Source organism: Peromyscus eremicus, chromosome 6 (genome assembly GCF_949786415.1).
Source record: "Peromyscus eremicus chromosome 6, PerEre_H2_v1, whole genome shotgun sequence".
Lineage (NCBI taxonomy): Eukaryota > Metazoa > Chordata > Mammalia > Rodentia > Cricetidae > Peromyscus > Peromyscus eremicus.
This window is the reverse complement of record NC_081421.1, coordinates 8,978,204-9,122,382: the sequence shown is the minus strand read 5'-3', so window position 1 is coordinate 9,122,382 and position 144,179 is coordinate 8,978,204. Positions and strand designations below refer to the sequence as shown.

At 36.7% G+C, this 144,179-nt stretch overlaps 2 long non-coding RNA genes across 2 annotated transcripts; one reads left to right on the top strand and one right to left on the bottom strand.

Annotated features, from left to right (window-relative positions):
• Positions 1–10,595: 10,595 nt before the first annotated feature.
• On the bottom strand, positions 10,596–12,300 carry LOC131912353 (uncharacterized). Its single transcript, XR_009379602.1, has 2 exons — positions 12,081–12,300; positions 10,596–10,851 (listed from the first exon to the last, which is right to left on the bottom strand). It is a non-coding gene; the product is annotated as an uncharacterized LOC131912353 (long non-coding RNA).
• Positions 12,301–33,018: 20,718 nt separating this feature from the next.
• LOC131912352 (uncharacterized) lies at positions 33,019–117,595 on the top strand. The gene is made up of 3 exons (XR_009379601.1): positions 33,019–33,096; positions 66,808–66,945; positions 117,505–117,595. It is a non-coding gene; the product is annotated as an uncharacterized LOC131912352 (long non-coding RNA).
• Positions 117,596–144,179: the final 26,584 nt, after the last annotated feature.

Here is a 144,179-nt window from a genome sequence, read left to right as displayed (position 1 = left end):
CAAAATTTGTGACGTTTTGTGGCCATTTCTTCAAATATTTTCCTGTCTTCTCTCTCATTTTCTGAATAGAATTACAAGTCTATTAAACTATTTTTTATAATTTCCCAAAGGTTCCCACATAACATTTTTAATCGATTGTCTCCTTTTCTTTGGATGGTGTCTAGCACCTTACCTCCTGTCCAGTTCATTAATCCCACAGTCAGTTCCATGCAGTGAGTACACTCACCTTTCTTCTATAATTATGAACATTTTGCTTTCAAGATTTATTATTCCCATTTAGTTGATTTTACCATTTTTGTTCCTTTACTATGCACCATTATGAAGCTACTTTGCTTTTATACATGGTGTTTTTCAGTTTTCCTTTAAAGTCTTTATTAATAGAATATCATCAAAGCCAGAGTTTCTTAAACATTTCCCACTTGAATCCATTTTTAATTATTTTGCATTTATTTATTTACTCACTCACTCATTCACTTACTTATTATTTTAGTGGAGAAATATTGCTGGTGCACAAATAGTGTGTGGTCAAAGAACATCTTGCTGTAGTCAGCTATCTTCATAATGGGCTCAGTTAGTCATGTTTGGGGAAAAGGACTCACCTTGGGAGCAATCTCTCTGGTCTTTGAAACTCACTTTCTTCTGAGAAATTTTTTACACAACTGCAGGTAAATAAGCACATAAAATAGATATGTATACACATGAAAATTTACTGATATAAACTCCTAAAAATTTTAAAGCATTCCTTTCTATAATACAATATTTTTACTTGTTAGAGATAATGAACTATGAAGAAATTTATTGTAAAACAATCTTTAGGTATACATATAGATCTATAATTTATTAAAGATGAAAGGAAATGCACATACTAAAAAAATGGCTGTGCTGGGTTATATTTTCATAATAATGTAAATCTTAGTGGACTATTTGATATTACTGGATGCAGAATATCTTCAATGCTTTTTGAGTTAATTAGAAAACATTCATTTAATATTAACAGAAGCACATAGAGCAGTGGTTCTCACCCTTCCTAACCCTGCTCCCTTTTGAACAGTTCCTCATCTTGTGGTGACCCCCAACCACAAAATGATTTTCATTGCTACTTTATAAGTGTGAATTTGCTACTGATATGAATCACAATGCAAATATCTGTGTTTTCTGGTGGTCTTAGGCCATCTCTGTGAAAGGGTCATTAGACCCCCAAAGAGGTCATGACTTACATGTTGAGAACCACTGATATAATGGGTTTGGATCCAATCTAGCTTCATTGTTTTCCTCCCTTAGTCCCATCCCCACATTTTCCCTCCTAACTTTATCTGTTCTCTCTCTCTCTCTCTCTCTCTCTCTCTCTCTCTCTCTCTCTCTCTCTCTCTCTCTCTCTCTCTCATACACACACACACACACACACACACACACACACACACACACACACACACATTCTTTCTCTCCACTGAGTTAATTTAGTGTTGCCCTTGTATACATGGGTATATGGCCATCTACTAGAGCAAAGAAAGGTAACCTTTCAGAGCCCACATCCTTGAAGAAACTAACTTTCCTTCCCAAAGTAGTCATCAACTGCCATTAGTTCCTCAGCTAAGGGTGAGTCTTCCTAAGCCCCTCCCCATTTGTACTGGGATCTCCTGTATCTCAGCTCTTGTCATGTCTGGCAAATACTGTTTTCCTGAAGATGTCTACTTCCTCTGGCTCTTGCAGTCTTCCTGCCCCTCCTCTGCAATGCTCCTTGACCTTTAGATGTGGGAGTTGTATTATAGATGCACAATTGGGACCAGGTTGCACAGGTCTGCATTTTGACTGGTTGTAATTTCCTGGGATGATCTGCTGCAAAAGAAAATTTCCCTTGATGTGAGGTGAGGACTATATTTACTTGTGAGTACAGGGCAAATATTTAGAATGTATTTAAGGATTCAGCTGACTTAGTAAAGCAGTGGTTGTAGGTTCTTCTCCAAGATTTCTTGATTTTTACCTTTTAAAATTAATTTTATTGTTTCTTTATGTGTGAGTGTATGCGTGTGGGAGAGGGTGCGACATACATGTTCCACTATGTGCATGCAAAAACCATAAGAGTACTTTTGGGAGGGCACTCTTTCTTTCCATCTTTGGTTTTAGTGGTAAAACTTTGGCTCTCTGACTTGCTGTGGAAAGAACTTTTACCCTACATGCCTTCTCATTGGCCCAATATTTTCATTCAATAATTGTCAGTGCTGAAACAGCGTCTTCGCATCCATGTATCATCTAAATTGGAAGCATACGTATATATATGACCATTTCAGCAGTTTGTGGAAATTCCGTCCTAATGCCCAGTCAAAATTCATTTAATATTTTTTATGAAACTCATCAAGAACTCAAAGCAGGATTCTAAAATAAGCACTCTAATGCAATAAAATTAAGCAGATAATAATTCAATATATGCTAAAAAATGACAGTGAGATAATGTTAAGCCTTTGTTTTGTATATTTTAGTCAACACATCTCCACAAGAGGAGAAACTGCCATAGGTTCTATAAAACATTGCGATTCATTGTATAAAATGATCATAAATGGTGTATAGGGCGGTGTTTTCTGGTGTTGTGTGGTGTGATAAAACAGAGAGCAAACATGTGTGTCATCTGTTCAGAAAGAAGGTTCCAGTGGCAGTGCCCACTGGTAGACAAGTGAATAGTTTCTGAAAAACCCACAATTCATTATGTATTTAATTTTCAGTTAAGATTTGGTTTTTACCAAACTAAACGGAAGTCATGAACTGTGAACCAAGAGCTGTGGAGCCTCCATGGGACTAGACTAGGCCCTCTGCATAGGTGAGACAGTTGTGTAGCTTGACTTGCTTAAGGGGCCCCCTGGTAGTGGGATAAGGATCCATCCCTGGTGCCTGTGTGGGCTTTTTGGAGCCTGGTGCCTATAGTGGGACACAATTGCATAGCCTTGATGCAGGGAAAGAGGCTTGGACCTGCCTCAACTGAGTGTACCGAACTCTGCTGACTCCTTCTGGGAGGTCTTGCCTTGGAGGAGGTAGGAATACCAGGTGGGTTGTGTGGGGAAGGCTGGGAGCAGGAGGAGGGAGGAGAGGAAGATCTGTGGTTGATACGTAAAAATGAATAGAAAATTTAATAATAATAAAAAATAGATAAATAAAAATTTAGTTTTTAACGTTCAGGAACTTTTTACTGTAGACAAACTTCCTACCTCCACATTCAGTTATGCCACTCCGTGTGTGGTCATAATCCACAGTTTTGGAAGCTGGACTCTGAGCAATGTAGATTGGAGTCACCTGAATAAAGCCCAAGAGGACGTGCTCCAACTTACTGAGTTTTGCAATTTCATCCTGAGTATTAAATAGGACAAAAATTATGGAGACACTGATTTTATTTGTTCCTGTTGCTGAACGTGACCCATTTGAGCAATGTTTACCAATGCAACTGCCTGTACAGTTTCTTCCATTTTTATTTATCAGCGGTAACTTGAATCCTCTCACAATGTCGTCAGGGTCACTCAAACATTTTGTTAGACAATATTTGTTAAATATTTGGTGCCCCCTTTTCATGGTAATTGTCTGCCAATATTCCAACACACTATTAAGTAGCCATCATATCCAAACCAGTTTTTGGCTTCTCCCAGTCAGGTGGATTTTTTTCTTGCCTACATTTTTGTCTCATTTTTTTGTGTGGCTCCAATTTCACTTCACCCCTGACCAAAAGTGACAGAAGAATTTAGTTTTGATTTAAAGATTTATTCATTTTATTATTATTATTATTATTTTTAATTTTTATTTTGCAATACAATTAAGTTCTACATATCAGCAACAGATTCCCTTGTTCTCCCCCCTCCCGCCCCCCTCACCTTCCCCCTAGCCCGCCCCCCATTCCAATCTCCTCCAGGGCAAAGCCTTCCCCACAGACTGAGATCAACCTGGTGGACTCAGTCCAGGTAGGTCCAGTTCCCTCCTCCCAGGCCGAGCCAAGGGACCCTGCATAGGCCCCAGGTTTCAAACAGCCGACTCATGCAATGAGCACAGGACCTGGTGCCACTGCCTGGATGCCTCCCAAACAGATCAGGCCAATCAACTGTCTCACCCACTCAGAGGGCCTGATCCAGTTGGTGACCCCTCAGCCATTGGTTCATATTTCATATGTTTCCGTTTGTTTGGCTATTTGTCTCTGTGCTTTATCCGATCTTGGTCTCAACAATTCTCGCTCATATAAACCCTCCTTATTCTCGCTAATTGGACTCCCAGAGATCCACCTGGGGCCTAGTCATGGATCTCTGCATCCAGATCCCTCAGTAGTTGGATGAGGTTTCTAGCACGACAATTAGGGTGTTTGGCCATCCCATCACCAGAGTAGGTCAGTTCGGACTGTCTCTCGACCATTGCCAGCAGTCTGTTGTGGGGGTATCTTTGTGGATTTCTGTGGGCCTCTCTAGCACTTTGTTTCTTCCTATTCTCATGTGGTCTTCATTTACCATGGTCTCCTATTCCTTGTTCTCCCTCTCTGTTGTTGATCCAGCTGGGATCTCCCACTCACCCAAGCTCTCTTTCCCTCGACCCTCGCCCTTCACTACCCCCACTCATGTCCAGGCTGTTCATGTAGATCTCATTCCATTTCTCTGTCATTGGGCGATCCCTGTGTCTTTCTTGGGGTCCTGTTTTCCAGGTTGCCTGCCTGGTGATGTGAGTAGCAGTCCAGTCATCCTTGTTCCACATCTAGTATTCTGTTATGAGTGAGTACATACCATGTTTGTCTTTCTGAGTCTGGGATACCTCACTCAGGATGATTTTTTCTAGATCCATCCATTTGTCTGCAAACCTCATGATGTCATTGTTTTTCTCTGCTGAGTAGTATTCCATTGTGTATTGTACCACATTTTGTTTATCCATTCTTCAGTTGAAGGGCATCTAGGTTGTTCCCATGTTCTGGCTATTACAAACAATGCTGATATCTTGCATGTATGAGTATTTAACTGCACATGTGTATGTACACCACGTATATATATTGCCCTGGAGGCCTGAAAACAGCATTGGATCCCCTGAACTGGAGTCACACACAGTTGTGAGCCTCCTCGTGAGTGCTGGGAACTAAACTCAGGTCTTCTGGCAGAGCATCCTGTACTCATAACCACCACTTTGCCGTTTCTTCTGCTTGCAACACCTACATAGTTCCCCTTCTCTCATCATCTGAATGTCTTTTCCACTGAACACAATGAAAATATGTCCACTCTTTAGCCCTGCCACATGGCTGCTTTTATTATTTTATGTGATTTGCAGAAATCAGAAAATATATCAAATCAAACTTAAGTAATCAGTTATAAAACATAACATGCACAAATAGAAAAGCTTAAATATTAACATGAGACAAAAACCAAAACTTTAAAAATGCATATCTAAATCAAATTTATAAATAAGAATTTTGAAATTATAGTAAAGGGAATTTGACATTGGTATGGCTTTTTATTCTATATGGGGCTATGAAATAAAATGGTATTTTCATTACTTTATTATAAGTTATTACACTTTATGAGTGCATACTTACCATGTAGAGTTAATTAAGGCTGTCACAAATAATTACATGGAAAGAACTGGAAAGGTGATTTCCTGTAGAAGCCCAGGTCTTCATGGAATTAGAATGAACTTGAAAGGAAGACAGGTTTGGTATTATAATATTTTGATGCACAAAAATTATTTCAGTGTTTTCATTTCAAATTTTAGTCCTTAGATATTAGCATGTTTACTGTTTAAGAATGGGGCTTTTCCTGTGTAAAGCATAGTGCCTGGTATCTAATATATCATTTCTTTGAACTATCAGGTTTACTATTTTAACATTTACAAATCTTATATTCTTGACCTTATAAGCCAACTTGGGCTTTTGTCTAGGGGCCTATAGAATAAATGTTAAATACAGATTTATGCAAATACATACATTACTTAGAAAGTTAAATGTTAACATGGTGCTTTGAGAATGGAAAACATGACAAAATTAAGGGAAATATGATAAAATTGATCAAGTAATATGAAGTTGAAGCATTTGCTGTACTTTTATTATTGCAGAGTTAACCCGAGGATTATTATCAGGTGCATAAATATAGATAACTAATTAATATCAGCAAATGTCAATACTTGAGAATACTTGATTTTATTAAACTTGTGCTCAGGTATTAAATGAAAGTCTGCTCTACAACATTCACATTAACTTCTGTTTTATCTCTAAAGTAATAAAGCAATAAGATAATATCCCAGAATGTTCACTCCTTTGCAGTAATTAAATACGCCAGGCAGCCTTCAAGCTGAGAACTTTTGTTCATAGAAGAGGCCTACATTGTTACTTAGTACAAGAAAGAAATGTTTAGAAAATTATATTGATACTTCTCATTAATTTCATAATGAATAATATAAAATAGTTAAAGAAAAGTATGAAAACCAGAGAAAATAAAATCAGTTATTTTTATGTTCTTATGTTTCTCAAATTTCTAAAGGTCTTATAATAAAAACCCAGAGCCAGATATTGGAGTAAATGCTGAAAGATCTGAGAGACAAAGGAACAAGCCACTGCCACATCTTACCTCGACAACTCCATGAATCTTTTGACTTAATGCCGTTGAGTTCTCAGCCAAAAGGCTTCCACAGTGGAAAGGGCCTCCAGCAGAAAGGGGCTTAGTTCCTGTCTCCTCATGCCTTATATAACTTCCACCGCCCAGGCATATTACTTCCTTCCCAGCACTCGGATTAAAGGCTTGTGTTTCCCAAGTACTGAGATTAAAGGTGTGTGCCAACACTGCTTGGCTCTGTTTCTATCCTAGACTGAATCAAATCCCATGTAGACCAGGGTGGCTTTGAACTCACAGAGATCCAGACAGATCTCTGCCTCCTGACTGCTAGGATTAAAGGTGTGTGCCACCACTGCCTGGCATCTGTGTTTAACCTAGTGGCTTGTTCTGTTCTCTGATCTTCAGGCAAATTTTATTAGGGCACACAATATATCATCACACTCTTGGGCATATTCTCACATTAGTACAAGCAATTTTTTTGTGAATACCACTAAAATACTTAAAGTTTTAATTATCTTTAGTGTCAAAGACAAAGGCATTCTTACTTGTCTTTAACATTTGTTTATATTTACTCTGGTGAAACTGTATTTTTCTTTAAATACAAGGTCTTATTACATAAACTAGGCTGGCCTTAAATTCACAAAGATACACTTACCTCTGCCTTATTTGTATTGGGTTCTAGGCACACACCACCACCCACTGCTGGTGAAACACCATAGATAATATGTATTCATATGATTAGAAACAGAAAGGTTCCAAATAGGACAAAAAAAATGATACTAGATTGTTTGGGAAGCATATTTTCCATACACACGAATGAAAAGTCTTAGTATTATTGATTCCCTCCCTACCTGAGAAACCTGAATTCTAATTTTATGTAAAGTAGAAACAAGCAATAGTCACCTGACCGTCCATTGTAATGAAATGGGCACTAAAACTCTTCTTTAGCCAGCAAGGATATTGGAGAAAATATCATCAATGTGCTGATATGGAAACATATCAGAGGACCAGAGGAGAGTAAGAACCATGCTTCAGTTGGAACAAAGACACTAATTCTATTAATTAGGTGGTAGAGACACAGGCATGCGTGTGTGCGCGCGCGAGAGAGAGAGAGAGAGAGAGAGAGAGAGAGAGAGAGAGAGAGAGAGAGAGAGAGCGCACACACACACACACACACACACACACACACACACACACACACAGAAAGAGAGAGAGACAGAGACAGAGAAACAATTTTGCATAAAACCTGACATGTGGAACTTACATGCATGCTACATTTCCCAAATTTATGGTTTTTATACATCAGGATAATTGATACTTCTTGAGTCATATGCTAGTAGAATGTTCAATCTGCTAACATAGAATTTCCTTCAGAACTAAAATTAGCAAAAGAATGTTTCTTATAGAAAGAAATAGAATATTCAGGGTATTTGTTTGGTATTTTAAAGGTATGAAAACTGAGTTATTTTTAGGAATTGAGTAGATATCTAGCAGTAAATATTTGGAACAGAAACACTTTTTTAAAAAGAATTATCTACCTTAAATTATTTTTATTTCTTCAGTTATACTACTCTAGGGTTACTTTTTCAAGCAACAGAATTTTGACCCAAATAATTTCTGGTTTTCATTAAGCATGTGATGCTTAATGAAATGTGGCAGTTAAGAGAATACTTGCTGAAGCAGACCAGGACAGGCTTCGAGTCTTGTCTTTTCCATTGATATATTATCATAATGTCACATTCACCTTTTAATGAAAAGATTGATGATATTCCTTTGAAAGACACTAGTGGAGGTAGGTTCAGTTTTATGACCAAACATCTAAGGGGACTTCTATTCAGTGAAATACAGACACACATAGAAAGGACTTAGCAATGACAGAAGAGAGACACATCTCAAATTGGTGACCTGTACCATTCAGTGTGGCCCTACTTGTAACATATTTCAGGCACAAGGATGATATGTAAAATTGGTTGGCTCTAAAAACCATAAATGTATCAAGAATATAGTATTCTGATATATGCTATGCAATTAAGCTTAGCAAGTACTACCTTTTCATTTTCATGATAAAATCAATCAAATAAATGGTTTCATGGAATGCCTGCTTGGCCAACCTCCTGACAGAAGTTATTTGGATCTCTGTGAGTTTCACAAAGCTCCTGTAGTTGAAAAAGCACCTTTCATAACCATGAATTAATCAGTATTCTTCTCACTCATTCCTATAATTGTAATGTTTAAAAGAGGTTACCTAGACAAATAAACACCACTCTTAATACTCATGATAGAGATTTTATTATGCAAAGGTATTTATTAATAAGTAAATAGCCGAGAGAGTATCTTCATATGAAAGCAGTTTTCCCTTTCTTCAACTTTAATACATTCTTTTTCTTTTCTTGCCATGATTGAAAATGGCAGTTTTAAACACAAATGTGCACAGGGCCAGTGGAATTAGCAACAGGAAGCAATTAGACTTGACCAGATCAACTGAGAATTTTCACAGATTTTGTCAGTTTATAATAATGAAAAACCTGTGTGAGCATTCAAAGAAAAATGTTGACATAAGGAAAATATTTACATTTTATTATGCAGGAAATTCCCAGTGAAGTTATTCAAGCCTCATTTCATCTCTTATATTTGGTTTCAGATGAGAATCTGGAAACCTTTACAAACTGGAAATGAGTCATGCAACGGGACATCGAACTTCAGATTCACATGATGTCCAAATGTATTCCTTTGGGAGACTTCACTCTGCTTTTATGGAGTCAAATTTATTGTTGACTTAAGTAAACTTTATTTTAGAAATATGCAAATCCAGTGATGGAAAATGTAAATGTTGTAAGTAGGTAAATTGCTTTATCACAGGAACATTCACAAACTACATAATGCTGTATTCACTTAATGAGAATATTTTATTTTATGGTTTTGAATTTTTTTTTTTTGAGGTAGGTTCTCATTGTGCAGTCCTGACTGGCCTGTGTTGTGGGATGTTCTGTATGTTAACTGTGTTGATCTGCTTGGATAATAAATAAAACACTGATTGGCCAGTAGCCAGGCAGGAAGTATAGGCAGGACAAGGAGAGAGGAGAATTCTAGGAAGTGGAAGGCTGAGTCAGAGAGACACTGCCAGCTGCCGCCATGACAAGCGAGATGTAAGGTACTCGTAAGCCACGAGCCACGTGGCAACTTATAGACTAATAGAAATGGGTTAATTTAAGATATAAGAACAGCTAGCCAGAAGCCTGCCACGGCCATACACTTTATAAGTAATATAAGTCTCTGTGTGTTTACTTGGTTAGGTCTGAGCAGCTTCGGGACTGGCAGGTGAGAGAGATTTGTCCTGACCATGGGCCAGGCAGGAAAACTCTAGCTATAGGCCTGGAACTCACTTCGTGGACCTTGCAGGCCTCCAATTCCCAGGGATTCACCTGTGCTAGGATTAAATGTGTGTACTACCATGCCTGCTTCTTAATTTTGATCTCTCTCTCTCTCTCTCTCTCTCTCTCTCTCTCTCTCTCTCTCTCTCTCTCTCTCTGTGAGGGGGGGAGAGCGCTATGAATTCAGGTCCCAACAGAGTGTAAGAGAGGTGTCAGATACCCTGAAACTGGAAGTAAAGGTGGTTGTGATCCATTCAAGTAGGAGCTGGGAACTTGGCTTGTGTCCACTCATGGCAGGTGTCATCTCTCCAATCCAAGTATTTTAACATATGTAAAATTAATTTCTAATTTTTAATCTTAAACTACACACCAACCCACAAGCTAATTTTGTTGCTCTCCCATCACTTTATTTATATCTAGCATTTCACATTTATAATGAACGTCAAATCTAAGCCACCATCAAGTCTTGCCAGAGAGGGGTGCAGCATGTCTCCCTTCTAACTAGTGAGTCTTAAGACTTCAATTTTTCTCTTTCAATGACAATATGATCACCTTCCTCAGTGGCACTTTCTGAGTAAGATTAGAAGTCTATTCTGTAGGAGATTTTCTGGCATAAGGGTACCTTAGCAATCAGGAGCCAAGAAATACCACAAAGTTGCACCACACAACCAACTCCACACAAGAGATTTACTGCAAAAAGATACAGAAAGGTGGCTGCTGATAAGTCTTTGCACCCTGAAGGCCTCTCAGAGACCGGAAGAACCATGTGTCTGTTTTTGCGATGCCACTTACATACCCTGTGGGAGTGGTCTTGAGCCTCTTTGGGAGAGGAGCTGTGTTTGTGGTCTTTGAAGGGGCGGGATTAGGGGAAGAGATGGGGAGGGCAGTTGATGTGGATCTTCCGCCAGACTCCTTCCAAACAGCTGCCTCTGAAAGGGAAAAGAGACAGAGAAGGTTGTGCGGAGGGGGGCTCTATTATAGGTTTATTTGGAGCATGCGCAGTGGGCTACTGGAAAAGAGCAGCAGAGAGGAAGTATTGTTTGGCTGTTAACTCTGAGTCAAAGAGTAGGGATTTCCAAGTCTCAGGATCTCCAGTCAAGCCAGGGGCAGCATGTTTTGTGCTTAGTCTTGGACTTGGGCTTGGGGTCTAGTCACAGACAGGGTGTTTTTCTCTGGCTCCATTTCCCTACATGATCTTTGTCCTATAAATCTGTATTGAATCCTGACTTGCCTTAGGCCTATTTTTCTTCCTTCCATGTCCCATGATTTCAGAATACTTGCAGATTTAGAAAAAAAGAACGACTCTCTAAAATTTGATTGGGAAGATGAATTGCTGTGATATTTCATCTACAGTAAAGAATGAGGTTCTCAAGGAGGTCACCTTTAATTTGAAACAAGTGATTGGGGCCGTGAAGATGAAAAGAGTAATGAGACAGAGGCAATATCAGTGAAGTTCTGATCGTCATAGGAAGTGGGATATAAAGACATAGAGATGAGAAAGAGTGATTGATAGATAGAGATGGAGATGGAGATGGAGAGAGACTAAGCCTAGACTACAATTTCTAAATGTGAGAATTGTAGTAAAGAATGGCCCATAAAGATGGAACATGAAGATGATGGATGCAAATGCAGATTCAATAGTTTAAGATAATGTGGTGTGACAATATCCAGCAGGAGTATGGTCTTTACAGCTGGAATCAAGAAAGTATGAATGAGGACACCACTCAATAGCTGTGAGGTGCAACAAGCTTGGGAGAGCATGGTCGTGTTCATGGGCTGTTGCTGGGGGCTATGGGAGGAAGGGAAAGGTAAGGACAGCTGCATCTGTGTGGAGTGTTATACAGACCCATCTGTATTACATTCATATCCACATTCATCCCATTCTGATTAACTCATGACAGAAAATGAATGAAAAACAAAGGTTGTTTGGGGTAGATATGGGAATGGCATTGAAACACTTGCTGAAGTTGGGACACATATTCGATAATGAGCCCTGTAGTGTGACAAAACTTGTCCAGTGAAGATGCAACACACATCTACTTACCCCACGTAGGGATCCCACAACAAACTAAAATATAGACACCACTATTCTCCAACTTGGGGAACCAATGAGTTTTATTGGGATTACATAAAGGAGTATGGGAGACAGGTTACTTACAGTAGCAGAAATGACTCAAAGACTGCATCACCAATCACCACCCCAGAATGGCTGCTCACAAAAGCTGGAAAACCAGGAGCAAACTGAACACCAAATGACACTGATCTAAACCACTTCCAGGCAACCTAGCTGGGTTCTGCTTCTTTAGGCAGTTGGTCTAGGCTCAGAGTCTTCCTTAAAGCTTTTCTCTGTCTGAGTCTTCTTTGATTTTCAACTACCTTCAATCTGATCAGTTTCAGTGACCTACTGAAGCTATTGTTTGACCTCTTGCTTCGAAGCTTCCCTTCAGGATAGAATGTTTCAATCTCAGAGGAAACTGTCACACAACAGCATTTAACAGTTAACAGAATAAATTCATTATCTATAAATTATTCTGCTTTGGGGCATGTACCTGAAGATTGTTAATACAGGCAAGATTTAATAATAATAATTTAGCAATTTAATAATAATAATTCTTCCTGGAATATTCATATGATAAAATAAATAGATTGAAAAGTGAAAATGCTACAAAAATGTTTTAGCTTTGTGTGTGTGTGTGTCTGTAAAAGAAGAAACAATTTAATCTTATCATCTAGAAATAATCCATACAAATATTAAGTGTGATTTTTAATAAACCCAATAATATATTTTACTGTTGACTACCACAACTGCTTTGATGGTTAACTCAAGACACTAAGGCATTCTGCTTTGTTTTGCTTAGAAAATGTAGCTTATAAAATTTGTTTTATTAAAAAAAAGTTTTGTTTATGAAATTTACCTTACAAATGCAAATTAGCATTAAACATAACATCTCTAGATTTTAAAAGAGTTCTTTTGGTACAATTAACTTGATTAAGTTACCAATGCGCTATGAATAGAATTAACTTTATTATTATTATTTTGAATATCCAAGCACATAAACATACTTGAATGAGTATATGTAATTAAACCAGTTACATGTTACAGTCATTGGTTTCATAGTTTAGTAGATGACAGAAACTTCTATTGCATCGTCAGTGAGTGAGCCTGTTAGTAACAATGAGTAATAATAAGCTACAAGACTGTACACCAAAAACAAACGAAGCATAAAGTGAAATAATAGAACAACATGACTAATTAAATGTACGTCTTACTTTTTTTTTTTTGCTTAATGATGTTCTTCCAGTAGGATATAGCATAAACAAAAATGTGCTTTTGTATGTTAATTTCATGAACAAAAGCATAATTAATAGACCAGTTGACTTACAGTGTTGAAATTCATTTGATCAAATCAATATCTACAGCATTCATGTAGCAATTATATGACACGTGTTCTGTCACATATCTAGGAAAATTACAACTCGTCTATTTTTACAGTGTGTGTTTACATATCCTCTTCAATGTAATAAAACGGTCATTTATTTTCAATATCTTGTTAAAATGTGTGAACTTTCTGAAAATCTGACTGTGTTCTTACCATCTAAGCCACCAGTTTTTTATACATTTAAAGCAAATTTGCTTTTTCAATTTAATTGAATGAAAGATTTCATTCTCTAGCTTCTGTTAATTTGTAAACATATACTCAACAAATTAATAAAACCTGAATAATATTTTTAAAAATGAATAAATGTTTGAATTATAAACACGACATACTACATTTTCCAGCTTTTGGTGGAAATTTCTAAATATAACATGAATTGATAAACGGTCTTAATAAAAACCAGGAGCCAGATGCTGGGGTGAAAAACTGAGAGATCAGAGAAATAGGACAAGCCACAGACAACCTCACCTCACCAACACAGTCTCTAAAGAGACCTACTTCCTGTATATCCACACCTATATGCCTTTCTGTTCTGCCGTCTCATTTCCTTCCTCTGCTCAGCTACTTCACTTCCTGTCTGTCTGTACAGACCTCCAGACCTTTATGGTTAACTAGGGTTGGAATTAAAGGATGTGTCACCATGCCAGGCTCTGTTCCCCAGTGTGGCCTTGAACTCATAGAGATCCAGATGGATCTCTGCCTCCTGAATGCTATGATTAAAGGCAGGTTCTACCATTGCCTGATTTCTATGTTTAATATAGTGGCTAACTTTTTTCCTCTGATCCTCAGATAAACTTTATTAGGGTGCACAAAGAAAATATCACCACAGTCTAAATATATAGAGTAGGGTTAATAAGGAGAGAAATATTTCTTTGACAGCAGTATAACAAATATCAACAGAAAGAGATAAAGCAAATCCATATCCTGAAATCCAAAATAGAAACTGAAAAATACAAACCATTCCCATTTTCGGCAAATGAATAAGCATTCCTTTCCTTCCTTTAGAGATTGTGTTGTCAAGATGAACAGGATAAGAGGTTCTGCTTGAAATCCAGTCTTTGTGCTGGGAGATAGACTTAAGGTATAACTCACACATAGAGTTTAAGGGCACACAGGTCAGAAGTATGAATTCCTTGTGTACAGGAATAGTGGAACTCCCTACCTCTTGCAGTATTTAATATTCTAATACAGATTCAAAATGGAGATACTGTGAGACCAGAGATGACAATATGAGGCATTCTGCATCTAAGCACTTGTTGGCTGGTTGCATTCTTCCAGCTATCAGTTTATTTCTTGATGACTGAAAGGATAAAAAGACTCCTTCCTCAGAAGGACCAGCATGTCCTCAGCCGCAGACCTGGTGAATTACCTCTGCATAAGAACATGTGAATTTCATAAGAAGAGAAATCTTGTAATGCCATAGGGAACAACATAGGCAGGATGATGATGGGTAGGAATACACATAAAAGGTCTACGGTATGACAAAGATAACATTTGAATTTGAGAAAGAACAAAACATGGGAATGGTGTTGTCTGTGTGACAACGTGAAAGGCTTTAAGGCTAGTCTGTCATTCCAGACTTGAATTGCAATTGCAATGGGCAATTTTTTTTTCCAGAATTTCAATTTTATATTTTAACAATAAAAGAATTTTTTTTTCCTACAAGAAACATTTTCACCAGCAGTTAGAGATGCTACTACAGTTATAACTGGGAGGAACAGAAAAGGCTCTTCAACAACTCCGGATAAGGAGAGTAATTAATGACTGGTAGGTTTCTGATATGGGCAGCTGTGCCTGTGTGCCAAAAAGCCGAGGTCCTCCGATGCCTGATTCTGCTCACATCTGTCACCACAGAGACCTGAAATCGAAAAATGCACCACATTTTTGGCGGATAGGAAACACTGTATTTGCCATTGTGTGAATTCTATTTTAGATCACATTTGCAAACTATCAGTACATCTAGGGCGTGACATGTTCAAAAAAGTATTCATCAAAACTTTTTTTCTCATCTGCTTTTGTTCAGAAAACTTAAGTCAGAATATATAAAATGAAGCTTAGAATTGGAAACGGTTAATTAGCAGTAAAGAATTTTTAAGGGAAGAGTTTTACTATTCATTCCATAGCCAATTTGAGGAGATTTCTGTTTAAAAAGACTTTGAAACTGTGTACTTCATGAATAACCTTAGATTAATCAAAACTTACAGTTTTGGCTACTGTCACATTGTCATTAAAGTCGATGAGAAAATTCACTGAATTTTGCATAAATGTTTAATAAATTGTATTACTTTTAAATACGATTACTGGAAGGCCTGAGAAAAACGCGTTTCTTCAGGGCTCATGCATGACCAGTGGCTAATTTTTCAAGTTTGTTGTATCAGGGATGTGCTTTCTGAAATTCAAATACGATTAGATCAAATTAAAAGTTTGATAAACGACACGAAATTGGGGGGAAAGTTCTGAAAGCATTTATTGAACACCCAATACAAGAAGGAAAGACCCATGTGCTAAACGAAGCAAAGGTAGCCACAGGAGCTGAGATGGCGAGATGGGTCACTTGTTGTTCCTGAGGTAACAAGCTTTCCCATACAGTTTAAGAACTGGACTTCTTATCTTCAGGTGACACTGAAAGTGTGTCCTTGTTAAGGCTTTTGTAGTTAAACTGGCAGCTAATTTATTGTGTAGCTTTGGAGCCTGCCCTGGGAACTCGCTCTGTAGACCAGGCTGACCTTGAACTCACAGAGATCTGCCTGCCTCTGCCTCCCAAGTGCTGGAATTAAAGGCGTGCACCACCACTACCCGGCCTTATTTTTTTTTAATGTTTATTTATTTTAATGTGCATTGCCTGTGTAAGGGTGTCCAGTCACCTGGAACTGTAGTTACAGACAGCTGTGAGCTGCCATGTGGTTGTGGGGAAGTGAACCTGGGTCCTCTGGAAGAACAGTCAGTGTTCCTAATTGCTGAGCCATCTCTCCAGCCTAAATTACTTTTTAAAAGTAACACAATGAAGTAAAATCCAGAAACTCATAGTTTATTCTTATTTAGCTCTGTCATCCTGCAGGTGGTGGGCAGAGCCATAGACCTACTGACCAGTTTTCTCTTATGTAGTGGGAAGATCAGTAGACTCAGTGATCAGTTTTCTCTTACATAGTTTGAATATCTATTTTATCTTTGAATTATATTGATTTCCACATCTGTCTATATAATTCAGTGATAACATCGTAGACTGAACAGAATAGTACTAAGATTAATTAAAATTGTAATATTCTTCAACTATGATACTCTGCAGTCATAAATTGCAAGGTGGGCTTTCACTCCCATATGTATCTTAAAACTTCCAAACCACCAAGGATAAAGACTGAGTTTTTTGTTGTTTTGGTTTTTTTTTTTTTTTTTTTTTTTTTTTTTTTTGGAGGGTCAGGTGAGACAGGGTTTCTCTGTGCAACAGCTCTGGCTGTTCTGGAACTCACTCTTTAGAGCAGGCTGGCCTTGAACTCACGGAGATCCACCTGTCTCTGCCTCTGGAGTGCTGGAATTAAAGGCATGTACTGCCACCTGCCGGCAAAACTGTTTTTTTTTTTTTTTTTTTTTTTTCTAATCAAAGTGAAGTATCTGGATTTTTTGCATGAATTATTTGGAAATATTTAGTTATATTGCTCATAGATTTTTTTGTTAAAATAGTTAATATATATTCCTCATTTTAAAAAAAAATCAGAGAATAGGAAATTGAGCAGTAAAATTCAAACGGGCTTAAATTCTTAATTAAAAATTAAATGCCCTTAAAATTTCAAATGAAAACATACATATGTATGCAATTTATGCATATATACATGTGTATTTCTGGTTATCATTTTAGAGAAATAATATACTTTCATTAAATAACAAGATATACATAGAAAAGATAAAAATTGTTTTTTCGTGTGTGCACACTGCATGGAAACGTGTGGAGGTCTGTGGTATTAACTGAGTATTCTTACAAGTTATCCGTTTTGTGTGTGTGTGTGTGTGTGTGTGTGTGTGTGTGTGTGTGTGTTTGTTATGTTCTTCCTTCCTTCTTCCCTCCCTCCCTCCCTCCCTCCCTCCCTCCCTCCCTCCCTCCCTCCCTTTCTTTATCTGTGATAGTTTTCTCATGAAAATGGCAGCTCACTGGCTGACTAGACTGACCTGCTGGTTTGCTCCAGGGCTCCTCCTCTCTCCACCTCCCCACTCTGAAATTAAAGGCATAAACCTTCCTGCTCATTTTTCTACTTGGATGCTGGGGATTGAACTCATTCTTCATGCTAGCACAGCAAGCTTTTTAGCCATTAAGCTCTTTCCTTAGCCCCAAGCCTTAATGTTTGTTTCCTGAAACAATTCACAACTAACAGTTGTGTATATAGTCTGGCAGAATCTTTATATAATGATTAGTGTTTCTTGCCAACTGGATAAAATCTAGAATCACCTGGGAGAGAGACCTGTGGGTCTGCCTGTGGGGGATTTTTCCGATTATCTTGCTTTGTTTTATAGGAAGTGGGGATTCAGTCCACTGTGAGAAGCACAATTTCCAGGCTGGGTCCTGGAACGTGTAAGTGGAGAAAGGGTGTTGAGCAGCATGAATGAAGTCATCCATTGTTCTCTGCTTTGGTCCTACAGATGTCATGTGAGGAATTCCCTCAAACTGCTGCTGCTGTGACTTTTCCATAGTGATGGACCTGGAACTGTGAGATGAAATAAATCATTTCTCTCTCTCTCTTTTTTTTTTTTTTTTTTGTAAAGACTATTTTACCATGCCAACAGGAAAAAAAAAAAAAAAAGAAACCACTAAGAGAGTATATGCTATTGTGTTTGTTTTTGTTTATATAGTTTACTACATGGTTTTCTTTTGTAATTTCCTTCTACTGAAATTTTATTTTTGTAAAACTTATGTATAAAATGTCCTAGATCCTTTTTTAAAATATAGATTTTATTGTTTTTTGTTATTTTAAATATGTTCAAGTTAACAATGTACTCCAACACAAAAGTAAATAGACAATTTAAAGCATATGCAATAATAACTTCTGACATTACTAAAAATATTCTTTCATATTTTCCAGAATAAGATAATCTAATGTTTTAAACTCATTTCTGTTTCAATTGAAATAAACTGTCAAATGTTTCTCAATTTTTTCCACATCAATATCCTCTAATTTTTATCCTACATATTTTCTCATCAGCACCTAACTGAAAACATTCTGGGAGTCTTCTTTTTTCCCTCTTTTTAAATGAGTGTTTACATATGTCATTAATATGAAGTAACATCGTTTTAAACAATAAACTATGGGTGAAAGGCTTGTTATTTCAAGTAGTCAGTAAATGATGTTTTAAAGTAGAATGAGTCCTGGTTTGTAGCTAGTTATACAGACATTTAATGTATTTTATGCATTTTATTCTCTGAGATACTTTTTAAAAAAATGTTAGTGTTTATCACCCCAGAGTTTTGGGAGAGTACAGAGCATAATAGTAGTAAATTCTGAACTGTTTAAGGGTATAGTTCTGTGGGACTGACCTAAGTTTGTGCTCCGCTTGTAAGCAGTAAATTATGCCAACACAGGAAACAACTTTCTTTTCCTTCTTGAGATTAATTCTAGTTCCTCACCAACGACTGAGATATGCATACTGGTTCTCTGATTGTACAGCACTAGGTGCAATTTTAGCAAGACATTGTTCTCAATGAGATGCATAAACTATTGAAATATCTACTTTTCCTTTTTTCCTTTTCGTTTATTTATGTCTGCTATACATAATATGTATAAAATGATGTACTTAGGTGTAAGAACACAAATATTATCAGTCATAAACAGTGGAGATACACTATACATCTGATGAATTCTTAGAAGAATGAATGCATAGTTAGAGGGGTTCACTAGAAGCATGCTTGAGAAAACATTTTGTCAAAGTGTCTTAGTTATGGCTTCTATTGTAATAAACAACATGACCAAAAGCAAATAGGGGGTGGAACTTGGTTCACGTATTAGAGGTCAAAGTTGATTGAGAAGCCAAGTCAGAAACTCAATGCAGGAAAAATGATGCAGGAATTGAGGCATAAGCCAGGGAGTAACATTGCTTACTGGCCTATCCCTGTGGCTTGCTCAACCTCTAATCTGAGCATTCAGTCCTACTATCAAGGACCAGCTGCCCACAGGTAGCACGGTCTCCACTTCTAATACTGCGAGCCAGGCCCCTCCACATCAGTTATTAACTGAGAAAATGCCCTATAGACAAACCTACAGGTCAGTGTTATGAAAACATTTCCTCAATTAATATTCTCTCTTCCCAGATATGTCTGGGTTTGTGTCAACTTGACAAGAGCCAACCAGCACAGTGCCCGTAGAATGCCACTGATCTTTCTCACCGTTGACAGTTTACCATTTATGTTCTGGGGGTCATTCATAAAAGAGTTTAGTTCTGCTTTTTATTCTGTTGTTAGAAGATTTGATATTCACTTATTTTTCTGTCACCAATTGTCTTTTCTAGTTCTTATGATTTTCTCTAGTTCTGACTACCAGAAATTGCAGGGGGAAAGGTAGAAAACATTGTATTTGATGCTGTTTCCACACATTTCACGCTTCATTTGGGCTGTAGAAAAATGAACACAAGCTTTTCAAACAGCCATGTCTTGCCCAAATGTGTTTTTATAGCCTAACTCTAAAGCTCTAACTAAACTCCAAAGCTCTCCAGCACTTTGGCTCGCCATCAAGAGCAGAACTGTGAGCGGTGCTTCCATAATAGAGCATTGCTTTTGTTATTTTATGACAATCTGCAGGCACTCAGGAGAACTGGATGGGCCATTCGTATAATTCTACCACATAATGCAAATGTCTTTGAACTACAAGGTGGCATTTGTCTTAGTAGTAACATGAAGGTGAAGCCCGAGTACTATAGAAAAGCAAATGATTTATGGTTCATGGGAAATGGTTAAGCCCCACCGGCTGTTTTAGTGTGGGGCTTTAACAGCTCGAAAGCATAAATCTACTGCCGATGAGGCTGCTCAGTTTTATTACTATTTTTCTAACTTGAGAATTTTCCTGTTGGGGATAGAACCACCTTGCCTGGTCGTTTATTACTCATGCTTAAAGCTTTAGTTACAGTGTGAGTCTTTGCATACAGTAGTATTAGAATTTCTTAGTTCTGTGGAATAACAGGTTGGTTCTCATAGGCTTTTTCACTCTCCTTTTCTTTAATAGTTCAAGGAAGGAAACAGGTAGTTAAGAGAAGCATATTAGCAAAGATTCAAGGCTGCAGAGAGTTTGATTCTTAGTAACAGAAAATAATGCAACACACACACACAGACACACACACACAAATTACAGTAGTCTTACTGATAAGTAAAAGAAGTAAAATCTTTCAAAGCTGACAGAGGGAAACCAAAGGGCAAGAAAGTATTAGTTTAGTATATTTCTTCCAAGGGGCACAAAAGGAAGGGAGACAGTGGCCTGTGGATCATGGAGTATGAAGAAGGAGTTAAATCTGTTTCTATGTACAGTTAATAAATACTTGGTCTATCTGATCAATTTTTTTCTTGATGCATTTTTCTTTCCACTTGGGATCTATTGCTAGCAAACCATTTATCCTAGCTATATGCTTTGTTTATTTTCTTTTATCCATTCGGACTTGATGGAAACTATATTTCTCAATTTTAGCCTTTTGATAAATAAACATTAATGCATGTATGTGTACATCATACAGGTACTGACACTTTTCAAAATTATATTTTCAGTTTTCCCTGGTCCCAAGTTTGGAAGTCATTTCTTAGAAAAAAGAAATATATGTGTTCCTATAGCAACTGTTAGCCTCAGCCACATACATCTTACCCAAATAAGTTAGAGAAAATGCAGTTAGCAGTTAATTCTAAAATAAAGTAAATAGGTCAGATTTGAAATAATTAAAAGGGTAAATCTGAGATAGGGTTTTTAAGACTTTTAGTAATTAATTACTTAAATTCTTTCACTGATTTATAGATGGGCAAGTGTTAATCCTATGCCACCTTAGACAAGCTGAGAGCATGTTCAATATATTTCTATGCCTATATACTGAGATGGTATTAGCCTTTGTTAAAGAGGTTGTTTATTGGGGTATATGGTTGATTTTGTGATACACCCCATTCATAACTTATTCATAACTTATCAATTCTGTGGTTTTTGGAACATCTCTTTATTCATTTACCCTGTTGTTTCCTAATATGTAAAGGAAGAGAAATAAACCTCTCTAGTTGTCAAAATCCACTAGTCTAAGTATATTAATACAGTAATATGAGGCCTGCATAATTAACACTGGTATTGAGTCTGTTTTATTGAATTAATCTCGGTTTTATTAGGGATGTGGTATCCTTCTTCACCTGGACCTATATAGCTGATTAAAAAGAAAGGTTATTGCTTTTCCCAAACAGTGTCCTGCTGAGACACTGTAAGTCAAATGATTAGACATAGACCTGTCCTGACAATACTTCCTGGGGATCTGGGATCACATTCAGCTATCACGGAACAGTGAAAAGGTCACTTTCGTTACATGCTCTAGTGCCTGGCTAACATTCAAAGTTCACATATCAGACATCCAGTTGAAATGTTTATTTTCTCTGTAAAAATAACAAAAAACTTTGTGGAACTAAATACACCCAATGAGCAAAGCTCAAAAGCAATACATTTTTAGGAATGTTTTACCTCTAAGGCTATAAATAATTATCTCGAGTAGTTAATTAAAATCTTTGAAGTACAACTAGCATAAAACTAGAGAAGTATGTTATTTTTCTGTGTTGAGAGGCATTTTCAGATTAACAAACTAAATGCCTTGGAGAACTGAGAATTATGGTTCCATGAAAGATGAGATCATAGTATGATATGAACAGGTTTTAACACTTAGACAGGTGAATCTCTGCTCCTGAGTGGCAAGATTCACTGATGGGTTATTTTCATGCTGCTATCTCCAAGACAATCAGATCCTTTCAAAATAACTCACTAAATTATCTGTCAGAATGTAAGATGGGACTTTAAGATGGACTGACTATGGCTTTTACAATTCAGTACATGAAAGGAAAAAAGTTTGTTTTGATTTTTGGATGGTTTGTTTTTGAGACAGGATCTCTGCATAGCCCTCTCTGTCCAGAAGTTCTCTATGTTAACCAAGCTGTCCTGGATGTCACAGAGACCTCCCTGCCTCTGCCTCTTAAATACTGGGATTAAAGGCATGTGCTACTATACCCAGCTTTTTTTTTTTAAAGACAGATATGAAGCACGCTTTCTAATTTCACTGGTGTTTAAAATAATTTACAATCATGTATCATGGTAATTTAGAATTGTGCCGTGTATAGCACAACTTACTCCTGATAGCCTGACTGAGGCGGATAGGGGAAGGACAGACACAAACCTAAGTAAAGAAAAGCAGGGATCCATCTGCAGGATCTTGCCCCCTCTGATAGGGCTGATCCAGCTATGCAGCAAGCTGGAACCTCAACTACTTTATTATGCACAAGATAGGGGGATAGGTTAGCTAGATAATACACATTCATCAGAGCTTCAGCTGCATGTGAATGAGTATGCTTTCAGAGGGCAGAAGGGAGTGTCAGACTCCTTGAACTAGAGTTACAGGTCGTTTTATGCTGCCCAATGTGGGTGGTGGGAACTGAACTGGGGTTCTTTATAAGAGCAGTACACAGTCTTAACCATTGAACCATCTCTTCAGCCTCTGGCCCAGGTCTTATAGTTTCAAAATTCCTTGGAAAACATAAACACACACCCACACAAAAAAACTGATTTTTAAAAACTGCTGTGTGAAAGCAGCAATTATATAATACAAATCGTGTCCTGTTGTGTTCAAACTTTTCTCTCTCATTTTAAGTGTCTCAAAAAGATACAATGAAGTTGGCGACAGGCCATTTCTCCATTTATATTTTCCGTCACTGTCCTACAGATAGTGTGGCATATTTTAATGTGAATGTACCATCAGTTATCCCCATGTCTCAAACATTGTCAATCTGAGATGAGACGAGAACAGATTTATTAGCAAGATTACAGACTCCTTTGCAGCTGCCAATTCTATTTATAATGCAGTTCAACAGAATCTTAAAACTGTGGTTGTAAGTGTACTTGGTGTTCTAATTCTTGACAGTTCCGTCCATCAGTTCAGATTCAGAACGTTCTTTCTTATTCAACTCTCGTTAACAACAATTATTTTACTCTTAATGTATTTAGTCGTGATAACTCCAGAAAAAAAAGTCATTATTTCTAGAATAATGCTCTATGGTTGATAAAGAAATACTGGAAGTTTCTATTGACTTGAATATAAGGTCATTTGGACAGGAGTAGGGTGCTTGGCTGATCACCAGTTTTTACCCAATAAAAACCTCCTGAAGTGTTTGTGGAGCTCTTAAAACAATAGCTAGCATTCTTGAAAACAAAGTCAAAAGGTGCTGAGAGTCTTCTCTGGAAGAACAATAGTATTTCTTCAATAATCTGAAGTCAATATTAAAATATATATTGTTTGAAAAGGTAACTGAATGCACAAGAGTTTCCACTAGGCTTACTAGGCCCCTAACCTGTGATGCTAGGACCATTCCAACTTAATTTTCTCAAGTGCAAAGCCTAGCTTTTCGCTTTCTCTTCTGACTTTCACATAAAGGCAAACAAGCACACATATGAGACATCATTTACTGTTAAGATGAGAGAAGAGAAAGGAAGCAGTACTGCTGAGAAATTACTACAATAAAACTTATCAATAACGGAACAGCAGAGCTAGCTTTATGTCCTGCAGGGTACCTTGAGTTTGGTAGAGTCTCCCATCTTCTGACTGCTACAGAGGGACAGCCATCAGCATCCCTCTGACCCACTTCAGACCTCTACTGTCCACCTTGTAGCTTCATACCCGGGTGTAGGGATTTGTGTGTTGTACTGTTTTTTGTTACTGAACTTTGATTTTCTGATGAAATTTGAGAAAGTGATTTCTATCGCAACAGCTGATACTACTGAAATGTAAAGAATTTTCTATAACTTCCATGACTTCCCAAGGATCATTGTTGTAACTTCTGAGAAACTATAATAAAATTTAGATGATTTTCTCATTTTCATGTGTTGGAAGAAAATGTAAGCACTGAATCCAAATTATTTGACCAGAGAAATGTGTAGATCTCAGAATGTCATCTTTCCCGAAAACGTATATTCAGGATAGACAAATGCAAACAATCCAATATGGATCAACATATTTGTCTAAATTCACTTGGTTTTCTGTAACAACAACAGTGTTTTCTACCTTAGTGGTAGGCAATGTATTGTTCTTTGTCATGGCATTCATCCAGTATCTTCTTACTCTATTAATTCTTATAAGGGCATATTCTTTTTCTTTTTTCTTTTTTGAGACAAGGTTTCCTTGTGTAACAGCCCTGGCTGTCCTGGAACTCACTCTGTAGACCAGGCTGGCCTTGAACTCACAGAGATCCAGCTGCTTCTGCCTCCCAAGCACTGGGATAAAGACATGTGCCACCACCCCCTGTCGTAAGCGCATATTCTTATTCTTCTCTTTTTGCTTATGCCTTTCTGTAAAACATTTAAACGTAATATCAGTTTTCACTTTTCATTGCCGGTAGCCTATTCTGATAACATTGCCAGACTCCTGCAATTTCCTAGGCTAAGTAGAAAACACTCCTTTCAGAGATGGGCAAAATGAGAAATTATAAAGTTGTCCTTATTGTTTTACTTTTATTCTTATCATTGTTGTTATTGTTAAGAAAGGATCCTTCTAAGCACAGCAGGCTGACCTTGATTTTCAATCATCTTCCTCCCACACTTAAAATGATTGGACTACAGGTGTGTGTTGTCACATCTGACCATTCATGAGTATTTCAAAGGCAAAAAATTGAAACCTTCTGAAGAATTTTAACTGACATACAAAAGTTTGGATTTGTCCCATAATAATTAAGACAGTTTAATTTACTAGAAGAGGTAATTTTTTTCTGGTCCAACTGCATGCCCTTTGATGTGACTTATCCAGAATTTAATTATGAGGCAGTGATATACTACTTGTTAATGGCCTATGTCTCTGCTATGTTCAGCTTTCTTCAGAAAGAATTCCTATTGCTTCTAAGTGTCCCTGACACTTGGCAGAAGGCTATTAATAATTTTGCAGTAAAAGATTTTTATTTTTACATCTGACTTTAGGAGTAGCTCAGTGTGGCTCCTATATCTTTGAGATCAAGATATTAGAGCTTCAAACATTGTAAGGTAAGTTTTACTGTGCATGTACAGGTTTTACAACACGATGTTGTGAGAGCCATGTAGATAAAAATGCAAATTACATTGAAATAAATTACCATTTCTAACATCTTATGTAGTTTCTTTTTAATAAGAAGAGTCAGCTCTACATATTTAATATTATCCCCTAGTTCAGTGCAATTTCATCAACCATTGTCCCAGGTCACATACCAGACAACTTGAACTCTAAAGATATTCATGCTATACATCTGTTTCATTGTATCTTTCTGCCTCCTTTCTCCTCCTTCCCATTCTTCGGTATTTACTAATTTGTTTTCTGTCTGGATGTGTGGCTTCATTTTTTTTGGCTCTACCCAAAATCGATTCCATATGTAATTGAATCCTACAAAGTTGTTGTTTGTTTGTTGTTGTTCTTTTGTTTGCTTGTTTTGTCTCTGCGACTCGCTTAACCGCATAATACTCTCCATCTCCATCAATGTTTGAGTGTGTGATAAACGTTAGGATCTCTTTTAGATCCTCAACTAATGTGTGTGTGTGTGTGAGAGAGAGAGAGAGAGAGAGACAGAGACAGAGACAGAGACAGAGACAGAGACAGAGAGACAGAGTCAGAGGTAGAAACAGAGAGACAGAAATTCCTTCATCTATGTATCTTTTGGATTTAACTCTTGCAATGGGTATAAAGTGCGGTAATCTTGACAAAATGTTCATTGAGTGTATACTTGAGAGAAGATCACTGGACCATGCAGTTATTCTAATCTGTTTATTTTTATTTGGAGGGACTTGCAAACTGTTTTTTATAACATTAACCATGTTCTAGCACTTTCTTACATCTTTAGTTAATGTTTGCATATATATATATATATATATATATATATATATATATATATATATATATATATATGCAATTCTCTCTATATATACCACTCTAGTAAGTGCAGACATCCAATAGAGATTTATATTTTTTTACACTTCGGTTTCCTTAAGGTTTTGTGGGACAGGGTTTTCATATACTCATTAGATCATTTCCTTGTCTCTATAGAAGTTTCTATTCCTATTATTTGACAAAAGTTTATATTTATTTTTCAGAGCTGAGTTTGAACCCAAGGCCTTAAACATGCTAGACACATGCTCTACCACTGAGCTATAATCCCAACTTCATTCATTAAACATTTAGTCTTTTTTCCCTGATTTTGAATAATAAAAGTTCTCAATCACATTGAATATTAACATATTGAATATTTATAACATTTGAATATCAGGTATGTGTAATTGGTAAATATTTTCTCCAGTATATATGCTGCTGTTTGTTTCATTGGTAACACCCAGCTTTGTAACTAGATGTACTTCCTACTAGTTAATCAACAACAGCAAAGTTTGAGTGACATACCTTGCATTTGTGTATAATATTACTTCCAGAAGCAATAGGTTATTATTTTCATTTTTGCAAACTGAGGTTTTGGTGTGTTTTTCAAAAAAATCATTGTTAAAGCAAAACTTAACCACCCTCCCTTATGTTTCATGTAGGATGACATAGGTCACATAGCACACATAAAACTGCATTCATGTTAATGGATTTTAGTGTATGGGGTCAGATAGAGCTCTGACTTCAAGCTCTTGAATGTGAGCTTCCAGTTCTAACATAAGCAGTACTAATTAATCGTATGTAACTTGAGTTAATTTTGGAGATTTATTTTTACATTTATCTATGTTTCTGCTTTATGCCTTTTCTATGTTTATCTATGTTTTTGTTATTGGTTTTTCGTGGTTTTCTTGTTAGTTTGTTTTTATGCCAGTTTCTGTCAGATCTGGCCTGGCTCTGAAAACTTTGTATTGTTTTTCTTTCTTAACATTAGAAACAAACAACAAGAAAAATAACCCAAGAAGTCTTTCTGAATAGGAAGGAACTGTGTACCTTGGAGTTCACCTGTTACTATTCTCTCTTCCTTACTTCTAGGTTAATTTTAATGAGTTTTTAATTTAGGCACATTAGACAAACTATGAGAGAGCATGTTCAATAGATTTCTGTTCGTGTATACAGCAATATAATATACTGAAATGTAAGTGATTCAATGGCAAAAGAAAATATATTTTAGTTTCATGTCTTTTTGTTCCCAAATTTTTATCTAATTATATCTAAAACAAGTTAACTTAATGGACTTCATACAAATATGTTTACATTTATGTTCTTATAAAGATGTTCTGAGATAATACCTAAAGAAGAAAGTCTGATATAAAAATGGATAATTAACCAATGGAACAAACAGGTCAGAACATCTAGAAAATCCCCAGTTATCTACTTTCAATTGATGCTTGACAAAGAGATCAGGAATATACAGTGAGGAAGGGATGGTCTTTCTAATAACTGCTGTTACTAACAATTAGAAAGAACATGAAGAAGAACAAATGTGGGTTCTCACATGAAATCATAATGAGGACATCACAAAAAAATGAATAAATGGCAAACTTGAGACTCACATTGATAATGCCCCGAGAACAGAGCAAACAGTCAGCACTTTGTGATTGGGTTTAGGGCCTTGGTGATGATTTCATAGCTGAGATGCCCACAGTACATACAAATTAATAAGAAGAGATACAAATATTAAGACCAAACCAAGAAATAAAAGCTTGAGCATAGAAAAGGAAGCTACAGAGGGAAAATAATGACCTGTACATTGAACGGAAATATTTGCAGGAGAGACTAATTTCTAAAATGTATAAGGAATCCAAAGAGCCATTAACTTGAAAGAGGGCAATGAAGGATATATGGGAGGATTTGGAGGGAGGAAAGGGAGTGTGGGAATGATGGAATTATATTCTCAAAACAAAAAATAAGTATTTTTAAAACTTCAAATTGTAGAGATAAAGGAATAGAATGAAAAACTGTGAAATACGCTTCACAAAAAGAGTTAAGGATGACCTACAGATATATGACAACATGTCAGACCACTTTAGTGATGCAAATGATTAAAGACTCAATGATGCACAAGTAAAAAACTTAACACTCAGTGGAAATGTAACTTCATGAAGCCATTTGTGAATAGTCAACAGGTTCTTCAAAACTGAAATGAAAGTTATGAAACTGTTATAGATTCAGCTATCCCACTTCCAGTAAATGTCCAGAAGAATTGAAACTGGTGTGTTGCATACATACATATTTTTCTGTGTTCAGTTAGGTTGGAGTTATCACTTTTATTGGTCACATATTTCAAAGTTACCAAAATAGATTATTAATATTCTCACAAAATTATTATTTAAGGAAATTGGTTAGGCAATATATTGGTCATTAGATTGGCTGAATATTTCTGCCATGTATATAGATCAAAATATTTTTATGACTGGTATCACACTTATTATTTGTCAGTAAAAATGTATTTTAAAGCCCAGCAATATGGCCTCACAGGTAAAGGCATTTGAAGTTCAAGTCTCTTGACTAGAGTTCAAACTCCAGAATCCATGTGAAGGTGGAGGAAGAGAGAGAGAATAGCAACACCAGAGAAATGTCCACTCATCTCCATATGTGACCATCCATTGCATATTTATGCCCACAATACACACACACACACACACACACACACACACACACACACACACACACACTGAATATACTCATACAAAGAGAGAGTTACAGGGACACAAACCCAGTATCAAGAATAGAGATGGATGACTTTTTAAATTGCAAAATAATTGTTGTCCTTCAAAGATTGAATTCTCATAATAGCTAATAACTGATTAACAGTATATATTGGCATATTTTCATCCATAGGAAGACAGATGTTTTCTTGATACAAACATTGATTCTCAATATGGCTTTAGTCACTATGTATACCTGAGCCTATGAGTCTTGATATTGACCTCAATAGTCATCAATTCCTACTTCAGGTATGCAAAGCCATAAATCATAGTTATTTGACACTCCGCTGTTTCTGTTTTCTAATTTCCCAAGACATCACAAATCAATACTTCCCTATTTACAAAATGAAGAAAACAGTTTATTCTGATACCTAATTTGTAGAACATAGCATTTTAAAACAGCAAAGCTGAAATGTAAGCATTTGTAATTCCTAAAAGCCCTTACAGGATAGAATGTGATCAAGGGAACTGACACCTTTGAATTTTAAATAATGTGTTCCATAATTGATGATGGAAGCACATTTTTCTTTCTAAGTGTGAAGGCTACATAAACAAATAGGTAGTTATGTTATTTTATTCAGAGACATGCCACTTAATGCAATATTATAAATGCAAAATACTTGCAATTGAATTAAGCAATTTAACCTAAGCCATAAAATGAGTAGCAGGAATGCAGAGTTAGAAGGTAATTGCCAGATTTCAGCATCCGTCTGTCCCATTCTCTAAAACTTTAGAAGTGTTATGACAGTATTTAAAATATAAAAAGCTGCACCTAGATAAAATTGACTCATCAAAAGAAACATCCAGCAAAGAGACTGCAGAATGGGCTTGGAAAATTAACAAGGCCTGATGCTCTCCACCTAAATTATTGTCACACACTAATTAGCGATGTGCTCCGATTTGAGTCTTTAAACTTGTTCCTTTGAAGATTTTCTTAAAATTGTATTCAAAGGAAAGCTTCTCTTTAATACAACTGTATAATTCTCTGCTCACTTGGGAAACAGAGCTTCCCAGCATAACGTTGCTCAAATGCAAGAGCTGACTTTTAATGGAGGTGCTAATTATTAGCATTCCAACACCAGCCAATGGCTGCATTCTTTCAGATGGATATAAAACAATAGTGCACATTCCAATAAGCACTTGAAAAACTCAATAATCTTCATTAAATACATAAATGTGCATGCTAAAAATGAGGATTCCCTCCTGTGATTTATTATGAACTATTATAAAAAGCAAAGCTGGAGAATAGCAGCATTATAAGGCAGGAGAAGGGACTCTGGCTGCTAATTAGGATGTAAATTTATTATTACAGCACTAGAAAAGAGTTACTTCATATTAAAAAAAAAACACTGACCATAGCTTGGTCACTCAAAATATAGATATATTAACCTTTAACTCACATGGTACAATAAGAATAAGGAGCATGTTAATTGATGAAATGCCTAAAAATGACTTAAAAGAAAAGTCTAGGAATGGCCTGGTGTTATGGAAGTACGACAGAAGAAAAGAGGACTTTCTATAATGTCTGGAAGATTGTGTAGTTTACAAGAAAACTCACATCAACCTTACTGTCACTATCTGCATGACACCTTATTTACTACCTTTTCCCTGCCAGCTTTCTTGTGACATTGAATGTAATCTCGAGTCCCCTTTCTCAGTATAAAAACTCATTACTGCTAAGGTGGGAGAGGAAGGACCTTACATTGGGAGATAAAGTGATAAACTGGTTGAGACATGAGTCAGTGTGTGTCCTTGGGAAGACAACCTTCTCAGGACTGGGCCCCTTCACCTGTGCAGTAGGAGATTAAGATGAGCTCATATTGAAATGTTCAGATTTCACCCTTGATATTACCGCAGAGTTTTTCCTGACAGAGTAGCAGCTGTGGGGTGTAGGTCCTTTTCTATTTGGTGGGCTTAAGCTACCAATAAACTATACTTCCTGGGGGATTGATAGGAGACAAAACATACTTTTTCCCCCTGAAGTTGGGGAGAAGGGAAGTGAATAAAAACCACTGTATTTCGAATGTCCTAGACCAGGCAGTGAAGGAGGATGGCCGGGATCTGTAGTTTTTCACTTCCTCCTGCTCAGCTGCACTTCCTAGGAACCTGACTTCCTCCTGAGCAGCTCTAAGACAGTGGTAACAGAGCAGTGATGGCCGCCAGCTCTGGGCTTTTGTCCTATTAGATTCCTTACACTTTCTTGTCATGCCCTCCACGGATCTGTAATGATTCTGTTTCATTTTTTTCTGGATCCTCTCTGTTTCTTTAACATAACAATTCCTTCAATAAATTCGTCAGACATAATTTCTCTACGTACTGCACTTCCTAAAACTTAAGTCTTGCTTTCTTGATAGAAGGCTGGCTGATATAGTTTGTAGGCATTTGTTGTAGCGGCTGTATAAAACAGTGATAGACAATATATGTACAATGGTGAAAAGAAAATACGGAACTATATGTATTTAATTTAATCAGCACCAGGATGCTATTACAATATTACAAAAACAGTGATTGCATAAGGGTAAATGATTTCTCTATGTGTAAATAGTGTATATGTATTAGTGAGTGTGTGTGTGTGTGTGTGTATATGTGTGAGTGTGTGTGCATGTGTGTGAGTGTGTGTATATGTGTGAGTGTGTGTGTGTGTGAGTGTGTGTGTGTGTGTGTGTGAGTGTGTGTGTGTGTGTTTATGTGTGTGTGCTTGCATTCCTGTGGGTGCCCAAGCACGAGTACGGGCATAGAAGCTAGAGGTTAATGTCGGAATGTCTTCCTCACTTGCTGTCTCTTTTTCTCTTTTGAGACAGAGTCTCTCATTGAATCTGGAGTTCAGCGAATAGGTTTGATTGACTGATCAATGAACCCCAGGGATCCTCCTAGCTCTCTCTCTTTCTTATTGATATTCCTAACACATGCCACCACACCTGACTTTTTGCATGAGATCTAGCTTATCACACTCAAAGCCTCATTTTACAAAGAAAATGATTTCCTGACTGAGTCATCTCTCCAGTGCACTAATCTTGAAGGTAGTTTAAATCCACCCACTCTACATGTACATCTTTTGGATTTTGCCATCTGTTTAAAATTCTACACAAATTTAATCAGTCAGTGTCCTTTTTTAAAAATCTTCAAAAAAGGCTTGAATGACATACTTGTATAAACTAACTAAAAATAAACAAAAACTTTTAAGATATCATATATCTAAGAAAAATTAATTCCAAATTTAAACCAAACTACACTGAGAATAGTAATAGTGACCTGAAATGATGAGGTCATTGAGAAGCTTTTTCTTTTGGTATGTAAGTCTCAACTAGGTGGAGTTTTTTGTTTGTTTATTGTTTGTTTTTGATCAATATTTTTCCTAACCATTGATTCATGTATGTTTCTTTTAAAAATATTTCATATTTTACTTTCTTTCTTTCAGAATATATGCAACTCACTGTGATAAAATTTAATGGGATTCTGTAGGCCATTTTCTAGGAACATTGCTAACTATCAAAATTTCTGACTGATGAATGAAAAGAGAAAAGTTATAAGGATGCACAGTGGTTTGTGTTCTCTCAACCATGTATCTCCATTTATATGACACAAGTGTAAAAAATAAACTATAACTGTAAGAGAAACTTATGTTCATGAGTGAGGATTTCTCAGAATAAATGCAGATACAGAAAAATGCTGAAGTGTTTTGAAGTTAAGTTCCTGGTTATGGATGTGGGTGAAGTGAGGCAGTCAAAAAGTACAATTGCCAGCTCCACTGTGGGCCATACAGAGAAAGAGGAGAAAGACGCCATTCTCTGATGTCATAAATGACATGAAAGGGTGGCCAAGAGCTCCCAGGATCACAGAAATGCTGCAGCTTTACCCTACCTCCAACAGTAAACTATCACAGGAATGCTGAACAGTGAGTTAAACTAGAAAATCTTTCTCCAAATAACATTTTAAATTCACACTTTATTAATTGTTTTGTCATTTTATATGTATGTTTTTATTTGGTTGTCATTGGGTTTTGTTTGGGTTTTTGTTTGTTTGTTTGTTTGTTTTCTGGGCAGAGTTAGCATCAAACTCAGGATCCCTCTTGTATCCAGGATGGAGGTGACAAGTATGCTCCATTATATCCAACTCATAAAATTTTATTTATTTGGTTGGAGCTAAAGTAAAGAAGAACAAGTTTGAATATGAATGCAAAATATCAGACAAGTATTTTTCTAAAGTATTTATGATAAAATACCATTTTAATGTTCTATAGTCACAATGGAACAAATTAGAAAACATTTTGTAAAGTTCAATTCAAATTAGTTCTATAGCCATATGTTGAATATTTTATATATTGATTTTTTTGATGGATTATCGAGCAAACAACTAGCAAAGTTCTAAGGGGGAGAACTGCAGATGAACAGAGTGTGAGACAGCAGGGGACAGTAGACAAACATGAGCAGCTGTGTAGTATTATTTTTCGGGGGAAAAGGTGAGATATTGCTAGTGTGTTAGTTAGAATTATCTTTAACTACAAGTATTCAGAATATTTGCAAACAAAAACAGTAAGCAAGACAGCAAACATATTTCACATACAGAAGCAACTGGAGCTCCTTGGTACAAATTTCTTTTTTTACCTCATGTGTGGGAAATCATCAGTGTGTAAGACAGCACCTTGGCTTCTGAGCAGTCCACCCTCATCTTCCCTATACACCACATGTAATACTCAAGTTAGTAGTAACTGATGTTCTTCTAGATTTAAGATAAGGAAAGATGAAGGGATTCTACAGATGTGGTGTAGGTATCTAAACTGTGGACTGTTGTGTAGTCAGAAGTTTTCTTGTGTCCCAGCCAGCTGGCGGTCAGGACAAATCTCTCCCACTCACATCCCCCAAGTAAACACACAGAAGCTTATATTAATTATAACTTTTGGGCCATTAGCTCAGGCTTATTACTCACCAGCTCTTACACTTAAATTAACCCAAAATTCTTATTTATGTTTAGCCATGTGGCTTGGTACCTTTTCTCAGTTTTGCCTTGTCATCTTGCTTCCTCTGTGTCTGGCTGGCGACTCCTGACTCTACCCTTCCTCTTCCCAGAATTCTCCTCATCTGCTTGCCTGCCTAAACTTCCTACCTGGCTACTGGCCAATCAGCATTTTATTTATCAACCAATCAGAGCAACACATATTCAGTGTAGAGAAAGTCATCCCACATCACTGTTGTTATCAAGGGCAACATATGCTGGCAGGCCCAGACTAATCAAATAAGGCCTTCAAAAGACACCATAGACTGTCTCTAGTATGACTTGCAACACTGGTAGAATGGATTACCATGCAACACTGAAGGATATGAAGTAGAGATAATGGCCAACTCTAGTACCTAGGACTTTGATTCAATAACTGCTTGAAACTCAATTCTGCCCTCAACTATACAACCCTAACAGAGGAGAATGAGCAACAGATGGAATTGCAGCATTTATTACTGACCCATGAAAGTGTTAACTGAGGACCACCTCTACCATTTGCACCAAAAATTATACATACCAAATGGCTGCTACTTTTAATTGTTATCTCAAATAATTTGATGACAAATATCTTCATGTCACTTATAAAAATAAGAAGGAAAAGCTACACAAGAAGATGAAGGAGGAGGACCACTGAATCCCTTTAAGGACACTTCCTACATTTGAAGCAATACTATCTCACCTATGTCTCAGTCACTACAATGTTATGTGATCACACGTAACTACTTAGTTCTTTATTCTGTATAATCATTGACATTTCATTAATGATAAAAGTGTGAGAATGGGAAATCAAGTGAAACTGAGTGTTTCTACCACAATTTTGGGATAAATTGTGTGTTTAGGAGGGTAGCGTTATGATGGTGTACAAGAACTTTACCAAAAAGAGACTTCCAATTATTGTGGATGTGAAAAAATAGAAATTCAGAAATCTATTATGTTGATACAAATGTGAGGGAACTCTCAAAATTCATGTCTGTCTCTGATAATTGTGATGTAGATGTAATAGCTATTTTCATATTAAGAACACGTGATTGGTAATGATAAAATATTAAAAGTCTGCTAATACTGTCTCTGCAGCAGCAATATATTTCTCAGAGTACACTTGTGTTCTTATAATTTATGTCTGGCAAAGTTTTGAAGAAGCAGATGACAGCTTGAGAGACTTTTTGTAGCTAAAGATTTCTTGTGTCCCGGCCTGCTGGCAGTCGGGACAAGTCTCTCCCACTAGCACGCCCCAAGTAAACACACAGAAACTTATATTACTTATAAACTGTATGGCCGTGGTTCTTGCTAGCTACATCTTAAATCTTAAATTAACCCATAATTCTTATTTATGTTTAGCCACGTGGCTTGGTATCTTTTCCCAGTTCTGCCTTCACATCTTGCTCTCATGGCGGCGGTGGCTGGCAACATCTCCTGACTCAGCCTTTCACCTCCTAGAATTCTCTTCTCTCCTTATCCCGCCTACACTATATTTCCTGCCTGGATACTGGCCAATCAGTGTTTTATTTATCAATCAATCAGAGCAACACATTCACAGCATCCCCAGCACTTCTCAACTTCCACTGTCAAATAAATTAACTCCCCAAATTCCTAATAGGCTACTGATTCTCCTTCTCTAGAACACCTTAATATTTTCTCATTGGTTATTGTTAGACCCTGTCAATGTTAGTCTGAATAAATTTCTATTATTTTACTAGAGCTTTGGCAACATATGACCTGCAATGGTAACTCTAAGATACTCATTCATTCTTGGTACTAGAGACGGAAGTTCTCAGGAGAGGAGTCTGCAAGGCTGGTTAAACCCATAGGCTCTGAAAGAGAATATGTCAGTACTGCTCTCTCACTTTTCAGGGGCAGCCAGAAGCTTTTCCATCCCTGGATTGTACATAGTCTCTATCTACTACTGTCATCTGGTATCATCTGTGTCAAATCTCCCTCACCTTATAAGGGTACCCAACCCACAATGATGCTTATTGTAACCTAGTTATATCTACAAAAATCCAACATCTAAGCACAGTTGCAGTCATGGGATTTAGGTAGACATTACTTTTAGGTGGACAATTTCCTCCTTAGCATGACATCTTAGCAGAAGCCATAAGATCAAATTCATGTAACTGACAGATGTCATTAGGATGAAGTTTGCAGGAGGAGAGACCAGAGGAATAGGTAAGACCAGTGAGATGCCATTTAAAGGGTTTAAAGTATTTAAACGATTTTTTGGAGAATTATGCTATGTTCAAAGTAGCACAGTATATTGCATTGGATCTTCTGAACACCTCAGAAAATCACTCATATTCTGACATCTCCACAGTTCAGGTTCACAGGAGGTGGGTAGTAAGGTAAGGTAGGAAGAGTCAGCTGAGAAGTTTAGGAACTGATTGACCCAACACCCCTCCGTGTCCACCCCCCCCCAAAAAAAAATGAGAGAGGAGATAAAAAAAATTGCTCCTGATTAAAAGGCAAAAAACAAACAAATAAAAAAACCCCCACAAAAACACAGCTATTTGTCCAAATACATTTATTCTCCTCACCAGAAGTGAAAGCTATTTCCAGCTTTTATAACTTAGAAATTACAATTCTCTCTCTCTCTTTTTTTAATTTTTTAAAATTTATTGTCTGTCTTTCATATCATGTGTTTTGATCCTATTCTGCCTTCGGCCTCTGCCCCCTCCCAGCCCTATGCCCAATAAAACAAAATTCAGGAGAAAAAAGGAAGAAAATAAACTGAAAAAAGTTTTTTGTTTGTTTGTTTTTGTTTTTGTTTTTTAAGGCAAAGGAATTAAAAATCTTGTCATGGGAAGCTGCAGTGCCACACAACAACTCATACCACATACCCTTTCGTCTACAATCTTTGCTTGCAAGTGTTCATTGCAAAATGTCACTGGTCTGCTTCCAGGGTCCTGGTCACCAGTACACATTCGGTGCTGGGCCCCCACTAGGGCTCTTCCTGGACGTCCTGCTGCCGCTCTGCATCTCACCTGGGCAGCACAATAGAGCCAACAGTCTTAGTGTAGGTGTGGGTGAGCAAGCCCTGAAATTGTGACCATTGGAGAGCTGTCCCCATTTCCCATCTAGGGGACCAACCCTACAGCTGCCCAGGCTCACACCCAGGGTTAGGACTTGGCCTACCCCAACACCCACACTATCTGAGATGACCCAGAGACCCAGAGCTGCAGGATATCTATAATCCTCTTTCATGTGACACATCTCCCCTGCTTTCAATTCCCTTCCATTGTCTCGGTATATTGGTGGATATAAGTGGGTCTTTATTTTCATTGCCTTCCAGAATTCACAGCACAAATACCTTGTGAAATTTCTTAAGTCATAAAAGGGTTGTAATGACCTGACATGGCAGAGCAGGAAATGGATCCTAAGTGAAGTGCCTAAGAAGCCAGCAAAAATGGATTACATAGAAGCAAAGAGTTAAACAAAGCCTGGGGTTAATTACTTGTCAGAAAAATGTACAGATGTTAATATTTTTAGTACTATCTATACCTGTAATAGGTGCCATGATTAAACAAAAACAGTGTGCAGACACCCTTCTGTAAAGGCTGCCAATATTAGATTGTCATATATTTGACCATACCTGTTAATAATATTCAAATGCTGTAGGCTATAATTCCATAAAACATAACTTCAAGAAATTATATATATATACATGTATATATATATAAAGAAAATTTAGGACATGGTGAAAATTTTGCTGCAGAAGACTGCATACACAGATTTAAATAGGGTTTACCTTCTGAATAGAATGTTTTTCAAGATGACACTAAAACAGAGAACTAGAAGTATTCAGACACTATATATGGGCAACTTTTGTTTGCTTTTGATATTTGTTTTCTGCTTTTTCACACTAAATTAGAAGGTATCAGGCTTTCATCCTTCAATCTAAGAATTAACAGAAGTGTTCACTGGCTCGTTCACCTGAATTCCTCAATACCTGCGGATGTGTTGCCTCTCACAGAACACTGAGAGGAAATGTGGTCCCTGAATAGAGTAATTGTTGAGAGCTCTGCTTTTCCTTCTGCTGATTTTACACTATACAACTCCTCTAATTTCCTGTAGAAGATATAAAGAAATCCTGGTTAGGAATACAGAAGGCTTCTTTTGAATTTTATCAGAATCATTCTCCTTTTCATCCTTAACATTTAAAGCATTCCTGACCAGGTTAATTCTAGGTCATTGACAGTTCTGTTAATTATGTGAGTACATCTTAATTTGAAAATTGTCTTTTTAAAGTGAATCTTGCCTGAATGAAAAAAATATTATGCCATACCCAGGAACTGCTAAATTCAGCCATTAGATTTTTTAACTATGTCATCTCATATCTAAAGCTTGAATCAGAGATTTCCATTCACTTATATTTCCTGACATTTTTTACTTATTCCTATGATTGTTATGTGCATTTTCTTATATATTGTGTTTCCAGTACTTTGTTATCATTTTAGTGTGTGATGGCAATATTCCCAAAATTAAATCCTAAGTGATTTTCTACAAAACTCACTTCTTAAAGTATACTTCCTTGGCTCATTTTATTTATTTAAATAAGTGTTGTAATTAAATTCTTCCTATAACAATTAAATACCATTTGTATAATTTCTTTGAATCCAGGTTCTATAAGAAATTACACTCTTATTTATCAGTTTTTAAAAGGTATACTGTTTGTAAAGTTCTTCATACAATTTGGCTTTGCTGGTTGCACTTTCTTAAACATACATGTAAAACATCGAAGTTCATTGTTAATGGGAAAGAAATTAGATAGCTGTTTATAAATTTTTGACAAACCCAGTGATTTATACATAACATTACTAGTACTTAAAACTCAAAGAAATTTTTAACTTTAATACTAAAGAAAAAACTTTAGAAGGAAAGATTAATTTTCATTGTCTTCGTTCTTTAAAGAAGGATATAATAATGTCATAGACAGAAAAACTAGTAAAATAACATGACTAAAGAAATAAAAATAAATCTATTTTAAAAGTCCAAAATAGTTAAATAAAAAAACCCTGCAATTAAAATACTAACTTTTGCAGTTAGTCAATAGTGTTTCCCAAATATAAACATTTATTTTCTTATCAGATTTATATGCAGGTTTTATTTATTTCCTTTTAATGGAAATAGTTTTTTTTTCCTCAGAGAATATATCATGATTCGAATTTCCCCTCCCCAACTCCTCACATCCAGATGCACTCCTTTTATGTCTTTCATTAGAAAACAAACAGGCTTAAAAGGCCAGGCGGTGGTGGCGCACGCCTTTAATCCCAGCACTCGGGAGGCAGAGGCAGGTGGATCTTTCTGAGTTTGAGGCCAGCCTGGTCTACAGAGCGAGATCCAGGAAAAGGCGCAAAGCTACACAGAGAAACCCTGTCTCGAAAAACAAAAAACAAAAAACAAAACAAAACAAAAAACCAAAAAAAAAAAAAAACCCAAAAAACAGGCTTAAAAGGAATAGTAAAATAAAATAAAATAAAGAAAAAGTAACACTTTGAAATTGAACAAAACAAACGAACAGAATGAAAAGAGTCCAAGAGAAAGCAGAAGAAATAAAGACCCACTCCCTCACACATTCAGAAATCCAATAAAAAGACTAAACTAGAAACCATAATATACACACAGAGGACCTGATGCAGGCCTACACAGGCCCTATACATCCTGCCTCAGTCTCTGTGAGTTAATTTCTGCTTTGATCATCTTGATTTAGAGGGCCTTGTTTTCTTGTCCTTCATCTCCCCTAGCTCTTAAACTCTTTTTGCCTCCTCTTTCTTGGATTTCCCTGATCCTTGAGGGGAGCTATTTGTTAGAGCCATCCTAGTTAGGTCTTCATGCTCCCAGGTGTCTCATTATCTGCCTAATGTCTGGCTGTGAGCTCTGTGTTTGTCCCCATCTTTTGCAGGAGGAAGAGTCTTTGATGGCTGATCTATGAGGGTAGAAGAACATCATTAGGAGTGATTTTATTGATACTTTTTCCTTCCTTCCTTCCTTCCTTCCTCTCTCTCTCTCTCTCTCTCTCTCTCTCTCTCTCTCTCTCTCTTTCTTTCTTTCTTTCTTTCTTTCTTTCTTTCTTTCTTTCTTTCTTTCTTTCTTTCTTTCTATATTATCTCAGGTTCTTATTCACCCAATTAACATGGAATGTCTTAGTCACTGTTCTATTCTTGTGAAGAGACACCATGGCCAAGGCAACTCTTATGAAAGAAAGCATTTAATTGGAGGTTACTTACAAATTCAGAGTTTTAGTTCATTATCATCATGGCATGGAGCATGTTGGCAGGCAGGAGGAGTTCTGTAGAAGTAGCTGAGAGTTAATTCATGATCCACAAACAGGTGGAGAGGGGGGAGGAGAGACTGGGTCTGGTATGGGCTTTTCAACCCCTCACTTCTTCCTACAATGCCACACCTTCTAATCTTTAAAATCCTATTAAAGATTTCATTTCCTTTGTGACTAAGCATTCATATATGAGCCCTTTAAAACACTTCTTCAAACAATGCCATGCTTCTTAATCCTCCTAATCCTATTGAAAACTTCCACTCCCTCTTGAATAAGCATTCAGATATGAGCCTGGGGGTGGGAGCATTGTTACTAGAACCACCACATTGGGTATGCATTCCATCTCCTAGAGTTGTCCTTAAGTCAAATGAGATATTGGTTGGTTATTCTCACAAACTTTGTGGCCCCATTGTACTAGCATACCTTATAAGTAAGACACCATTGCAAATCAAAGGTTTTGTGGCTGGGTTGGTGTTTATATTTCTCTTTTGGTAGCATGCAGAGTATATCTTCATGTACCAAAGACACTAGAATATAGGGATGAAGGTTCTATCTAGGCACCAGATCTGCTTCTTGTTGTTCCGTAAGTTGTATAGTTGTTGTTTTCAGAAAAAGGGGCCTTGCCTTCAGTTTGTGGAGAACAATCTCTAATCTTAACAACTTGTTTGGGAATTCCCATGGGACCTCTTTGGCCAATAGTTTGATTAAGTGTGACCTAGTCTCAGGAAGAGGGTTCCATTTGTTTACAAGAGATAGCCAGTTGGGACACTGCATTCCCCAATATTTGGTGATTTTAATTAGATCACCTTCAAATATGTATATATTTTAGAAAACTTCTACTGTATTGTTTCCATACTACTCCTCAAATGGCCATTAATTTTATGTCTCTCTCATTCTCTGTATTCCCTCCCTCATCCTCCAGTTCCACTCTCCCACTTGCTTTTTCCAGCCAAGATACCCCATCCATCCATAAATACCAATTTTGTTTTCCTTCCCTAACAAGATTTAACTGTGCCCCTAGTCCTTTACTCTTACCTAACCATATGATTCTACCAATCACAGAATGGTTATCATTGATTTAACAGCTAATATTCACATATAAGCAAATACATACTTTGGGGAAGATTTTTTTTTGTATTTTCATTCATATACCTATGAATTACATGATTTCATTTTCTAATGACTGAATAATAATACATTGCATAAATGTACCACATTATCTAATCCATTCTTCTGTTGAGGGACATCTAGTTTGTTTCCAATTTCTGGCTATTATGAATAGAGCAGCAATGAGCATGGTTGAGCAACTGTGTCTGTGGTACAATAAAGTTTCCTTTGGGCATATGCCCAAGAGTAGTGTCTCAGTTAGGGTTTTGCTATGAAGAGACACCATGAACATGACAACTCTTATAAAGGAAACCATTTAATTGGATGGATTACAGTTCAGAGGTTTAGTCCATTATCATCATGATGGGGGACAAGGTGACATGAAGGCAGACATGGTGCTGGAGAAGGAGCTGAGAATTCTATATCATTGATCTGCAGGCAACAGGAAATGAACTGAGACAATGGGTGTGGCTTGAGCATATATTAGACCTCAAGGCCCATTCCACAGTGACATACTTCCTCCAACAAGGCTACAGCTACTTTAATAAGCCATGCCTCCTAATAGTGCCATTCCCTATGAGTTTATTGGCATCAATTACATTTAAACTACCACAATTCACTCCCTGGCCCCCATAAGATTGTAACAATATTGTAGCACAACAATGCATTTAGTCCAGCTTCAAAAGTCTCTATAGTCTATCAGTCTCAACTATGTTTAAAAGTCCAAAGTTCAAAGTCTCTTCTGAGATTCATTCACTCTCTTAACTGTATCCCCTATAAAATTGAAGTAAAAAAGCAGATCATATACTTCTAACATATAATGGAAAAGGATATACATTACCATTCCCAAATGTGGGGAAGGGAGCATAATGAGGAAATACTGGCCTGAAGCAAGACCAAAAACCAGCTGGGCAAACTCCAAACTCTGCATCTTCATGTTTAATGTCAAAATGCTCTTCAGATCTCCAAATCTTTTCAGCTTTGTTGACTGTAACACACTTCTTTCTTTTGGGCTGGTTCTACTCCCAGTTAATAGCTTTTCTCAGCAGGTATCCCACAGCTCTGGCATTTCCAACATCTTGAGTCTCCAAGACAATTCAGGCTTCAACTTCTCAGCTTCATACAATTTCAATTTCATAGCTTCACATAATGGGCTCTCTAGGCCTGCATTTGGGGACACTCTTGACACATGCCTGGCTTCAGCAGCTTTCCTTAGTAGTGGAGGCAAATTCCATAAACCCTCTCTTCTATCCTTAACTCTTAAAGCCAGAGCCACATGGTCAAACTGCCAAGTTCTGCTGCTTTCTAGGGCTGTAACATGGCCCCCTGGATCAATTACATCTCCACCAGCTTTCTGTTTTTAATGCTTACCTTCACTCCCTAAGCTTAGTTGTCCTTGATCTTGCTCTGAAAACCAGGCTGGCCTCAAACTCAGAGATCCACCAGCCTCTGCCTTCCAAATACTGTGATTAAAGCCATGCACCATTACACTCAGCTCTAACTTTCCCTTTAATTCCATTTTACAAGTTTGAAATTTTGCTAGGAGGGGTCTTACTCTGAGATCACCACTCCCTTTATACCATTTCTTAATCTGTTTATCTGCTTGAACACAGAACTTTGCTCCATTCCACTTAGTGGTGCTCCATTTCTCCTCAGATTGTACATTTTTTATATTTCCTTGCTCAGTTTTTCTCCTTTTCACTATAAACCTCCATTAGAGTTACCATTAATAAAAATATGAGAGTCTATACTAGGCTGCTTTGAGATTTCCTCTGACAACAGAATTAATCTAAGTCTCTTCACTTTAGCCTCAGGCAGATTTTGGGACAAGGGCAAAAAGCAACGACTTTCTTCACCAAAATATCACAAGAACAATTTCTAGGCAACATACTAAAATTCTTCTCCTCTGAAACCTCTTGGGTCAGACCCCCTACAGTTCACATCATTCTAAGCACCATTGTCTTTAATGCTCCTACTAGTATGGCCCATTAAGCAGTGCTTAAAGCATTCCACTGCTTTCCTAACCCAAAGTACCAAAGATCAAATTCCTCCAAACAAACACATGGTCAGGCCTATCACAGTAATCCCCCAGTCCCTGGTACTAACTTATGGTTTAGTTAGAATTTTTATTGCTGAGAAGACACACAAAGAACCACAGCAATTCTTATAGGAAAAATAAATATATAAAAAAAATAAAACTTTTAATTGGGTAGCTTTCATTTTAGATACTCAGACTGTTATGGCCAGATCTTGGGGACCCCAAAAGGACCACCAAGGAGGACAAATCCCATATGTAAAAGCAAAGAGCCTTTATTTTTAAACTCAGAACCTGAATTCTGTCTGTCCAACCCAGTGGTGAGAGCAGAGAGCCCAGAGTCCAGGCAGGGTGGGGTTTTTTATCATAGCAGAGGTTGGGTGAAGGGATTTCCAGGGTTCAGGACCCTGATTGGCTGACATTTGTCTAGGGGTAGGGAATGTTTGGAATGTCAGGTATTTCCTCGTAGATGCAGGCCCCACTGGGTGAGGTCAGCTTATGGCTTTTCTTGGGCCCAGGTGTTGCCTGCCAGAAGCTGTGTCTGGGCCTCTAAGCCTGTCATGGCAGCTGTATGGTCAAGCTATCTTGGGCTCCCCCACAATTGGGTGTTGCTTGAGCATATATGAGATATCAAAGTCCACCCCCATAGTGACATACTTCCTCCAAAATGTCTACATCTACTCCAAGAAAGCCATACCTCCTAATAGTGCTACTCCCTATGAGTTCACTGGGGCCAATTACATTCAATCTACCACAAGTAGTATAGCTAGAACTTGAGGTACATTAATTCCCATCTTTTTGAGGAACAGTCACACTGATTTTTTATAGTGGCTGTACAAGTTTGCACTCCCACCAACAATGGATGAGTGTTCCCTTTGCTCTATATCACTGTCAGCAAGAGCTTCAACTTGTTTCATTGACCTTAGGCATTCTGATGGGTAATAGATAAAATCTCAAAATCAAAGATAGTTTTGATTTGCATTCCCCTGATGATTAAGGGCATTGAACATTACTTTAAGTGTTCCTCAGCTTTTGAGTTTCATATTTAGAGAATTATCTGTCACCCAATAAAGACAAGATCAGATATCATCATGTAGAATTACAATCTTTCCAATCCCAAATTCCTAGACTTCAGTGTAAAGCACAATCAATAATGAACAGGACATTATGTATCCAATATATTCCAGCAACCCCCTCCCACAAGAGGTTCTGAGTGTTGCAACATAGCTGAAAAACAAGAGCAACACCTTCAAATAGCATTTAATGAATGTAATAGAGATCCACAATGAATAAGCTCTTAAACAAATTCATTAAGATACAAACAAACAGCCGGGTGGTGGTGGCGCACGCCTTTAATCCCAGCACTCGGGAGGCAGAGGCAGGCGGATCTCTGTGAGTTCAAGGCCAGCCTGGTCTCCAAAGTGAGTTCCAGGAAAGGTGCAAAGCTACACAGAGAAACCCTGTCTTGAAAAACCAAAAAAAAAAAAAAAAAAAGAAGAATAAAAAAAGATACAAACAGTAGAAAGAAATGAATAAATCAGTTTGAGATCAGAAAGTAGAAATAGAATAAATAAAGGAAACAATCTGTGGTAAGTCTTGAAATGGAAAATTTAGAAACTCAAACAGGAACTTCAGAGACAAGCATCACCAACAGAATACAAAAGATGGAGGAGAAAATAACAGGCTTTAAAGACAGAGCAGTGGATACCTCAGGGGGGAAAAAGTTAAATCTAAAAGATTTCTGGCATAAAACATACAGGAAACCTGTGACACTATGCAAAGACACAATCTAAGCATAATAGTAATAGAGGAAGGAGAAGAACCTAGGTCAAAGCACAGAAAATATTTTTAAAAAAATCATAGAAGAAATTTTTCCTAATATAAGGAAGGAGATACCTAGCAAGGTACAAGAAGAGTATAAAATATTAAATAGATTGCACTAGAAAAGAATGTCCCCTTAGCACATAATAATCAAAACACTAGACATAAAGAACAACAACAACAAAACAAAGCAAAAAAACAAAACAAAAACAAATATTAAAAGTTGCCATGTAAAAGACCAAGTAAAGGCATACCTTTTAAAATTAAACCCAATTTCTCAATGCAGAATCTAACAGCCAGAAGTTTCTGGACAGATGTGCAACTACAAACCATAAGAGATAAGAGATGCCAGCTCTAGACTACTACAGACCCAACAAGACTTTCAGACATAATAGTTGGAAAAATAAGATATTCCACGAAAAAAAAAAAAACAATTTCAGCAATGTCTATCAACAAATCCAGCCCTACAGAAGATGCTAGAAGAAAAACTCAAAGCTAAAGAGGTTCACCACACTTAAGAAAACACAAGAAATAAATAATCCAGACAAACAAAATCGAAGGAGGGGAATACACATACATACCACCACCACCAACAACAACAAAATAAAGGGAATCAACAAACACCTCCTATCGATAGATCTCAACATCAATGGTCTCAATTTCCCAATGAAAAGACACAGACTAACAGAATGGATTAGCAAACAGGATCCATCTTTCTGCTGCATCCAAGAAAGACACCTTAACATCAAGAATGTACATTACCTCAGGGAAAAACAATGGAAAACAATATATCAAAATTGACCTAAGAAGCAAGCTGGTGTAGACACCTTAATATCTGACAAGCCAAAACTAATCAGAAGAGAGAGGAAAGAAATATTACATAATCATTAAAAGAAAATTCCTCTAAGAGGACATTGAAATTATTAACATCTATTCCCCAAACACAAGGACACTCAAATTAATAGAAGAAACAATACTTCAGCATAAATCACATACTAACCCTCACACACTGATATGGTGTGACTTCAATAAACCACTGTCACTAATAGAGGTCATCCAGACAAAAACTAAACTGAAATGCTGGAGCTAACTGACGTTATAACCCAAATGGAACTAACAGATATTTACAGAACATTTGACCCAAACACAAAAGAATGAGTCTTCTCAGTAGCTTATGGAACTTGCTCCAGAACTGACCGTATAGTCAGACAAAAAGCAAGTCTCAACAGATACAAGAAAATTGAAATAATACCATGCATCCTGTCTGAACACCACAGATTAAACTGAATATCAACAGCAATAGAAGCAACAGAAAACTTACAAACTCATCAAAACTGAACAACTCATTGCTGAATGAAAAATGGCTTCCCAGAATTGAATGAAAGTGAACACCCAACATACCCAAATTCATGGGTACAATGAATACAATTCTAAGAGGCAAGTTCATAGCACTAAGTGCTCTCATTAAAAAAGAAAAAAAAAAAAAAAAGAATTGGAGAGTTCTCCTAACAGTAAATTTACAGCACACCTGATAGCTCTAGAACAAAGAGAAGAAATCAAAACCAAAATTCAACAGTAAGTAATTATCAAATTCAGGGCTGAAATCAAATAAATCATCAACAACAAAAACCATTAAAGTATCAATAAAACTGAGAGTTAATCCTTTGAAAAAAATCAGTAAGACTGACAAACTCTTATCTAAATTAACTAAAATGTAGAGAGAGAACATCCATATTAACAAAATTAGAAATGAAAAGGGGGCATAACAAAATATTGGATAAATCAAAGAATCAAAAGGACTTACTTTAAAAATGAGTACTTCACCAAATTGAAAAATCTAAAAGAAATAGATAATGTTCTTGATATATACCACTTACCAATGATAAATCAAGATCACATAAACAATTTAAATATCTCTATATCTTTTAGTGAAATGAAAATAGTCATCAAAATTTCCCAACCAAAAAATCCCAAGGCCAGATTTCCAAAGAGTTAATCCAATACTCCTCAAATCAATCCACAAAATAGAAACAAAAGGAACCTTGCCCAATTAGTTTTTAATAGGCCAACTCAATGACACAGGAAAAGATTTTCTAAATAGAACACTGTGAGCACATGCGTTAAGATAATTAATAAATGTAAACTCATGAAACTAAAAGCTTCTGTTTAAGTACTGCACACTAATCAATTTTTTCACAACTAAGAAAGAAAATCTTTCATTTACAATGCTACCTTGCCTGCAAAATATGCCAGGGTTATGGTGGCACCAACCTTGTGGGAATAACCAATGTTTGATTTGACTAAAGGACCACTCCAAGAGATGGAACTCACACCCAACACTGCTTGGATGACCAAGAACCAGAGACTAGATAGCCCAGGGCCCTAGGGCAAAACCAAATACTATTGGTCTTAAAATTAATTAGCGATATACTGATTCTTAATGATATTATGTTATACAAATAGATCAGTGCCTTATTCAGCATTCACCAGAGAAGCTTCCTCTTGCAGCAGATGGGAACAAATACAGAGACCTACAGCTAGCCATTACCAAGAGAGAGAGAAAGAGAGGCAGGGGGGAATTAGAACACATAGCTCTAAATAGGATATCTAACCAAATCCCTCCCCTCAGAGCTCAATGAACCCTAAAGAAAGGCAGAAAGAGTATAAAAGCTAAAGAGGATGGAAGACACTAGGACACTAGGAGAACAAGGCCCTCTAAATAAACTGAGCAAAACACATATGAACTCATAGAGACTGAAGCAGTAAGCTAAGAGTCTACAAGGCTCTGCACCAGGCCCTGTGTGTATATAACATAGGCTTCAATTTAACATTTTTATGGAACTGGGTATATGAACAAGTGGGACTCTGATTCTTGTGACTTTTCTTGGTGCTCTTTTCCTTCTGTTGTTTTGCCTTATCCAACTCTGATGTGATTTTTTTATGTTTTATCTTATTATATTTTATTCTGTTAGGTTTTGTTGTTCCTCTTAAAAGCCTATTCTTTTCTAATGAGAGACATAAAGAGAGCAGATGTGCATGAGGGGTCTTTGGGGAAGGAAATAGAAGGAATGGAGGAGGGCAAAACTGCTGTGGATATCGTTCTGTATAAATAAAACACTGATTGGCCAGTGGCGGTGGCTGGCAGTGTCTCTCTTAGCCTTCTGCTTCCCAGATTTCTCCACTCTCCTCTCTCCTTGTCCTGCCTATACTTCCTGCCTGGCCACTGGCCAATCAGTGTTTTAGTTATACAGAACGATATCCACAGCACTTCCCTTTTCTTTCTTTTTTTTTCAAAAAGGAAGGTTTTAACCTTAACATAGTAAAATTACAAGTAATTTGGGAATTTGGGCCTAGCTTTTCTTACTACTTCCTGCTGGAGGGGGGCGCTGTATCTTATGGGGACACAAAGAAAATTTTAGGATTATGGAGTAGTCCATGAGGCTGTATTGTCTGAGCCAGTTGCCTTCAAATCATTTTGGATGTTGGATCATCTGGGCCATGGTGTCATCGGAGACTTTTCAGGGGGTCTTGGCTGGTCAAACCTGATGTATCTTAATCTGGAACAAATCCATAGCCTCTGGCTTTCTGTGGAAATAAAAGCAGAGCCTCCTTTCCAAAGCAACATATCCTTACATCCAAATTTTGAAGTCAAGGTACCTTTAAAATATCCATATTGGTTTAACTCAACAACTTTTATGATCAAATGTTTTCCTTTAGTTATGAATATCAAAGAGAACATAATCCACATTCTCTGTGTGGTAGCCATCTTTACATGGCTTGTTTTTTTATATTACCTTGAGACTACTGCTTTAAACCTCAGCATTCCAAGACTGAAATGGTGCAGTGGCCAAAACAGTAATCAGGATATATGTTTGAGAAAATATCTACTTTCAAAAAGGGGGGATCAAAAAACAGAAGAGAGCAAACAAAAAAGCTCAAAAGCCTTTGTGCAGCAAAGAACAACATGGCAACCTACAGAGTTGCAAATTATTTTTACCAACTACATATTTGATAGAAGGCTATTATACAAAATACATAGAGAACTCAAAAAACTAGATATCAAGAAAACACATAATCCAATTAAATTTTTTATGTTTATTTATTAGTATAATTTGGGAACAGTACTTAAATGTGCACATGCATATTGCCATGCTTATGTGGCCACATGTGAGGGGTACAATGAGCAACTAATAGATATAGGTTTTTTTCTTCTGCATGTTCTGGGGACTGTACTCAAATCATTGGGCTTGCTCAGTAAGTGTTTTTACCTGCTAAAACATCTAATTTGCTTTGAATGTAACTTCGTGCAAATAATACTTTAAGACTGAAAGTCTCTAACCCCTTAAATCATTCATCAGTTTCTGATACTCTTGTTCATTTCAACATTTGACATAATTATATTTAAAGTGCTCAGTGAGAAGGTAGCTGTCCAATTGTAAGGGTAGAGGACACATTACAATCCCTGAGATATTTAACCATTTACTTTTAGTGAATTTGGGGAAAGTCAAGCTTAGAATCAAGTCTTAAATTAATGTCTGCCTGTAGAATTGTTATTACAGTTCAAGATTTAAAATATGAATCAATAGTAGAAATGTAATGAGCATGGAAATGCTGAATTAGATTGAAAAATAACAAATGGTACTCGGTAACTGTGCAGGTTTTAGTGAATGGTTTAATCATTCTTATCCTTCTAATTCTCAAGGGGAGGGTACCAGTAATTATATCCATGTAATGTTTTATAAATTAATAAATGACATTTTAATGCAAGGAAACAGGTTTAAATAAATTCATAAATGACATTTTAATGCAAGGAAACAGGTTTAAAAGGCTTGGGGACACAATGGTAGTACATTCCAGATGTGCAGGATGAAATGGCATTTGTAAGATTACAAACAGTAAGACGATAAGTCATGATGGAAAATGCTTCTGTGAAATTCTTTTTAATGATTTCCCATAGTGAACTGTTGAAAGAGAAACACAGATCCCCACTAGCTTTCATATATTTTGATATGGCTAAAATAATGTCAGTTATTTGTAGCGCCCCTCGCGTATTTTCCTTTTAATTTTGATATTAGTGAGCAAACCTTTTTTTTTTTTTTTTTTTTTTTTTTTTTTTTAAAAATTTGGAACTTGAAGTCTTCTCTGTTACAGATTTTCTTTCTTTTTTTAAATTGTCAAACGGTCATGCCACAACCCCATTCAGTGTGATTTATCTAGCACAACTGATAATTCATATTATGCATAGATTTTTACTTAGTGTTTATATAGAAAGTATACTATTATCAAACTATGGGTTTGGATCACTCTGACTTACTATTTTGCTTGCAGGGGTCTGTTGCTTTTCTAATGCTCTTAAGTTTCCCTGATCTAAATGAACTCCATTCGCCTTCTTGAAACAGAAGGACAAAGGGTCACCAGAAATGAACTCAATTGGAAAAAAAATTAAACTGCCTTTAGTTTCAACTAATACAATGTGGCACAGGGCTGGCATTTAATTCCCATTTGTTTACAAATACCAGACAATACCGAATTTCTGAAACCTCAAGAGGGACCCTTAGAAAGAGAAAATATATGAACAAGAGAGAATAAGGCCTCCTTTATCCTTATCCACTTCAAATTGTGGTATTCCAACTCATTCACCTAACTAAAATTCTCAACATTGAAAGTCATGTTTGAAATCAAATCTTTATTTGAAAAATTATTCTATTGAAATCAGGTGCCATATCAATGTGTGTTAGTGAACTGATCTGTAATCATTCTATGTGTTTGGACATAGCATCACTCAGCCTCATTTTATAAATAAGGGTATACTTTCATGAATAAACATGAAGTGGGATGTGGATAAATCAGTAGGGACATGGGGAGAGGAAGCATGGAACCTGCAAACTGATGAGGCTGGGGAAAAAGCATTAGTCCTTGATCATAAAGCGGAATAGAGTGACTGTCATTCAGGGCTGCTTCTGGTTACTGGTCTTTGGTTCCACACCATTCTTCAAGTCAGTATTTTTAAAAGTTTAAAAAGTTCATAAATCCCCCATTTAGATTTCTAAGTTGAAAAGGTGGATTAAGTTCCATGCTGACATGGGAATAATGAAGCACATCTGAAATCACTTAGCAACACACTCTATCTACTGATGGCTAATGCTTCAAACATATCTGTAACAGTAACTGAGGGTTTTGTTTTCACATTGAGTTCATTGATTACACATTATCATCTCAACAAACTCCTGGATCCTCTGGCTCTTAACAATCTTTCTGTCCCCTCTTCTACATGTTTCCTGAGTCTTAGCTGTGGGAGTGTTTTGTGCATTTGGACTGAGCTTCATAGCTTTGCATTTTAATTGGTTGCAGTTTTCTGTAATGGTATCCACCTGCTGCAAAGAGAAGATTACTTGATTAGGGGTGGAGACGACACACTTGTGGGTACAAAGACAGATGTCTATAGATTGTCATTAGGGATTACGCTGGTTTAGTGAGGTGGTCTTGCTCATGGAAGGGCACACTAATTGGTTGTCTAGTACCAAATGGTCAGCCCTGAAAACATAAATACAGGTAACATTATACGACATAAATACAGGTTGTACATAGAAATATACAATGCATGTAATAACATTTTTTTTAAAGCCATGAATTTGAAGGAGAGTGAGGAGGAGTATATCGGAGAATGAAAAGGAAGTGAGAAATGTAATAATATTAGTATCAAAAGTAACTAAATAAAAACCAATAATGACCAATTCTCCAACATGTCAAACTAAAGGCCTCACCTTCAACACATCTTTGGGAACAGTAATATCTTCACTCCAATACCTATAATGCCAATACCTAAAGGAGGTAGATACTGCTAACCTAAGGAGTTCATATCAGGAAACCCCATGACCAGTATCAATACTATTGAAATGGATTCAGCACATAGGTTTGCCTCTTTGCCTCACAGTTTAGGGACTGTGGGGTTTTGAAATTTGGATGTATAAGTTCAATTGATGTGGATAAATGTGAAGTATACTCAATAGAAATATGAAGGTTAAATCCTGTTGATACTGCAGCAATACCATAATAACACATTTATTCCTTTCATGGTAAAAAATATTTTTTGTTATCCTGACACAGACATACACACATACACACACATAAAAACAAAACAACAACAACAAAATCAGTAGTAGTAGTAACTGTGAAGGTTTGTGGTAGAATTTTAAGAGCACAAACCTACTAAAATATTTTTATTTTACTTATCTAATCTTAATAAAAAATCTCACAAAGAAAATGCTTTATACCAAAAGTACAGTAGGATAATTAGTAGGATATGCCATGAGTTATATAATCAAATACCTAAGAGGTAATTTCCATTGGAAAACTCCATTGAAATTATATAACTGGTTTCTCTTTGAAAAATCATTTAGTTCATAGATTTTAGAAGCTGAAGTGAACCTTACTAAGGCTCATTCATTACATAAATAATCCATAAACTGTCCTAAAGAAAGTCCCCTCTGAAGGAAGCTGAGATTTTACATATGAATAGATAGAACAGATTTAACAACTTTTACCCAATCATGGAAGATACTTTTATACAAGACAGCAGTAGACTTTACAGTCTCGGTAATACATTTTCTGTAGATTTTATAGTTTGATAAATATGTGTGTTTCCTACCCTAAAAAAATATAGATACAAGCTGCTTTGTTTGAACAATTGAACAGCAGGCTCTATGAGTCTTGTTACTTCTTCTACACTCTCCCCAGTCAATCAGCTCTTTAGAAAAAGAAGTGTGAAATGGCTCATTAGGTAAGAGTCTTTAGTTGGTAGCCATAAGATCCTGAATTTGATCATTATGCAATCACATATAAGCCAGGCATGACTATAGATGTCTGTAATTCCAGCACTGGGGGGTATACTCTTGTGTAGAATTCTTCATGTTTTTATTTTGACCATGTGTCCTAAGTATAAAACTGAATACTTAAAAGTATAGCAACTAGAGACAAAAAATTGTGTAAAGACATATTCTTTATAAAAAGCAGTGAAACAATTGATGGTGTTTTTCAGAGTAAGTTTTCCTCACAATTTTCAGTGATCACTAGCCAGATTTGGGCTTTCTAATATGCTTCCTATTATCACTTTTTCTTAATCGTCTTTTAGCACTGGGATGAATTGACAGTTTAAGTACAAAGAAAAATAGAAGAAGTACAAAGAAAAACTATGTACTGTCCTCCACCAACTAATGAGCATTTGAGGTAAGCCAGTGAGAAGAAAGAGTTATAAGACATAGTCATGAAGCTCTCCAAGAAATCATGAATTTCAAGGGCAAAATTTTTGAGCACAGGTCAGTAAGGACTGTACTGGTTATGTGGGTGTTAGGGTTGTTGGTATATGGAATTTCAGAGCATAAATTTTTTTCTTTGTGTTTTTTCTTGTCTATCTTCCTCTTATCAGGAAACAAGAGATTAAAGAGAGAGGGAAGATGACCTGTCATGTAATGTTCCAATTCTTTTTATTTAATTCTACCATTACAGTGCTTTATTTGTTAATAATAATATTATTATTACCATTTTTCCAGTCACATTTATGCACACTTATTTCTGAAAACCAATTTCTCTTCTGAAATAAAATATTGAATGTTCTTTTACCAAGTCAGCTCAGTAAAAAGAAATCACAGTATACAAGAAATCCATTTAATCTGCCTAGGTCCACATTTGGCCTTAATATCTTTGTTCCTTTTTTGACACAAATATCCAGAACAAAATTTCATTTTCCTCAGAGCAAAGAAGCACATCCTGCAGCTTTCATGTTTAACAACTCAACAACCTTTTGCTCAAGATTAAATACTTTATTGTGTCTACAGGCAGGTGCATATTTATTACTCCTGAGGCAGTGGTATTTGAAATAACTGGAATTGAATGACTCTGCACAATAGTTTCTGAAATCCATATATCTTGAGTTTTCTATCTGAAAGGAAAATAAAATATCTCCGATTCCCTATTAGGAGCGAACAATCCAGGTGAGACACACCATGGCCAGGAAAACTGAGTGCATTTTTAATTGTGATTCCATTCACTTTGCTCTAGGTCTGAACTCTTAGAAATGAAAGAATAATTCTCTGTGTTGTTTGTTTTCTTAAAATACATAAATTTATTTATTTCAGATTTTTAATGTTCATGTATGCTGTTTAATCTTGATAGACCTGCTCCAGGGACTTACTGACACCAAGGACACATCTCAGAATAGGGCCATGAATGTGCTTCTAGACTGGTTTAGTAGAGATTGGAATACTTACCTTCACCGTGACGAACACTCACTAGTCCATGCACTAGGTCCTGGACCAAATAAAAAAGGAGAAAGTAGCTGAACACCAGTATCCATCTTTCTCCTTTCTGACTATGGGTCTGATGTGACACCTTCCTCAAGTTCCTGCCACAGTGACTTGTGGTGATACAATGTGTACTCTAATAAAATTTGCCTGAATATCAGAGAACAGAACAAGCCACCAGATTAAACAGAGATGCAGACAGTGGTGGTGTACACTTTTAATCCTAGCACTCGGGAGGCAGAGATCCATCTGGATCTCTGTGAGTTCAAAGCCACCCTGGATTACATGAGATTGATTCAGTCTAGGAGAGAAACAGAGCCAGGCAGTGGTGGCACACACCTTTAATCCCAATACTTGGGAGTCACATGCCTTTAACCCCAGCACTTGAGATCTCATGCCTTTGCTGCTACGAGTATTTGGGTAACACACATGCCATTAATCCCAGCGCTAGGAAGGAAGTAATATGGCTGGAGTGGAGAAAGGTATATAAGGCCTGAGGAGACAGAGGCAAAAAAAGGCTTTTTGGCTGGGATCCCTTTTTGCTGAGCCCTTTTCGGCTGGACTCCTTTGGGCTGAGGGAAGCCTTTTGGCTGAGGACTCAGAGGCATTAAGTCAGAGGATTCATGGAGTGGGCAAGGTGAGTCATGGCAGTGGCTTGTTCCTTTGTCTCTCTGATCTTTCGGCATTTACCCCTTATCCGACTCCGGGATCTTTATAACAAGACCATTTAGATTTCGAGCAACAGTGACTTTCTCACCATGATAAATTATATACTCGAACTTTAAGAAAAAGTTTGCTTCCTTGAGTTATTTTTGTCAGCAACTTTTTATCATAGCAACAGCAAAAGCAACTGATTTGTGTGTTAGGATGACATAGAGCCCTTAAATTTTATTATGTATTTTAATAAGTCTCATGTTATTTCCCTATGGCTCATTGACAAAATAAGTTGTGATGATAAACATATTTGTTATAAGTATAAAAATATGTATACAGTGCAAACATATACATGTATAACTTGTATATATATAAGTATATGTCAAGATACATTCAAGTCCTGCTGACTATGACTGTCTGACCTCACTTGAATCACAAAGACTCCATGCTGCCTTGAGATACACCTAAGGACAGCATGCACACAGGCTTTTTCTTTTATTGTTCCTTCTGACAGAAGCTTTCTCCAACATATATCTGCATGATGTATTCCCTCTTTGAAATCTTCTTCTAAAAATTCTAGCAACTGCGAGCTCACCTATGACTCATGTCCTCTGTTCGTGCTGTCTTCTTTCATGATGTTTAATAGCCTAATCACCGCCCACAGTGTCTTCCTCTCCTCCAGTGTTCCCACCCCACAAGAAGGGACCATGTTTCAGTCTTACAACAATCTGAAGAACAAAGCATGTGGGTTGTTTGAATCTCAAAAATATCTTTCTTCTGTGCATACTGAACCTCAGACACCTTGAAGTAATCTAATTTTATATTTTACCCAATTCTTCTTTTTGAAAAGTACCCAAAATGTCAAAAACTTTAATGTGAAATGACTGTCTTCCAAAATTTATATATATATATATATATATATATATATATATAATAAGAAACTTTCAAAAATAATGTGTTGCCATGTGTTTATGGTACTATCACGTGATCCAGATGGTAACATGATGATTTCACATATCAGCATTGTGTACAATGGTCCCTATGGCGATGAGTTTATAAATCTCTTCCATAAAGATAACTTGGTGGTTAGAATATGATATCCCACACGGTCTGTGGCATTTGAATACGTGGTCCACTGTTGGTAGTGTTGTCTAAGAGGAGTAGTCTTGCTCCGGAAGATCATCCCTGGGGATGGGCTTTGAGGTTTCAAAGGCTATACCATCTCCGTTGTCTCTGTTTTTTACTTAGGGTTCAAGGTCTTAGGTCTTGGCTCCCTGCTCCTCCCACCATTCCTTCAATCTGCCATCATGGACTTTGAGTCTCAGGAACCATAAGACCAAATAAACTCTTTCTTGTATAAAATTCTTTGTCTTGGTATTTTATTACAGCAACAGAAAAGTAATTAATATGTATGGTGTAATGAAATGCCATAGAATTGTATAATGTTTATTTAATTGAGCAAAATACAAGTTCATGTTTATTACTTAATTGACATTGAGAATTTCATAGGAACATTGATTTAAATTTCTTAACAATGAGACTAATTTAATCACCATTTTGTCTTGTCAAGTCAATCAAATATCTAAGGTCAAAGAATACTAATACAATGCCTTATGTTCAATTTCCCACCTTTTATGGAAATGTTATTTCTTTATTACCATTTCTCTCCAGTTAGCACTACATAAAAATCCTCCAAAAATTTTAAAATGTGACTGTGTTTATTCAGATGACATTATTATAACAAAAAAAAATGACTTCATTATATAGAAACAGATCTATGGGGCTAGAGAGATGGCTCACTGTTTAAGAGTGCTTATGACTCTTGAAGAGGATCTGAGTTCGTTTCCCAGCACCTATGTGGCAGCTTACAACTATTAGTTACACAGTTCTAGAGGATACGTCCTCCTCTTCTGGCCTCTGTTAATATGATGTGTGCATGTGGTGCACATACATGCAAGCAGACCAGCACTCACATATGCAACAAAAGTAATTTTTTCTTTGTTTTTTGTTTTTTAATGGAGCTGAGAACTGGTGCATTTACAGCATTCTGGGAATTCTTTGAAGTTCTTTCCTTTTGTTTTCCCTTTTGCCTGTGTTATTCCCATCATTCTTTGTTTGTTCATTTCCTAAGAAAACCACACAACTGTTTTTCCTTATTCTTGTCACAAGAATTCATCTCTTGACTCTAGATATATTTATCTTTGTGCTAATGTTGATTTCAAGTTTTAGGCATTGTTATCCAAACTAATATAAAGATAACAATAATAACCATGAATAGCTTTTAAGCATTTATTTCTTTGTGGACATTTTGTATATGACTATTGATATCATTCTTTGTTATGTGTAGTTTTATAGACTGTCCTCTTTTGTTCTTTTCGATTCTTTTCCTACAATGTGAATTTAAATTTCTATTGATCAAACTTGAGCAATGAGAATATTGACAAGTTACATAGTTGTTTCTCATATATTTTGAAGTCGTGTTCTATTTGTAAACACCGAGTTTTGTCATCATAGAGAAAAAAATCACTACTTTAATAAGGACTATATCTACTAGAGCATACCAGAATCACATCATCCACACAAGTGTATGAATGTGGTACATAAACACACTGTTGTAAGATTATCCATTCTTGCTTGGTATTCAATTGCTTCTTTCTCTTGCACTTTTATATTGTCCATTAATACATAGATTATTTTTTGCACTTGTCTAGTATTCTATGTTCAGATTTTTCCAGTGTGCTGTACTTCACTCAATTCAGTGTTGCCTGGGATATAGCTGAAATAGAAGCCAACGGATTGCATTCTGCAGGAGGACGCAGAGGATAAGTAATTTATCAAATTAATGACTAATCTGTTGGTGAGAGAACTAAAGATTACAGGAAGACATTTCTGGGGATTTTGTTCGTTTGTTTTGTTTATTTGTTATTTTCACATGCCAGATTAGGCTGACAGTGGGAAATGTCTTCCCCGAACTAGTCTCACTGATAATAATTAGGACAATAAGGCCCTAAAACCATAGTGGCAAGTCAAGATACTTAACTTTTGGATGACAGGGCTTCATATTGCCTTCAACAGTGTTCAGATCAAATGTGCACCAAGAAGAGCTGATGGCAGGGTGAGAAAGGTGATCAGCACAACATGGTATTTTTAAATCCTACTAGATCAGCAGTCTGTAGAAGTGTAGCTAATAGATAATTCAATATAAACAAAGAATGAGCTGCAAGGAGGAGAATGCAGATGGTCTTCCTGATAAGAAGACACCAGTGTTTGCCTAGTTTCTCATCTTGCTAACCTTTTAATACCCTGGCACATCAATTAAAGGAGAAGCCAACCCCTTGAAAAAGAAATGAGAAGTAACAATAGCAGTTATTCCATCAGACCTTCTCCAGAAACTCTGTGTCCTCATTTTTGGATACTTCATGCTGAGAAAAGAGACAGTGTAAACACAGAAAACACTTTGGGTGTGCAACAAGCATCAGGGCCTAATGGCCCAGCAAATCCAATGTCAATCAGATATCAGTGATATTTGACCCTGTGACAGCTTCTCAGGAGTTCAACCATAAATGCTGAAACAGACATTGAGGATTAAGGAGCAAGGTTTTGTCATTTACAACACACATTTTTAGGCAAAATGTAAATATCGTAGTGTGGTTTGCCACAAATTTTGAAGTTCTGGATAAAATGATCTATTTTAAGCTGCCTCTGTAATGCAGTGAAGGAGACAAAGTCAGGGTGGTAGTGCACACCAGTAAACTGAGTTCTTGAGAGGCTGAGGAGGCCAGAGTGTCACAGTGACTATGAGCCACACAGCGGAATCATTTTTGAAAACAAGAGAAACTAAATCAAAGAAACTAACCAACTTATATAAATAAATGAAATTAGACTTTGTTAGATAAAGGGAGGGAGAGTAAGGAATAGGAGGAGGACAAGAAGGAGGCAGATTAGAGAGAGAGACAAAAAGAGGTGGGAAGGAGGGAGGCGGAGGGAGAAGGAGAAGAGAGAGGATGAGCAGAGGTAATGGGGAGGGTAATGGAAAGGAAAAGAGAAAAGAAGAAAGGAAAAGAGAGGACAGGAGAGGGCAGGAGGGGACAGGAGGGGGAGAAAGAGAAAAAGAAACAGATGATGATTGATCTTATAGAGATAAATTGCACCTTTGAGGTAACAGATCTTTGGTAAAGTTGACCACACAGTAGGGTCTGAGTTAAAGAGTTTCAGGGTACCCAAGGCAAAGGAGTTCTCCTCCCTTCAAGGTTTCCAATGGCGGAGAATCTTCTTCGCACTAGGAGGAAGTATATGTGACTTAGTACACTGGATGGTAGCATAGTTGACATGTGACCTGTGCAATGGGGCATATGTGACTTTAGACTGTGTGATGAGACTTAGCCGAGACACTGGATTGAGAAGTGAGGCAACAGCTAAGCCGCTTGGGAGTCTGAGTGACAGGAAGGGACAGGGTGGGTGTGCTTTTCCAATTCTCCCTGCAATCTCATCTGGTCTGACTACTCTAGCCAATTGTGTTCTGAAGAGATAAAGACCAGGAAAGTATCAGAAGTTCACAGTGAGAGGGAAGGACGCTGGGAAGGATGGAGAAACAGAAAAGTGACAAGGAAGAAGAAATAAAGCCCAGGTGAGAGTTAGGAAACTCTCCTTGGACAGAACCCTCCAGAAACAGGTGCCACTGAGGACGCAGACTCACGGCTTTGAGTGACAGACTGAATCAAGATCCCGCGCTAAGAAAGAGGACCTAAAGACTACATCCGTGCCAAGAAGAGGCTGCTTCCTCCTTGGCCCTGACCCTCACCTCATCTGGCGTCCTCTACTGAAACAATGAGCCGGAGAAAGAGCGACAGCGTGGGGCAGAAGGCAGCTTCACAGCAGCATCGGGAGCAAGATGGGTAGCTGGGGTTGTCTTGGCTGAAATTACAAAAGGTGGGATATGTGAGCCCAAGGATGTGGCCCAAACTACCGCCCTTGTCCACTCAGGACAGATTTAGTGTCCTGAAGGACAACTGCTTGCGCGAACCACAATAGTGGTGACAAAGGGAGCGAGCTGAGCAAGGAAAAATCCTGGCAAACAGGTGCAAACAAATATTCTCAGGCAAGGACTGTGAGACACTAACTAGCAGAAGACTAAACAAAATAGATAGTCTGGGTTTGGGTCAAAGAATGGAAGAGAACATCCGGCAACCAAGGTTAGCACAAGTCAGGTCTTCCTTTTCCAAACACCTCCCAGCTTTGGCACTAAAACCTGCGCACTTAGTAAAGTACCATCCTAGCACTGTGAAGTCTGCAGCTGGCGGCAGCAGCAGGGTAGCGAGGGAGACACCCCAAAGCTCTGAACTGGGAAACTCCTACCTGAAGCTGAGTCTGACGGAGAAACTCCTCTCGGCAGGGAAGCCATTCTGACCTAACTGTTTTGAATTAGAGGATTAGTAGCCTCTCCACACCTGCTGAGCCAGCTTCAAAAGGCAGCTTAGGGAGCAGGGAAAGCGTGGCTTTCCAAGCAGGAGAAACACTGATGCTGTGGTACTTCCTAGTCCGTTCTAATTGTTTGCCCCCGCTTTTGTCTCCCCTCATAGCCCTTTAGGACTGCCCTTTATTTTTCTACACTTATTCCATAGTGTTCAATTACTATTCATCGTTCATTCCACTTTTTCCCTTTAGTTTATCCTTTACTCTTTCTTATCCTTCCTACACGCTGTTCTTGCCCTTACTTACTCCTTAATTATTCCTACCTTCAATAAACTCTAAATTTCTAAAAACAACATTTTAACTCTCAATATCCAAGAAACTTTGGCTCTGAAGCTTATTTGGGGTTTTTGACACGAAAGTAAAGCTCTCACTTCAAAGAGAATAAATAGGAGGTTATTTACTCTGGAGGTAATGATAAGTGGCCATGGCCAGAAGCAGAGATTCAGGTCACCTTGCATGCCATGGTCTAACATGGTAAGAGTTTCATGGAAGTTTAGGCTAACAGAACAAAGAAAGTCATGAATCAAGATGATATTCAAATACCTTAGTGGAGGCATCAGGGAGGTAGGTCACAGCAAATTGAGGAAACTTCTGCTAGACGTTTCAGATGCTAACTGTTGACATTTTTAACTTCTGGGTTGGTTGTTTGGTGGGTTGGTCTCAAAATCCAAAAGGGTTTACCTAGTAGTCACACAGCTGTTTGGTCACTGGTTAAAGGTTATGTAAGAGCTAAGATATCTCAAAATAGTTCAGTTCTGAACCAGCAGCGCACCCCAGGCACTGAAGTTCTGCTCAGTCTGTCAGCTTTGTGGAATGTTTTGTGGATATGTGGCTTCTTTCCAGGAACTTCAGTTGCTAGGGTTTAATTAGAGCACATAAATATTTTTTGTTTTACTTTAAAACTGATTGCTTGATCAAAATATCTGTTATCTTATTGTAGGTGTCGCCTCACCTCCACAAATATTAAAGGATATCAAAAACCAATGATGGTGAACATATACATTGAAATTTTATTCTGCGTTAAAATGTGAAGTAATGTTTGGAGGAAGACAGATTGACTCATTTTGTTAAGCAGAATGGTTAAGAGAGACTCAGAACAAAAATTATTCATATTTTCTGTCATATGCAGAATGCATATATAAATTTATATAGGTTCATACATATCTGTGTGTGGAGAGGTGGGACATGAAGATATAAAGAAGTGTAGGAGAAGGAAGGAATAGGTCCTGAGACCAGAAGAGAAATAAGAGAGGGCCATAAGATTTGAGTCCATCACCTTACACAGCCTTGGTGCAGTGGGAAGGAACTTGGACCTGCCTAGGCTCAGTGTGCTGGGCTCTGCTGACTCCCCATGGGAGACCTTGATTTGGGGGATGTGGGGATGCAGGGTGGCCTGGGAAAGAGGGCTGCAGGGTGGGAGGAGGGAGGAGGGGGGACCTGTGGATAGTATGTTGAGTGAGTAGAAAATTTCTTAATAAAGAAAAATGGAAAAAAAAGGTTTGAGTCCATGAAAGTGGAAGAGAGAACTATGTGCAGATGTAAAAGGGAATTGGCAAGATTGTGTATTTGGAGAATGGTTAAGGGGTGAATTATATATGTATATATATATATATATATATACACACACATATATATACATATATATACACTTAATGAAACCCAATAATTTGTATGAGAACTAAAAATATTAATAAAAATATTAAAATGTATACCTCTTAAGGTGTCATGCAAATAATGCAACTGATAAATCAAATTCTCTTACAAAGTTGAGTAGATGAAGAGCAACATGTCTTATAAGCTTTAAGTTTGTAAAATTTTATTCTCTGCAAAATCAAAATAACACACAATGTCAAATTTGTTGAACATGGCTTCTGCTGCATATTCCATTTTGGGGCCTGACTTAAGTTGCTCAAATACAGTCATATACTTTCATCTTTTGCTTAATTAAAACATTTTTATTTTGCTGTTTCTGATATAATCTGCTGGCTCCTCATCTTCCAAGTCAAACACATCACACAACCACATGACTATTACTCAGGATAAGATTCAGTCTCACCAGACTTGGCAAAGCCTTGGGTACAAGTACAGATCAGGAAAGTGTACAGTCTCATAGGTTCTCCCTTCTATGACTTCCTTTGTCTCTTGTCACTTAACATTTGAAGGCTCATTCTGCTTCTGGAGTTCCTTTGGACTTACCCTACTCCTCCTACCTTTCTGGGATCCTTTATATATATATATATATATATATATATATATATATATATATATATATATTATTTGATACAGTTGGCCTTGCCTGCCCCTTGTGACTCACCTAATTGACATACTGGAACCTAACTTACTCTCTTCCCTCTGATCAAGAGGAGAGTAGCTAAGTTGGATTATTGCTATTCAGAGTGAATTTAAGACCAATGTAGAAAACATAACAACAGAAATCACAGCATAGCCAGGAAGCTGTCAGTGAGATACATAAATAGCTGCCCTAGCCACCCACTCTCTTTCATTGTCTTCCCCTGACATCAATATCTGGAGAATAAATAGGTATCTTGTGGCTCACAGCAGTGGAAGAAAAGGTTTGGATTGGCTTATAGACAGGGTGCATTCATATGGACACTGAGTACATCACATCTCATTTCAAGAGAAGTCTTGAAAGAGAAGACAAGTCTCATCTTGGGAAGAACTTTGTGTGATCAACCAGTAATCCATGCATAAAAAGAGAAATGCCAAAGGGTATGGGTTCAATGACAATTGTGACAGTTATCTCTGGTTTTTCAGTGATCAGAAAAGAGTTATATTGAAGCTTTAGGTTGGCTAGGATACAGACACAGAGAGCTTTCCTTAGAGAGAGTTCTGAAAAGCCCAGAAAAGTAGAGGACTTTGCCTATAACAATAACCCATATTTATATTATTAGTCATCCCAGTGTACAATGTGTGCATGAAAAAATTCCATATGTCAAGAATGGAAGATGTATATGTACCCAGGAACTTGTGTTTCCACATATCATCATTATTTCCACAGTCCACTTGACAGACAAAACAATACAGCTGAGTCCCAACATCATTTAGACTCATAGAGACCAGTTTGTGGCAAGTAGACTATTTTGTTTAAGGGGTGGATCCATGATGCTCTTCCAGAGTGAAGGGCTATACTTTTGTCAGCAAAAGACTCTGAAACTCTTGGCAGAATTGTCTTGACCTAAAAGAAATTCAGTGCTCAAGGCACACTTCCTTCTAGGAGCTGACTTGAAAACCAAAAATGTCCCACTGTCTGTTGATACTTCTTTTGAGACTGTCAAATAGCTCAGCTTCTCCCTCTCATTAACTTTACTCCCTGTTTTCAGTTTCACACATGTTAATCCTAAAAGAGACCATAATAAGATACTCACACACATACTCCATTTCAGAGTCAGATTTACAGCCTACCAGAAAATCTGCTATCCATTCATGAGGCCTTAAAATCTAAGTGCCAATAGAGTTTTGACCATCTGTCAACTGAAATATCTTACTTAATTTTCTATTGCTGTGATGAGACTCCATAACCTATAGAAGAATGGCTTATAGAAGAATGTTTATTTGGAGTTTACAGTTTCATAGGATTAGAGTCCATGACCATAACAACAGAGAACATGACAGCAGACATGTGTGTCACTAGAGGGGTAGCTGAGAGTTCACATCTTGAGACATAACCATTAAGCAGAGAGAAAAGGAGAGGGACTTTCAAAATGGTGCAAGTCTTCTAAAGCCTAAAATCTTGTCCCCAGTAACATACCTCCTCTACTGAAACCACACCTCCTTAATTCTTCCTAAATAGTTCCACCAACTGGGAACCAAATATTCAAGCATATGAACCTACGGGAGCCATTGACAAATGGCCCCATGAGCTTATATATTTGAATACTTAGTTACAAGGCCTGAAATTATTTTTTTATAAGGATTAGGGGGTGTGGCTTGTTGGAGTAGGTGTGATCTTGTTAGAAAGGATATGTTGCAGGTTTTGACATTTCAAAAACATATACCAGATTCCCATCCCCCTGCTCTGCACACTCGATCTCTACTTGTTGCCTATGGGTGAGAATGTAGCTCTCAGCTACTTCTCCAGCACACCTGTCTGCTACCAAGCTCCCCACCATGATGATGATGATGATGGATTAGACCTCTGAAGCTATAAACAAGCCCCCAGTTAAATACTTTCTTACATAACAGTTACCTTGGTCATGCTGTCTCTAAGAGATTAGGCACGAAAAAACATGACTTTCTTCTATTGTCTATAACTACTTTTGGTAGATTTTGGTTGTGGAGTGATGGGTTCAAGTAAAGTGCCAAAATAGAAACTTTGTAGTCAAAAGTCTTGACATTTGGGCCAACTAAGAGGACTCAGCCAGTAGAAGCATCTACTGCCAAGTCTGCTAATTTGAGTTTGATTCCTGGGTCCTACTGGTGGAAGAAAAGAACTGAGGGCCCATGTTGTCCTCTGACGTCTACGTGTTTGCTGTTGTACACTCCATTCCACTCTAGCTGAATTAATAAACAAGTGCTGAAGATTCTTTAAGTCATTTGTGTTCTTAATATCCATGACCAGTTGAACACAGGCAGATCCTATACACGTCGTTCCTCATCGTTTATATATTAAATTGATTATAACTTACTGGGTTTTTGTGAGCTTTGGGCTGTTCTTGAAGGAGTTGAGGGTGGAGTCTATCACTGAGGCCATCACATCTTCATGTGGGCTCTTGCTCACATGGCCTAATTTAATGTTCAAAGGTCATATCACTTTTTTAGAATCATCAGAATTCTTTAGGCTACCAAGTTTTTCTCTTTTTCTTTTTTTTTTTTTTTTTTGCCTCATATCTTGCTTATCATTCGCAGGGCCACCAGCTATCTCTGTTCTTGAATCATCTACTCTCCATAGGAAGGCTCACAGTCCTATTGTAGTGCCCTGTCTGGATCCAAGTTCAGATACATACATCTCTATCCCTGACACAACTCTATTGGCTCCCTAGATATTCCTGTGTGACAAGATACCCTCTTGGAGTTCAAAGTTCAAAGGGAGCATCCAAGATGAAATCTTATGGATCCCTCTATTTTATAAAACAGTATTCTTCCAGTCCTGAAAAATGAAGATTAAGATGTAGAAGACACAGTATATGCCTTGTATCAAGTACGTCTTGATTTTGTCCAGTCTATACGAGCTTTATCAAATTTAGAATGTGAAAATTATCTCTTATTGTCAAGTGTTCTTAAATCCATTGTTTATGATGTAAATATCACTTTAGCATTCAAAGCCAATTTCTGTTTTCTCACAACCTAATTTTTTTTTTTTTTTTTTTTGTACAGAGCTTCCAAAAAATCGCTTTTAGAAACTGAAAGTTCTTGGCACATAAACTTCTTAGGAAGGCACGTTTTTGTGTTAGAAGAAATAAAGATTTGTTTTTGAAAGGCTGAAAAACATTTCCTAGTAAGGGGTGGGTATTTATTGTACCTTCATAATGGTTAGCTAACTTGTAACCATGACAAAGCTCTTGGCTTAAAAAAAAATCATATTTCTCATCTTCAGTCACTGCTATGCAAAGCCATTCCCAGGGAGGTCATCTCACCCCTTCTAGCTTCCACCGTGCTTTATATTAGCATTTCAGGTGTTGGTTTTTAAAGCCAAATGAGATATATTAGAAGAGTACACTTCATTAGGATTGATGGAATCTTATTTGAGTCTCCTCTAGCCAGAAGAGAGTGCATTATTTATTGATCTCCTACCCACATTCTTCCACCATACTATTACTGAATAAATTTTGATATATGCAGAATGACCCATAGCACCAAATGTCATCTCATACCCAATAGAATGCTAATTCCTGTTACTCACATGGCCTCTTTCTCATCCCAGAAATGTAATGCGTGTGTTGCTTCTTATAGGATTTCAATAAAATATTGATGTGCTAATACTTTATCCACTTACAGGATATGAGGTCAAGGGTTCAAGAAGGAGTGAAGTCTATTCAAAGCTTATCATAAAAAGACACTGAAAATACAGCAGCTCCAGATAGAAAGAAGAACACACCCCATGCTCACCCTGCCCACGGACTTTTATCAGACAAGGTTTGTGCCATATTTCAACTATAAAGGGGGTTCTCTGAAGTGGGATTTTGAAGTAAATATTTTAACACTTTAAGTGGGTCACATTAAGTTATTTTAATGTAATTATCTTTTGTGTATGCTATATTATTATTTTGTAAATTCATTTAGTACCTCCTGATATTTTCTGGAGTACAGGAGAAGTTAAAATCTGTTTTATATACCAGTTGCTAATTAACTGATTCATTCTCTTTTAGGTGAGAAAAATCCTTAATTAGAGTGATACAGGATTCCTTTACTTAAATATCTATGTATAATATTAGCTGAAAGTTACAAAATTTTATGAACTGCAAAAATATTACTGAAAGTTAAAATTTAATATTTGGTATAGGAAAGACATATATCTAAGAAAATGATTAACAACTAAAATACCCATGCAGTGGGCTCTGATGCCCAATTTTCCTTGCCGTGGCTTTGGAATAACAATCCAAATAATTTTTTAACTTTTTTGATTTTTGTGTTGTTACGTTTTATTCTGGCTTTCTCCATGGTGCTATTTCAAGGCTTTGCTTCCTTTTATGAAAAGCTAGGTAAATTTATTTTACTGTGCTGTAGAAAATGCATGTCAAGTCAGAAGGTCTTAGCTTTTCTGTTTTATGCAATGAGTCAAAGTGGAGCCTTTAATTTGCCACATCTTCATCAACTGTCTGCCACACAGAATGGGGGGTCCTTCCAATAGATTCTGCAAATTCTGGCATCCTGCTTTCCCTGTTAATGGTGCGGTTACCTGTCTTGGCTTCTGTCTCTAGCCCCAGCACTTTGAATCACCCTTGCTGATAGGGTTCTATGTGTTAGCTGCATTCTTAATTCTAACACTAGCCTTTTGCTTTGTGAGGGGGGAGAATATTGAAACAATACATTTTTTTTTCTGCTTGTATATCTAGGTGTTTGCATGTGTGCCTGCATTTTCACGAGTTTGTGGATACATGCATATGTACAGATGTCATTGGATATGTGTGGAAACCAGAAGTTGACATCTAAAAGCATCGAGATGAGAGGCCTCTCACTTGACCCCAGAGCTCATCAGTTTGGCCTGGTTAGCTAGCCGGCCTGCTCTCAGTATCTGCTTACCTTGTGCTAAGATTACAGATAAACTGCTATATCCATCTGGCATTTTACTGGGTGCAAGGCATCTGAATTTCTGTCTCCATGCTTCTTACATAGCAGCTCTTTTATACTCTGATCCTTCTCCCAAGCCCAAGAGCACTGTTTTTAATATCACAGCAGGAAACACATATTCCACTTAGTGAAAGAGCAGAAAACAAAACCTTATTCTTTTCCAGCTCCCTAGCATGTCCTTTCTAATAAAAAAACCAATTCTTCCTCAATAATGATGGTTGTGAACCTTGCTGCTTAATCACTTCATGATTACTTTTATGTAAACTACTCTTTCTCACTAATCATTTCACTTGATCTTTATCTCACATGTGAGAAAAATAAAAGCGGGGCAGGTGATGTAACTCTGTACTTAACAATGTTTGCTGCACAAACATGATGACCCCTACTGTGCTTAGAACCCTAGTGCCAACATATAATCGAGGTGTGACAGCTCATATCTGTAACTCCAGCCCTGGTAGTGAGGCAGACTACGAAGACATGGAGATTATGGAACATGGTATGGGAAGGACACCCTCATTACAGGGCCGATTAAAGTCCCTTCCACTGAGAAGCAAGTATTATACAGTTGCCACTGGCTGTAAAAGCTGCTGGCATAGAATTATTATGTAGATAATCTATGTTAAAGTAGCAATAACCCAGGCCTACATTTGCCATAAATGATCTTGAGTAGAGCCTTACTACTTTCCCCAGATATCACCTGAGAACATCCAACAAAACTGTTTAAGTTAAATACCCTGCCATCCTATATCCTCCTAATGATCAATAAGACATGCCTCAGGAACCACGTAGAAATAAGAGAGTGACTTCAAAGTCTACTCAAATCCAGAAACAATCTGTTTCAACTATCCATTGAAGAGACAGTGCCTGCAGAAGAATAGTCTGACTTACCCAGGTTCTTTTTAAGAACCCCACATACCTACTTTTGGGTACATCTTACTTTCTTCTAAGCGCCCCTCTTTCTCCTAATCTTAACTTTTAAGCTTGTATTAAAACATCATTAGCAACATATGCAGTTCTTGTTCATAAACTGCCTAATATTGAAATTATTGTCCACAATAAAACCGTGTACTCCAATTTAGCCTAATTCAAAGTCCATAAAAGTCGAAAAGAATGCCTCAGGTTACTAAGGGTGAGCAGTAAGTATGGAGCTGTGTCTCTGTCACCTCATTGCTGACTTGGCATGGAAACAAGCAGATCCTGGGAACTCACTGGCCTGCCAATAGATGAAGTATAAGACTTAAGTCTCAAAAAATAATATGGGGAAGCAATAAAGACATCTGACATCAGCCTCTGGACTCCACTTGTACCTGAACTGGAATGTAAATTCACACACACATATATATGCATACATGTATTCACCGTACAAACACACACACACACACACACACACACACACACACACACACACACGAAAATTAAATGCATGTTTCTTTTTGGTCTTCAGCATATGGGCCTTACAAAACCAAATTTTATGATATGGTGTTGTAAGAGTATTATCTCGAATGGGAAATAATGTATTTAACCGCCAAGAATATAGTCAAACAACACACTTTTAAGTATTTAAATGTTCTTGAAGATCAAGGTTTGGATTTACAAGGACAAATTATTTTGAGAGAAAGATTTCAGAATTTGCAAAGCCTATTTTTGCATATCAAAAACAAAACTCCAAAAGAATTGAAGCTTTGGGCTTTTGACATTAGATTTTTTTAAAGCCAGTCTTTTTCTGTTGTTTATCAAGTAGAACAAGAGAAAAAAGTTATAGATAAGGTAGAGAAATTAATAAAGAATTTTCTTTGTGAGCACACACACACACATACAGACACACACACACACACACACACACACACACACACAAAGGAGTTTCATATGTGTATGTGTGTGTATAACATTTTAAGAATGCTGAACATTGTCTGCTCTGACGTTTTCGATAACAGATAATTAATTACAAGACAACTCAAGTGATAGAAAAAACAGTCTTGTCTTCTGTAACTGTACTTCTTGGCTCGACAATGAATTATAAAATTCCTATGCCTTGGCAAAAGATATGAGAGGGGTTTGAGAGAGATACAGCTGTGTTGAGTCACTCTTCACTCAAGAGATTTTTCAACATTGTAGCAAGCAGAAGGTCGGAGTTTGAAGGAAGAAGATTCAGTCCCACCATACAAAGTACAGTGTCAACTCTGAAAGCGTCCAAGAAATAGGGAGATCGTATATTGTGAGGAAACAAGGTTAAATAATATGTGATTTATGCTGTGTAGTAAGGGTAGAGAAGTGGGGTATAAACGACTGGGCTGAGTGGCAGAGAGCACTTATTCTCTGGATAGAAAAATGGATCTTGGTTAATGTAACAGAGTGGTGATGCCTTTGACCCTCAGGCTGGTTTTGCTAAGTGTTTCCACCGTCCTTGTTGCCTACTCTGGTTAGGACTTCACCCCAAATTCAGAAGATCCAGAATTTGTTTTTGTTTTTCTTTTAATAAAGAAAATGAAGTTTAAAGATGCTTATTGACTCTCACAGAGTCTCAAAGCATATGAAGTGTAGTAGAAGGGCAAGAGCCCATGGCATTTTTTAAAATTTATTTTTGTAAAATATTTTATATTTTTCCAATATTTCTGATAGTTGCTGTTCAGTTTATATTTTCTTAAGTGTACACTCTGCTCCTTGAAGTAAGGAGACCTGTTAACACCAAGTGAGGGTGCTGCTTGGCAGGGTGAGATGGGTGCCTGATAGATTGTTTTCCTTGGCTGCTCGCTGTGTTTGGATGTTGCTTCCCTTTACTGCTGCTTCCTCAGAGTGCTTCCCAGTCTCCATCAAAACCAGTGTATTCTGTGATTATTTCCATTCCTCTGACGAAGAAAATACACATTCTATGAAAATAAGAAATCTGTTTTTTTTCACTTTTATTACCTTGTGGTTCAAACATATTATGCACAAAATAGGTATTTGTTGAAGTCATTCATTAGAAAGAGGTAGGGATTCTCATCAAGAATGATGCTAGACTACATAGAAAGTGGACTTATACATTTTGAGCTTCTCATTAATGAGAGGCATTGATTTGATTGGCTAGCATGTAAAACAGCCTATAATGACACACATGGAAGAGTCATATGCAGTCCCTGGAGTGCAACATAATCATTTGCTTAACATTGTTAAACACCCCAATTTTCAAGTCAGATCACTCACGACTCTGCCTTCATGGACCCACAGAACAGTCTGCAACCCAGTTGTCATTTCCTAAGTTCCTTCAATGTCCTGGTCAAGTTGTCATTGTAGTTCAGCCTCCAGAACGACTGCTCAGATTCACGGATTGTGTGTGATTGCAAGGCCAGTCTAAGTCATCTTTTTCTCATGGATGGAAAGGTTATAAGAACCAAAGGATCACTTGGGTAATCAAAATGCCCAGGATGGTAGTAGTAAATATTCTCAAGAACCTTGGATAACAAAATATTGTAAGTTCTATATTCTGCTTTAAGGTTTTATTTTTCACTTGAAAAATTTTATGCAAAGAAAAATTTAAATTTCCCCTGATTATTAAATGTTGATTTCTATAAAATATTTTCCTCTAAAATACATATATACTGTCTAAATAAATACCTCATTTGTATGCATACTTTACTAATATAATAAAGGATATTTTGAGGAAAAACTTACACGCTCGAAATTGAGATTACATGATCAGTTGGAACTTCATATTAAATATGTTCAAAGAGTAAGCTGATAAGTTAGTTATGCACAACGAGTTCTAGACTTCCAGATTCAAAGAGACATATTTGTAGTGTACTTTCCAGCAGCATATATTATAAAAAATAAAATAAAAGTCATGTTTCATGGGTAGACTCTCTTTGGTGAACTAGCAGCAGCACTTATGTAAAATCTACTTTTAAGAATAAAAAAAAAGGGTCAGTGATGTTGACTTTATCACGAAAAAAAAAAGGACACTACAGCAACTCGTAAGTTCACAAGAATGAACCTTCCACCGAATATTTTGATGACTTTGTGGTATATTATTTACAAATAAACAAACAAACAAAAAATAGAAAAATATTGCCATGAATTTTTTTTCTTCCCTTCAAAATATTTATCTTCGGGTCCTGGGAAATTGGCTCAGCTGTTTTCCTCCTGTCCCTATGTCAAGAGCTGCCGGAGAGACACTAGAGCAGTAACAAGGCCTGTGGTCTTCCATCTGTTCTTAGGAGGACATGTAGTAATGAGCTCCGAACTCTAGCTGTCCCATGCCTTGAAGTTCCTCTTGAATCAAATCCAACAGATATTTAGTTCTGCAGAACATGAAAACGATGTAATTATAATATCAATATGCCCACAGAAACATATGGCAGAGTGGAACCCAACATAGATGGTCTATTTTCTGTTGGCATCTTACTAAACCCGGTGAAATTTCCTTACAAGGCAGACTTTTGATACCAGCTACACTCTGACATTGCCTAAATATCCTCCTCAGGCCTCATATGACCTAGTCTCTTTTAGATTCATATTTGCAAATGTAGTAAAATTCTGTCTGCCTAACTTAAACTCCAATTTGAAGTCCATTTTGAATTACACAAATCCTTGTGCTCTGTTCCTTTGAAAGTTTGCGTTCATCTGTCACTGATACTCATATAACATTCAAAGGCAACTGACAGACAAAATAATGGTGCAGAGTTTGCACAGAACACATTATATTGATAAGCATCTTGGAGAGATAAAGCTAAATAATTTTAATGGCCTCTCTCCTCTCTCTCTCTCTCTCTCTCTCTCTCTCTCTCTATATATATATATATATATATATATATATATATATATATATATATATATCATACAATTTAAATGGCTTTATATTAAAGAAAAACTAGTCAGTCATGAAATACGTATAAATGAGATTGTTAGAATAAATGTTAATAATGTAAATCCTTGTGCAATGTACGGCATATGGGTGTGTGTGTGTGTGTGTGTGTGTGTGTGAACATGAGTGTGTAATTGTTCATGTATATGGAAGCCAGAAGTTAATGTGAGGCTTCCCTCAGTTGCTTTACATATTATTGTTTAGATGGAATCTCTCACTGAGTCCAACACTCACCAATTTGTATAGATTGACCGGCTAATGAGAAGATCTGCCTCTCTCTCTCTGCCTCCCCTGTGCTGGCATTATAGGCATAAGATGGACTGCCTCACTTGTTATGTGACTTCAGGGAATGAAACCCAGTTTTTCATGCATACATGGCAAGCACTTTAACAATGCAGTCATCTTCCTATCCCCCATGAACTAGGTGTATATCTGTAACTATGTAGCAAACATCTTTATCTAAAACTCTAAATAGAACAGGGAAATTCTTTCTGCCTAGTCATGGGAAATAGCCATCACAGATACGAGGCATTAACATGTGATCTTGGAATGCATTGTATTAAAAGCATTTGATAACATCTGAGAGAAGTGAATTACCAAATGGTTTCTATGGCACACATTTAATTAACTGAACTAATAATGAACAGTGACATTACAGAGGCTATCCAATTCATTTACTATATAATAATATGCTGGTTAATACTTTAAAAAAAGTGGCCCATAATTATCAATGTATCATTGTGCATTGTGGGAACATTAATCGGATCAAGTTAATGTAGTGTTACTTTTAACGTAGGCAGGCATTAATGAACGCTTCGTCACTTAAAAATGTCACCGTGACATGTTATCAAAGTATCAAAAGCTTAACTTCATGTTTAGCATAAAAAGGTTCATTAAATACTCATGTTGATGAGAACTTTGTTTTTTCTTTTATTATAATGGTAAAGATCAGTATCACACAGTACTTTAAAAAATTTTTATAACAGGGTATCTTTGAAGTTTTATTTATGAGGACTAATACTACATTTAAAGCTATTTCACCTTCTACTTTTAGCCAGTGGATCAGTTCATTTCTATTAAGAAACAGAACTATGACTTCATATTAATGATGGAATCAAAACAGATGGAGCTATCTAATGGTTTAGGCAGGAAATGAGAGGAGGAATTATAGCTTCTTACACTTATATCTACCACTGATTCACTCAGTGACCTTGGGCAAATTACTTAAGCTGCCAGGTCAAATTTTCTAAGTGCACATCTTTTTTTTTTTTTTTTTTTTTTTTTTTTTTTAATGCCCAGAGCACATATTAACAGAAAGGAAACTCTAGAGACATAGAAAAAGGAAATGATATAATATAGAGAGGAGAAAAAAGCCTTTGGCAGGAAAGAGATTAAGTGGCTTACCCAAAGGTTCACAGTCAGTCTGTGGACTACCTGAGATTCAAATTCAACTTTGGATGAATGGAGTCTCAATTTCTGCCTCCAGTGTCAGCAAAACAGTTACCATGAAAATACATTACAATAATGGGAAATTTGCCTAACAAACTATAAATGTGAATATGTCATATCTTTTCTCTTTTCCAGTAATTAACAGTAATAATTTTTATTCTTTAATATAAATGTGTTTTTTTTTTTCTATCTGTATGTATGTGTGCTTGTACTACATGTGAGCATAAATGTGTGGAAGCCAGAAGCAAGCATCAGGTACCTAGAAGCTGGAGTTATATATGATTATGAACTGTTAGCTAGATGCTGGGACCTGAACCTGGGTCCTCTTCAAGAGCTGAAAGCCCTCTTAACTGATGAACCTTTTCTCCAGCCACAGCAATTTCCATTCTTAAAATAGCTTATGGATTCATGTTTATCTAAGTGAGACTTTATCATTCTAAGTCTATGTTTAATAGACCTGACGAGGCATTCATTAATCTAAAGATTGTTCTTCCATAACACCATTGCTTTTCCATACCCATTTCATGATAGTGCTGTCCAGAGTGCACACACAGCATTTTAGACCATAGTACTAGAACATCTAGAAAACAATATAAAGAGAGCCAAGACTTCTTTACAACAGGAACACTTAGTCTTGTAAAATATGATGAAACAAGAGCAAAGTATATGCATGCTATTGTTATGTCTGGACCATCATTTTAATACCCAAATTCAGTAAATTTGCAGGGTACTGATTCTATTTCTGTCTTATTTGAACCTGTCACCCATCAACAACAATCCAAATGGACATTTCTCAAACCAGCTATATATTATCGTCTTGGAGATTGGGCTAGTTCTCCAGCCTCTAATGTTTCTTCCATGTGTTCCCCAAACTGGAATTCATTCAATTCCACTTGTAGCCTAACACTGATAGAAAATATGAATGCCATAACATTACATAGTGCCCTGTCTTAGGGTTACCATTACTTTGATGAGACACCATGACCAAAAGTAACTTAGGAGTAAAAAGTTTATTTGACTTACATATTCTGAGTCACAGTTCACTGAGGGAAGACAAGAAAGGCAAGAACTCAAATTAGTTAGAAACCGGGGGCAGGAGAAGATGCAGAGGTGATGAAATATTGTTACTTGCTCCCAATGGCTAATGGCTTGTTCAGCCTGCTTTCTTACAGAATCCAAGGTATCATCCGGGGTGTCCCCACCCACCATTGGATAAGCCCTTGGCCATCAATCACTAATTACGAAAATGCCCTAAAGGACTGCCTACAGCCCTATCTTATGGAAATATTTTTCCCCAGTAAGATTCTCTCCTTTCTGATAGCTTATGTCAAGTTGACATAAAACTAGCCAGCACATGCCCCTGGATCTCTCTCTCTCTGTATGCTTTCTCCTCTACCAGACCCATCAAACTTGACTTTCCATCTTCAGGAAGCCTGTGTACTTTGAAGACGGCAGTTACTGGTTGTCTACTTTTTCATAAACAATTGGCATATACCCACAATTAGACTGACTCCAACTTTTAAAATTTATGAGTTCCATTTAGTTTTTGTTGTTGTTTCTGTTTTTTTTTTCTTTTTTTTTTGTTTTAAACTTTACAGAGAAAATGTTCCAAGTGGAATTAAACAAACAAGGGAGACTTAATTGGTTCTATGTAATAGGCATGAGGGTGAACTCAATTTTGTTTCAACAAAACACAGATTTTACAATTACTGGGAAAAATACTGAAGTTTGTTTTAGAGAAGTCAGTGACCAAGTATCTGTGGATTGGCATTAAAACTTAGAATGCTGAGGCTTCAACTTGCACCAGAAGTCTCCTGGACATCCTCTTCCTTGGTGATCCTATTTTATGATGGCTTTCAAGCCCTTTAAAATGCTTTTTCTGAACTGTGAAACTGATAAAAGGCTGAGAGATTTACATCTCAAGGGGGTAAAACAAGCATTTACAACTGCTAGTTTTCTGAAGTAAATGCTTGAGAAAAAGGGAGGACAGAGGCCTGTGGTGAGGCTGAAATCTGTCTGAAGTAGCTGAAGCCCAGGAGAAGTTAAGGCCATTTGGATTGATACTTACTTTTACAGATTCCTAGGAGGGGCAAAAAACTATGAACTTTGTATTTTGTATCCATGTTGCATCATGTGCGCAGGACACTTAGCTTTTTTATGTATCTAATCACATGATTTATTGTCTGTTTGCCTAATTATAGATACACCAGAACTTCATATGTTGGGTTGAATCTACACATTTGCTTAATTCTCTCTTTGTGTACTGACGAGTCCATCCCTCATTTCCCTTCACCTTTTTGTTGCTCCCTTTTTTTTTTTTTAATTTTTTTTTTTAATTTTTATTTTGCAATACAATTCAGTTCTACATACAGGCACAGATTCCCTTGTTCTCCCCCCTCCCGCCCCCCTCACCTTCCCCCCAGCCCGCCCCCCATTCCAATCTCCTCCAGGGCAAAGCCTTCCCCACAGACTGAGATCAACCTGGTGGACTCAGTCCAGGTAGGTCCAGTCCCCTCCTCCCAGGCCGAGCCAAGCGACCCTGCATAGGCCCCAGGTTTCAAACAGCCGACTCATGCAATGAGCACAGGACCCAGTGCCACTGCCTGGATGCCTCCCAAACAGATCAGGCCAATCAACTGTCTCACGCACTCAGAGGGCCTGATCCAGTTGGTGACCCCTCAGCCATTGGTTCATATTTCATGTGTTTCCGTTTGTTTGACTATTTGTCTCTGTGCTTTATCCGACCTTGGTCTCAACAATTCTCTCTCATATAAACCCTCCTCATTCTCGCTAATTGGACTCCCAGAGATCCACCTGGGGCCTAGTCATGGATCTCTGCATCCAGATCCCTCAGTAGTTGGATGAGGTTTCTAGCATGACAATTGGGGTGTTTGGCCATCCCATCACCAGAGTAGGTCAATTCGGACTGTCTCTCGACCATTGCCAGCAGTCTGTTGTGGGGGTATCTTTGTGGATTTCTGTGGGCCTCTCTAGCACTTTGTTTCTTCCTATTCTCATGTGGTCTTCATTTACCATGGTCTCCTAGCCTACAGAATGGGAAAAGATATTCACCAATCCCACATCTGACAGAGGACTGATATCCAGAATATATAAGGAACTCAAGAAATTAGATATCAAAATGCCCAACAATCCAATTAAGAAATGGGCTATAGAACTAAACAGAGAATTCTCAACAGAGGAAACTCAAATGGCTGAAAGACATTTAAGGAATTGCTCAACATCCCTAATCATCAGGGAAATGCAAATCAAAACAACTCTGAGATACCACCTTATGCCTGTCAGAATGGCTAAGATCAAAAACACTGAAGACACCTTATGCTGGAGAGGATGTGGAGCTAGGGGAACTCTCCTCCACTGCTGGTGGGAATGCAAGCTTGTACAACCACTTTGGAAATCAATATGGCACTTTCTTAGAAAATTGGGAATCCATCTCCCCCAAGATCCAGCTATACCACTCTTGGGCATATACCCAAGGAATGCTCAACCACACCACAAGAGCACTTGTTCAGCTATGTTCATATCAGCATTGTTTGTAATAGCCAGAACATGGAAACAACCTAGATGCCCTTCAACTGAAGAATGGATAAACAAAATGTGGTACATATACACAATGGAATACTACTCAGCAGAGAAAAACAATGACATCATGAGGCTTGCAGACAAATGGAAGGAGCTAGAAAAAATCATCCTGAGTGAGGTATCCCAGACTCAGAAAGACAAACATGGTATGTACTCACTCATAACAGGATACTAGATGTGGAACAAGGATGACTGGACTGCTACTCACATCACCAGGCAGACTACCTGGAAAACAGGACCCCAAGAAAGACACAGGGATCGCCCAATGACAGAGAAATGGAATGAGATCTACATGAACAGCCTGGACATGAGTGGGGGTAGTGAAGGGCAAGGGTCGAGGGAAAGAGAGCTTGGATGAGTGGGAGATCCCAGCTGGATCAACAACAGAGAGGGAGAACAAGGAATAGGAGACCATGGTAAATGAAGACCACATGAGAATTGTTGCTCCCTTTTTTTGGTATACTATAGTCCCTGCCTTTGCTGGTTTTTGCCAAGGAGACCCAAACAGTCTTTGCTTAGGCCAAGCTTATTTTCAGCTCTCACTGGATGTTTCAGGGCAATTCTTACGTCACACTAAGTAAAACGTTGTTAGTGAATAAAGGTCACTTTCATACTAACATGAATCTCCACACACAGCCTAAATGTGAAGTACATTTTTCACACACACACAGGTAAATGATATACACCACACTGCATAGCAGAGGTCAAGCCTATCCTGTCACATATATAGAGATTGACCAAATGAATGAATATTGGAACTGACTACTTCATAACTTTCCACCACCTACTTTATAGACACTACAGCACATAAGGTTTTAAAAAACAGAAGAGGAGCAGGAGGGGGGAGGGGAGGGAAGAGGAACAGGGGTTGATATATAAAAAGGAAGAAATTTTTTAAATAAAAAATTATAAAAAATATATAGGCATATTATTCCAAAACCCAAAGTGAAAAATCTCATGAAGAGGGCAGAATAGCTCCACACTTGTTCTACCAGAGTCTGCAAGAAATAAAAATGTTAGCTGGACATAGTGGTGCACCCTGCTAGATACACAAAATTAAAAGTTTGAGCAGAAAGATTATGTCTTTGAAGCCAGCTTAGACTGTATAGTGATACTCTGTCTCAACAAATAAATAAGCGAAAATTTGTCAGCCATAATTGCAAAGTCAAAGAATTCTTCAAGGAGTGTTGTTTTTCATATACGATAGACAATTATATCTAAGTAAATACACTTAAGTCTAAAATAATTTTTATTACATATAAATGTTGGTTCTAAAAGTTATTTTGGAGACTTTTGGTTAATGACTGTTACAAAAGAGATACATGGTCATTGCTCCTAACCCTCCAATAAGAAGAAAACTGAAAGCAACTACTTGTCCTGGATACATCAACAATCGAGGTTACCAAGCAAGCTACTACTTTGAAATGTAGATGGAAAGAAAACCTCAGAGTCATTAATGGGAGCTAGTTACCTAGAAAAGAGGGTACAGTTGCCATTATATGGTAGAACTCAGATATATTGTTTAGGATGACTATGGGTTATTGAGAGCAATTACTTGAGCCTAGTTCCAGTAATTTCAATCTGTTTTGAAGGTAAAGATCAAAGAATTTCTTCTTTGGCATGACTGAGGGAGGAGAAGAGTAATCACTGTGAAATGTGCTCAGTGCATTTGCTGTGAATAAAATTCAGCAAGCAAGCAAATCCCCATAAGCCTATTCTCTAAACCCATTGATATTTCTTATCCTATCTGAGAAGGAATTGGGGGGGGACACTCATAAATATTTTTCATTCCATCTATAGTTGAAATTATAATAACTGCATTATGTTTATGAAGAGAAGCAGAATGAAATAACAAGATGAGTTCTTATTTTGTATCACAAGTTGAAAGAGTGATTTCTAGACTTATCATTTGTTATTTATTATTTTCATTTAAGCATGATGAGGGAGAAGCTCACTGACAAGTGTTTTTTGGATGGTTCTATATCATAAAATAGAAAAAGACACAAGAAAGAAAAAGTATAAACCTGAGCCATTTAATTCAGTAAGAGAAGTAGAGAAACCTTCAACAAGCTAGTAATACAAAAGAAAAAAAAACATAAAAAAAAAGGAAGGGTATAATCAGATAAAGACAATCTCAAAAATTATGAAAGAAATTACATCCATCCAAAGTTAGCCAATATATTTTCAAATTTGAATGAAGATTTTTTAATGAAAACAAAATTTCCAAAATGTCCTTAAGAATTTCAAAAGAAATGTTAAAATTACAATTACAATAGTAGTGGATAAATTGCTTAAAATTAAAAACAATAAAATGACAAGTTCAAAGCTAAATATATTCTATCTTTTTTCAAAACATTACATATCTGTGCTCTAAATCAATGAAGATATGAGGAAGATGAAAATTTTGTCAATTAATTTTATGAAGCCAGCATAAAGTATAATTATATCAGTTGAGGAAAAATAGGCATTTAATGAAATTCAAATGTCATGTCTAATAAGAGATCCAAATAAAACAAGAACAAATGGTATGTTATTTAAATATCATAAGAAATACTTAATAAAATTGAATTGCAAATATCAGTTTTAGAGAGACACTCACATAATTAAGTTAAAACTGTAATGTCCTTTACCATCATCACCATTAGTAAGTTTTTGAGAAGTTCTAATAAATTCTTAAGTTAAAGAAAATAAATAACCGGAACAAATATTACAAAAGAACAGATGATATTATCTGACTATGTTGATAAAATGATTTTATAATTTGAAAGCCACAACAATAACTTTAGAAACACTGTAATTATAGGATTTTTGTGTCATCCATATCTAATGTCTATTCTCTACTACATCAAAACAAAACAAAGCAACTCAGATACGTGAAATAATTCCATTCCAAAATAAAGACTAAATGTGGTTATATTACATAAAGATAATCTTTCTGGAGGGGATCAATTTTACCAAAACAAACTTATAACATGTATTGAAACTTCTGTGTTTGCTTTCTATGGCTGTGACAAAATGCCTACTCTAAGACTGCAGTCCCTGGTCGATCAACTGTCCTCAAGTGGAAGCCCAGACATCCAGAATAGTTATGCAGCACAAACTCGTCTTAATGGGGAAAAAGGGGAGGGAAATACACAGTTGGATAGAGAATAGGGTAGATCTGGGAAGAGTTGGGGAGGGCCATGGATATTATTAAAACACTTTGCATGAATCTTTTTATTATATTACATTATTTAAAACAAAATTTAAGTTCAAATATATTTAATCATATGTTCCCCTTCTGCTAGTCCTTGAAATTCTTAAAGTACATACTATTTTAAAAGTTGTGTTGAATATCTCTTTCCTTGCTCTCCCTTGACTCCCCATGGGAGGCCTTATCTTCTCTGAGGAGTCGATGGAGGGAAGGTTGAGGGGGAGGAGGTGTGAGGGGGATGAGAACAGAAAAGACAGGGGTGGGGGTGGGGGTGGGGAACCATGGTTGGTATGTCAAATGAAAAAAATAAACTTCTAAATTAAAAAAAAAATCACACTTCCTATAAACACAAAATACAAATGGCAAAAAAAAAAGTTGTATTGGAGACTTTCTGGGTCATGACTTGCCCAATAACTGAGAAAAAAAACAACGTAAGGAAGAAAGACATAGTAGTTCATGGTTCTAGAGACTTCTATGGTAGTTCACCTCTATTGTTTGAGAAACTGTAGTGGCATAGTGGAGAACTTCTAACAGATATAAGCTGCTCACATCACAGATGACTATAAGCTAAAAGAGAGTAGAAGACGTTGGGGTTACAATGTCCCCTCAAAGGGAACACTTGCCATGATTGTCTGTTATGCCTCACCTTCAAGGATTCCGTCACTTGCCACAAGTCTCACAAGTTGAGAACCAACGTTCAACATTTGAGCTTTTGCAGATCTTTATGATCTAAGCCACAACTACCTTTAAATGGATTTATTTCCTATTTCTAACATGTTGATAACTATAATTCTCATGTTGTCTGCACATTTCTTAATTTATAGTGGGTGCACTCAGAATAGATAATTGTTAATTGAATTTGAGCTAATTTTCTCCTTTAGTGGGAAGGTGCTTGACCTGGCTCCAGGTGCTTGGAGGAGACCAAAACCCAGGTCCTGCTCTTATGCAGTTAGTAAGTGAAAGAAAGAAAAAGAGCAAGTCTGGCATAAAGAAATACACACATCTCACAATCACCCATGTGGGTGCAATTGACCTGCTCCCACTGCAGCAACTCTCTTCCACTATGGTTTCTAAAGCCTTTGAAAGGACCAACATGGGAAGAAAAAAGTGAACTTTAGAGAATAATCCGTTGTTCTGGAAAACTTGGAGAAAAAATTTCAAGAAGATGATGCCTGGAACAATTGGCCATCCTATGCTTTCCTTCATTATTTTACAAGAACCTTCATGAATTCAGCTTTTGTGAGTTGTCACCTATGCTGGGTGGAATTTAGTGTGTGTAACTGCCTCTGAATTATTCATTTGGAAGTAGCCCCTCAATCATATTCTTGTAACTCCATAAATCATGCCAGTTTAGTAAGTTACACTAGTTAACATCATTACTTTGGTAACTCCATAAATCATGCCAGTTTAGTAAGTTACATTAATTAACATCATTACTTTCATCAGGTTTCTATTTTCTTAGGAAATGTGTCAGGAATATTCCATCATGATTACTTTTTGTTTGTTTGAATCACATTGGTGCATCTCATTCAGCGTTGCTTTTTAGCCAGGGTGGCTCAATTAATGTCATTTCTGCTGATATTACTGTCGTTAGGACTCTCGCGTTACCCTTATTCACCACTTGAGTCCTGGCATTTGACTATATTGTCTATAAAGATGCCAGGTGCTCTGCATTCAACACTCATGTGTGATATAGTCCATTAGCTCACAGTCTTTCTGAGGTTGGCTGAATAATCCGTATTTTAATTTAGTTCACAACTTTATTGCCTGAATCATTGTTGGACTACCCTGGAAACTTTCTGTCTTTTACTGTATTAATCCATTTTGCTCTTTGCAAGCCTTTTGATTTCAGAATATTTTATTGTCTGTGAATATTGTATTTGGTTAGGTAGTGTTCTCACTTGTAAAATATCCTTCATTAAATTAGACTTACTCACTGAATGTTATGCTAATTATCTTCTTTTGATGTAGAATTATGAAAGTGTTAGCATTAGTTGGACAATAAGCATAATGTAACATTTATTATTTAATTATGTAGTATAAAGTTGCTAAATTTCATACTAAAAATTGGAAGAGGAAACAAGAGTACAAGAGAAGTGCTTCCTGTTAATATAAAGATGTAATGATGATACTTAATAATTTGAAAATGATGGAACTGGCCTTTCATTACATTATTTTTCAAGATTTTAATTTTTTTACATTTGTGAATTTCTAAATGACTGCTATCTAAACATCAATCTGAAAACCAGATTAAAAGAAGGAAAAATAATGCCATTCAAAATCCATTAAATTCTACAGCAGAATTTAAAGGTACAGTACACATCAAACTGCTCACATGTATGTAGGGAGAGAAATTATACACCATGCAAGGCTGCCATCTTTAATGTCAGTACAAGACAGTCGGAGACAGAGATCCACAAGATAAGGTACCTGGCCCATTTAACCAGAATTGGTGAGCTCGTCTTTCAACAAGAGACCCTACTTCAATAGACATGATGGTATATAATCAAGAAAGATATGCTGTGTCAGCCCTGGGCCTCTACATGCCTGTGTGTATAAGTACATGCACACCTGAACACCTACACCTGTGAAAATGTGTACAGATTGAGCACATTCCACATACATGTACATACAGATGCAAAAATAAAAATAAAAAAGCAAATATACAAATAAAGAAAAAAGAAACATATATGGGTAAATGTAGAGTAATAACATAATAATAGCATTGTTTTCCCATAATTAAAGATAAAAGTAGATTTAAAACTGCAATATCAATAGAGAAGTGAGTTTTATGCAAAAAATTATAAAGACTGTAAAAGCTACAAAAGTATAATTAGAATAGAAAAGAAACATCATAAATTCTAAAAGTGGATGAAAGTGGCCACAGTAAATATCTCCTATAAAAAGAGAATTGGGGCTGGTGTCAGTGGTGCACGCCTTTAATCCCAGCACTTGGGAGGCAGAGCCACGCAGATTCCTGTGAGTTCGAACCAGCCTGGGCTACAGAGGGAGATCCAGGACAGGCAACAAAACTAGACAGAAAAACCCTGTCTCGAAAAACATAACAAAAGAGAGAGAGAGAGAATTGGAAATAATGTATATGAATGAAATAGCATTATCAAGTTGACACCAGACAGAGTCATACTATCAATAAAGTGATTTAATTCAGTGACTGGAAGATTCAGACTTGTGCATAGCTGCCTGCTCTACACAGTGCAAGAGCTACACACAAAATGATATGACTGGAAAATCGAAGTAACATAGGCAGGGACAAGTAAGCATATTAAAGACACAAATTCTAAGACAGCAGGCGTGGTGGCCTAGATACCTCTGGAGGCACAATTGGGGATAAACTGTTATTCTTAGAAAATGAGAGAGTTTAAAATACTCAAGGCTATAACTTCAGTATAGACAAAATAATTATGTGTATTTATGAATTTAATAACATAGAAGTTGTCCAGTTAACATAGAGCCTGCAAAATCAAAAGGAGTGACCAAAACCCACTAATAAGAGACTTTAACACAAAATAAAAAAATAAAGACAATTACAAGGTAAATCACATTTATATAATAACTTTTCTAAGATGATGATAAAGAATGTATTATCAGCTTAAAATATTCCAGAAAACTGACAAAATATTAAGCACAGGAAAAAGAAAAAACACAAGTACCAAAGGAATTATACATGTATCACTAGTAGTAGTCTGGTCATAATTCACATATCATTACACCTGGATATTAATATCATATTACCAAGAATTAAAAGAACTTACTTTTTATACAGGTTTAGATAGTCTTAAACTGCTTGATTTAAATGCTAATATTAATCAAGTTTACAGTATTTATGGTAATATTGGTCCTCGAAAGACTTGGAATCAAAATCTATAATTTGAAATTAAAGCTGAAAGTCCATAGCACTCTCTTATCTGTGCAACACATCAATGTTAGCAATTCAAGGAAAGCGACTGAGATAATTCTCGAATAAAATCTGTAGTGGGAAGTTAGTGAGCATAAATGAAATAGAAGTCTAAAAAGGCTTTGCCAACAAAGTTTAACATCAAAAATTAATAATGCTGTGAAAAATAAAAGTTATTACCAAAAATATCGTGCATAGTGATTCTTTGAAAGCATTAATGTCATCTATAAACTAGTATACCTTTGGAGTTAGAAAACTTTAAATATATAGAAAATAAATAGCAAAATTAAAAAAAATGACATTAAAATGGTTAAGGTATAATTCTATAGCTGCTTTGTTTATCTCTATGTAAATTAACTTTATAGCAAAGTGATGTTTTGGTAACACAATATTAACAAAATTTCACCAAAGTAGAGATAATTTAAACTGTAAACTTTGTATAGAAAATATGGATAAAAAAGCATAGTTGATTTCATGCATCAGAAAAAACTTTAATTTCAAAATCTGTTAGTGAACATTGCAGAAAATAGGCCTGAATAATTATCTGCCCAACACTGAAGATCTTATAAATGTAGTTAGAAAACAGACTTATCAGGAAAATTGCTAAATAATAATCAAATGGGATTTATTTTGGAAATATAACTCATATGTGGGTCAATATTAGGAAATGTAAAGCACTTATGTAATTATTCATTCTAATGGAAAATGTGATTATCTTCAAAGACAACATGTGCTTGATATTAGCCCAATCTCGACACCCATGAATTTACACACTCCACACACATGTGCTTGATATTAGCCCAATCTCGACACCCATGAATTTACACACTCCACACACATGTGCTTGATATTAGCCCAATCTCGACACCCATGAATTTACACACTCCACACACATGTGCTTGATATTAGCCCAATCTCGACACCCATGAATTTACACACTCCACACACATGTTTCCATATGTGTCAGCAAAACTTCGTGAATTCATTGCTGCTGTGTGTAGAAACATTTTCAATATCCCTCAAAACGTAGGTGTTTGACATTGCTACAGAGTTTCATACGTTATACAAATAATGGTCTGGCATAATAATCTACAAGCCTTGAGTAAAATTTCAAATTGCACTTGATTTTTTAAAACATTTACTGCAGTGGTTTAATATGCTTCAAGGGTAGGTAAGGGTAAAGTAGTTTTGCTGTTGTTTTGTTTTGTTTTTTACCCTAAACAAATTAGCATTTTACAAGATAACTAATATAAGATATGAAACAAAATAATTATTTCAGGGCTCAATTTTGTACATAATAACTCAGTGTAGTATAAAGTCATAAATGAAATAATTTTACTTTGAGTTACATGATTCATCGGTTTTTCTGGCTTCAATTTTAAGCAAAGTGTTCATCTAAAGAGGTCTGAAAGTATTTATTTTTCTTAATATTCATTTTTATTTATGAGTGTGTGTAATGTAAGTGTGTATATGTATGTGTATTTGTGTGAATATGTGCCACCTTTGTGCAGGGACTGGGGTGGGTAGAAAAGGGCAATCGTTCCCCTGCAGTTAGATAGAGTTAGAGGCTGTCATAAATCGCCTGATAGAGGCTCAGGGAACCAATCTCTGCTCCTCTGGAAGAGCAACCAGTACTCTTCACCATGGAAACATTTCACCAGCCCCACACACTGTTTCTGACTTACTATTTCAAAAGTACACTGGACTCAGTTGAAATTAGATTGTGTGCTTGCAGAATGTGATTTAAGGAATTGTTTTAAGGACAAAAGAGTAAGATATATATATGCCATTTAGCAAAAAATCATGACTCAGAGATAAATTTGCTTCTACCTCTCAATGATTCAGTCTAAACCTGCCCAGACCATTCACCACAGTGGGAAAGAGTTTGGTTCACCGAATCTTGGGGACATTCCTTCTCTGCCAGCAAAGCTTCTCTGGGCAGAGCAGCTAGTCCTCAGACTGGTGGACAAAGGGGGGATGCCGTATCACAGAAGGGGTTATGCACATCCAACTTCCCTGTACTAAATTCTAAATTTCTGAGACAGAGGTAGGGACTGGCCACATAACTCCATGGGAAAAGTGCTTGCCATTCAAGATTGAGAACCTGAGTTCCATCTCCCTGAACTGAGCTGGGCTTGGTGATGGGCTGCTATTTCATGTGATGGAGAGGATGAAACAAGTGGATCCCTGGATCCTACTGGCTAGCTATCCCACCCTGTTTATAAAATTCTAGGCCAATGAAAATCTTTATCTTGTCAAATGATGGATGACACCTGATATTTTTCTCTGTTCTCCTCATTTATGCTCACATGTACTGTTCCCAACCAAATGCACACATGTACACCTGCATACTACATGCACATACACATGCACCAACAATATTGAAATAATATCAGAACATGGCTTTCGTGGCTTTTTAAAAGGATTTTGGTAGTTCTGATTTCTGTTATGTTATCTCCTTTATTCTACTGTTTTATGTCATCTTTATTCTCTATATAAACAGCCAAGATCTTACCAATAAATAGAAATTCAAATATTATACTTACTAGAATGCAGAACCAATGAGGTAAAGCAGTGATTTATTATAATGCTTTCTGAAATAAAAAAAAGAAGTTAAAAGAACAGAAAAAGATACATTTTAAAGCAGGGGAAGGAGAGGAGTCATACAATATGCTGAGGACATGTGATTAAAAAGCGTCTTCATCAACTCTTGCTCACATACATTGAGAATGAGTAGAGTTAGTTAGCATCTGACTATACTATACAGCTGATACTATGAAGTAGTCTTTCAGCCACACTTGTTAGATAAATGTACTTGTTGTCTTATAGATATATTCATGGTTCCATGTTTATAACTTCATTTTTTGAAAGAATGCAGGACTAAGAAGTTACAGGGCCAGGTGGGAAGTTCCGGGAAAGATCTGCTCTAATTATGAAGGATATACTTCTTTCATTTCTTCTGTTTGCCTCTTTTTCTGACGAAAGTAGGAGACATGGATGACACAGTATGAAAGCAAAGTTTCATATTACAGTAAAGAGAATTTAAATGATTAAAACCATAAATTTTCATTTAAAGGAGTGGTTCTCAACCTAACTCGGCAATCCTTTAAGACAGTACTTCATGTTGTGATGAACCCTAACCATAAAATTATTTTAATATACTTCATATCTGTAATTTTGCTACTGTTATGAATCATAATGTAAATACCCATGTTTATCAATAGTCTTAGGCACCCTCTGTGAAACGGTCATTCATCATGATCCACAGGTGGAGAATTACTGCTAAAAAGTGGAAGTTATAAAATCCTTCCTAAGACACTGTCTAACTATGTATGTATCTGTTTGTATGAGTAAAATTTGAAAAGACAATATGCAGCTAAATTTTTTACATGTATTTTGTAGTATACTTACACTTTAGTTTTGAAAAATAAAGGAAAGATACTTATTAGAAATAAAATTAATATTTATGATTGGTTTTTCAATGATGAAATTCACAAACTGTTATTTAGTTACATTGATAAAATATATAAATTTTATTAATGTGATTATGAAATTGACTGCTCATTTTATTATACTTTGGATTTATTCAAACAATAAAAACTAAAATAAAATTTCATATTTAATGGGAGGTAAAAATCAAAAAGAGAAATAATTAAAATGAAAGTAAATCCATATGCTTTGGTTTTAGAATTACTGAAATGAATCTTTCTGCCATTTAATTACGTCTTGCAGAACAGTGTAATCTCTTAATTCCCATGAGCTTCTCATTTATCCTGGTAACTGGCACCCATGCCTCCAGCATTCACAGTCCACTTTTCATGTCGGGGACAAGGCAGACTGTGGAATTAGAGGCTTTTCAGAAGTGGAGCTCAGCTTTTTAGCTGCTGATATATGAATCACATTGAATATCCCATCAAACATCACCCTTTGATGGGGTTAATCTATATGTTAATGCTGCCTCTTCTTTTTGTGCATATTCTTGGCCTTTTCATTTGTTGAATATGTTGTATCCTTGAAGTGTATGTTGTTCAAAAAGAAATTTGCAAGTCAGTGAAGAGTGTAGCATCCTCTCATGACAGGGAAATTACATTCTGTAAAACTTCGATTTTAATGATATATTCACATTAGTTTAAAAAGCTCATTTTCAGAGGGTTTTCTTTATAACAGGAAAAAAATGTATGGGAATTGCAGGTAGATTTTAGACGGGCAGAAGGGGAGATGAGTTGCAGTGCAGAAAACTGATGCAGCAACTGAAATGAATTTTTCTGCCATTTAGTTACATTAATTCAATTAGAGTATGAGGTCTGCTATATTTTAGCTCTCAGAGACGGTAGATGTACAATGAACATTCAGCTGGCAGGTGCACTGTAAATAACTTCTACCTCTAAAATTCTGACTCGAATCTCTCCACAACCTCATCAGTTTAAAGATGATCCTATGGTATAAGGAGACAGAGACCACTGTTAGGCCATCAGGAAGATCCTGCTGTACTAAGACAGATGTGATGGAACAAAGGAGTAAAATTTTGGGGGGGTGGGTGGGTAAGGGTTTGTTTATTTGTTTGATCCTGTTTTAAGATGGCACAATGTACCAAGTTACAGGTCTTGTCTGAAATCTGGTCACTGACTGTCAAGAACCATTTTATTTCATATATTTCATATGGTATTAATTATAATGATAGAATGTACTCTGCGTGTCATTTTTACCAGTTATGCTTTCTTGGTTGATCTATTTAGTTCACATGCCTCTGTTTCCTTATTTGTAAAGTGATGGTAATGTGTATGAGTGTGTGCGAATAGTAAGCTTTTAGTAAGTGAGCTGAAGCATGTGAAAGCATAAAGTTCTTGTAACAATGAATAGTAGTCATTTTTATTATTATGCTGTTAACTCTAAGCTTAACAATGTGCTGTGTGTTAGGTGTTGACAGAGCTGTGGAATCTCCTCTCTTTGTTCATGAATGTCAAAGCTTAGGCTGTTTCGGAGGGGATATGTGGGTTTATTTGCCAAAATTAAACGTACATAACTGCAAATATTTGACAGTCTTGGTCTTTCCAAATTTGCAGAAAATGAATAGCTAATTTATTTTAGAATAATGAGCACTATGCATTTTCCAATCATTTTGTTGACTCTTATCTTTGTATTATAAATTTGATTTCACTTACTTTAAATGTTCTAAAATTATAATGCAATCAGCCTTATCTTTATCTAGTAAATTAAAACAACTATGATTAAGTCTCATTTGGTGTTCTTTTTTTGCCTCAAGAAAGTGCCCTCCTTAGTCATTTGTACCAGGCCTTTGCAGTAAAGCTGCTATGCATTTACATCTTGTGTGTGTAGAAGGATGTTTTTGCACATTGAAAAGCACCCTACTTCTTAAACCCTTTGTATACTTCAATATTTATTGTTTATTTGTGCACGCAAATCTGCCTCCTTAAAAGTTACTTTAAAAATTATATCTTTGTTATGTCGACTTAATGCAATGCCTTACTAATGCTTAAATTAGGTTCTTATAATTTTAAGAATTCACCATACATATCAATTTAAAATGTCTATTAAGTAGTGTTGGGAAAGAATGAATCTTTAGGAATAACTTTGTGAGCAATGGAGCAATGGAGCTGTGGAGCAATGCTGTGTCACTGAGGCTGGGTGTGCTTTAAGTGATTTGCCCTGCTGAATCATCCATGATAGTAAATCACCCACCTGTCACACTCCTATAGGGAATTCTGATAAGTTCAGTGGTAAATCAGTTTCTTGGACATTCTTCCAACTCCTTCAGTGTGTCTATGATAGGGCTGAAGTAAAGACTAGAAGGGGATGTGGTCCTTGGGAACTGAAGTGTTGGGAAAGAATGAATCTTTAGAAATAACTTTGTGAGCAATGGAGCAATGGAGCTGTGGAGCAATGCTGTGTCACTGAGGCTGGGTGTGCTTTAAGTGATTTGCCCTGCTGAATCATCCATGATAGTAAATCACCCACCTTTCACACTCCTATAGGGAATTCTGATAAGTTCACTGGTTCACCAAGCTAGGTGTGGTAGAAACGTGTCTTTGCTCTATTGTCAGTGTCCTGTCTGGGGAGAGGAGATGTTAGCTTATGTTTTTCTCAAGAGTAAAAGTCAAACAACAGAAACCTAAGACACACTTTTCCCTGACACACAATACACCAGGCAGCTCTCAGTGATAAGAACCACTTAGGATTATAAATCGAAGAGATGGCACTCCTGTAGATATGTAGTGCACATTACAGTGGCAAATTCCCAGCTGTCAATCATCTCTTCCTTACTAATCTTTTCCTTCATTGTTAGGACAAAGCCTTGAGGGGGAAAAAAGCCCTGTTGAGATCCCTATCATCATTTTTTACATCTTCCCTCTCTACTCGTCTCTTTTATCATATTGTCATACCCTTCACTTGTTGAAAGTGATAACAGGAACAGTGCCATAGAGCCACTTCAGGGTCACAGGTGAGAACAGCTTTTTCTTCACTCTCTAGAAAAACAGAGTAGGGACTTGAAACTATTGACTCAGTTTAAAGAGGAAATAAAGAATATGAAATATTTTTATCAACACACTATTTCTGATAGTCACTTTTGCATTTTGGAAGCTATTATTAAGCTCTTGTTTGTAATTCTTTCTGTCTCTTACTTCTCAAAGACACTGTGCAAGGTCAAAGGACAATATCCTCTTTATTCCATCTCCAACTTTCAACATCAGCAAACTTAATTTAAAAAATCTGTTTTATTAATGTCCCATGCCATTGATACGTGTTCCTTTAATATGGTTTAGGTTGAAAGCCCTGAGCACCAGCACTGCTCAGCTTAGCAATCATTGAATCGCCTAGTAAGAAGTGTCAACAACATGGCGGAGTGAACAAGGCTGTGCTATGGCTGTCTGCATTTCCCTGTCTTATCACCATGTATGCTTTAACCTAGGGCAAGATCTCATTCCGGTCATTTAATGACAGCACCAATTTTGCTTCTTGCATTCAGATACAGCAGTGTCCAGAGGCAGAAATAGATGGTTTCCCCCAATGTGCTTGTTAGAGTGAAAACAAGAGGGTAATCTCCTGAAGTTACCTTCTGCCCCTACCAATGCCTCAATAAACAATGACAAACGTGTCCTAATGCCTAAAGCTGTCACTCAAAAGGATGGTTTATACTCGACATATATAAATTGGATCTCAGCCAGTCCATGCCAGCATCCTTGGTTGAAGGAGTAATTGACCTTACTGGGGGTCTATGGCTATTGGGCAGTGATTGGGATCTGCATTCATGAGAAGCTCTGTGATGGAGGGGTTCCAGGAAGTCTATTCCAAATGCTGTCTGGGTAAACAACAATTTCTATTATACCTCTGCAAGGAGAAAAGGGAACATTTTCTCCCTTCTAAAGTTTCCTCAGATGAAGAATAAAAAGTGTTAACAGCAAAATAGTTAAGGAATCAATAGAGAAGTGAAATTGCCTAAGGATAAAATCCAGCAAGCTTTCTGACACAGAATTGGAGTTTTTGGACTACTAGTTTTAAAAATTCAGTCACATGATTACTAGTAAACTCCATGAAAATATATAAGTTCATATATAATACTAATTTTAGTGTTTCATATAGAAACAAAACAAAGTATTTGTTATCAACAAGCCAATTATGAAACAAGACATTTATTTAAACAATATGGGAATTCACAGGGTAAGTGTAAGTTCTGAACATTGGTAGCAGAGTGAACGGTAAATCTTCTTTCTGCAACAGAAAATATGCCTGAAGCCAGTTAAAATGTCTTCTTTAAAGCTCATAATTTGAAACAGAGAAAATGAACAAACATTCAAGCATGGTATTATGAACTAAATCATGGTAAATACAAAGAAATGGATGGCCTGAAAAGCAGTGAGGCCGCTTAGAAAGGCACAATCAGTGCTGATGTCTTTATTACATTTGATCATTGGTTAACATCTACCTTTTAAGATGACCTTTTGTAAATAAAGGAAGAGTTTCCCTGGGTACCAGGACATTTGCATTCCACCAATTAAATGTCCAAAAAAACATCCCGAAATAACTAGAAAAAAAGTCAGGTGACGTTTTTCATTTAGAGGAAAAAACAAACAAACAAACAACAAAAACCAAAAACCAAAACCATCTTTTTACTACTTATACTTTAATTTTTTTATGTACTGTTATAGGAGTATGAAATATAAAATTTTCACTATTTATTGAAACTTTCAGTTACAGTGGTAGTCTAGTTCTCCAAGGATGTGGCAACAAAAGAAAAAATGAATCAACAGTATTTGGATAAAATTTTACTGGATAAAATTTCTGTATTTTAATCACTAACTGTAGTTTTTCTTAGGTACATCTTCAGAGTTTCTCTAAGTGGCAACATTTCTGTGCAGTTCATGAACATAAAAATATAGAGATCCAGATAAAAATATATCAGAGCCTAAGAACCAGCATGTGAGAGAAGCTTACTATGTCTGTTGTAACTGAGTCAGAGGGAGCGATATTTATCCAAGGTCTAGTCTAGTGTCCTTGGTGTGGATCCCAGATGAACACATGTACTTTCACGACATCAGTACTATAAGATAATTAGTAGAAAGTGTTTAGAATAGACTATGTGCTAAGCCAACAGTTCTATTGTCATTGAGACAGCTATCATTCTACTTCACATTCAATGCAGACTTTCTATAGGTGTTCACTTTACCTACTGTACACTGAGATTCTGGAGCAGACTGCCCATGAAAAAGACCATGCCTTTCTTTATTGCATAAAATTTACATAGTTTTTTCTTGTAAATTACAAGAAACTTGGTAGAAAACATTGGAGTATTCACACTATCCAGCTCCCAGAACCATGTCTCCACAGGTCAAAATGAGCCCTCTCTCATTTAGAAGCAAAAAGAAAAACCTCCTAATTTTCTCTTCCCTAAAACCATGACCTCTGCAGTATTCTGTGTGACTGAATGTGTTCAGTGTACACATTTTCTCAGAATATGTATATATTCATGTAGATGTATTTACAGATATTGGAATACTTTACATTATAGTGTGTGTGTGTGTGTGTGTGTGTGTGTGTGTGTGTGTGTGTGTGTGTGGTGTGCTTGCAGATTCTAGCATCCCAAGTTCATGGGCAGTTATTTTTCAGATTTCTTTTATTAATTCTAATTATATATATGTCTGTGTTTAGGTGAGGGTATGTGAGATTGCAGATACCTTTTTCATGGGCAGTCTGCTCCAGAATCTCAGTGTACAGTAGGTAAAGTGAACACTGGGAGAGGACAGCACATCCATTGGAGCTGGAATTACAGGAGGTTTTTAGCCACTTTACATGGGTGGTAGGAATTGAACTCAGGCATGTATTCTTAATGTTTGAGTCATCTCTCCGGCCCCGTGAAGACAGTTTTTAAGCTGTAATCATACCTTCTTGTTCTCTATCCATAATCATGTAAGTTTAACAAAAGCCCATGTCCTGTGTGATTGGGTGCTTTATGAAAAGTTCAAACTACTTTAGTTCCTTCCCATGCACACATGTCCATAGTGGTATTGTCCCCATTAGCTAGTCAATGAAAAGAATCAATTTAATTGATAAATTTGGAGTCATCTCAGTCTACCAAAAGCCTTGTTCTTATGTTACTGCACTTCAATATGTTCCTAAGTGCTCTCTGAAGAGTCATGGCGTTACTGCTGATTTTCCCAATCACATTTCTTTTTCTAATTTAATTTTTACTCAATATAAGAAATACTGTCTTTATGTATACATATACACAGAGCAATTCTGTTTATGTAGAGGGTTTTATTTCTCACAGATACGTGGTGTTTTGTAGTGTAGTGAAGTCTATCACATTTCACTTTCTTGAATACATGTTGGCGGACACTGACTTAGAAACAACTGTTAACCAACACAAGGAGTATCGGGCTATCTAATTTAACTTTCCACACTACACATCTAAACAATGCTCTCCGAGACACATTTCCAGGACTGACGCTTAATGTTTATAACCTTTGAGTATTTTTCTATTTCTACTCCTTCATTTACTGGATTGTCTTTCTGTAAATTTTTTTATGTATTTTTTTTATGCACACCAATGTAGCCATTAGTTTCTCCAGTCCCACTTGCCCTCCGTGGTCCCATGTTTCTTCAGTCCTGCCCAGCCCTGTGGTCCCACAGCCTCTTATAAAATAATCACTCAGAGGCTTAATATTAAATGCAAATTATATGGCCTATGGGTCAGGCTTCTTGCTAGCTAACTCTTACAACTTAACTCAATCCATTTCTATTAATCTATATGTTGACATGTCACCATGGTGTTACCAGTCTGCTGGCATCTTGTTACGCCTTGGGCGGAGGGCTGGTGTCTCCTCTGACTTCGCCCTTCTCTCTGTATCTCTGCTTGAATTTCCCACTTGTCTCTAAGCTGCCTTGCCATAGGCCAAAACTGCATTATTTATTAGCCAATGGAAGCAACACATATATTCACAGCATACAGAAAGACTTCCCACAGCACTTCAGTATTTTGCCTATATATATCTCTGGGTATCATGTGCATGCCTGGTGTCCACAAGGTCATAAGAAGGTGGTTTTATCTCTTGGAACTGGAGTTACAGACAATTGTGATCTACCATGGGGGTGCTAGGAAGTTAACACAAGTCATCTCTGCAAGAACAAGTGCTCTTAAACACTGGACCATCTTTCCAGGGCTCAGGATTGTTTATCTTATTTTATGTATTACAACCTTTGATATTCACAAAACTTCTCCCAGTTAATTACTACTGTGTTAACATGGATATCTCTCTTTTGCACCAACTCTTTCTTAATTTTAAGATATAAAAATTTACAATTTACTTTCTACTTGGCCAAAGTTGGTCTTAAAGAAGTATCTTCCCAATTTTAGAAAATTAAGGTGTTCTAAAATGCCCGCTCTGTTTAAAGTCATGCTTTTATTTAGAACAGGATAAAAATATAGGCTTCTACTGGGCAGTGGTGGCACACACCTTTAATTCCAGCACTCGGGAGACAGAGCCAGGTGGATCTCTGTGAGTTTGAGGCCAGCCTGGTCTACAGAGCGAGATCCAGAACAAATACCAAAACTACACAGAGAAACCCTGTCCTGGAAAAACCAAAAGAAGAAAAAAGAAAAAATATATAGGCTTCTTTAGTCTTCAAATCATGGACTGGGAAGATCTTGTATTTACATCATCATCATCATCATCATCATCATCATCATCTTCTTCTTCTTCATCATCATTATCATTACTATTGTTACTGTGAGAGTCTTATTATCCTGGCTGGATAGTTTGAACTAATCTTGAACACACAGAAGTCTACCTGTTTCTATATTTGGAGTTTGGGATTAAAGAGGGTGTCAACATGACCATCTACCATGCATTCTGTCTATTGTGAATTCTGTTTTTGATGTCCTCTGAATGAAGTTGCCACATAGTGAAACATCACGGCTCAGCTCCCTTTTTATTCATTGTTTTGTTCTATGTGTAGCAGTAATTATTAGATTGTGTTAAACCATGCCCTTTGCTTTTTCAAAGACTGCTTTACTATTTATTGATGGATAAAGTATGATGATGTTTGCATTTAACTGGTAGTTTAATTTGAGAAGGAAATATCAGATGCAACTCATTTATGTGTTTTTTGTTTGTTTCAGAGCTTTTTAGTAAAGTATTGTGGGGTTTTTTTATATAGCCTATAATCATAAATTTCCAATGATAGTGATGATAGTTCATTATTTGACACGTAAATACTTCATTATTAATTGAGTTGTATGCAAACATTATATTCAAAATATCATAAACAAAATGTGAGCTGATGAGATGCTTAGTGTGGTTAAGAGCACTTAATGCCAAGCCTCATGTACTGAATTTGATCCCTCAGATTCACATGGTGGAAGGATAGAACAAATTTTTGCAGGTTGTCCTCTGACTGCCATAAGTACATTTGCGCAAAAGCATGCCACCCCTTCACACATGCATACACACATGCACTAAATAAATGTAATAAAATGTTAAAGCAAAATGTCTAGGCAGTATATAAAATGAAATGTGTATATAAAAATTTAGGCAATTTGGTTTCTTTTTCTGTCTCTCCACACACAAATCAGCATGAGATATATGTAATCATAGCTGTTGTTTTGTATGAGTCTGGGTGGAGACATTTGTGTCCTTGGAGAAATTTTAGATAATTTCAGAAGCAGACAGTGTATTCTAAAACATCATCATTGCCATCTAAAGCTTTTCCTGAATTTAGATGAAAATACTTGTAAGACATAGTTTGATATTCCTGGAATTGTTGCTATTGGAAGCCCTGTGTGTTTCAGGACCGGGATCATCCTTCTCAAAATTAAAGTCAGAGTAGATACTTACCCATGGGTTCATGTCAATACATGAAGACCAGGCAACAGAATCCTGAAAGTCTAGTAGCTTTACTGCTAATATCAATCAAGTCATTTTGTTAACTTATGGTAATGTATTTTTAAATTATGTGTGGTTTAGACTGTGTATCCTGTTTGCCATATCATGAAAAGTCATATTGTAGATTTTATGGGGTTAGTAGTGGGCAGACAATTTCATCCAGTGTTTGGTCAACTGTTTCCATTATCTCAACCCTTTAGAAGTTTGTTGATCTTATTGTGATTGCCACATCATTGATCACCTCATTTTCAATGAATGAGGGATTTTTTCAATTGACTTGCAATTCATTCAGTTTACAGTTATCTTATAGAGATAACTAACAATGACAGAGAAGTCAAATCTCTGTGTGCTTTCCTCCTGTGAGATGAGTATGTCTGAAATTTTCATCCAGTGTGATGTTTGCTCAATATTGCCACTATGCAACTAGAATCACTCTGGTTCTTGCCCAAGGCCACCTAACATAGGGATCCTTCCCTTAGAAAATCTCCCACAAGAAAGAGAAAAAGCTAAAATTAAGGATAATTAGAGGGGCAGTACGGAAAGAATACAGTGGATGCTTGCTAAAATATATACATATAATAAATACATATAATGAAATAAAATCACCAAATAATGAGGGAAACAAAGCTTCAGTTGGTCAACTCTTGTCATCAAATGAAGTTTCCCAGGCCAGGATTGGGTTACATCTAGTTGAACTATTGGCCAAAAGGATCCCTTGGAAATTCACCAAACAACCCAGATTGTTTTCAAGCCTATAAAGGCTCTCCACAACCTACAGAAAGGCCCCATTGCTGATGACAACACCTATATAATTCATTGACCATGGGTAAATCAAGCTGGTGCCCATATAGAGCCTTCAGCCCTGTGTTCCAGGATCTGTGATATAGGAAGTTTTTGTGTGTGCTACCAATGAAGAAAGATCAGTTCCTTGCTGAGTCATCATCAGACAAGCTTCCTCATGCAGAAGATGGAAACAAATACTCAGACCCTCAGCCAGAATGCAGAGAATGAGAACACTTAAAATACTCAGACCTAAATGGGATGCATCCATCAATTTCCTCCCCCTCAGAGTTCAGTGAACCCTGCAGAAAGGGATGCAGAAAGATTGCAAAAGTTAGAGGGATTGGAGGACACTAAGAGAACAAGGCCCTCTACATCAACATGGTCAAAGCACATGAACTCACAGAAATTGAGGCAGAATTCATAGGGCTTGCACCAATCTGCATCAGGTCCTTTGTATATATATTATGGCTCCAAGTTTAGTGATCTTATCATTTCCTGAGTGTACAAATTTTCACTGTTTCTTGTGCTTCTCTTGGATTCTTTTTCTCCTGTTTGTTTTGTCCAAATCAGATATGTTAGTTTTTGTCTTACTATATTAAATTATATTATATTATAGCTTATTATTATCCTTTACAAGCTTGTTTGTTTTCTAATGAGAAATGGAAAGGGGGTGGATCCAGATAGGGAGGAACTGGGAGGAGTAGATGGAGGGAAAATCATAATCAGGATATATTAAATTAAAAAAAAATCTATTTTCAATAAGGAAAAACAAAACAAAACTTCCCCAGGAGTGAAAGGAAAGGGAGAAATAGAAGGATGTATTTTGAAGGGTCAGTCAGCAAGCTAGTGGAGAATAAAGAGTGAGACGCACATGACAGCTTAGTTCTACCAGGATGAAGTGAACCTGGGAGGGGAAAACTGCGTTGTGTCTTTTAAGCTAACCCAGGAAGAAATAATGAACTGCATTCTATTATGGTTAGTTGTAATATTATGGTCAGCTGAAGACTGTCCTAGGTAGCCCAGAAATCAGAAATATTTAAAACAAGAATGTACAAACAGTAATGAACAGTGTTTAAGGCCTAAGGGGAGGCATCCTTTTACTTTTACCTTACTTGTTTCTCTTCTGGAAACATCTAGCTTGCTGAAAAATTATAAACAAGATTTCAAACCCTGTATATAGTCAAAATATACATATGTACAGTGGAATTTAGTTATTAAAATGAAATTAAGATATTTTCAAGAAAACAGATGGAAACGGAAATGATCATGTTAGGTGATATATGCCTGAGTGTGTATTGGTCATGGACATCAGATGGAGGCTATTAAAGAAGCAAGAAAGATATGTAGTGAAGAGGGGAGAAAAAAATGAATGTAAAGGAAGATCTGTGAATAAAAGCCATGAGAAGCAAGGCAGTAAGCAAGAAACCTCCATGGCTTCTGCTTCACTTCCTGCTTCCAGGTCCCTGCCTTAAGTTCCTGCCTTCATTTCCTTTGATAATGGACTGTGAAGTGGAAGTAGAAGAAGAAAAATAAAACCCTTTCTTTCCCAAGTTGCTTTTTGGTTATGTGTTTTTAACTCAGCAATAGAAACCCTAAGAGACTAAATATAGTAAGGATTTGTGGATTCTTTTGCCTGATGTTTTTAACTGAGTCTGTAAACCTGAACAATGTATGTCAGAAAGTAATGTGGTAATATTCACTAAAGATTTTTTGTTTATAAATAAGCATAAAAACATTTTTACTTAATATCTGAACTTTTTGACAACTAAAATTCCAAAGCTAGTTGGATATAAATCATTGTAATATAATTATTAGATAATGAACCTACCTTAAGTCTTAACATTTATTTTTAAGAATAAATAATCTTATCAATGACTATTAAATGGGCTAACTGGCCTTTTTTCATGGATATCAAATACAAATATTCTTGTTAAATGTTAATAACTGAGCCTCATAAGAAAGGATTTCAAATGTTGCTATCAATATCCATTTCTTGTACACAGAGAATGTGGTACTAGAAACATTTGAACTGCACTTTATTATACTCTATCAAATCTCAAATAGCTACAAGTTTCTACTGTGAAGGAAGGCCAGTGATATACAATGTAGACAATTTTAGGTTCATGTGATAATGTCCTGTGTGGGTTATGTGATTAGACTCTCCTAAGAGAAGAAATGATTGTGGAACATTGTATTAGTTCCTCTTCTGTTGCAATGATAAAATACTATGACCAGAAGGAATTTAAGGGGGAAAAATGAGCTTATTTGGACTTATGGTTCCAGAGAAATAAGAGTCAACAGTGGCCGAGTGGGAGAATGACAACAAGGACAGGTAGTACTGTTACACAGAGAAACCCTGCCTCAAAAAAAAAAAAAAAAAAAAAAAAAAAAGGAAAGGAAAGAAAGGAAACATTTTATGAAGTAGATGAGAGAATGGCAGACATATAGTCATTTTTTATGCCTTCATGGCTCCTGAATCAAGTATATTTCAAAGGCTTATTCAATATCTTCATTTGTTCTTAGTAACAACATATTTTATTGTTATTAAGGACAGTATAAAGTCTCTTGTTTTCTTTCTGATGTACACACACATATATCATAATCATTCATTAATATTTCTATGTTAGATGCATCAAACATTTAATAAAATCTTCATGCCATATTTGTGTGTGTGTGTGTGTGTGTGTGTGTCTGTGTGTGTGCGCACTACATATGGTGTATGTATTCATGTGCACATGCTAGTGGAGACTAGAGGTCCATACTGGGTGTGTCATTGCCAATCACTTTCCATCTTGTTTTTGAGACAGTGTCTGTCACTGGAACTGGGATTTACAGATTAGGTTCCCCCATCTGGCCAGCAATACCCAAGAATAAGATTAAGTTATACACCGCTGTGCTCAGTATGAAAATCTTCATGTCGGATCTGATGGATTAAACTAAGGTCCTCAAGCACATTTCTGACTGATCAATCTCCCCAGACTTCATACAACATTGTAATATCCACATTTAATTAGAACATTACAAAATAATGCTCTATTTTGTCTCAAGCCATATGCACGCATGCCTTTACATTGATTGTAGCAAGTGTTGTTTTTGATTTACTTGTATTTCTGTCAATACTCTATGACTGGTTGGATCTACAATAATGAGACTTGACAAACAATGGCAGCAGAAACAACACCCCTGACCATTGCCTTTAGACCACCTATCCCTACTTATAACACCATAGGACAATTAATTGTAGAATAGAGGTAGCCCAAAACTTTCACAAAATCTAAGCTTTCAAAATATTTTTTCTTATATTTTCTATAATTGCATTTGGCATTCATGAACACTACAGTTGCTAAGGAAGAGAATGATGGTAGAATGGATATATTGAGTTTGTTGCTCTTTCACTGGGAATACTTATTACATCTTATATTTTACCACAATGATATGAAGACAGCATTCACAATGAGATCTGAACACTCTCAAGGAGGCTTCTGAGATACTGTCACACAAAAAGCAAGGTCATGTCTCTATTGACAATGTCTCTAAAATATACAAGCATTAATTGCTTGTGTGAATTTAAAAATAAAGTGATTTATTTTGCTTTCTGGCTTCCTACCTGTATGCAGTCCATTTATTCATAGGTGTGGGCATATTGTCCTCTAATCAAAATTTTCAAACCATGTCTATTAAGAAGTCAGTAAAACAAAGTATTGAAATGCAGATTGCATTGATTTGCTCCAAGTTATTGCAAGGTAAGAGGAAACAGTTGTGTTAGGCTAAATCAATATAATCTACATTAAAGTACATTGTCTCTTAGAGTGCCAGGAAATATCCAGTGATCTCCATTATGAAGTGGCCATTGTGACCACCTTATGTAACCTGTCCTTAGATTTTAAAATTTATGTCCTTTGTGCTTCAGAGTAAGTAAGACTTACAAGCTTTCTCAGATCCTAAATTTAGCTTCCTTTTGGTTTCCTCTCAGTGCTTCCAATTGCTGATCCAAGAATCAGGGCTCTGCTCCATTACCAAGAATATTGATGTCTTTATAGCACTCTTATCACAAAATTTATATCCTTACTATAATTTTGGTATGAAATTATGGCTTTACTAAATGTTAGCATAATAAAATGTAATTTGTGGTTTTTAATAATTTTTTTCAAAATCTTTATTGAAGGTGACTTAATATTCTTATTTTGACAAGCCAAATGGGGTTTTTAGTCATTCCCCTTGGGCTAACAACTGTTTTATATGAATAAAATGAACTTTGTAAACTGTTACTAGGAAACTAATGTGAGTCACAGTAAGATGCAACTCTTAATGGAATGTAAAATTCTTAACTGCTTTCTGCTGCCCAGATACCTGGGAGACAGTGTTGGTGGAGGAAGTAGATCCATTCAAAGCTGCCCCTGAGGAAGACATAGGAGAAATGGAAGCCTGTAGTGAGAAAAGGGGCAGGAAGTCCATATATTGGAGGAATCTTCTAGAAACATGTCTTCTCTGGTATGCTTCATGAATTTACAGCTCTGAAGCTACTGAATTGTCACTTCAAGAAAGGTTCTCTTCCATGCAGGGGATCAGGAAGAGAGAAGGCACAAAGAGAGGAAGCAGAACAGCCCCAGAGGAACTCCTGATGAAAGATTATTATTTCAGATAAAACTGGTTTTCCCAGTCATCACGTTCTATGGCTGTAATCCCAGCAGTGGGAAGGCTGAAGCAGGAATTTTGAGTGTTCAAGGACAGCACTGAGTGGATAGAGAGATGATGTCTCAAAATTAATGGAAGAAGAAGTAAAGCCAGAAGCTCCCAATTCTTTACATTTAAGTATACGTGAAGAAAACCAGCAATGGAATGTTAAGATGGCCATTACCATCTTTGTCACACTATTCTCTAATGCTTTTATTTCTCAATTTAAAAAATGTTTCAAAATTGCCAACAATAAAGGAGTATTGATATTTGCTGGCCCTTTACAACTATATGATTTACAAGTCACTTTTTGTCTGTCTTGAGAATGAGAAAGAGACAGAGTTCTACACTGCTTGAAGATTTGAAACAATCCAAAATATGTTATTTTCAGGAAAGATAATGGAAGGTAAATGTACTTGAAGTACAGTAGAAACTTTTTACTGATTTTGACCTATTTCTTCTGATCATTCCAAATGTTGACTAAATACTTATGCCAGGGACATTCACTTTCATTGTGTTTTTCCTTGAATTCATGATGATTAGACCACTTGACAATGATGTCACCATTTATAGCCACATGGAGTACGTTATTGAATTTAATTTACTGTATAAAATCTATATAATGTATTAAATTTGTTTCTCCAATGTAAATAAAATATATTGTCCATAAAATCTCAATAAAAATTAAAATTAAAATACTAATATACTGGGTGCTGAAGAGATGACTCACTGACTGCTCATTCAGAGGACCCAGGTTCAATTCCCAGGACACATGTGATATCTCACAACCTTCTGTTATTCCAGTTACAGGGATGTTGATGTACTCTCTGGCCTCCTCCGACACCAGGCACACAGTGGTACTCAGACATATGTAGATCAAAACACTCATACACACAAAACAATAAAATAAAAATATGTACTAATAGTATACTAATATTATGATAATATACTAATATTTTAAAGTGATGGATATAGGATATATTTCCCCAAAATTTTATACATAAAGAGTGCTGTTTATATTTTTCTAGAATTATTATAATTTGCAACTATCTTTAGTAATACATGCACACATATATCAACATGTACATATATATGTACATGTATGTATGTATATGTGGGCATGTTTGGTGTTCATGTGGATTTAACTGCACATGCATGGGTGGGGATGTACTTGTGGAGGATAGAGGATAACCTTGAGTGTTATTCTTCAGCAATTGGCTGTCTTTATGCTGGAGATTCTTTCACTGAATCTGGGGCTTACCCTGTAGGCTTGGTTGGGTGGCCAGAGAGTCTCAGGTATCCTCTTGTTTCTACCTTCATACTTGGGGATTACAAATGTTTGTTCCCACGCCTGGCTCTAAAAAAAATCATATATTTATTATTTTAGAAATTCAGATAAATATATAAAATAAATTTTGATTTACCATGTGTCTTAGTTAGGGTTTTATTGCTGTGAAGAGATGCCATGACCATGGCAACTTTTTTTCTTTCATTTTTCTTTATTAAAAAAATATTCTACTCACTCTACATACTATCCACAGATCTCCCCTCCTCCCTCCTCCCATCCCCCAGCCCTCTTTCCCAAGACACCCACATCCCCCAAGTCGAGTTCTCCCAAGGGGAGTCAGCAGAGTCCAGCACACTGAGCCTAGGCAGGTCCAAGCCCCTTCCCACTGCACCAACACTGTGCAAGGTGTCACACCACAGGCACCAGGTTCCAGAAGCCTGACCATAGAACAGGGACAGATCCTGATCCCCCTGCCTGGGTGCCCCCCAAACAGGTCGAGCCAAACAACCATCTTCCATATCCAGAGGGCCTAGTCCAGTCCCATGGGGGCTCCACAGCCACCAGTCCACAGTTCATGGGCCTCCACTAGTGTGGCCGGTCATCTCTGTACGTCCCCCCATCAGGATCTCCACGTCCCTCACCTGCAGTATCTCTCTGCTCTCTCATCATTTGGATTCCCGGACCTCAGCCTGGTGGACCATGGAAACTCTTACAAAGGGAAACGATTTATTGGATCTGACTTACAGTTTCAGAGGTTTAGTCCATTGTCATCATGGTGGAAAACATGGGGCATGCAGGCAGAGGTGCTGGAGAGGTTGCAGAGAGTACTTCATCTTGATCCGCAGGCAGCAGAAGACTGTGTACCACACTGGGTGTTGCTTGAATATATGAGACCTCAGAGTCTGCCCCCACGGTGACACACTTCCTCCAACAAGGCCACATCTCCTAATAGTGTCATTCCTTATGGGCCGTTTATTCAAACACATGAGTCTATGGGGACTGTTCCTATTCTAACTACCACACTATGCTTAGTTCCTCCTTTTCAGAACATATCTCTATTTATTTATTGAGATTGAGATTGAATTCAGGGCCAGAGTTCTAGGAATTACATCAGTTCTTCCTGCTTGCTAGACAAGCACTTTTTGAAGTGAGCCATATTCCCAGAACCCGTTTTCTGAGCATTCATTTTTGTAAATGATTTCCTCATTTAATGAAAATAATAAGATGTAGAGCTATCATTACACAACTTTGTCTCTTTCACTTTATAAATTATCAGAGTTAACTAAAGGTGATTAAAAACTTCAAATCATCTTCAGGAGCTGACCCAAACTTTTGCTGCCTGCACTGTTCTTATAGGCACTAAGAAAAGTAAATCAGCTTCATTTAATACTCCTGTCACGAAAGACAAAGTGGAACTGAGAGTGGTTATACTCACAGTGAGCTTTCCTGAAACAGTACAGATCACTTTTCCAAACAACAGTTTCATTAGGAAACTTTATTCTTTGTGACATACTATCACTCCAATGTGTAATTATTCCTGACTAGGTTGTCATTTATTTTTTTTTATTTTTCTCTCATATATTGCATCCTGACCACAGTTATCCTTCCTTCCTCTCCTCCCAGCCCTCTCTTTCCCTTTTGCACTCCCCTAGATCTACTCCTCCTCTGTGTCCCTTCAGAAAAGTGCAGGCCTAAGGGATATCAACCAAACATGACCTAACAAGATACAAGATATACAACATAGTAAGGCTGGACAAAGCAGTAGGAGAAAAAAGAGTCCCAAGCTCAGGCAAAAAAAATCAGAGACACCCCTCACTCTTATTGCTGGGAGTCCCACAAGAACAACAAGCTACACAACCATAACATATATAAAGAAGACCTAGGCCGGGCGGTGGTGGCGCATGCCTTTAATCCCAGCACTCGGGAGGCAGAGCCAGGTGGATCTCTGTGAGTTCGAGGCCAGCCTGGGCTACCAAGTGAGTTCCAGGAAAGGCACAAAACTACATAGAGAAACCCTGCCTCGAAAAACCAAAAAAGAAAGAAAAAAAAAAAAAAAAAAAAAAAAAAAAGACCTAGCTCAGAACCATACTGGGTCCTGTGGTTGCGATTCAGTCTCTGTGAGCCCCTACAAGCCCAGAGTAGTTGATTTTGTGGGTTATTTTTATTGTTGTTTGTTTGGTCTCCTTGTTCTGGCTGGCTCACACAATACTTCCTCCCCCTCTTCTACAAGATATACCGAGCTCAGCCTGTTTGGCTGCAGGTCTGCATCTGCTTCACTCAGCTGCTGGAGGAATCTTCCCTGATGATGATTATGCTAGACTCTGGTCTATGAGTACAGGGAAGGATCATTAAGAATAATTTCACTGACTTTTTTTTTTTTTCATTTTTTGGCTGGCCCACGTTTGGTTCTATGCTAGGACTCTGGGCTATCAGCCTCTGGTTAGTGGCCATCCAGACAGTGCCAGGGGTGGACTCTCCTTGGTGGCATGGCTCTCATGCTAGACCAGTAATTAGTTGGCTACTTTCACAAGTTCCACACCACCTTTACTCCAGCATGTCTTATGAACAGGATGAATTGTAGGTTGAAGGTTTTGTGATTGGGTTGGTGTCCCAATCCTTTTATTAGAAGCCTTGTCTGGTTACAGAAGGTGGCCAGTTCAGGCTCTGTATCCCCCTATTCTAGGAGTCTTCCATAGAGTTACCCCTATAGATTCCTTGGAGTTTTCCTTGTGCTAGGTTTCTACTTAGCCCTTGAAATGCAGCCCCCCTCCCCCGCCAACTCCAGTTGTCTTTCCCACTACTCTCTCCCTCCATCACACCCTCCCCACACACACCTGATCACTCTTGTTCTCATTCCTCCCTCCCCCAGGCCACCCACAAAAATCTATCATTTTTTTCCTTCCCAGGGAGATCCATGTATCCCCTCTTAAGCATTCCTTGTTACATTGTCTCCATGGGTCTCTGGATTATAGCATGGTTATCTTTTACTTAACAGCTAATGTCCACTTCTAAGTGAGTACACACCATGTTTGTCTTTATTGGTCTGGGTTACCTCACTCAGGATGATATTTTCAAGTTGCATCCATTTGCCTGAAAATTTCATGATATCATTGATTTAATAGCTGAGTAATACTCTATTGTGAGAATGTAACCCATTTAATCATTCTTCGGTTAAGGGATACCTAGGTTGTTTCCAGATTTCAGCTGTTAGGAATAAAGCTGCTATGAACATAGTTGAGTAAGTGTTCTTGTAGTAGGATGGAGCAACCTTTGGGTATATGCCCAGGAGTGATTTAGTTGAATTTTGAGGTAGATCATTTTCCAAGTTTCTGAGAAACTGCCATATTAATTTCCATAGTATGTACACTAGTTTGCACTCCCACTGGCAAAGTACTGTGTCCCTTGCTCCACATCTTCTCTAGCATGAGCTGTCACTTGTGTTTTTTATCCTAGCCATTCTGACAGGTGTGTGATGGAATCTCAGTTGTTTTGATTTGCATTTCCCTGATAACTAAGGATGCTGAACAGTTCTTTAAATGTTTCTTGGCCATTGGGAATTCTTCTTTTGAGAATTCTCTCTTTAGATCTGTACCCCATTTTTTAAAAGAGGGAATAAAGAAGGTTTTATTTCATGTTAAACAACAAGTCATTACTTTGCTTCGTTGTCACAGGTGATGCCAAACTCTACCTGATTGTATATATGTTAAATTCCCCCAAAACCCATCTATGGGTAGAGTTAATCATTTTGGCTTTCTTGTAAGCATCTCCTACCAAATGTCTCTAACATTCCTAAGGTCTTACTATGAAACTATCAGATTTTTATCCAGTAACAACAGTCATGTAAACAGACTATAAATCTTTTCCCCAGGATGCTCTTATCCATGTTCTTTTCCTATAAAGCTTGCAGGCTTTAAAATTTTTGATACACATCAGTAGAGTTATGAGACCCCAGTGGGTATTAATTGTTTTTTCTCTGCAAGGTATATAGCTCCTTCATTTTACAGTACTTGGGACTGAAGCTAGGACTTGGTGTACACTGGACAATTTCTCCACCACTGAGATATGTCTGGAACCTGGTTTGGGTTTCTTTTATTAATTCTGAGACAAGGTATCATCAAGTTTCCCAGGCTGCATTGAACTTGTGTTTCTCCTCCTTCAGTCTCACAATTATCAGAGAATCACAGGCTTGGATTATCAGGCCCAGCTTTCCTGTCCATATGGAATTTTGAGAATATTGCATAAAATAATCTCAGTCCTTATCTTATTTCTTGAAGCTTGTTGAAGGTTTTGTCTTATGTCTTTCCTACAAGAATCTTCCACACAAACTGCTTAAGAACATGCGACTAAGGTCAGTCCCACTCAAGTGAGTCTCATTAGTTTTGTTTCAGGAGAATTCCTGAAATAAACATGTAGCTAAAAGTTTTTCTGTGTCCCGCCTAGTCCACAGCCACTCAGACCCAAGTAAACACACAGAGGCTTATATTAATTAAAACTGCTCAGCCATTAGCTCAGGCCTACCACTAACTAGCTCTTACACTTAAACTCAGCCCATTTCTGTTAATCTATATGTCACCATGTGTTCCATGGCTTTACCTGTGTGTCATTACATGCTACTCCCTAGATGACAGGATGGCATCTCCTGACTCGGCCTTTCTCTTCCCAGAATTCTACTTATCTGCTTATCCTACCTATAGTTCTTGCCTGGCTACTGGCCAATCAGTGTTTTATTAAACCAGTGTACAAAAGCATTATCCCACAGCATAAACACTCTACTGAAATTGACTAAAGCATGAGATAGTACACAGAGAGGTGTTAAAATCCATTTGCGCTATAGAATGGAGCCAACAGGGAGGAAAACAGAGGTGACAGTGGAAGACTGAATCCTGCTGACTTTGTTTCAGACTTCAGCTCCAGATTGGCTAGAGCCAAACTTCTTTAGATCTTTTAAGTACTAAGCTTCTACAGCTGCTTTTTTCTGTTCTATTCCTTCCTTCCCTCCCTCCCTCCTTCCTTCCTTTCTTTCTTTCTTTCTCTTTCTTTCTTTCTTTCTTTCTTTCTTTCTTTCTTTCTTTCTTTCTTTCTCTCTCTCTCTTTCTTTCTTTCTCTTTCTCCTTCCCTCCTTTCCTTCCTTTATTTCCTTTATTTATTTATTTAATTTATTTAAGTTTATTTATTTGTTTGTTTTTATACTCTGAATACAGTTTTGCCTCCCTCTTATCTTCCCAGTTTCTCCCCTCTACCTCTCCTCTCCCCCCCATTCACTTCTCCTTCTCCCTTCTCTTCAGAAAAGATCAGACTTTCCATGGGTATCAAACCAACCATGGTATATCAAGTTACCATGAGACTAGGCACCACTTCTCATATTAAAGTTGGACAAAGCAACCTGGTAGGAGGAACTAACTGGTCTCCAAAGCAGGCATCAGAGTCAGAGACATCCCCTGATCCCACTGTTATGAGTTCCAAAAGAAAACCAAGCAGTCCCATGCAGGCTCTCTGGTTGTCAGTTCAGTCTCTGTGAGCCCATATAAACCCAGATTAACTGATTCTGTGGTTTTCTTGTGGTGTCCCTGAACCCTCTGACTCCTACAATCCTTCTTTTGCTGTGGGATGTCTTGCTGTATGCTGTAAATATGTGTTGCTCTGATTGGTTGATAAATAAAGCTGTTTGGCCAATGGTGAGGCAGAATAAAGTTAGGCAGTACATCCCAATTGGACAGTGAAGAGAATAAAGGAGAGTGGGGAAGATGCTTCCAGCTGCCACCAGAAGTAGCAAGATGTGAAAGTACCGGTAAATCACAGAGCCACGTGACAATGCATAGATTAATGGAAATGAGCTGAATTAAGTTGTAAGAGCTAGCTAGCAAGAAGCCTGAGTGGCTAGGCCATAGAATTTGCAATTAATATTAAGCCTCTGAGTGATCATTTTAAAAATGACTGTAGGACCTCAGGGCCAGTTGTGACCAGAGAAACTTAAGGCTACATTCTTTCCCTTCTTCAGCAGGACTCCCTGAGCTTGGCCTAATGATTGTGCTTGGCTGTGGGTATCTGCATCTCTTTCGATCAATTGCTGGTTGAAGCCTCTTGTGACAACTGGGAAAGGCACCAATCTATGAGTATAGCAGAATATCATTAGATATCATTTCATTGCCTTTTTTTTCTTTGTCAGTCATGTTTGGGTCTATCTTAGGTCACTGTGCTATCCTGCCTCTGGTTTCTGGCCTTCCAGGAGAGTCAGGGGTGAGCTCTCTCTCTCATAGTATATGCACCCCATTTTAATTGGATTATTTGGTTTGTTGATGTCTAGTTCCTTGAGTTCTTTATATATTCTGGATAGTAGCCCTCTGTCAGATATGGAGTTGGTGAAAATCTTTTCCCCATTTGTAGGTTGGTGCTGTTTTGTCCAATTGACAGTGTCCTTTGACTTAAAGAAGCTTTTCAGTTTCATGAGGTCCCATTTACTGTCAATGTTAGTGCCTATGCTATTGATGCTCTGTTCAGAAAGTTGTGTCTTGTGTCAATGCATTCAAAGCTATTCCCTACTATCTCATTTACGAGGTTCAGTGTACCTGTTTTTATGTCGAGGTCTTTAATCCACTTGGTCTTGAGTTTTTTGTTTTTTGTTTTTTTTTCAGGGTCATAGACATGGATCTACTTACATTCTTCTACATGGCAACATCTAGTTAGACCAGCATCATTCGTTGAGGATGCTTTCTTTTTTCCATTGTATATTTCTGGCTTCTTTATCAAAATTCAGGTGTCCAGAAGTGTGCAGGTTTACAGCTGAGTCTTTGGTTCAATTCCATTGATCAACCTGTCTGTTTTTATGCCAATACCGTGTTGTTTTTATTACTATAGCTCTGTAGTAGAACTTGAAATCAGGAATCATGATACCTCTAGTTCTTTTATTGTATTATTCAGTATTGTTCTTTTAAGGTTTGACCAAGTTTTTAAAAATTTCAACTAATTTTCAGAAAGAGCATATTTCTGACTCATTATTTTTGGTTTAGGCAGTCAAATCACAGTGTTTCTAAAGATTTTCTGCTTATGTGTTAGCAGTTTCTCCACTAGTTCTTTTTTTCTTATTCAGAATACACAAATTGACTTATCTGCCATCTATATTTGTAACTGTGGCGAAACACTTGGTGAATGTATTTTACCTTCTTTATTTTTGAAGAGTGGCTTCATCAAAGATCTCCAGTTCCTTACTGAATGGGTCCTTCTGGGACAAGTGCCCTGTGAGGATATGAAGATTATATTCAAGTAACCTATTTGGAGAAAAGTTTTTCACAGATCTCTTCAAGATATCCTTAATGTGTTTAAAAAAGTTCACTCGTCTCTATTTGTGGGACAAATGCCACACATGTATCTGTAAATCCACAGCATCAGCAGAATTATATATACTCAGCCATTACTCATTCTGTTCTTCTAATTCACTTGACAGTTGACACTGGTTATGGGTTTTTCCACTCATTTATGTGAATTTACATTTATTTTTCCAAAATTTGTGGACATATTTCTGTACGCCTAAGACAAAGATGGATGGAAGTAAAGTAAATGGCCAAGATATATGTCAGATAGATCTGAAATGATTTTCTATAGTGACATTTTATATTTAAAAATAATCTTGAATACTTTCTTAAGGATTTAGAGGATTTCAGAAAAAAATTGAAATGTGTTTATCAAACACATAACTGATTAACTGAAAAATCATTCATTGTGTGCTAATTTGAACACTGGGGATAAAAGCAACTTGAAACTGTCAAATTATCATTGATTAAGACTGTACAATCACTCACCCTGTTGTTCTTGATCAACTACTGGGTAAATGTGACTTAGTAATGAGGCAAGTCCTTGGATTGATATGATCTTAAGTAACTTATTAAGCATTCTGAACAAGACCTGGCATATTAATGACTAATTTAATGTTGGCTGTTGGTATCAAATTTTTATATATGCTGAAAAAGTAATAGAAAACTCTGATTTTTTTAAGTTGATGATTATTCATTGTATAAACATGTTCAATTTGCATCCAAACATGTTGCTTTGCACAGTCCGTTATGAAAACTTTTAAATTCTGTTCCTCAAATATATTTTTTAAAAATAATTGCTGGCCTAATCTATGTATCTATATCTACTACACATTTATCCTCCATTTCTCAGTATGTCTAGATAGTTTTTTACTTCATTCCACACTACTGATTCTCAAATTAGCTTTCAAGCCACCTGCATCAAAATACTCTAAGCCACACATGAGGCTAGTGATTTCTAGGTTTTCTTTTAAGTAACAATTGTCATATTTAATTTAATTTGCATTTTTTCACTTATTTTTTGTATCTTACACAAATGATTATCACCTAATATTTTGGGGAAATTATCTATTCATTACTGTCTAAATGATCAATTTGACTTTTGATAAATGATCTTCATAGGAAAAACAACTGTTTAGTAACTATGCTCAAATACCAAATAAATAATATTGTTTAAATGAAACAGCAACTCATATATCCAATCATATTTATCCATCAAAGTTTGGATTGTACCTTAGGTTTTTTTTTGTTTGTTGTTTTGTTTTTTTCATAGTAATTACTCCTATAAGTTTCATGTGGAAAAACAGCAACAATACATATAGACAGTTCTACTACAATATAAGTCTTTTTCTTAGTGGCACAATTGACTCTGTGTTCATATAGAGCAGAATGAATGAATGCAGGACTGGTCTAACTTTGTTAGAAATATGACTACTCTAGCCATTGCAGAAAGTACTTAGTTTCATCCACTATAAGTCTATTCTCCTAGCTACTATATAACGTACTTGGTTTCATTTGCCTCACTATCTTCATCATATTTTTCAGCATCTGTTTGCAAAGTTAATTGTGTTTATATTATCTTTTCTTTGAAAACATCAGAAAACAAAAGTTCTCATTGCCATTTGACTAGTAATTGTGAATCACTATGTGTGAGAAGGTGTGCACATGTACCCATGTGTTTCCTGAAACAGAAGATTAAACTAAACTATTTTTGTTAATTTTGCTTTAACACTGAGGTCTCTATCATATGGTATTAATATTTGTTAATAGTTTAGTTGCTAATATATTTCTAGTAACTTATTGGCATATATGTGCTCTGTTTAGTTTGCAATGTTTCTCTTGTGTCTCTGTAGGCTTGGCTCTAACCCCTGTCATAAAGTATTTCATATGTGCATGTTGAAATAATGGATGGAATTTGAAGATCTACAGAAATTAAGAAGGAAGTTTGCATTCATTAGTTTTCTTATTCTTGAAGCAGAGTAGCATATATCTCTTCCCATTGTTGTGAGTGTGTGTGTACTTAGAAAAACAGAGATCTTTATATAACCCATACAATTCAGTTCAGTTCATGTTTCACACACCTTCTCCTTGGCACCTAAAAATAACAACTTGATGTTAATTCATAAAATGACATTAAGGATAGGTCTGGAAGTAAATGAATTATTTAATATTTATTTCTTATTTTTTTCTCCTCCTCCTTATTCTCCTCCATCTCCTCTTTCTTCTTCTCCACTTCATTATTGTTATTATTTTGTTCATCATGCAAACCAAATACTTTCACTATATCACATTTTCATACATCTATACCAGAATGTTGTACTATTATTCACAACATTACTGCCCATCTCTATGCTTTCTCCCCATTAATAATACCCTCTTCTGCTTTCATGATTTATATATTCCATTACTCTCTCCCATTGATCTCTCTTTCCCTCCTTTAGAGCTTTCTCTGATCTCACAGTCTTTTTTTCTACTTTCATTCCCTACAGACACACAAGTGTACAGACAAACCCTGACTTACACCTATATACACATACACAAACAACATATACAACATGTTTATATCTAAATTCCACATATAAGAAAATAAAAACACACTATCTTTCTTATCGTGTCTTATGTTTAGCGTAGAGAAATCCAGGTCAAAAGTTTTCAAGAAAAAAAAAAAGACTAAGGAGATCTATGAAAAGTCACAAAGTAATTATTTTGATTAAAAGTGAAAAGAAACAAATATGTGCATAATTTTTATCATATGCTGTTAATGTGTTATATACGAATGGAAATTAGAAAACAAGCAATATAACAAATGAGTATGTACATATTTTTAGGAAGCAATAAATGAATATTAGCATTTTCTTCTCTGCATAAACTATTGTACATATTACTTAACATAAAAATATGCACTTATAGGAAATAAGACTGAAAATGTGCAAATGAGGAAGCACAAAAGCAGATTCATTAAGTATTATCTACATTTATTTGGCAGACAAAATTCCCACCTTGATAAGTGTGTGGCTTACTTAGTATGATTGTTGGGTCCTATATTATATTACTATAGAAAAAGACATTTTAATTAAAATTACAGGATGCATAACTGAGTAGAAATATTAAATTTAATACAAGTCATCTATGAGTATATTCTGGAAAGAATGCATATTGACACTAGTTCAGAAATAACACCATTCTAAGAATTTACAGAGCAAAACATCATGTTTCTCAAGGTGCTAAATTAAAGTTTTTAATAGTTTTTATATAAGAAATAGTATAATCACCTGTTTTTAAATAGTCAAAGAAAAATGAGTCTTTATTTGCCTTAGTTTATCATGAGTAAACTTCAACCCCTAAGCATCCATCACATGCAATCTGGACATCATCATCCCTGACTATCCTACATGGAATCAACTTAGAGAGTGTGTTTTGAAGTTGCATTGAATCCTTATTTGCAGAGAAAAACAAGATTAAAAAAATAATTTTGTGGAATTGAACTCACTTGAGGTTTTCAGCAGGTAGACATTGAACACTTTCCTAAGAATTTCTGACACAGACAAGTAAGATTCCTGCATATACTAAAATTTGAGCATCACCAGAATTAAAAATAAGTAGATTCTGGTCCTTCTTATTATTTCTTATTTAATTAAAATACTGTATAATTGGAGATAAATAGTCCCTGCTCTGCTTTCTGCTCTCCAAAGCCTAAGTAATTGTCTAAATGATTGAAGCATAAATGCGTTTTAAACATCACACCTTATCCAAGGCAACCAGCTCGCCCACACTTCTAATGGAACATACATTTCCTAAATGACTTGCAAGCTACCCACAGAGATAATTTTCCCTCAGGATATAGGGAAGAACTTATTCTTTATGTCTTGTATTTGAAGAACCAGGAACTTTGAGAAAGCTATTTCTCATTATAAGTATGATTTTACTTTGTTTCTATTGATTTTAAAAAGAAATCAAAACACTCAACTACAAAAAATTACAATTCAATGACTTTTTTTCTGTTAAAGCAGTTGGATCTCCTGAGAAAACTGTACTGCTATTTATTGCCACAAAATTTCTGAGGGAGGGCAGCTGAAATTACAGACCTGACCATTGGAATTAATGACTGCAGTATTGTGTTGTTTTGATTTTTTAGCCCTCAAAATAAAGATGCAAATAGCTTCACACCCAATTTTTGATATTAGAACCTTTTGAATTTGTCTTCATAATCATTCTCATCAGTGACTGTTGTGCCTTTCCAGGTGTTCTTAGCAATGTGTGTTCCTTTCAAGTTGTTTTTGTCTTTCTTTTATGAAAGTGTCTCCTGTATCCCACTCTACTCTCAAACTTGCTTTGTGGACCAGACTAGCCTAGAACTTCTGATTCCACCTTGTTCGTAACCACAGTGCTATAATTACATGTATATGGCACTGAGTCTAATTTGTGCAATGTTGGGATAAACCCAGGTGTAGCTGGAGTTTTTCTGTGACCACCCGGCTCCTGTAGCTGCTCAGACCCAAGTAAACACACAGAGACTTATATTACTTATAAACTGTATGGCTGTGGCAGGATTCTTGCTATCTAGTTCTTATATCTTAAATTAACCCATTTCTATTAATCTGTAAGTTGCCACATGACTTGTGGCTTATGGGTATCTTTACATCTTGCTTCCTCTGTGTCTGGTGACTCCTGACTCAGCCTTCCTGTTCCCAGAATACTCCTCTCTCTGTCTTGTCTATACTTCCTGCTTGGCTAGTGGTCAATCAGCACTTTATTGATTAACCAATCAGAGCAACACATTCACAGCATACAGAGCGATATCCACAGCACCCTGGCCCTCTATTACTAAGAAAGTACTTTACCAGCTGAGCTGCATCAGTGACCTTTGCTTATTTCAGTTCAAGAACTCCCGTTAGTAATCCAGTCAACAATTCTCATAGCTTTTGAGAATTCACCACATAAGTTACCTCTCCTAGCCTTCCAGGATTATGTCTGAGTAATTTTCCTGTTTGTTGGTTCTGTTGTTGTTATTGTTAGCTGGTTTCCTTTGGTGAGGCGAATTCTCTTGGCCTATGAGGTTCTTACATGACAATTTGCAGTCAGGTGAATTCTTCTTATCATCCTTCTTGGAGAAGTTTTTTTTGTCTTTGGAGTTGAAAGGATGCATTTATTGTACTATGTCTTGGGGTAGATTTGGTTAAAAGAACTGTTTTGATCTTTGGCCCACCTTGTATCTAGATCTCCTCTAGGTCTCCTTTACAATTGGGCAGTTTTCTGCTATGGTAACTTTCAATAAGATTTCTGCCCATTTGACTTTCTCATGTCCTCTCTGAATTCAAATAACGCAAGTATTTGATCATTTAATAATCCTTCAAATTTCTTCTAAGCTTTATTTTTGAAAATTGAATTTCATTTGTGTGTGCTTGCATGTGTGCTTACACCTACCTAACTAGATGTGCTGAGATCAAAGGATAACTCTCAGGTGTCACTAATCTCCTAACACTGTGAGTTACATGAATTATATAATAAGATAACATAAAAACTATCATAACAGAATTGTGAAAACCAAGAACAAACAAATAAACAAATAAACAAAAAAACAAGGGAAGGAAAAGATCTCAAGAGAAGGCACAAGAATCAGAGATCCACTTGTTCTTACTCTCAGGAATTCCATTGAAACACTAAACTGGAAGCCATAGTATGTATGCAGAGGACCTGATGCAGTCCCATGCAGGGCTTGTGAATGCTGTCTCAGTCTCCGTGAGTCCACAAAATCTTGCCCATGTTTATTTAGAGGACCTTGTTTTCTTTGTGTCCTCCATCTCCTCTGGCTCTTACACTCTTTCCACATCTTCTTCCACTGGGTTCTCTGATCTCTGAGGGGAAGGATTTGATGAAGATACCCTATATAGGGCTGAGTGTTTCAAGGTCTCTAACTCTGTGTACTAATTGGTGAGGGTTTATTTGTTTCCATCAGCTGCAGGAGGAAGCTTGTCTGATGATGGCTGAGCAAGGAACAACTTTCTCCTTTGGCAGTACAAAGAAACTTCCTGTACCAAAATCCTGGAATATAGGGATGGAGAATTTATGTAAGCACCAGCTTGACTTTTCCATGTTCAGTGAGTTGTGCAGGTGTTGTATTCAATAACAAAGTCTTTGACAATTTTGTGAAGAACAACCCATAGTCTTGGAAATAGTCTGTGTTGTTTGGGGGTTCCCATGAGACCCCTTTGGCCAACAACTCAATTAGATGTAACTGAATCATGATACTGGAAGCTTTATTTGGTGACAAGAGATATCCAGACAGGACTCAATGCCCCATTATTTGATAATTCTAACTAGATCACCTCATATATGTGTACCTTTTATGAAGCTTCTACTGTTATGTTTCCATAATAACCTTCAAATAGCCTTAATTTTAGTTGTTTCTTCACCAATTGCTTCCTACATCCCCTTCTTCCTTCCTTCTCCCCATTTTATCCTCCTGTTCTAGTCCCCTACCCATCCATTCATAACTATTTATTATTTTTTCCCTTTTCTAGGGAGGTCTATCTATACCTCCCTACTCCCTTATTATATACTTAATCTCTATGATTCTATGGATTAGAGCTTGATTGCCATTGACTTAACAGCTAATATAGACGTAAATATATAATACAATATAGTTCTTGCTGGGTCTATGTTACCTCACTCAGAATGATTTTTTTTTCACTTTCACCAATTGACTTGTGAATTTCATGATTTCATGTTTTTAATGGCTCAGTAATACTTTATTGTATAAATGTACCATACATCCTTTATCCATTACGCTGTTGAGGGACATAAGGTTTATTTCCAATATCTGGCTTTTATGAATACAGCAGAAATGAACATGTTTGAGCAAGTGTCTCTGTGGTAGTTACATGCCCAAGAGTGCTATAGCTGAATCTTGAAATAAATCAATTCCCATTTTTCCTGAGGAACTGACACACTGATTTCCACAGTGACTGTACAACTTTGCAGTCCCACCAGCAATGAATGAGTATTCTCCTTATTGTACATCCTCACCAACATGAACTGCCATTTGTTTATATTAATCTTAGCCATTCTGATGGGTTTCAGGTGAAATAATAAAGTAGATTTAATTTGCATTATCTTGATAACTAAGGATGTTGAGCATTTCTTTGTCTCATCCTTTTGAGAATTCTCTGTTTAGAACTGTATCCCATTTTTAAATTAGGTTATTTGTTTTCTTAATATCTGGTTTTTTGAGTTCTTTATATATTTTGGGTATAAGCCCTCTATCAGCTGTGTAGGTTCTAAAAACCTTTTCCCATTCTTTAGGTTGCCACTTTGTCTGAAAGATAGTGACCTTTGCCTTACAGAAGCTTATTGGTTTCATGAGGTCCCACTTATTAGTTGGTGATCTTAAGTGCCTGTGCTTATGTGTACTGTTCAAAAAATATTCTCCTCTGCCAATGAGTTCAAGGCTATTCTCCACTTTCTATTCTAACAGGCTCAGTGTTTTTGATTTTATGTTGAGGTCTTTGATTCATTCAGAGTTGAATTTTTGCAGGATGGTAAGTATTGATCTATTTGCATTTTCCTACATGCAGACATCCAGTTTGACCAGCACCATTTGTTGAAGATTCTGGATTTTTTTCTCCATTGTGTATTTCTGGCTTCTTCATGAAAAATCAGTTGTCCATAGATGTGTGGGATTATGTCTTTATCTTTAATTAGATTACACTGATCAATACATTTGTTTTTGTGCCAATACCATGTTTTTATTTTTGATTGCAATAGCTTTGTAGCACAATTTGAAATCAAGGACAATGATACCTCCTATAGATTTTTTTTTATTATTCAAGATTGTTTCAGCTATCCTGAGTTTTTGCATTTCCACATAAAGCCAAAAATGGTCCTTCCAAGACTGTGTTGGAATTTTAATGGAGATTACATTGAATTTGTAGATTAATTTTGGAAGGATGTCAATTTTTTACTATATTAGTCTGACCAATCTATGAACATAGGAAATCTTTCCATCTTTTTATATTTTCTTCAATGTCTTAAAGATTTTATCATATAAGTCTTTCACTTGCTTGGTTATAATGAATTACCCAAGATACATTACTTGAGGCTATTATGCAAGGTATTGTTTCCCTGGTATCTTTCTCAGCCTTTTGTCATTTGTATGTAGGGAATTACTGATTTTGTAAATTGATTTTGTATCCAGCTGCATTACTGAAAGTGTTTATCAGCTGTAGGAGTTTCCTGGTAGAATGTTTTGGCTCACTTATGTATGTTATCATATTATCTTCAAATAAAGATGCTTTTGCTTTTTCCCCTCCAATTTGTATTCCTTTGATCTTTTTCAGTTGTTTTATTGCTGTAGGTAAGACTTAAAGCACTAGATGGAACAGGTATGGAGAGAGTGGACAACCCTGTCTTATTCCCAAGTTTAATGAAATTGCTTTGAGTTTCTCTTCATTTAATTTAATATTGGCTATAAATTTGCTGTAGTCTGCCTTTATTATACTTAGGTATGTCTCTTTTATCTCTAATCTGGAGTGTTCTATGGGTTCCCTGGGAGTGCCTGTTGATGTTGGGGACTGAAAAGCAATGTGTGAGATCGAAAGAAATTGGCAGGGAAGATCTGTGTCCTCTACTAGAGATGAAGATTCAATGGAGGCTCCAGAAGGTGGTCTGTACAGAGCTGTGAATAAGACTGGAAGATTGGATTTGGATGTGTTGAGGAAAACGTGAAGATGAAATGTACAGTTAAATTACCTGCTCCCCAGGTCACATTATTTTGTCCTGATTATTTTCCAAAAGGTTGTAATCACTGTTGTCCTTTATGCAGTAACAAGCCCCAAGTCCAGTTTTGGCTCAAGTTCCCTCTGGTGTGCCACATTTTCAATAGTAGAAAGTGATCCAAGCCCAGGTCTATCCCAACTCTGCAATTAGTATGTTGGAGAAAGGATTCCTCCAAAGAGTTATTTTATCCTACAAAGCCTCTGCCCAAGGCTAAATGAGGTATAACATCATTCATAGTCAGCAGCCTGGAAAATGACACTGAAAGGTTCTACCTCCATTTGAGAGACTGAAATCAAACTACAAGGACATGTCTATGTTCATTAAAACAGCAACAACAAAACAAAAACAAGCAAACAAAAACATGTTCAATTCTGTAACTCATCAGTACCAGGAAAAGAAAAAGGTAGGACCAAATCTTGTATAGCTAAGATGATTTAGATGGACAAAGACTGTTGTTAATAATCCATGCATTATTTAATGTTTTATTGTTCATATTAAAATACCATACCTAGAAGCCACTTACAGAAAGGATAATTTATCTGATCTCATAGTTCTAGAAGCCATCTCCTAAGCCTACCCAAATAGTGACACCAAGTAAAGACCAAGTATTGAAATATTGGAGGCCATGGGGGTCATGCTCCTTCAAGCTATTGCATTCCATTTCCTGGGCCCCAACAGATACACAGACAAATCACAATGCAAGTGAATTTATTCCAGTGCCAAAAGACCTCATAGTCGTTCTATCTCAAAACTGTTTAAAAGTTCAGATTCTCTTCTGAGATGCAAGGAAATCTTTTAACTACTACCCCCTGTTAAAAAAAAAATGAAATTGCTTATTTCCAATATATACTGGCACAGTACTGAGCTAACTACTATGTTCTGTCCACTGGGAGTTGTGTGTGTGTGTGTGTGTGTGTGTGTGTGTGTGTGTGTGTGTGTGTGTGTGTTTTCTTTTAACAAGCTTTGCTGCCTGAGCTATTGTAGTACTGGTAAGACCAGTTTCTTGACCATTAACAAGGATGTCCAGTCTTGGGACTAAACCCACATACATGCTGCTGTTGAGAGAGATGCAGCCCAGAACATGAGTGTGTATCAGTAAGAAGTGATTTTGTTCTCGGTGCCGTAGCTGTTCTGAAGATTCTATCTGTGAACACTGGCCTGGGGATAGCTGTCCTGTCCAAGCTGGAATGATGGTTGATAGAGACAATATGTTGAACACCACAGCTCTAACTAAGCAGGGCCACACCAGCCTCTTACAGCTGCTGGAAACTGCAAAGGGTAGGAGACAGGGTGGTATAATTAGGTCTACTCCAAGGCTAGTGAAAAGGAAAACTAAAACTCAGGTTTGTCTCTCTTGTGTACAGTTCTCTGGTGATGCTAGGGCAGGGTTAGAGTCCTATTTTTTAAGCTTTAGCCTTAGGTATAGTGGCCTTTGGCTTTTCTCTGGTGCATACTTTTACCAAGGTACTCAAGAATTGAGTTCAAATATAAACCTCCATATTGGCAATTGTACTCTGAACTCAGAAATTATAGTCTGGTCTTCTCTACTGCTTGACATTTGAGGAAGAAATGTGGAGGCAACCTCTTTGTCTCTTGGTTAATACAATTCCTGTGGCTTTCTCCACAGGTCTTGGACTAAAGGTAGAGGTTATGAATAGGGATTCATCCCTGGCATGGTAGGGGTGTCTAATATTTCAAATCTAAGACCTGGATTCAATTTCCTTTCCCATCCCAAAGTGGAAGGCAAGACATAGAAAGAATTGCTGCTCCATTTTCTATCAATGCTTAATGAAAGAAATTGCTCTAAAAGAATTTGGCAATACCTTGAAACAAATAGCATTCAAAATTTCACACTAATGTCTTTATTGTTTTTGAAGGGCTAAAGGGGAACCAATTTATTAACTGTAACATAATTACCAAACAATTAAGCCAATTAATATGTACATATTCATTGAATTGCTTGAAAAGTGTTGTGTTAAAAACCTCTGCACAGTAGAGAATGAAATTTAAGATTATGTGTAGTTTCTGTTACTCAAGGTTTCAGTCAAGATGGAGAAAATCAGAGTTTTCTATCAGGTTTTAGTTCACTTAATTTAATAGAAAAGAATGCAAAAAGGAAAAAAAAAAGATTACAAGAGAGGTGAGGGGTTAAAAGTGGGTGAGTCCTCACATTCAAGGAGACCTAGTGAGAGCTTTGTTGAGGCCTCCAAATCACAGCACCAGAACTCACAAGAGTCACTCAACAAAGGGCTTCATTTTACAGAAAGCGAAAGAAGATTCTAATATGCAGTTTGCTCATTGTGGTTGTAAGTTAAATCACTCTGGATTTTAGAGTATTAAATGATGATCAAATAGTTTGAATAAAATATACTGTGCTAAAACTATACTCGACACACCATATTTCTTTGTTAACATATCAAAAAATAGAGTGCAAACTTTTTAAAAATGCATTAAATATGTACCTTAGTTCAATGAGAACTGAAATATGTAAACCAATATTTCTATGTGCAAACAAATAATTCCATTCTTTTTTATTGGAAAATGAGATCATTATAAACAGCTAAAAGATGGGCTCCTCTTGTGGTGTTTCTATTTTAGGGAAAATAATAAAAAATGCTGTGGCTAATTAAACAGGTATTCCTCCAGTCACCGTAAGGATTCCAAAACTCTGGAAATGATTTCCCAGGTGTAAAGATGAAAGCCTACAGGATTTGAGAGAGAATTTAGTCATAGAATTATAGCCAAAGACAGCAAATATAAGACAAATAATATATATTATTAAAGATGCTAATATTTAATGTAAAAATGGACAGCTTTCTACATTAAACTAATTGTATTGCTTCTAGCCCAAGCCTTGAATCAGGGTATCAGTACTGTGAAAATTTATATCAAGCACATTTTTCTACAACTTCATTTTGTTCTGGTTTTCCTCATTTTTAAGATTTATTTTGTTGTTAATTCTATGTCTTTGTGTGTTGGCATGTGGTTCGGTGCACGCGAGTACAAATACTGGCAGAGACCAGAATCAGAGGGTCTCTGGAGCTGGAGCCAGGAGCTATTGTGAACCTCCTGATGTGGGTTCTGGTAGGTGAACCTGTGTCTTTTGCAGGTGCTATATTCACTCTTAACAGCTGGCCATCTTTATAGGTCCCCACAACTTTATGTTGAATGTCAGAGCCTGATTGACCTGGAACATAAGTAACATAACACAATAGTAACAATATGTTTAACCAGTTAATTAAAACTTTATTTCAGCTGTTTATACAAATATTTAGAGATGATTTATTAAACCTAAATTAGTATAATATATGATTATTTAGATAATTTTTGAGAAGTTCACAAAAGGGGTCCTTATTTTACTGTAAGTTTTTGGTCATTGAATAAAATATCAACATGTTATATAAGTAAGAAGGAATGATGCTTTTTGGCAAGATTAACATAACTACTAAGTTTTATTAAAATGTATAATATGGAATAATTTTTAGTAAGACCCTAATGGTACTTTTTAATTATTAAAATTTATGATTATTGGTATGCTTGGTAGTGGAAGCCCAGCTATGTGGTAGGCTGAGGCAGGATGTTGAATGTTCAAGGCCTGTCTGGGTAACAGAGCCAGGGGAAGACTAGCATGGGCAATTTAGGTTATTCAAAATAAAAGTACAATAGAAGGCTGGGGATATTTTTCAGTTGCTTAGCACCCACAAAGTGTTTGGTTCAATCTTATAAATAAACAAGAATAGACAAACAATCAACTCAGATTGGTTGACAGATATGATAATATTTCAAAAATTGAAGATATGAGTATTATATGTGATTCAGACATTTTTACTAGGGGAACTTTTCTGTTTATGATAAATTCCGAAGAATCACAAAATGAGTGTTTGCATAAATTTGATGATTACTCTTAAGTTCTAGTTTGTTCTTTGCTGCTGTGATAAGCACCAAAGCAACTTTGTGGAGGAAACAGTTTATCTCAGCTTTACACTTCTAGGTCAGAATTGAGCATTGAGCACTGAGGAAAGTTGGGGCAATAGTGACAGCTGGAAATTGAAGCTGACGTGATAGAGCAATGCTGCTTGTAAGCTTACTCTCTGCTCACTCTCTCTGCTAGCTTTATTATATAGACCAGGTCCATCAGCTTAGGGAATGGTGCTGCCAGTATGGTCTGGGAGCTCCCTCCCCAGCTGTCAGTCATGACAACTTCTCCCAGGCATGGTGACAGGACAATCTGATCTAGAGAATTCTTCAACTGAGGCTTTCTCTTCTCAGGTTACATTAGGCTGTGTGAATTTGACAAAAACACTTTACAAGAAAAAATATCTTCAGAGTTTGGGGCAGTAGAGACATCAGAGTATCCCCTGTACCCAGAAGCATACTCCAAAACAAAGACCTGCTTTACAAACACTGTCAGTGGCCAAACAATGAATCTGGGTGAGGAGACTTAAGACTAAGCAGATAGTATCCTATTTAAAGCTGAACAGCTCATCACTATTGGCCAACGGGAATCTTGTCTCTCTTTTGGGATTCTATCAAAGACAGGGAACATATTTCAGAGCCCAGAGAGTTTACTTGATACGTTGGTTAGTCATTGTTGAAGGACTGTGGCTGAGGAAGATAAGTACCAGCAAGAGTGGGAGTATTTAATTCTTCAGCTCTCCTCACATTCTGTAGTGAGACTTATCAGCCATTGTATCTTAATTGCTTAAAGTAAGAAGCTATCTCTATGAGAACAGTGATGCCATGCTGAGTGAGCACAATAACACCATTGCTTGAACCTCCCGCAGAGGACAAAGTACATATTGCGATTTAGAGTGGGTTGAAAGTAGGAAAGCAAGGCTAGTCTGGTACACACAATGTTGAACAGGGTATTCTAGAAAGGCTACGTGTGTACAATAACCCCATTTCTTTAAAAAAGTTTTCCTTTTTTGTATGTGTGTATTTGTGCAGGTATGTGTGTATGCAGGTCATCTTCTGATGCCCTTCCTCATGAGCCTTTTACTTTATTTCTAAAGGCACCATCTGCCAGGGGTCTGGTTCTCACTAAGTAGGTGGCCTGGCTTGCCAGAGAGCTTCAGGAATCCACCTGCCTCTGAATCCACAGTACAGGGATGACAAGGGATTCACCTATGTCTGGATCCCCAGTGCTGGGATGACGAGGGATCCACCTGTGTCTGGATCCTCAATGCTGGGATGACGAGGGATCCACCTGTGTCTAGATCCCCAATGCTGGGATGACGAGGGATCCACCTGTGTCTGGATCCCCAATGCTGGGATGATGAGGGATCCACCTGTGTCTGGATCCTCAATGCTGGTATGATAAGGGATCCACCTGTGTCTGGATTCCCAGTGCTGGGATGACAAGGGATCCACCTGTGTCTGGATCCTCAATGCTGGGATGATAAGGGATCCACCTGTGTCTGGATTCCTAATGCTGGGATGATAAGGGATCCACCTGTGTCTGGATCCCCAATGCTGGGGTGATGAGGGATCCACCTGTGTCTGGATCCCCAATGCTGGGATGGTGAGGGATCCACCTGTGTCTGGATCCTCAATGCTGGTATGATGAGTGATGCACCTGTGTCTGGATCCCCAGTGCTGGGATGACAAGCATGCACTACTATGCTTTGCTTTGCTCTTGATTTTTTCTAACAAGATGCTGTGGTTAAACTTAGCCCTCATATTGGCAAAGGCATGTACTTTACTGCCTGAACTTTACTCTCAGCCCAAATATCACCGTTCTAAGTATCTCTGTAGTCTCATCTCTGTGACAGAAAAAGCCAAGAAAGTACAGGGAAGTAGAGGGTTATTTTGACACTGAAGGGAAAATAGGTTACTTTGTAGGTGTTACTGAAATTAACAGAGAATCAACAGTCTCTGGATTATGAATGTGCACATCTGCTACGTCAGCGAGATATACTCCTTGTCTGTTGTTTTATATTCCTGAGGAAGATATAGAAATTGACTTTGATAAACACATAGGAAACGCTTTAGGGGTTACTTTCATGCCATGAAGAGTATCTGATACAGTTTTTAGGCAATTCTAGAGTGGCATATTGATATAATGATTATTTGAAATGACATCATTGTCATGGCATGAAGGAACTAAAGAAAATGTTTGCATTATTCAAAATGGCAGAAATTTAATTATTGTATAGGTAGTCTGCCACCTGCTCAGGGCATATATTTACAGCTATGGAAATCATCCCAGAGCCGGACTCTCTGAAAGTCTTTGCAGAAACAAACATTCATTTTGCACATAAGGCTGTATCAGGTGAATCTTCAGCTCATGTGTGTATTTTATGAAGCCTGTGATCATGTGCTCGGATCTGGTTTCATGAGGAGCAAATGTGTTCACAGATGTTATAGTTCCTGGAGGACCAAGAACAACTGAGCTGAAGATTGCAGAAGTTAACATGACCGCGGAGGCTGCTTTGTGCAGGCTGACATTAGCCAGATATAATAATACCATATTTCACTTTATTGTGAGAAATAGAGATTTTGATAAAATGGGCTTTTATGTGTGCTGATTACAGAATTTATTAAAACTTGTTAGTAAATATTTGAGAATAGATGTTACTCTGCAGCTCACTGTGTCTTGGAACTCAAGATCCACAACCCTGTCTTCCAAGTATTTGAACTCAAATTTTGACACCAGACTCACCTTAAAAATATTCTTAAATATTTGTTTCTTTTTCTTCTTATTTTTTTCGAGACAGGGTTTCTCTGTGTAGTTTTGGTGCCCGTCCTGAATCTTGCTCTGTAGACCAGGCTGGCCTCAAACTCACAGAGATCTGCCTGGCTCTGCCTTCTGAGTGCTGGGATAAAAGACATGTACCACCACCGCCTGGCTACTTTTTTCTTTCTTTCTTTCTTTCTTTTTTTTTTTTTTTTTTGGTTAAATACATTTTTTAAAAGATATTAACATAACAAATGAGAAAGAAATATCACATGTTCTAATTTTTTTCCAAAACCATGTTCATTGGCCATGTTGTTACTTGGTATTGTAAATCTGCTCTATTTGTCCTAAAACTATATAGGACACTTTTAACATAGTCTTTTATAATTATTGTTGGCTTCTAATGTATAGATAAAAAATTTGAAATTCGAAATTATTCTTTTCTTTTATATATGTGTAGGACAATCTATTTCCCAAATGGTCTACTATGAGAAACTGAAAAATATATGAAAATAGTAATAAATCCAGTTAAATAATCCTTTAGAGTAAGTTATAGAACTTCAAAACACATTTTTAATGGTATGAGAGTTATGAAAACAAGATCAGAAATTAAATGTTTTCCAATGATGTATTAAAAGTGAGATAAGTTTCCTAATTAATAATATTGTAACATCTGAATCTTTTGTCAAATATTAAGTTACCCAACTTGGAGACTTATCATACACACCCGCGCACGCGCGTGCACACAAACACACACACACACACACACACACACACAGAGTCACACATGCTTCTAGATTTTATCTCTAGTCAAAAAACTAATTACATATCTGTACAAATACATATATATTATAATATATACACTGTTCTTAGTTGTCCTTTGACCCACACAATTAATTTAAAATCTTAGAAATACTTATAAAATGTATAGTTATTCATGTTGTCAGTGTGCAGATGTGATTATCTTCTTCCAGAAAACTTTGTCTTTTGCATGACATTTTTTGATTTTTTTATATTACTTGTTAGAGACAGGGTTTAGGAAAGACACAGTTGAAGAAATCTAAGCCAACTAATCCATAAAACAAAAATTCAATGGATGCATTAAAATATAGAAAGGAATCCTCTTATAGTGATTTATTTCAAAATACTTAAAACTTGTTTAACAAAGGTGAATTGTTATTGTAGTTGGTGAATGGTCTTTTCTCTGTTTAATCTCAAATGCTTAAAATCATAGTTAACAAACAAAATTATCAGATCAATAAACTATTGGTGATATATAAAATAACGCCTCACCTAGGAATATAAGCTGTACATCTTTTATTGCAGGAAATCCTCCAAGCATCTCAAGTGTACTTTCCATCAAGTAATGCTCTACTGGACCACCTAGTTGTGTCTTCAATGGCAGACCTCTTGAATCATGGTCACCATCTAGTGAATTTCCTTCTTAATTATTTTATTGATTTAGAATTTTGGGTTCTTTAGAATCCCTTAGCTAGATTTGTAAAATTACCCCTCAGGTGGTCTCTGCATTATGATTTTATTGGGTCATGCATGCTACAGTTTAGGATATTTTTGGAATTAAAAGCTGATGAACTGCTGCCTTGTATGACAGCTCTTCATGTCCATAATCTCCTCTGTTACTGTGGCTTCCACTTCACACCTCCTAAAATCACCAAGCAACTATGACCCCTTGACCCCATCCAGCAGTCTTTTGAAAAATTCTTTCTCCCAGAGGGACCATAGTAGTCCTATCTCTCTGATTATGATTGTTTTCTCCTTCAAGATCCTATTATAGATATATAAACTATATAATTCCCCAAACAGGGGTTACATATCCTGTCATATATTCTACTTTTAAATTATATGCTGCAAGAATACAGACAATTTAAGTAATGTGCTTTTAGACATTGAACCATTATTTCATTGGTTTTGGCAACTTCAAGGTTCTCAAAACAAAATTTTCTGAGTCAAGTGATTTTGATCATTTAAGGGAATTTGATCTATCTTACTCTCAGACTACTTTGCACATGGCACCATAATTGTCCAACTACTACCATGGCTACATGACTTTCCTCTTATAGTGTTTGGGAATGAGGACTATTGAAACATCTTAAAAGACGGACTAGATCCAGAGAGAAAAACAGCAAATCTTTGTTTCTTTTTCTTTTTTTTTTCTCTGTCACATGGGTTTGTTACATGTCAGACATCCAACTTAAAACCCAAATTCCAGGCTTGTTGAGTTATTCTAGATGAGAACGAACAGTATGTAAACATATCACTCCAGGTACATTGAAACCTAATGATTCCCTCAATCTTGACATCTTAGCAAGTGACTTTCACTAAGGCTGGTACCTTACTTAGTGCCATATACTAGCTTTGGGACAAATTGCAAGTTTAATTCTATTGAACTGCAAACTATCTCCCCATTCTGCCTCCTGTGGTCAGTCTAGACATCCCAGAAAGTAAATATTACACTATTAAGACAAACTGATTTATCTGTGTCTCAGAAATAACAAGAGCTCTCCACCTCCATGAAAACTTTGTTTTATCATCCTTCCCATCAATATAATACATCAAAAAGAAGAAGTGGCTAGGGAGAGATTGCTTTATTTCCAATTTGTGATTCCAAGGGGCTACTCTTTACAGGGATGTAATCTTACAATTTTCTAACTAATAAAACTGCCACATCAATAGACAGCTTCAGAAATGATACCCATAAGGAATTCACGAAAAGAAACGTTTCCTTGTATACCCCTTCTATCTCTCACAGGTATTAAAAAGTCATTGTGATCCAGCAGAAGCCACATATGGTTATAGGATCATTGAGCATAGGCTCACAGTAAACCCTTGTAAATGAAGAAAAATTGCAATTGATCTGGATGAAAATAATGATTGGGAAAACATCTAGTACCTGGCAGCTGAACAAACAGCTCTAGCCAAACCAGCAATGGGACTCTCAGTTCAAACACTTTATTTCGAAGCTGAGTATAATCTATTTATCAACGAATAAGAGAATAACATATTAACTTCTTATTATCGAGAGAAAGTTGGATAACTTTTCAAAAGGAAAATAAAGACTAAATATATGATTTTCATGTACATAATGACCCAGGGAAATCAATCAAAATGTCTGTACTCAAAGCCATCACCCTTTGTTACTGGGTTATTTAAAACAGATTTTAAACAGAACTTAACGTCTGTGTTGTCATTGTTCATCCTACTTCCTTTCTGGAGTTTATCCTATACAGCACTGGTTTTGATTCATTTTTTTAAACTTTAGCAAGTACTTATAAATGACTACAATATTTCAATTTTCTACATATTCATCCCCATAGATATTTATTATAACCCTTAGGGGTTTTCTTTAGATATCAAAATTCCCTCTTCACAAGAGAAATAAAAAAGAGCTGTTTTCATCTGAGATTTTTTTCATTCTTTCAATTACTATAAAATTTTTCCTATGATAATTCATTGTTTTATTAAAATTAATATAAAAATGAATTAAAGAACAATGAGGGTAAACAGTAACATGGTAATTGTACAAGGAACCAATAGCTGTTGTTGAAAAAAATCAGAATATTTGTACATTGAAGATTTGTACAATTTGTACGTTTTTGTATCTCACAAAACATTAAAAGACATTAACTCTCTAAGTGGAAAGAAAGAATAGTCTTTCTGAAAAGCCAACTAGGAAGCGCAGCAAATACATGCCTTTGATCTCAGCAGAAATAAGTCACCCAATGGCATGGCCGCTATTTGGCATGAAATGCAGATTCAGGATGTTTGAGTTAGATGAGGCCTTTCAATGTAAAGCATAAATGAAACTTTTATGTACATAATATCTATGAAAGAATTTGTGACCTTAATGCTTACAGATATAGGTTAATATTTTATTTGCGTACATCCCCAAGTCTAGCCCATTATTTGCATCGATTTATCACAAGTCTGCAGGCATGGTTTGCTGGTAGAATGGACAATGACATTTCCAGTCTACAATGAGTGGAAGATGCCACTGCAGCTGGATTTGCTAAGCCTGTTAGTAGCTGCACTGATGAGGTGAAAAGAGGTTGGAAAACAAGAAATCTAAAGTACAGATGAAAATCTCAAGTTTGGATGGAACATTGTTATCCATGATTATGCCCTCCTCACATCAAAGCAGCCAAGCCACCCAGGGCTAAGAAGCGAAGAGAAAGATTTACAGTTCTTTAAATCAGTACAGCATCTGTTTCTCTTGCATCTTCATTACAGTGAGAAACAGTGTCTATCATTAATGTATGTTTATAGAAAATTCTGCTTCATGAATTGTTTAGCACGTAGATTGTAGTACACAATTCATTCATAATTCCAGTGTTCTTCATAGGCATGCATACATCCACTCACACAGCCTTGATGTGCAGTAATGCCTAAGCAATGCCAGGTTTTGTTTAATAAGTTTTATCAAGAACAATGGTTGTAGGGATGTTGACTTCTGTTTTCAAGCAAAGCAGAGACATTTTCAATATCTCTTTGGCACTTGAAATAATTGATTGTTTTCATTTGCATGCTTTCAAGGGTGCCTGCTCCTTAATTAGTATTTATCAAAGTTTAAGAATATACAAATTCTCAAAATAGACATGTTCTTGCCCATTTACTCATCTGCATTCTAACTGATTATTGTTCCAATTGCTGTGCCCCACTATTTTAAGATAGCTGAGCAGAGGTTTATTCAGGAAATTTTAATCTAACAATGACGTTGGGTGCTAAAATGTTGCAATTTCTACTGCTGGAATGAACAATTAAATAATTCAAATACAGGATAATTATTTTTGGACATATTTCTGATCTCTCTCATATATATGCATATATCAAGAAATTTTTATCTTAGTTCAGAGTTCCTTGGGCCTAGGATTTAGCTCCACATTAGTGCCATGCATAAGTAATATGAGTTGAAGTTGAAAGAAAATAGAGAACTCAGTTACTGATATGCAACATTTATCAAAAAGAAAACAATTACATAACCTGCCTGTAAGAGTCTCTTTATTGAGTGGAGCAAGGTCTACTGTTTTCACTTGCCAATTGATATGGTACTTGTTTACAAAATTATTTCCAAGCCAGTAACTGCCTCCTTCAGAGTTTTAGTAGTGTCGAAGTCTCCAAAGAGATTTCTAGTTTTTAAAGACAATTTTCTCTTTGACAATTACTCTTTTCAACTTTACAATTTTAAGTTAATATGACCAATTTAATTGTTTAATGTTACACAGCATGTAATGTCACTCATAGTGTTCAACAAGAACAAAATGCTAAACTAAGCAAATAAAATACTTATTTTTTTGTTTATAATTATTTGACTTCAGATGGGATGCTTGTATGACTGTCTCTCTTTTAACCTTAGTCAGGTGCTCTATGTCTAACTTAACTTCTTCAAGACCTTAGACACACACACACACACACACACACACACACACACACACACACACACGAAAAAGATCTATCTGTATCTAAGTATCTCTATATATTTAATGTAAAATAAATGTATTATATGTTTGGCTGCATGCCAAAAGTGACTGTCATCACCCTGTAATTGGAGTCTCTGGCTGTCTGAGATTACAGGTACACACCCAAATGCACAGGTCAATATGACTTCCTGTGCCTAAATGCTGATATTTTCTGACTATGCTTTTGAAACTGCCTCTGTATTTACCTGAAAAATAGTATGTATTTACCACACAATACAGTCAAATATGAAACACATTGTGTATGTAGTGTTTGTATTTATAAGAATAAATACTAGACAATGGGCTGAGAGGTGGTATACTGAATAAGAACACTGAAGACTCCATTTCCTGCATGCACATGGAGACTTACAATCTTCTAGAATTCCAGTTCCAGGGATCTGATGTTCTCCTCTGCTCCTCATGAACACTGCATGCAGATGTGGTGCATAGACCTACATGCAGGCAGAACACCCATACATACAAAATAAAAATAAAAAAATCCATTAGACATATAGTTGAATTCTGTCTTACTTTTATTATTTGCTCTCCTCAAAAAATAATTAGTGCCATTTAAAAATATTTTTATCATGTGTGTAATTACTATTTTAAGATTATATATATATATATATATATATATATATATATATATATATATATCTCCAAATAGAAAACTGCAAAAAAAAAACCCTTCTACTCCCTATAAAAAGGCCACAGAAGCTCTACATGCTAAATTTAAATAAATACACAGAAAACACAGTATCATTTTTTCTTTGTAGATACACTACTTCCTTTGAAAAGTCTTCTTTACTTTTCAAAGTTTACTGACCAGAGCTGGAGAGATGGTTCTGTCTTTAAGATCTTGCACTGCTTTAGCAGAGAAACTGATAGAATCTTACTCAGGGTTCATTAAAAGAACAGAACTGATAGACTGAAGATATGTGTGTGTGTGTGTGTGTGTGTGTGTGTGTGTGTGTGTGTGTGTGTGTGAAGTAGCTGTACAGGCTGAGGTCCAGCTGGTCCACTAGTCCAACAATCTTAACCAAAAGGTCAAAACTGAATAGTTGTTCAGTGGGTGAAGCAGGATAACTCCACCTTCAGTCTGTGTTGTTGGAATTCCAAAGAAGTAGAACTCAATCAGAACTCATATCAAGTGGCCACAATTGCCTGTAACTCCAACTCCTAGGTAGGATATGACAACTTCAGCCCTCCATAGACACCTTCATTCATATGCATTTACTTAAACATACACACACACACACACACACACACACACACACACACACACTACAAATACACATAATTAAAAAATCTTCAAAGAATATAGATTCCCACTTTTCTTCTTGGTTTTATTACAATATTTATTCTTCACAATGAAGCAGCAACAAATATACACACCCTCTCCTTCTTACTGTATATTTTATTCATTATCACATTTATCTATCATCTATCTATCTATCTATCTATCTATCTATCTATCTATCTATCTATCTATCTATGTATCCTCTATCTATTTATTTATTTTTATTTGTGTGTGTGTGTGTGTGTGTGTGTGTGTGTGTGCTACAGAGCACATAGGGCGGTCACAGGACAACTTTCAGAAATCAGTTCTTTCTTTCCATCCTGAGCATTTAATTCAGGTTGTCAGGCTTGGCAGTGAACATCATAACCTAATAAGTCATGTTGCTAGCTTTTGCATGCTTTTGAATTTCATATGTAAGCAACATGGAACTCCAAAAGAGGCTTGGCATGTAACTGACATTTAATATATATGCCATATACTTATAAATATATTGTATATAAATATATTATAATATATATGAGTATCATGCAGGTTATGCAAATTAAACAGCAATTCAAAGACTATGTTATAAGATATATACAAATGAGAGGGAAATTAAGTGGAAAAGCATCTCATGAGTTTAATTTTAAAACATATTTCCTTCTAACTAAGGACCAAAGGTGTGTGGGAAGGGCTTGAAAATTTTATTATCTACTTCAAAAACAATCAAAGCACCAATAAAAGCAATCACCAGAAAGACTCACTAGACTCCAATCATGTCTTAAGATGATATTCTGATATAGTGAAGTAGATTTCTGCACTAGGTTGTTAAGAAAATAAAAGTTAAGCTCAGAGATAACAAGCATTTGATTGAGCTCCTGAGCTTTGCAGAGTTCCTCAGGTGAGTCCAGAATCAATGCCACGCGTTCTTTGCTTTTCCTCATAGCTCTTTATCTGATGCAGTTTGTACTTTGCCATCCTTAGCTCATAGGCTTTGGAGAACTAATCCTTCATTTTTTCCACATGTCATAAGTTAGTATGATAATTATGATATATTATGTTTTAATAAGTATTTGAGGAAGTGAATAGATGTTATGAAGAGAATGTTTATCTAAATGTTAAATACATATATAGAATAAATATGCATATTAAATATATATCATATTAAATATATATATGTATATATATATACATACATATATGTATAGCAGGTAGGTAAGAATGTACTAACCTCTAGAATTATTTATTGTTTAGTCATAATTAATATACAACTAAGCTTGTGAAATGCAAAGATCCTCACTTCAAAAGAGAACTCTAGAGACTCACAGCAGCAAAATCTACGGTTTTGCAAAGCTGAGACTCAATCCAGAATGACAGATTCTGCTGTGGCTCTAGGGGTCATAGAGAAGCAGAGTTAGGATGGGCGGGAGGAATAGCTGGATTAACAGAGTCTAGCAGTGCACAAGCATTTAATTCATCCACATTGGGCCTAAGTTGGCCCAAGGCCCTTCTCTCCACAAAGATGTTTCATTACAGTGCAACATGGTTTGCACGATGGCAAAGTCACATACAACTGGAGTCAGCCATTAGAACTTATCAATTCGCCAAATTTCTAGAAGTTCTAGTATGTTTTTTGTTCTTTGAAATAATAATATCCTTATGGATTCTGTGAGAATTTCATAGAGTGATTTCTGAACATATTCACTCCCTCATCTCCCAGCTCCTTCCATAACCACCCTTTCCACCTGCTTGTCCTTACATATCCAACTTTGAGTTTTCTTCTTTTTCTTTTTTTTTCCATCAAGTAAAACGCTGTTGAAAATAAACTACCAGATTTTCTTTTTCTAACAAAAACATTTTATTACTGATTTATGTGTATGTGTGTGCTTGTATGATTTCATATGTACTGTAGTATGTCTGTACCTCATAAGCCAGACAGGGCTACTGTATCTCCTAGAGCTGGTGTTTTAGGAGGTTGCAAGCTCTGAGATATGGGTTCTAGGACCCAAGCTTGGTCCCTTGTGATAGCAGTAGCACTCTTAGTGGCTGAGCCATTTCTCCAGCCTCAGATTTTACTACATATAAGTGTCATCAGTTTAGGTATGAATCAAGTCTACAGAGTGCAAAGACTATATACTTATACTGCATAGTGGAAGAAAATTTGTGACCCAATGTTCAAGAATCTCATTATCATGAATTACAATGAATATTTATATACACTAGCAATTTTTGAATATTGGAATCTTTAATTGTTTCTGATATGTCATATTAAAAAATAAAATAAATTTATGGAGATGACTTAGTTGAAAAAAAGGTTGGTCATGCAAACATGAAGTCCTGAGTTTAAAACCCCAAACCTATATAAAAGCTGGACATATTGGCACTGACTAGCATTCAGTAGGTAGAAAGAGGTAGATCCATGGGAGAGTTTGGTCTGGCTGCCTAGGATATTTTGTGAGTTCAAAGCCAAGTGAGAGTCTCTCAAGACCTCTTCATTCATATTCCTGTTCACATATATTTGCATACTTTCACGTTTGTGCACATCCCATTAGGGTGCATGCACACACACACAGAGAAACATAACAACAGTGATAACAATAACAAAAAATAACAACAACAGCAGAATTCTGGCCTCAAAAGTTACCTGTACTTGCAATCACAGTTTTGTCAGCAACAGCTACTAGTGCCTTTCAGTCAATAAAGTGCTGCCCTGCTCATCCTATGAAATTCCGATCAGTATTTAACAGTGCCTCTCATAGGTCCTCATCCTGCGGGGAAGGAAAAAGGAAACAACACTACAATATATTTAATATTGAAACACTGATTGGTAATGGAATGCTGTGTGAACAAGGTCTATTATCTACTTGACTTTTAATTACCTTAAAAAAATATATGTCCTGGGACTTTACTTTTATTCATTATACCTGCCAGACCCTGAACTTTTAATTTCAGCCTATTAATTACAATGATATCCCCAGGTCCTTTTCACCCTCTGTTTCTGCCAGAATAATATCATCCTAAACATTTACTTTGCCTCTTTGTCTGTCTCCCTGGATGTCTAAGTTCACTTTGCACATACTGCATTCTACGCCACTTTGTTGCTGCCATAACAAATTTCAATTTCTTTTCTTCTTAACAGTATCCTTCTCAGAGCTAACAATGTTTCCTACTCCATCACTAAATTTTATTGTCAGGAGATTCTGCTGTAGAAATCCAATTGTCTGTAAATCTGAGCACTGGTGAAGCTGCTAAAATCACTGTGAGTCTTATTTAACTGTCTGGCACATAAATCAGGTAAATTTTATTTGATTTCGGAGGGATGTTTTCCTAGACCTTAGTACTCTAACACATACTGATATTAACTAACTGCACATTTGAGAGCATATTATTGCTTTAGAAAGGGACAATTCATCTACCAAGCACAGCCTATCTCTCTAAAAGGCAATCATGAAGAAACATGTCTGGTGTCATGTCCTCCAGGGTTAGTGGTAGAAAAGGAGCCTGGAGAGGCAAAGTTTTACAATGTTGTCATTAATTCATTCTAAGACTGGCCAAGAGTCTCTAAATGCCAGATGTGTTTGTTTGCTGCATAACATACTAGCCTAGCATTTCTTTTAAGGGTGATAATACACATAAACATATTTTAAGAAGTTATTATTTTGCATATATATATTTACACACATACATTTTATGGCTGTTTGTTTGTTTGTGTTTGTTTGTTGTTAGGGTGTTAGAACACTGTCCAAGAATAGAGACATGTGAGAAGAGTTCTGTGTGATTGTGAGAAAACTCCAAGGACACAAGACCAGAGTCTTGTGACCACTGTTTTTTTAAAACACAGAATTGTTCATGGAATGTGCTTTTGTGCTCTTCCTCCTAGGTGTAGCATATAGGAAAGAGTTTACTACAGCTTGTTATTAATATGCTTCTTGGGAAAACATGGTTTTGCCATATGTTGCTTGTCCTTCTGACTGAACACCTTACTCATGTGATTCTTCATAACCCTCAGAGTATAAATTGTCTGATGCTCTGAACAAAGTTGGTTATTGCATTGTATGACACATCTTAAGGACCCTGCTCTCCTAGGATCACACTGCCAACTAGAGCTGTAAACAAGTGGATCCTGAAGAGAGAACTAAAATTAGCTATGAGATAAGAGCGTGGGAACCCACAGAAGGTAGTGAATGAAAATAATGGATGGTTCACAAACCAGGGAACCAGGGAAGGCTTTGCCTTATGTCGATCTTGTGTATCTTTTTTATTTTCATTTTTTATTTTATTTTTTTTATTTTATTTATTTATTTATTTTTTGGTTTTTCGAGACAGGGTTTCTCTGTGTAGCTTTGCGCCTTTCCTGGATCTCGCTTTGTAGACCAGGCTGGCCTTAAACTCACAAAGATCCGCCTGCCTCTGCCTCCCGAGTGCTGGGATTAAAGGCGTGCGCCACCACCGCCTGGCATCTTTTTTTTAATTTTTTTTTAAAGAAAGGATAAGAAGTACAAGTATAATCCTCGTTTTCTAGAAGGAACTTTAGATGAAGAAGCATGGGTCAGGGTCCAGGAGAATATTGAATAGGCAACAGTGACAAGGGAAAAGAACCCTGTTTTATTTTGGGTCACTTGGACATAGATTTGAACTGTTATTATAATATGTAAGGAAGATAAGACACATATTAATCATGACAGAGAGATGGCTAATTCCTTAGATAAATATAAACTAGATGATCAAATTCTAAAATTGATAAAAGAGGCAAAGAAGGAGGTTTTGGTGGTTCCCTCAGCTCCCTTACTGGATCCTCCTTTAAATATATATCCTCTATTGCCTGAAAAATGACCCTGAAGCTTGGGGTGAGCAACTTGACAATCAATCTAATACTAAATTCTCTCCATTTTTTGGTGAGGACCTAGGAGAGCCTATGACAAAGCTAAGTTTACAGCCAAGACAAGCTAGAGGATGGTAGGGAAGCAGAATTCATTCAGAAATTCCTTCCCTGCCTCATGAGCTACACTTGGTATTTCCAATGCAGCAATAGAAAACCTCTATATGAAACTCTAGAAGGAAAGATGATGTTGGGTAGTCCTTACACATCATCTTGAGAGGCATAAAAAAGAAATGCAGCTATTTGAATCCAGATATTTGTCTTGAGTGGATCCATCCCAGCCTCCAGAGTTACTTATTTTCCCCACTAAATTGTCTCCAACAGGTATCACAGCACAAGAGGATAAACCTTTGGAATGGATTTATTTATACCATAAAACACTAGCTGCTTACCTTACTCTACTTGCTCAATTAGTAAATCAGGGGAGGACCTGATGTCAACAATGATATGGATTTGACCCTTGATGAATTATATTAAACTTAACTAAGAATCAATTTTTAAGAGTGCTACAAAACTCAATGGATTTTCAAATTCCATTTGCAGATTACCATGAAGCATAGAAAAATCATTATGCAGCTGGTAAGTTGTAGGATTTTCTCATATGAACTGAATTTGTGATTACAAAAATTGCCCAACCTTTTCCCATCCCACAGGCAGATACTTATTTTATTGATGGCTCATCTAATGGTATGCAGGGGGATGCATGGATCAGATAGTCATCAATCTATTAATATTTCTTTTTCCTCAACCTAACATGTGGAACTAGTTATTTTGATTCATCTATCAAAAACTATAGAAATGAAATATTCTTAGTGCGTCTTTCATTTTAAGGTTCTAAAATTTGATATTCAGAATAATTTTTTCATAGTAATAGGTACAGGCCATGTAATTTATGATGATTTGAATACTAGCTTGCAAATAAGTGTGTATTTATGTGTGTTTGTGTTTACAAATTATATATACATGTATATATTATTTTAGGCTATAATAATAAATGCTTATGAATGTAAAAATATGCACACATACATATATGTGTTTTTAAACATTTTTACCTGACTTATTTCACATAAGCAAATGCAAGCATAGATGTGGACCTCAAATATTTTTTTACCAAAGTGTCACTAATTGTCACAACTTGGCTGCCCAAGTTGACTTCCCTACAAAAAGAAAACAAATCAAAAACTATAATTTGGATGTCTGTGAAGAGTTTGATGGAATATTATGTTTTGTTCCTAGCTTTTCATTGATGGCCTTAGAATCCTGGTAGAGAGATAATTTCCAGGACTGTGCAGGTCCCTTTTATTGGAGTGTCCTTGATTCTTGAGCAGCATTCACAGCCCCACCTTGCATATATCACAGCAAGTCCTCTGGGCCAGTGAACGTTCTGAATTGCAAATACGTTGATTATGTCACAGAACCGAATTTATTAGTTTTTTGTCTATGCTTGCTTCCTAGAGAATTGCTTCTAATGATAGTTTTTTTTTTTCTCTTTACAGAAGCATCCACCTGTTAATTATGAGAAAGAAAGGTTTGCCTAAGGAGGGAAAGATGCAAGTAAGGGAAGCTAGTGTACTGCCTAAACCCACCTTGTGAGTTTAGGAGGTCAGTGCCACAGTTCTTTTTTAACAAGTAAACAAATAAATAAAATAAATTAGCATGTTTTGTTATTTCATGTGATGTGTAAGGCAAGATTTACCAGCATCAGAATGAAGAAGATTTCTGTAAAAATAAACTGGAGAAAACTTAAAGGTAAAGTAATCAGGAATATTAACACTGCACATAGACACTCACATGTACATAAACATACATACACATGCACAATACATACATACACAGATACACATATTACACATAAATGTATATATGCCCACATAAACATACATATGCATACACATATATAGACAATACAAATATACATAGCCATATATACTTATACATACACACACATACACATGAATGATCACATATATACACTTACATCCATACATGCACACATACACATTCATACTTATACATACACACAATACAAATATACATACACATATACACAAATAAAAACATACACACATGAACAAACATGCACACGTACACACACATGTATATACAAACATGCACATGCATAATGTATCCGTACACACAACACAAATAGACATATACACACAATACATATAAACATAGACATATACATAAACCCACACATGCACATAAAGATACACATTCAGGGAGGCATCATCCAGCAACTTGATGAAAGCAGATGCAAAGACCCAAGCCAAACACTAGGCAGAGCCAGGGGAACCTGGCAGAAGAGGCAGGGGAAGATTATAGGAGCCAGAGGGGTTGAGGACACCAGGAGAAGATGGCCCACAGAATCAACTAAGCAAGGCTCATAGGGGCTCACAGAGACTGTAGCAACAACCATGGACGCTGTATGGGTCTGAGCTAAGTCCTCTGCATATATTTTATAGTTGTGTAGCTGCCTGTTCTTGTGGGACTCCTAGCAGTGGGAATAGGGGTGCCTGTGACCCCTTTGCCTGGTTTTGGGATCCTTTTCCTGGTATTTCCCTCCTACTGGGTTACCTTGTCTAGCCTTGATATGAGGGTATGTGCCTAGTCTTATTGGAATTTGTTACGCTGTGTTCAGTTGATATCTCTGGAGGCCTGCTCTTTTCTGAAGAGATAAGAAGGAGAAGTGGATCGGGGGGCAAGGGTGGTTGGGAGAGGGATTGGGAGGTGTGGAAGGAGGGGAAAATGCACTTTGGATGTACTATATGAGACAAGAATAAACAAACATAAACCGTGAACTAAGTTAACAATTCCTTGATACCTTTTTTCTTATGTATCGTATATTTCCTTAAGGTATACATTATTTAGTATGGCACAGTTTTGATAAGTATAAAGGTTTGTAGAATATGTTTTCTGTGAATTGCTTTTTGAGACTCATCATTGCACTGCATGGCAACTTGTTCAGGCAATGTAGGTACAATTTATTTCTTTGTATTGACTTTGTGTTTTATGATTGGCTTCCAATATTCACCTGTCCATACATTCACCCTCTTGCTAAAGGCATATATACTTTCTTATCCAATAAGTTTGGGCTAGGCCATTGGACTACTGCTTGTCCTTGAGTTGAACAAACCCTAATGATATGTTCTTAGCTTTGTAGAAGTGTTAGGGGAATGGATCAATGGTGGTTGATGTTAGATAATGATGAGATACAGTAAAATTATTCACAAAAAACAGTATGTTCCTGGGCAAGTTGGTTCTTTGTCAACTTGGCAGTAGCTAGAGTTATTTGGTTTGGTTAATAATGTGTGAGAGAAGAATAAAAATTGCATATTCATATGTCTATATATAGTTACACAATACAAAAGTACATGCTCATATGCACATACACACACATATATACATACATATATATATATATATATATACATGCATTCATGTTACACACACAAACATATACATATACACAAATACATACATATACTTACATACACACATACACAGAGGCATATATGTGTATGCACAAACACATATATACACACACACAGGAGTCACAATCCACAACTTCCTCATACACAGTGTAGAGAAATACCATAAAAGGCATGTAATTACTTCACTGCATAGGTACTAAATCCAAAACATTGTTTGTTACATAATTATATTTCAAATACCTGAATATTAAAAAGAAAGGAATAAAATTGGCTATGAACTCTGGGTCATCTCCTACAAGATTTTCTTCTAACATTGATAGCTTTTTATTCAGTTAGATATCAAGAATTAGTAATTTAATCTATCAGAGAAGTCAAAATGTTTTTTTTTTCTTCAGCAAGTCTCTTGTCCTCTTTAGCAACTTTGAGCAGCTAGTCTTGTGGCTGCATTCCAATGATCAAGAGGGGAGAGAGAGAGAGAGAGAGAGAGAGAGAGAGAGAGAGAGAGAGAGAGAGAGAGAGAGGTGATCTGCTTATGCATGCTCCTGCTCTGACACATTGGGGAAGAGAGAGGGGGGAAGCCCTGTTCTTTGGTAGCATTACTGGGCTAAACAGAGATGTGTGATAGCACAAGTAGGTAAATCTCAGGGTATTCAAACATTATTAAGTTTCCATACTGCGTCTCAAATAGAGCCCCTTAATAAAGCTAGAGGGGATGAAGAACTTCAAGAATACAAACACCCTGTATATCAACGTGAACATAGCTCATAAGAACTCCCAGAGACTAAAGGAGCATCCACAGGTCCTGCAAGCATCTCTACCAGTTATATGCAGTTATAGTCCTAAGCAGTTATAGTATACTTCCAATTTAGTAGTTTTATGGGGCTCCTGAATGTGTAAACTAATGTGTCTCTTGACTTTTATTGTTACCCTTTGGCTCTTTCATTTCTGCTGGTTTCTCTTGTCCAACTTTGATGTAGTAGCTTTTATTTTATCTTCTAATTTTATTTTATAATATATATTATAAAAAATAATAAATGAATGCATGAATGAATGAAAATCTAGCAGCTAGGATAAAGGTTTACAACTGAACTGTCACTTATACCTGCTGGGAGAGAGAAAATCAGTTTTCTCCAATGGAGTTACACTGGTTATATCAACCACTCCAGGGAATGCCTTTGTGTTGTGTGTGTGTGTGTGTGTGTGTGTGTGTGTGTGTGTGTGTGTGTAAGAGAGACAGAGACAGAGACAGACAGTTTGTTTCAAGGGGTTATGTTTTATTTTTTTTTCTCTTGTCTTGGTCGTTTTTTGTTATTGTATTGGGTAACAGATTTTAGAGAAAGAACTTAAAGATGGATGGGTAGAAAGGGGTAGAGGATCTTGAAGGAATTGAGAGAGGGAAAAATATGATCAAAGTATAGTTATGTTTAAAAAGTATTTTAAATAATAATAGAAATATTTAAATGGCATCATTAAATCCCTAGGAGGCTAGAAACACATTCTAGCCAGCTTCTCACATGGAGCCACATCTCCATTCACACTATGCAGCAGGTAAACTTGGAAACTCAAATCCTCCTTTTCCTTGGCAACCTGACTCTGAGCCCACAGACATGAGCAGACTCAGTGGTCCTTAGTTCTCTGGAATAGTGTGTTAGTCCTCCACGGCAGCTGAAACAAATTCCTACAGAACAAGTAGCAGAAAGTGGTACAGAATTATCTTGTTATGGCTCTGAATGTCAGAGGTCAGAAATGGGCCTTGCAAAGCTGAGAACAAGGTGTCTTTGGACTAGATTTCCTCAGCCGGCATCTGCAGATGAATTTCTTTCTTTTCTTTCTTTTTTTTTTTTTTTTTTTTTTTTTTTTTGTATACAGCATGTATGTCTGCACGCCAGAAGAGGGCACCAGATCTCATTATGGATGATTGTGAGCCACCATGTGGTTGCTGGGAATTGAACTCAGGACTTCTGGAAAGGCAGTCAGTGCTCTTAATCTCTGAGCCATCTCTCCAGACCTGCAGATGAATTTCTAAATGGTCTTATTAATTACAAATACAGAGCCAAATATAAGAGTGAAAACCTGAGAGATCAGGGAAATAGTGAAAGCCACATCTAACCTCA